General features: G+C 42.1%; 4 protein-coding genes and 2 long non-coding RNA genes across 14 annotated transcripts; 1 reads left to right on the forward strand and 5 right to left on the reverse strand.

The window, feature by feature from the left end:
- Window positions 1-790: 790 nt before the first annotated feature.
- On the reverse strand, window positions 791-3,951 carry LOC115613758. Its single transcript, XR_003993504.1, has 2 exons — window positions 2,629-3,951; window positions 791-1,002 (listed from the first exon to the last, which is right to left on the reverse strand). It is a non-coding gene; the product is annotated as an uncharacterized LOC115613758 (long non-coding RNA).
- Window positions 3,952-18,952: 15,001 nt separating this feature from the next.
- On the reverse strand, window positions 18,953-22,078 carry LOC115613703. Its single transcript, XR_003993473.1, has 3 exons — window positions 21,680-22,078; window positions 20,409-20,532; window positions 18,953-19,142 (listed from the first exon to the last, which is right to left on the reverse strand). It is a non-coding gene; the product is annotated as an uncharacterized LOC115613703 (long non-coding RNA).
- Window positions 22,079-23,031: 953 nt separating this feature from the next.
- LOC115613702 (mitochondrial amidoxime reducing component 2-like) lies at window positions 23,032-33,694 on the reverse strand. Its single transcript, XM_030499556.1, has 7 exons — window positions 33,329-33,694; window positions 32,952-33,125; window positions 29,685-29,847; window positions 27,927-28,067; window positions 26,835-26,896; window positions 26,675-26,746; window positions 23,032-26,158 (listed from the first exon to the last, which is right to left on the reverse strand). The coding sequence occupies exons 1-7, from the start codon at window positions 33,604-33,606 to the stop codon at window positions 26,032-26,034; spliced, it is 1,017 nt and encodes a 338-aa protein (XP_030355416.1). The 5' UTR covers window positions 33,607-33,694; the 3' UTR covers window positions 23,032-26,031.
- A 449-nt stretch (window positions 33,695-34,143) lies between these two features.
- PFN3 (profilin 3) lies at window positions 34,144-34,878 on the forward strand. Its single transcript, XM_030499557.1, has one exon. The coding sequence runs from the start codon at window positions 34,150-34,152 to the stop codon at window positions 34,783-34,785; it is 636 nt and encodes a 211-aa protein (XP_030355417.1). The 5' UTR covers window positions 34,144-34,149; the 3' UTR covers window positions 34,786-34,878.
- Window positions 34,879-43,255: 8,377 nt separating this feature from the next.
- Window positions 43,256-47,264, reverse strand: C10H1orf115 (chromosome 10 C1orf115 homolog). The gene is made up of 2 exons (XM_030500038.1): window positions 46,897-47,264; window positions 43,256-44,722 (listed from the first exon to the last, which is right to left on the reverse strand). The coding sequence occupies exons 1-2, from the start codon at window positions 47,200-47,202 to the stop codon at window positions 44,603-44,605; spliced, it is 426 nt and encodes a 141-aa protein (XP_030355898.1). The 5' UTR covers window positions 47,203-47,264; the 3' UTR covers window positions 43,256-44,602.
- Window positions 47,265-50,262: 2,998 nt separating this feature from the next.
- Window positions 50,263-109,683, reverse strand: MARK1 (microtubule affinity regulating kinase 1). 9 transcript variants are annotated; one of them, XM_030499602.1, is made up of 18 exons: window positions 109,138-109,683; window positions 86,791-86,994; window positions 86,016-86,069; window positions 78,608-78,656; window positions 77,412-77,477; window positions 76,337-76,407; window positions 75,313-75,369; window positions 71,299-71,535; window positions 71,090-71,209; window positions 66,897-66,996; window positions 66,188-66,300; window positions 64,708-64,861; window positions 63,451-63,644; window positions 60,758-60,858; window positions 58,409-58,570; window positions 57,349-57,603; window positions 54,532-54,576; window positions 50,263-52,426 (listed from the first exon to the last, which is right to left on the reverse strand). In XM_030499602.1, exons 1-18 carry the CDS (start codon window positions 109,186-109,188, stop codon window positions 52,072-52,074), a joined length of 2,388 nt encoding a protein of 795 aa, XP_030355462.1. In that variant the 5' UTR covers window positions 109,189-109,683; the 3' UTR covers window positions 50,263-52,071. The 9 variants fall into 9 exon arrangements, with proteins under 9 accessions (XP_030355462.1, XP_030355461.1, XP_030355460.1 ...); XM_030499601.1 differs by having other exon boundaries at window positions 57,349-57,600; window positions 64,687-64,861; XM_030499600.1 differs by having other exon boundaries at window positions 64,687-64,861.
- Between the last annotated feature and the right edge of the window lie 12,213 nt (window positions 109,684-121,896).

Here is a 121,896-nt window from a genome sequence, read left to right on the forward strand (position 1 = left end):
GTGGGAAAAAAAAGACCTTCTGGTCCCAGTGGTATCAGCGAGGGAAACGTCCATTGGATTCTAGTTCTTAAAAAAACCCCTATCTGAGTCATGCAGAAAGTGCTTGGATTATGTGTGGTTACTGGAGCACTCGCTGAGGGGGAAGGGAAACAAGACTCAGCTCAGAGCCTCCTCATGGCCTTACGAAAATCAGCACATCTGTGAAGATGTGTTCTCTAACAAGGAGGGTGCTGCTTGCCCAGGGGGAGAGGGAAGAATTGGGGAGGAGAAGGAGGGATGTTTCGCTTCCATCTCACTCCAAACGTGCTAAATTCAGCCTCTTCTTTGCCAAAGAGAAGACCTAGAAATCACACTCCACCTGGCAAGGTAATTTTCCCCCCTAGTCATCAAAGGCTGGAAAATGGATGCCTGCTCTGCAGGAATTTGTCTGAATAGGTGATGACAGTTACAACTTTATTCCTTTTTCCACTGTTTTATGTGGATTTAAATGATGACTCACTGATTTAAGTGAGTCCTCCAATCTGTATCCACAGGAAAGCCCTCTTTCCAAAGGTGGGATCAGGCAGAGGCCCTCCATACCTGCGGGGAGAGGATGCCAAGTACACGTATGTTCATGTATATGCATGCGTGGGCATAGGGCAGCTGACAAGAGAGAGCCCAGAGCACCACTTGGACACTGCTTGGAGGATGGAGCTGGGGGGATGAAAGGGGAGGAATCAATTCATGTATTTCAGTCTTTTCCAGACAGGGGCTTCTCTGAAGGTAGGGAAAAACAGAGAGAGACACGGCAGTGGAGAAAGGATCTGTCCATGTTATTGGTTTGGCTGTGATACAGTAGATTCCCACTGTGGATTGCATGCTGTTCCCTTGGCATGGCTTTGCAGTGGCATGCTCTGCCTCTTCCACCTCTGGCTGAAGTGTCAGGAGCAGTAGGAGCAATCTTTCCTCTTGGAGATGCTCTGGAGAAGCCAATCACCACCTTGCTCCAGAGACCCAGGAAACCTGAGCAGGAAGAAAAGAAGCTCCCACTGTCCACTCCATGCTCTGAGCCCAGGACAACCCATTGGGCCCTTCCAGCCTTTCCTACCAGCATTTGTTTCTTCCCAGGGCATGCTCCGATGATTTAGGCTCAACCATAATGTTGCTTTTGGTTTGGTGGTTAAATGAAAGTTCGGATTCCCCTGAAGTTGTATGATTTAGGATCTCATTCCTCAGATTCAAGCTTATTGCTGCTGTCTTAATGCACCCCCAACTATAAGTGAGCAGGGATTTCTCTTGCCTTTTTACCAAAAACATCCCAGTTTTTAGGTTTTCAGTGAAACTGGGAAGTGTCCATGTGAAATGCTATTGAAAGAGAAACGTTTTTATCAACAGTTCTCAAGGACATGTATTTTCTCAACAGCTCTATGGACAGGAGATGTGAGTGAATAAGATATGGGGTTTTGATCACTGTCCCTCAGCCAGGCCAGGTGTAAGGAAGATGTTTGGGTTTTTTACGGCTTAAACAAAGGCCTTAATTCCAAAAGAAATTGGTGGCAGCGGCTGCTTAACTAGAGACAACACAATGGGATCCATCATTAAGGGACAGGGTCCTCCAGTTGACACATCAGACCTTTAGGGTGTGACAAAGACGAACAACCCCAAAAGGAACCAGACAGGATTACAGTCCCCTTAAAAACAAACAAAACCAAATAAAAGGGTGAGTTTTTGCTCGTCATCCACAAGCAGGCCTAGGAAAGAGTCCCCCAAGTCCAGATCCAGCTCTACAACCCTCAAAATGAACACGACAAGAATTCCACATTGGAGCTGTCTCTCCAAATACACCGCAAATCCCTTCGCAAAGAGAAACACTTCATAATCCTTCTGTTCATGACTCTCCATCCACATTTAAACAGGCATCTAAAGAAATAAATAGGCCATAGGTGACGTGCAGGAACAGCTTGCTGCTTCTCCCTTTCTTTTAATCAATAAAACAGCCTTAAAGAGGCCCCCTCAAACAAGTTCTATTCATTTATTTTTCTTGGAAACTTCCAGTCTCCTTAACTCCTTTTAGACACATAAGAGGTGGATGATTAAGTTGAAACTATTATCTTTGCAAAGAACATCTCTGCTGGCTGCTGGCCAAGCAGAGAGGAAAAGTGAAATGAAATAAACACACCAGAGCTATTGTGTCCCCACTGGTCCCTGTGGTGAGGTGCTGGGAAGCTTAGCGACGTCGAAAGGAGGTCCCTGGGTGGGAACTGGTAATGAGGCAGGGCACGTTTTAGAACGTTTTTTCTGGCCAGAAATAAGAGCATGTGAATAACTTAGTATGAGATGAAGTCATCCCTCATATATAGGTGTCACTCGGAGCTGCAGTGCTCTGGTGGCCACTCCTGCCAGCATCCTTTCCTCAGCCACCCCTCCACAACACGAAAGCAAAACCTTTGACTGCAAAGGGCATGAAATAAATGAAGGTTCACAGTCTTAATTGTGCCACTGGGAGGGCACAATGTCTGCTACTACTCCTACTGACTGCAGGCAGGGAGAGGGACCCCGGGGTCCTGGGCAATGGCAAGGCAAGCCACAAGCGTGCTCTCTCTGCTCCTGGGATGTGCACTGATGCCAGACCCCATATGAGATGTGTACCTGTTACTCCTGGCCCTGCTGCTGGCTGATGATCCCCCACTCAGTAAGAGCCCATGCATCCATTTTCCATGTGAGCTTTGGGTGGATGTTGCCAGGTGAGTTCATTAGGAATTAAAGTCTGTTGCAGCTGCATCTGATTCAGCAGAAATTACTTGACATCCTGAAAACGAGGTGATTTCAAAGATAAATAGTTTAATCCAGCTTTATTTCAGGACTGTGGAAGTAACTTGTCTTTAAGAGAAACGTGAAAATACTTACTGATTTATTACTCCACAGGAATTACAAGCAACACTTCAATATCTTGCTGAGGACAGACATTAGTAAGCCATTGGATAGAGCAGTGGGATTCATGCAGGATGCATATATTGAAGCTGCTCTGAAAACATGACTTACTTGTTAATTTCATTTCAAAACATGTCTTTTAAGGTATTTCAAATAGTCCCCGGATGTGGCTGAATCAAGGAAAAGCTGGAAATGACCACCATAGGCCCATGTGTCTCACTGCTGCTTTGGAATCACCCTGTTGGATTACTTAAAGGAAAAAAAAGGCCAGAAGTAACATTTACGTCACAAGTCACATCTGCTCCTGTAATTACTTTCCTGTCGGCTGTTTTCGGCGGAGAAGGAAACCCAACAGAACTGGTATCCAACAATGGATGACAATTCACCTCCTTGAAATCTCCCATTATTCTGAAGGGGGGGAAAAACGTGGCACACAGCTGATCCTCAGCGTGTGGCCATGGGGACAACAGAGAAATCAACTGCTTGGCTTTGAGAGCATGTTTACAGGTCATTTGCCAGGAAAGGAGAGCTTAGAACCCTGTGAACTTCCTAAGTGCATACGTAGCCCCACAAGGCACAACGATGCCAAAGTCACCTGCCAGGCAGAGAGATGAGGAAAACTCATGTGAACTTAACAGTGCAGCTCATTGAGGCTTAATCTTCAAGCCACATGGAATCAAAAGACAAACAGTCCGGCAGCAATAGCGGCAATAGCACATGTGTGCAGAACAATAGCATAGCAGCCAGGACAAGCTGTTTAAGTACAGGGCACTTAGAAATGAGCACAAAACCTGGCAGGCTGCAGAGAAAGAGAATCAAGATCGAGCACAGCATGAGTCATTTCCAAAGAACACATGCGACATGCACAAATTATCTGCTAGAGAAGAAAGGATGGGCTTTCTGCAAGAGGAAAAATGGGGGTGATGCAAAGATTCTTTGTACTTTAAGCCTTAGCTTGGATCAGCTAATAGATAACTTCCTTTTGCCTTCTCCAGAGCAGAAGGAAGAGGCAGCTTCTGTTCGCTGCTTCACCAGAGCCAGGATTTTCTTCGTTTGGATTTGAGACTGTGATAGGTGAAGCACATCAGCACTAAGGCACAGAAAATCCTTATTCCATTACTGCTGCTGCATATCCTTGCAGTGAATATCATCTTTCCAGCCTGGATGCCCTCCTGGTGCTGCAGCAGCGCGTTTGGACACCAGATGCTCTGTGGAGACGTCCTGAGCGGGGCTGAGCTCACTCAGCCCCTTGCCTCGCTGCCACCACAGCAGTGATGTACCTCGGCATGCATGAAAACAGTTTCTTCTATTTTTCTGCACTTGTGGGTGTTTTTGGGGGGGTTTGATAGCGTTTGTTTCCATGGTCATGGGCACCCACAGCCCTTGCTGGCTCAGCCTGCCAGAAGGAAGCTTTGGCTGCATCCCCACGTCAGCTGTTGGGAGAATGCGGCGGTGACTTTCCCAAGCAGATGGAAAATGATCTGCCAGGAGCCCTGGATCCAGACATTCAGTGTGACTTTTAGCATCAAGTCTGTGGGGACTGGTTTCTGTGCTATGCCTGTCAAGCCCAGAGCACCAGTCCCATTCCATTCATCTTCATTTTCTCCCTTTTCTCGAAGCAAATCTAAAAATGAGTCCAGAACTATTGTTTTAACAGACATATAATAAATCAGACAATCATAAGGGGAGAATGCTGCTGTTCCCTGATACAAACACATTCCCATATTTCCTGGCCCAGGATAGTGACCATCAGGACAAGCCATTTCAGCTTTGCTTGGGCCTGAAGTGAGCAGCCAGCGAGAGGATCTTCATCATTTCAAAGCACTAGAAAGCATTCTCCTTCAGCAGCAGCCACTGCCTGCTAACATAAAAATACCTGGAAGAAGAAGGTCAGTAGGAGGGAAAAAAAACTATTCAAGACTTCCATTAACTTTTATGAATGTCTCCAAAGAGACTTATTTTTATAGCAACACTGAAGCAGAGGAATAAACTCCAAGTTTCTTGACACGCGATTACGATTTCTCACCAAAGGCAAGCCCTGAGTGTTTGTGGCCAAGCCCTGCTCACCTTGTCCACATGAAGAGCACCTCTGAAAGCCAGAACTTGACTGAGAGAGGGATGGTGGCCTCATGGCTAGCACTCAGGGGACCTGTGCTCATACTTCAGTGCTGCTGCAGGCTCCCTTCTGCATCACTGCTTTGTCTCAGGGATGTTCAGATCTGCTTCTGGAGCCCCAATCAGGTGCTGAGGTAACCTGTCCCACTTCAGATCCTAGCCTGTGATACTCAGAGCTCACCTTTTGCCCAAAAACATAGTATTTCAACCCAATTAACACAATGCACCCTCTCTCAACTTCAATAAGTCTCAGCATTCACTCTGTCCATCTAAACATCAGCCCTTTCCAAAACCCACTGCATTGCTGGCATCATATCTCCTGTGGCAGGGAGCTCGTCAGCCTGGACACACATACATAAACACTTCCTCTGATCTGTTTTAAATTTGCCACCTTCTAATTTCATTGAATGCCCCGTTGTTCTAGTGTTATACAACATGGTCCCACCCATCTATTTTCTCTAGACTATTATTTTCCTTCCCCTCTTAAAACCTAAAGCAAAGTTACAGACGGAGAAAGAGGGGAAAAAAAGGGGAAAAAAAAAAAAGCTTCCCAGGAAATTGTTCTAATAAAAAAATGATTATACTTTGTGGTGTGGCCTTGTGCTCTTCACAGCTGTTGCAAACAAAACCAGCGCAGTGGTGAGCTCTCATGACCCAGGCACCATGCATGAGGAGCACACGCGTGGCCCAGGGCAGGCACCATGGAGCAGAGAGATGGAGGCACCAGCTGAGGCTGTGCCTATGGGCACCAGCAGCATCCCCAGCACTGCTGGCACCAGAGATGGGAATGTCTTTGGTTTTGAGGCTGCAATAGACAAACCCTGAGGCATTTTGGCATTGCAGCTCCTGCCTGGCCACTGCTGCCAGAGAGGGGATGGTCCCTCCGCTGCCCAAGCACATCCAGATGCTCGTGAACCATGCTCTCACCAACCCAATAGGAAACATGACACAAATATCACTCTGATGAGTAAAAGCCTCTCAGCAGGGAGCACTTTCCTAATGAGATTTCCAACTCCAGCTGGGAAACAGCCGGCTGGACAGGGTGTTTTCAAGGCTCTGTGGCAGGCTGCTCCTGCACCGGGCAGCTCTGGGGATGTGCTTTACACTGCAGCCACTGCAAGATGTGAGGCAGAAGAGCCTCCAGATGCAGCTCTGCCCTGCATCGTTTATGTTTTCAGCTGTGTTTTTAAAGCATGGATGCTTTATCTGTTGATATGCTTCCCAGTGAGTGTGCAGCATCTCCTGGGAAGGTCTTGGGAGCCCACAGAAGCTGGGTGAGATAGCCCAGCACGTGCAGAAGCACTGGGACCAGACTGGTGCTGGCGAGGCGATCCCACGGGTCCCCTGCTTGCAGTCCAAGGGGATTAGTGAGCCTTGACAGCAGATGCTTGTTCCTGGTTGCCCAGCCCACCATCCACCTTGTAGCCAACAAACATGGCCATGAAATATACCAAAATGCTTGAAGTAATGGCTACAGCTTTCAGCAGTAAGCCAAGGGACAGCACTGATGTTTTTTAAATATCCCCGAGGTAAACAGGGCATCTCACTTCTTGTTTCAGGCTGTCTGCAGGCTCAGAATTATGACAACACACTGATTTATACTGGGATCACCAGGTTCTTCCCCACCACAAAAACCTGGTTGCTTTTCATCTTCTGCCTTCCTTTAAACAAGTGGAACAATAAAAGCTCAAATTCTGAAACACAGTTTCTACATCCATTTCACAAGTGACCCTTTACAGCAATTCAAGCAGCTACAACCTTTCATCATCCAGAGGCTCTCAAACATCTCAGCAAGGAGAAGACCTTGTACCACAGGGCCTTGGTATTCCCTGAAGAACAGCCCAGGCCTTCATGGTTCTGGCATTGACCTCAGAGCACCAACCACCACCAGCTGATGGCACCAGGTCTAAGGCAGTGGTCTACCAGGGGCAATGATATAATCACAGCCCTTCTGCCTGCTTCACCCATCAAGTCAGCAAGTGGCTGCTGCGGAGAGAGGCTGGGGCACAGGGGGCAGAAGCAGCAGCTCTTCACCCATCCCTGACTGGAGCAGACACTTCAGCTCACCCTTTCCTCCATGGAACAAGAGGGGTCCAGCCTTGGCCCCTTATCCAGGTTGACACCGTTTAGGGTCCTAAGCAGCCTTGAAGTGCTTGAGCACAGCATGCAGTGAGCAAGCATAGTGCAAAACAGCCTGTTTAGGTGCTGTTAAATAAGGAGACAAGAACTCCTCAGGACACCGTTCCCTGAAGCAGGGACAAAGGTCCCTTTGCTGGAGCAGCAGGCACACATCTTTCCTGGGGAAAGAGGATCTGCCTCCTCACTCCGCTTCCAGCAACCGAGGTCCCAGAGGGCAGGATGTGCTGTGTGCATGAGAACAGCACACATTCTGCTCGGCACAGTATGCTGGGACAGTTCCCCACTGCGGTGAGGAAAAAAACTCCAGGCAGCTCCATTTGAAACTCATAATTAAGGTAGGACAACTCTTTCTCATCTGGTTGTTACATGTCTCTGTGGTTCCTGCTCCCAGGGAAAAGGAGAAGCTCCACATACCATCAGCTATTTGTCCAACTTCAGAGGGGCATCAGAGCCTAGGTACAATGAATCAATCTCTGTCTCTCCAATGAAGCGAAAGTTTATTTGGGAATGGGGGAGCCAGGAAGCAGGCAGGAGGCTCAGCCCGGAGCAGAGATCCCAGCACCGTCTGCTGTATCCGACTGCCCTCTACCCGACATCGCAGGGCGTACAGCTCAGCAACCCGGCCCAACGCCACCCCTTACAAAGCAATGCCAATTGTCAATAATAATAAGAAATGCATCCAGCCCTCAGGACATATCCTCGTTAGTTTCTCAAGACTCATGCCACAATGCCCAGAGTAAGGAAAACGTGCCACTGCAAATGTTTATAACATCTGATTTAATGTTATGCAGCTTCTCCCAGCCATAAACCAGAACAAATACTCCCAAGATTTATTACATCCTTCCCTCCAGGGCCTTAAGCAATTGTACTTGATTAATTCAGCAGTTAAACAGCACTGAGCAGAAGCATGATCATTTTGCGTCCAGGATTCCTAAGACACATACTGTTTTCCAGAAGGATTTAGGTCTAAAACCAGAAAGATGAGTGAGTCTCTAAATAGGCTCTTACCCATTTGTATGGGATAACAATGCACTGGATGTTTTCTCCTTGCAGAGAGATGCTGAGCTAAGTTTCTTCTTGCTCCCCAACATTAAGAATCTCTCACATTTTGTAGCAGTAAATACCTGTTCCTCAGCTTACATCCTGGACAGGACAAGTATTCTCAAACTTGCCTTACTGCAGTGTCATTTTAAGTGCTACACACATTTATACTGCATTATTGACAGGAGTGAGACCTTCTGGTGCACTTCTCTGTAACCACCTCTTTGATGAGCTCAACATCTCCCGCAAGCAGAGTGAAGAAACTTCCCTTTGCCCCAACCCCACACACAAGTACCCAGATTTGCCTCAATTCTGCTTCCTTGCAGATCTATGAGAGAGTTCTGAAAGTTCATTATTTCCTTTCTCTGCATAAATGCCTTACAGCAAAGCCTCCACAAAGAGAGACTCAACTGTGTTGGAAGCACGCTGGTGTTAGAGATAAGTACAATGACAGGCAGTTCCCCTCCAAAAAGACATTGGAAAAACAGATACCAAGAGTTCCTTACACATTTCCACAGGACCTCTCAGAGCAGCAATATCCACACAACAAGAGCTCTTCAGATGCTAGCCAGAAAACATGAATGGGAGCTGGGAAAAAGCAGGTAGTCTTTCTGCTCCATAGCTTCTTCCAGGGCCCCATTCTCCCTCCTGAGACACCTCTGTGCCCAAGAAAGGGTGTAAGCTAAGAAGAGAGCAAATGCATATAGTTATGAGAGCCTTTTGCTTATAGTTAATGAATTTATGGAAGCAGAACCAGAAAGGAGCAACTGGGGACAGCCTATCACCTTTGAAGTGCTAGAGCAACTAAAAATAGCCAGCCTACTTTATATCACCATTGCAGTGAGCAGGGGGTACTGAATATGGTACTTCAGTTATCTATAATGCACAGAATTGATTGCAAATTAAACTGTTTACTGTACGAGGCAATTTGCAAGCACTGTCATGATCACAAGGATTTGTACTGTTGATTTTCCAAGTATTAAAACCCCATCAAAACAATATTAATGGAATGCTCCCTATGCCCTTCCATATCCTCAAAGACATTTACACTTCTTCAAATAATCGAGGAAAATGTCCTAGATTGTTTGTACCTGATGGGTCATTACTGTTGTACAACACCCACTGGAAAACGCACATTAACAGCGGTTTGACTATAATCTATTTGAAGCTACACAAAAAAAATCATAGAGTGTACAGACCAGTGCTTCAATTGATTTGAAATATGGTCCAGCATTTGTCTTGGCTGCATTAACAAGGTCTGTTTTACCAATACATTTGTATTTATGATGACTAAGGGCAGATTATAGTTGTTAAAATTTGTCCTCCTGACATGAAAACACTACTTTGTCATTAATACATTTTGTAGCATAAACTATGATGTCAGGTCAATGTAAAGGGTAAAAACTTTCCTAAAGTATGCACACATCATTTTTTTTAAAGCTATTGAGCCTAATGGAATAACAAAGGTCATAATAACAAACCATTACAGCTTTGGTCTTGGCAACTATGTCCACAGAAGAATCCTCCAAGAAACAATCATCATTTCTCCAATGTTATGGCATTAGGATGACAGGAATGGTTCACAAATGAGTCATGTGAGCCCAGAAACGCAGTAGCTATGTGAAAGCTGAGCAATCAATTATTCATTTGTTTACTGAGAGCTTTCTCAGCTGACATTAACCAGAACTTCTTAAAAAGAAGAACTTTACAGCTGTCCTTGGCTGTCCCAGGGGGCTGTGCTCAGAGGCTGGAAAGATTGCTTAATTTCTCTGTAAGTATCTAGTATTTTGATTGAAATTAGCAACAACATATGGACTACTAACTGGGTTCAACCTAAGACCCAGCAGGTGTCAGAATATCAAAGACCTGGGCTGGGGTGGTGATAAAATAGGAGACCAGGGGCAGGGAAATGATGTCCAAGCAACCAAAATCTAACTCTTGCCCAAAATGCAGTACATGAAATCCCAAGTAAGCTTTCCAGTATGTGGCATATTGAACATACATATACACATTTTGGTTGCATTAAGACACATAATTAATCTGCTCTGATTCAATTACATTGTTCTCATTTTGTAGTGATTGTTTATCCTAGACTCTAACAAAGTTGCTACACTGGAATGTTTTTCAACCACAAATGGGTAAGATTTAAAGAGGTTTAAACGCCACACCTTCAACTCTCTTCAATCTAGGTTCTTTTTGCCTTTTTTGGTTTGAAAGACACATCCAAACCAGAGAAAACTGCCATACAAAAGGATCTGAGAAAATCTGGACATAAACACAGTGCAATCAAATGCAAAAGCAAGCACATAAAAAGAGTTGAGCAGAGCTAAAAATTCTTTTCTCTGAAATAGTTTCCTCTACATGCTAAACTGATGAGGAACATTAAAGCTTAGGATAAATGCAGACAGCAGATAAATGTTTATACATGGGACTCCACCGAATTACATCTGAACTCCATTAATATTTCTAGATGAAACAAAACTGAGAAAAACCTGAAATAGTAAAACCTTTCATTCCGACATTCCTGTTGTGTTCAGGCTAGATTCTCTGGATGCCATCTGTAAGACCAAAAAGAAGTGATTATGAAGATTCTGGTCTTTCAAAATTGCTAGTAAATCAAATCCCCTATCTTAACTGTCTGATATTTACCTTGATCAGTCAGCCTCGGTTTAATTTTATTTTCTTTTTTGAGATTGAATGCAAATGTGTGCATGCTTTGGGAAACATTTCACCCTTTCCATTGACCTGCATCTAGTTCTAGAAATAAGGGCAGTAAAAAATATGCCGTTTTAACAGCATATCTTAGGGCTGGACTCAATGATTTTAAAGATCTTTTCCAACCTAAACGATGCTATGACTGTTTAAAAAGCCTCCTTTATTTCTAGGATTTGCAGTAAGAATTCAGATTCTGGCAAGGAGAGAGTCCAGCAGGGTGGGCTGAGAGAGGTGGTGTGGCATTGTGTGAAATGCACTCACTGAAAAACTAAGAATCTTGTTTTTCATGTGCTTTTTTAGCACTTCTAAAGAGACTTTACCTACCCATCCTATGCACGTTTCTGTGGCTGCTCCATCATTTATAAAAACAACTGCATAAACCCAGCAAACCCTAGCACTTACTGGAAGAGCAGCTGGGATTGCTAAAGTGCCTCACTAGCCTGGAGGGGACCCAGGAGTCCTACTTTTACTTCTTCCCCTGATTACACCTAATGATACTGACACTTCAGATAGTTTATTCCTAAGCACAGCTCCATCTTCCTACTTTATGAGTAAAGCAAGTATCAATCCACCCATGCCAGAGATAAAATACAGGAGGCTCAGAAAGGCTGTGCAGGGTCACTTTAGGCAGAGCCAGGAAAAGAATCCCTGTCTAAACAAAAGTCTCACCCATTTCACTCTGCTACTCTCCTCTAAATGATTATGCCAGTCCTGTGAGCTATAGGCTGCCTATAGGTAAAATCCCACCTGTCTACTTTCACTAACAGACAAATGAAGAGATAACCATTAACAAAACAAAAAGCCAATGAGAGTATCAGCTCTTTTGCATTAGCCACTGCAAAGGAGAAAGTCAGGGGAACAGGGAAATCCTGATTCCCAACATGCTACAGCCAGAAAATAGATGCATAAGATGTGCATCACCACCCTTCCAATACATTTATCGCTGTTACCATGGGCTACTTCTCAAGATACTTACCCATCTAATACAGAAGTCTGTGTAGAGGGAATCTAGTCAATGTTGCTTTTGATAGACATACCTCTAAAAGCAATCACCTCTTCTTTCAAGTGTGTGACTGCCTCCTGAGAATTGTGGTTTGTTTCAGGGTTGGGGTTTTTTTGTAGCTGCATACATGAGTTTAGGGATACATACAACATAAAGACCAGGAGCTGATCAAAGTGAAAATGCATAACATGAAGTCATGTATATCTAGACTCCTTTTAAAAAAACCTAAATTGATTTAAACAAGTTTAGTATTTCAGTTGGTTGGAGCTCTTACACATGAAATACACTGTAAATATACACACTTACTGGAAACACTGTTCATTTGCACAAAGTCTGAGCTGCTTATTCAAATCTAAGAATGAAGCACTCATGAGCAAAACATGAGAGCTATTGATCACAAAAGGTTGAACCTTCCCAAGGTCACCTATCTTCAAAAGAGTCTCCACCTTTTGAATATCTGAGTTCCAGTCCTATCGGCAACAGATATTACAGCATTTTATGCAGTTAGTTGAAAAATTGATCCCATATATGAATTGATTTTCAATGGTACCAATGACTGGACAACATTATTTCTATATAATTCTAAGAAGTCAAAGGAAAAAAATAACACTGCACTAGTGTGAAGTTGAAGTTGTTGCCTTCGCTTTCTTTGCCCCAAACTGCTAACTGGGAGTAATGTAAATGAAACTCCCATTGTCTGATTTCTTTCACCTTCTCATGCCCATTTTTGTCACAGATGATTAAACTTTCCCTGGTACTGTGACTGCTCTTTTCCAGCAGCCCAGTTTGAGACAGGATTGACTATCCATGGCACACCAGCAATACAGTGGCAGACAGCTGCTTCCCTAAAAACACTCTCTTCGTTTGGAAACCAGCCCTAATAGCCACTATCATGCTATGTGCTGGTTCCTGACTCTGTTATATGCTAAATCCATGGCCTCAGTGTGAAGCCCAATTTTTAATTCCCTTCTTAAAAGAGTTTCCAGCCCCTTTATTGATAAGGGCTGATCCTATAATCATTCTAGCAGAATCACGATGCTGACACAGCATTGCTTGTTTAAATACCCTGTTGCTAAATCACGCTGCCTCTTCCCTCCTTTCTCCTGCACACAGTCATGCTCACAGACGGAGCCACCTTCATTGCTTTAGGGTTTAAAGCAGGTGGTGTGAGGGTGAATCTCCTTTTGGCATTGGCAAAGAGGAGCAACAAGCTCCAGCTCACAGCTTGCCAGGTCCTGCCTGAGGGGCTGCTCAGCACACCTCAGGGGGCAGCAGAGCCCAGCACCATGGCACTTGCTCTCTGTCACCTTAGCACTTGCCTGAGTATCTGTGCCTCTAGGAAAAGCGGGTGAAAACATGGTCTTGTTGAAGTCAATGGGAGCCTGAGCAGGGATTATCCATCACCAGCTACGTAGCTCATTCTGGGGTAATAGTTGGACTTGATGATCTTAAAAGTCTTTTCCAACCTAGTTGATTCTATGATTCTATTAGGAAAGAGAGCAAGGGCAAGGAATAACTATGTGAGCACCAGTGAGCAAACATGAAGTAAAACCACAAGGACAGATTAGCATAGGAAGAGCAGACAGGTGGTGGGGAAGGCCAATGAATAAAGACTATTGCAATACATATATTTAAGGTCCCTTCCAACCTAAACCACTCTATGATTCTGTGATCGTGACTAAGTGACTTGCCACAGCCCCTTTACAACATTCCTCCTGTGGGTGAATAACTTTTCAGGCCATTCTCTAAGCTATAATAGTACAGAAAAGAAAGTGAAACCATCCCATCCTTCTCATCTAGCCTAACTGTGCTAAGGCTGTGCTTAACTTAACTTTGGTTGCATTGGTCTGCAGGAAAAGTACAGTAAACAGTTGCCTTCCTTGTCATATTCCTTCTGTCTCATCACTCTGCTGACCAGACAAAACATATGGTCTAAAATATAACTAATATTCATTTCAGGACTGTTGTTCTGTAAGAAGGAGTAAACCAATGCTGTAAAAAAACCCCCTGAAGATCAAACATCAATATATCACCTGTTGACATGAGAGGAAACAATAAAGCTTGGCAAACCTATATAGACAATATTTTTCCAGAGGTCTATGCGATATAAAATCCAAATCAGAAAGCAATACAGTAGTTATCTCAGAAATATGGATTCAGAAAGAAAATAGCTGAAAATATATTCCCTCGCTCAGTTTGTAAGTGGGAGCTTGGATTCCCTCCACCCAACTCCATGTATGAGATTGTCTTTGCTTTCTTCATGGTTAGGGGAAAGATAGAGGCATCTCTGGAGGGTGGTTTGGCCCTGCTAACTGCAAACTCCTCTGCTGGAAGGCATCTCTGACCAAAGTGCATCTCCAAGCAGCTGATACTTTAAGATCACTGGAAACGAAACCAGTTTAAGGTGATTCAGAGAAGGATCATTTAAGTTGTGCCTCGAGTACCAGTAAAAGTTAAACTCACCATCAGAAAATCAGAAACACTGTTTCTAAAGCACAGTTTTTAGCTAGCACTTCTCTTCCCTCAGGAACAAAAGAAGGCAAAATATACTGCAGTATAATGTGTTTGCAATGCCTGTTTGTGGATATGCAAAGCTCTGCTTTCTCTCCCAGCTCAGCATTAGAAAGCCCTCACTTGGTACCAAAAGAGCTGGCTGCTTTCCGGATTTGCAAGGAGCAGAGAAGTGTATCTGTGACAATTTATAAGGCTACAGGTTGCCTAGTAAGGGTGGCCTCTTTCACCAATCTTACACATTTTTCCTAGGGTTTGGCAAGTGAACTGAGATGCTCTAAAATAAGGAAGCACATAAAACCTTAAACTGTTAAAGGTCTGATCCTCCTCCTTCTATTGAAAACAACAGTAAAACTTCCGCTGATAGAGGACAGGCAATTCAGCAGTAAAACAACCAGTGGTGTGTTTGTGGACACACTACAGGCAGCACATGGGAGAGGGAGATCTCTCCCAGCCAAAAGAATTGCATTTCCAGAAATACCAAAACACCTAAATAGTAAGGGGATCAAAGCAAGCTCCTTGAAACATTCAGCCAAGGGAGATCCAAGTTCCAATAGTAATAGCAAAAAAGCCCCGACAAGTGAGCAACAGCGACTCTATTCAAATGTGGGTTTAAAGTGTATTTATACTTTATCAGTGATTTAAGATCTTAACTTTTGTATTTATTTAAAAAGCAGCAGCACTGTCAAACAGCTGACAGTAAGAGTAAAATGCAGCTTTCCTTCTTGAACATCTGGAACAGGATAGAGGTAGGATAATAGTTTGATGACAACTGCAGAGCTAGCACAGATTTAGGACCCAGTGTTGCGAAATGCAAAGCTTCTCCAGGCAAGAGTGAAGGATCCACGGTTGGATCTGTCCTCTGGGATGCAGCAAAGGACATCAGTCCCTCAAATGAATGATTCCTTTTCCTGGAAGTTCACACTTTGTTATATTTATGGGAGCTTAAAGTTCACGCATAGCCCTAAGACAGGCTGAATTCTTTTATTTGGGAGAAGTTAATGAGATTTTTAAGATGGTAAAAAATGGGCAGAGTTAACTTATTTGTGCTAAATCCCTTATAGACACAGTTCATGTTTATCCACACTGACATCTTAGGGAGCAGGTAGATGGCAGCACATCACATCAGGGCTTCTTGGATGTGGACTTCAGCTGAAACAAGTCCTGCAGCAAAAATGCTGTTTCCAGTGCTGTATTTTTGTATATAAACAACACAGTAAGAAAAACAGAGATGCTCCTGTGTGGAAAGTTTATCAAGCTAAATATCTCACACAATAAAAACAAACCCAGAGCTCTGAAAAATCAACAGTACGAATCCCTGCAGTGTTGTTCAACACAAACATCTTGAGGAAAGGAGAAAGACAAAGTTCAGCTGTAGCACACTGAGATCTCAAATCAAATCCTACTCACCTTATCAGGCAAAATGGTTCTTCAGTTTCAGGTCTCACTCTTGGAGATGCTGGACGTATGGCTTCTTAGGGCTTATAAACCCTTAACAGTTCAAAGAAGACAGCTGAAAATGCCAGCCATTAAGTTTGTGTATATTCAAATGATGAGCTACTGAAATGTGGAATATGTCAGGAACCACAAAAAGAACACAAATAAGGAATGAGTCACTCTAAAAGCAAGTTCCAGTGGAAACTGAGAGTGAAAATGTACCATATTGTGCTGTGAGTTTTGACAAGCATAAATGAAAACTGAAGGGAAGCCACGCAGGTTTGTTGTGCTCTCTGGATATGCGAAGCTAATTCAGCTTTTCATTGTGCCTACAGGTTACACATGCCCTGGGTTGGTTTGTTTGGTCTGTTTTGTTTTTTCCAGAAGGTGCAAGGAGTGTTCAGTAACAACCTAAATCATTTTTAGTCCCTCTATTCTCTGTACACAGTTTTCTATCCAAAGTTATTTATTCCAGCACAGGCAGAAATTAGTATTTGTTTTTAATGACTTAAAATGCCTGATTGACAATGTAAATGGCTGAACCCATAGGGACAATGATTTAAACACCTTTCCAGGCCATGCCTGCTGTGCTATACCTATGCATGCTTTTTAATTACATCCCCCAAAGACCACTTCTATTTGGGAGAGTGCATCAGCACAACCTAACAGGTTTCCATAAGCAGGGAAGAGGGAGGTCATAACACGTCTATGCTGCCAGCATCATTGGGAGAGAACATAACTACTGTAGGTGCTGCACTTACACATCTTTACAGACTAAAGCAGCAATGCAAAAAAACCCTCCAAAAAACAAAAACAAAGAAAAAGGGGATGGAAAGAACTGTGATAAATCATCAAAATTAATCCCTGCTATAAGGCAGGATCAGCTACGAGGTTATTACTGGGCATGGTTTGTCCAACTTGTCTTTAAAAATCTCTAATATCAAAGCTTCTCCTAATGCCTGCACAATCCAGTCCAGCTTCTTTCCTCTCTTTGCCACTCAGAAAGGTTTTCGCCAATGTCTAACCTGGATGAGATCTGCCACTCAGACAAACACAAAGTGAGGGCTGCTGCACATACAGGTCTCCTTAAATCCCATCTGTTTATGAGGACAGACTGCTTGGGCTGCAGTAAGGTTCGGAAGATGGGATGCCTCACAGAGAAGCCCCCTGGATGCTGCAGGCTCACTGTGTATGCCCTGCACGATGCACACAGGCTCCTGCTGTCCCTAGGGAATGGCTGGCAGCCCTCCCGGAGCCACTGCTTTCTGACTGTCATCATCAGAGCGTTTCACCTCTCCTGTTTCACTCTGCTGCTCCTCTCCGAGGAGGAGAGGACTATTACCTGTTCCCTTTGGGGTTTCTAAGCAGCCTGAAGCCTGCCAGGAGCTGAATTAACAAGCCTGAGGTGCTGCAAGCCTTTCGCGGAGTATTGTACAAGTGACTCCTGGCTCTAATTCAGAAGTGGTTTCCTGCTCCACCGCTTGGCTGCAGAAACAGCGTTCAGTGTTTTCAAGAGCCTGTTACCATCAAAATAAAAACCAAGAGAGATTGGTTGGTGCCACCTCTTTTGCACACAGCTGGCGTGGCAGTGCTGGGTAGCATAGAGAAGTAGGTTGGTTCCTAGGGCTGAGCCACAGCATCCTGGTTCTCAGAGCAGGGATTTCCCTAGTGCTCTTCCAAACTGTAGTGGAAGTGCTCCTGGTTTTCTGCAACACATGAAGAGTGCTTTCTTCCATGTAATACAATCCTTCAAAAGGATGTTAATAGAATGACGTCAAAAGTACTGAACTTCTGACCAAAAGGAAGGCATATGAGAAATAAAACCATTTCCAAGAAGCTCTTGTGTGTTCTGGAAAACAGGAGCTTCATCTCTCCCCCTCGCCAGTACCACACACCCCAGGAACATCATTATTTCAGCACACTCACTCAGGGTGACACCCTCAAAGATGCATATACCTGTGACACAGCCAGGAGCACTCCACCAGGCACTGGGAGTTAGTGTTTTCAGGATGGGGCTGCATTTACGGCCATACACTCATGTCTCTAGGAACCTGCCAGGCGTGCTGGGGTAAAACATGGAAACCCGGGAGCAATGGCAAGGGTCCCATGTTCTCACAGAACTTGCACTTATCCAGCAGAAAATCATTATACCTTGGGCCTTGGCAGACAGAAATCCTAAATTATTTACTATTCCAATGAATTATGATAATTGTTCTTCTCCCTTTCCTTTCCCTGGCCTCACTACACACTAAGGTGAACAAGAGAGTCTCAACACCATCCCCTACCTGTTTCCCGTCCAGGAAAGGCTACGTGAGCAAGTGGACTAAGAACCACTGTAGGTCTAAGAAAGATGTTCAGCCTGCAGAAAAGGTGACCAAGTCCTCAAATACACTAAAGGATACACCATCTGTGTAACAGAGAGAGACTTTAAGTGCAGCTGAGAGCACTGAGGCTGGATGCTTAGAAAAAGCTTCCTGTAAGGTCCCTTATATCAGGTCATTTTCCAGTCATTAAAGATGGAGAAAGAAAGGAGAAAGAAAACTATAGGAAAGAAAACTATAGGAAAGAAGAAAGAAAAAGGAAAAACCCCAACCACCCAACAAAACCCAACTTCTAAAGCTTCAAAAGCTATTTATCACAACTTCGTCTAGGATTGGGACACTACATACCCTCTTGCTTTATTTCACTGATGCCAGGGGACTTTTAGTCCAGAGGATGTACCAAAAGTGATGCCTCCATTTAGTGGAAAGCTGCCAGGAAAGCAAACAAAAAAATCCATGCATGCATCTGTAATAGGTTGTGGTGAACACAAAACAAGAACAGTGAGCCAGGGAACCTTCACATTTTGCAGGAATGGAGCTTCCACCCCCTTACACAAGTTAAACACGTCATTCAAAAGCATTTTCTCATGGGAAAAAGTAAGCAATCAGGAATTGAAACAGAATGGTCAGAGCTGATTATTTTGCCCACTTGAGATGCTTTCAGGTATTTGTTAGGGGCAGAGGAGCCTGACAAAACCACACCATTTTGAAACAGAGGTTGATTTCTTATACATTCAACAATAAATAAGACGCACTTATGTTGTATGATTTTGTGGTATTATCTGAAGTCTATTATAAAAAATCCACAATCAATTTTTTTTTAAAGAATAAACGAGCTTGGTATAAGCGTGGCTGTATTCAGGCTCATTGTGGGCATGTTTCTCCCTCTTTTAAATTTACGTATCTTGATGTCTTCAAATCCAGCTCCAAATCCTCTTTGACAGCTCCATCTAGATGAATAGATAAGATACGCTGACCTCTCCCACTCAAATTAATGGAGGATATATTAAATAGCATGTGTGGGAGGCTCCTTCATAATGGGCATGCCAAAACCACATACTTTATCCAAACCTACTCCATTTAAAAAGGGCAAACAATCCCAGGGGGATCGGGGAGGGCAGGAACTATCTCCGATGCTAACCAATAGCTTTAAATATTGTCTTTAAATGTAGCTGGCATCAAATGTATTTAAAAGTTCAGTGGGGTAGGAACAGCTATATTTGGGTTGCAGAAAGGTCAGAGGAATGCAAGAGAAGCACTGGTGTTCCAAGGATTTTGTAAGGATGCTAAACTTGACAGGGCTTTACAGGAAAGCGTATTTTTTGTAGAGATGGTGGTAGATGGCTCCATCACGATCACACATACTAAGTAAAGGACTCCATTTGTTCATCAGCAACATGGCTTTTCTACTGCTTGGAGCTGTGTTGTTGGGAATCTTTTTCATCACAGAAAAAAACCTCACTTTTTGTTGGTTTTGGGATTTGGTTGGCTTTTTTTGGGGGGTGAGGTCTGGTTTTGTTGGTTTATTTTTTCAGTTAAATGAAATCCTATTTTAGCATACCTGTGCAAATAAAGAAGTGATAATTTTCTGTTGCTATCTTGAAAAGCAAACAGAAGAAAATGCTTTAAGGGCAGTGAAATATGCACTCAAGCTGAGTGCATAATTGAGTGCACTAAAGTGCACTAAAGCTTTGCATGGAAACGAGGGACCATGGGAAGTGGGGTGTACGAGGCTGCCCCTTCTTAGCTCAGAGAATATTTGGAGTTCAGCTTCCTGCCACTCCGGAGGAAACCTGCTGTACCCACAGCATCCAAAGTGGACCTGCCTCACATGCACCCTGCCTGTGGCTCCCATGGCATTTGGGGCTTAGCAGCTCTCAGCCAGGGCCATGGATACCATGGCTCCAGAGTATTTCCAGCAGCACTGCAGTTTCAAGTAGGTTTTGAAAGCACAATGCTTCAGACACACTGGAACCTCTAATCTCTTTGAGTGCAGGAGCTTACTGCTCCCCATGCAGGGGGAATATTTGGCCATGGTGTCCATGTCTGGGGTTTCTCTACAGTTGGTAATTGCAACTGAATTTAAAAGAGGAAAAGAACATTAATCTTATTTACTCTAGCAGCTTTCCCTTGGGTGCAGCTGCATGTTCAAACTAAAGAAAGCAGATGGACTTTGCTCTTGTTGGCAATCTTAAGTAAGTACATACATTGCTTACCCCTTCATGGATGCACAACACCAACTCCAGCACTGCCACCACTGCTTTCAAAGACAGACTCCACAAGGCCATGCTGAGTCCAGAAGATAAACCAAGCCAGGTTCTCAGCAGCACCACAGAAGACCTAGTAAGCCTGAATTTAATGTCTATTGCTTTGTTTTGTGCAGTTAGAGAAGACTACACTCAGTGACCCTGCTGGTTTCTTTCAGTCCTGTACTTTTGTCTATGAAATGAAGAGATTTAGCCATCATCTTTCACTTATACAAAGGTGATACAGGTAGGTCTGTCAAAAATAACTGTCCATAAATCAGTGCATATAATTGTGCCTGCTATGACTGAAGAATCATTCTTCATCATCTCTGGAAGACAAACCTCAATTAACAGCGAATGTTGCTGGGTTTTGGAGTTTAAAGGCAAAGAGGCTGCGAGGGTTAGTGCATCAATGAAGCAACATAATTGTTTTACTGTGCTTATTATCTAGCCCCTAAAGAAAGTGAGGTCAGCCAGTAAACAAGCAGTGATAAACCATCAGAGCAATTTTGTGCACCAGAGGAGACACAATTCTCTACAATACTGATACTGAAGGAAAGTGAAATTTCAGTCAGCTAAGTGCCTAATGGCCCAAGAGCAAAGGGGAGATGCTTTAGCTTTACATAGGATCAGGAAAATGAGAAAGGGTCCCACCCAAACTCTTCACAATGATGTACCACAGCCTTCTCTGGGTGTATGGTCTGCACAGGTAGAGGATAGTTTCCACCCACTGTTTATCTCAGGTTACAATGATTTGTGTTTTGATTTCCTGGTGGCTGTTGGGGACTATGGCATTCCTCAGGCCAGGCTACAAGTGGCTGTGACCAGTATTGGGAGTTGATGCTACCCCACAACTGAGGCTCATTCTCAATCCATCTGCACAGAAGCACCTTGAAAATACATAACTGCCCAGTTCCCTGCCTTAATCCATAGCCCCATCTCTTGCAGCTCCAGCCCTCACACATACCCAAGCCTCATTCACCCCCTTTCCCCTTCCAACCCCTCCAAACTGCCACTTGTCACACTGACACTATTCTTTCCTTCACTGCAGGTGGGCACCTCCTCAGCTCTCTTTGCTTCATGCCAGTCTCAGCTGTGGCAGATGATATCCACCTTCACACATTCAGTCCTAGCTTCATTGCTAAGGCTTGACCGCCTACATCCTGGTTATAACAATCCCAAATAAGCATTTACCAGCTGAGGAGCCCAGAGGTATTACCCCCTACTTCACCAGCACTGACCAGTACTGTGTGTCTCCACACAACACGATGCAGTCACACAGCAGCATTCAGCAATCCCATTTCCTCTGAGGGCATCTTCTCCATGCGCTGCCCAGGAAGCAGCTCTGCTAGCAGACAGGCATGGCACTGCTTCAAAATACTTGAAAAGGAACACCAATAAATAAAAGTGGAGAAAATTAGAAGTCCATCTATAGGCAAAAATCCTCATCCCATACCAGGAAAGTCAATACAAGTGAAGAATCTGGCTCTGGAATCCGAATATTGCCCTGCCGAGTAAGACTTGTCTCAGAAGAGGCCCAGTGCCTGAAACCCTCACTGACTTCACCAATTTCTCCAGGTAAAATGCAAAAATACTTACTCGTAACAGTGATATTCTAAGTAGAGATTGTTAACATTAACATGGCTCTGTAGAACACGTAAAAATAGGAACCTTTGTGAAGTATGAATGCTGCCATTTTCTTCAGTCTTCACGGAAGACCAATACACATGTGGGTTTGACACCTACATTATTTTTTAAGAACCATCTGTTCAAAAGAAACAATAACTTTTCAGGTATAGTCAGCCCTGCAGCTGCCCAGCACAGGGAATTTCTTACAGATCTCAAATGAGAGTAAGGCAATTTAACGTGCTAAAATAGTCTTTCTTTGGCAGCCCTTTTAAGAAACCTTTGCCACTAGTAGTGGCAAGCGCCAGGAATCTCTTTTCTTTTTATGGAGAAGTGGAGCAATGCTCTTGGAAGGCTTTTTTTCCTCCTGAAGATGCAAAAGGATGGATCTTTGCTGGGTTGTTTTTTGGCTTGGTTGGTTTTGGTTGGGTTTTTTTGGGGAGGGAGCAGACTTGGCTGCAGATGTACTCACCTCAAATCATAACCAACCAGGAAATTTGGACGTTTCTGCCTGCAAAGTCTGTTGTTCTCTCACATAGTCTTCTGCAAGGATTATGTTGGTGCAGTTACGGGCTGTAAAAAAAGGCTTTGGCTTTACATTTAAGAAATGTGAAATAGGTCTCTATTGTATTGACCTTGAGTGTACTAAACTTTTCTACTTTCAAATCCATTTTGCCCTATTTTCATAGGTGTGTGGAAAAAAAGATGTCTGTAAACATCTTTGTCATCATCTAAGGATATAAGGGTTGTAAAATTGAGTCTGAAGACCACTTACATCTGATGGTTCTGCTTTCTTATGCATACAGCTTCCTCTGGTTAACTGCACATCTTCCTCAACCTAGAGGTAAGATTAAAAGAACAATCAACACTATTATATAGGATGTCCTGGAAACCACAGCAGAAGTTAAATGCAGAAACAGAAAACAAAGATAAAGAGAAGATTCACGAACATGACACCATACAAGAGTTTAGATTCAATACAAGTTTATATGTTTGCTTCCTCTAGAGTTATAAAAGCAATTAACATTTTTAAGTAAGCAATTTAAAAACCAGTGTTCTACGATTGACATGTTTTCAGTCCATTTCATAAATGGCTTTAGCAAAGTCAAATACAATTCCTACAGTTACAGCAGTTCAACATTTACATGAAGATATGTATATTGTAATGTTTGTAAAGTTACACTCTCCACTTCCTTCCACATATTTAAGTGTCACTCATGAGATGTGTTATACTCACACACATACCTGTTTTAGGGATGCAAGCCATATTCTTCTAAGGGACTTTTACAGGGATAAATCACTATTTTAGATCTATGGCATGTCCTTAACAGGAATGCAGATGCAGGTTCTCATTAGAAAGACAGCCTCATTTCCAAATTAGCCCAATTGACGAGAACCTAACGAGAGGCAACGTGATCTATACCACAGAATTTGTTACATAAAATCTAACGTGGTGCTAAAACAGCAGCGAAAAATTACGCCTGGCTAGAGGCAAAAATTCAGCTCTCTTTCCTTCCACTTCTTTGATTTAATGAAGAGACACACACTTAACTAATCGCTTTGGCAGGCCAGCAGGCTGTCTTTGCTTAATAATACCATTAGGAGTTGCACAAGATTTCAGTTTCTAATATTAAGGATCTTCAACATAAGCCTTTTTAAAGCGAACCTCAAGCTTATTATCCTTTTCAAAAGATGCTTTTTCTCTGCTGTATCAGGCATAACAATACACAAACATGCAACGTGCAGTCCAAACTGGGCACTTGTCTCTCACAGCAAAACTTAGTACTTACAGAGCACTCTGCTAGCAAAATGTTATTCAGAGCAAACCTGAGTTCACAAGCAACAGAAAACTGCCTTCCCCATATGCCTGCTTCAGGCTTGCCACATATATCCATCTGAAATCGTTCAAAAGCACAACAGCTCTTTATCATCTTACAGGTCTGAGTTGTGAATGTGCAGCAAAATTCTAGTTTCATATTCACAACAGGGAACAAAGAATCTAAACGCCACATTGGGTTATTTGTCCTTTTTCACACTTAATTATATTCCTCTCTTTGTCTAGTTCAACACTCTTTCTAGATCTAGTAATCCACAACAAAGAAACATGCAGAGGAGCATTTGAAAGATGGCTGGCTTGTGTCTTGGAGTCCACTTTTTTAACATTTAAAGAAAAGAGACTACTGCCATAATCCAACCATATCTGTTGGTTGAAAACCAAGTTTCCTCCCATATCTGTTTTATGCAGTATAAAGGATAGCACAAAATATAATTATCAGCTTCCTACAAATGGGTGACATTTTGGTTAGGAGCAGGGGTGGGGGGCAACCAGAGACCTAAACGTGTCTTTACTGGATGTTAACACAGTCTAAAACTGCAGCTTCCCACACATCTGTTTAACAGCCTAACTCACCATAGTAACAGATTCACTGAGCCAGAGAGGAGCTACACATGAACACAGAGCCCTAAAATATCAGCCTGGACATCAACTTGAATGGGGCAGGCTCAGAACTGAATCACTCCCAACAGCTTTTCTTCTCCTCCAATGTGCATAAAGTCTCTAATACACCTCATCCTTTTAGTCAGAGTGGAAGTTCTACTGTGTCCTGGGTTCAGCTGTAGCCGTCATTTTTCCTCCTTCTTAGTAGCTGGTGCAGTGCTGTGTTTTCAACTTTAGCCTGAGAACAACACTGATAACACACCAATGTTTTTAGTTGTTGCTAAGTATTTCTTACTCTGATCAAGGACTTTTCAGTCTCATGCTCTGCCAGTGAGAAGGGGCATGGGAAGCCAGAAGGAAGCAGAGACAGGACACCTGACCCAAACTGGCCAAAGGGGTATTCCATACCACAGCACGTCATGTCCAGAAGAAAAACCAGGGGGAGTTACCTGGAAGGCCCAGATCACTGCTCAGGTTGGGCTGGGTATCGGTCAGCGGGTGCTGAGCAATTGCATCCTCTCCCCCTGTTATTTCCCTTATCACTATTATTATTGATGGTAGCAGTAGTAGTTTTGTGTTATATCTTAATTACTGGACTGCTCTTCTCTCAACCCATGGAAGTTATATTCTTTCCATTCTCCTCCCCATCCCTCTGGGAGCAGGGGGGAAAGAAGGGGAGAAGTGAGCGAGTGGCTGCGTGGTTCTGGAGTTACCAGCTGGGCTTAAACCACGACATACTGAAACATTAGCAAATGCATCACTACTCCACAGCTTTGGTGCTACTGTATGCTTCACAAGAGAAAAACCTGATGGTTCAAACTCTATCAAGCAGAGATCATAAACTAAACAAACCCACAGTCTCACACACTGTTAGCAGGTGTTCCCACCTCTAGACTACAGTAGCACTTAGCCAGCTCCCAGTCCTTCTCCTTCTGATCTTGCCTCAATCCCAAAAGACAGTAGCAACCTTCAGGAAATGATTGCAGGATAAGAAACATTGCAAAAGAAGTATTTCCAGACATAGACAGGGTGAGATGATTAGGACCAAAGCAGGGTGGAATCTAAGACAGAGCCTCGCCATCTGCACTCCATGTTCACTTGTAAAGGCAGTTCTGTGACCAACATATTTACTTCACACTTGGCATGACTCTTTTTGTGGTTCTTTGTAGGCACTGAATGTATCTAACACACAATGCAAAGCCCTTGTATTTCGGATTCCAATATTGGGCTTGACATAAAATTGTAGGGGGTGTGACTCACAGTAGTGCTGTGAAATCAGTCTTGGATCACAGCCTTCTATCACAGCCTCCAGGAAAACTAAAGATGTGGTTGCTACAGGCATGCTAGTAGATTACATGATCTGAAATGATTGGCACTTCATAGCCTCTAAGATGCCCTTGCACCTTACAAAGGAACACAGCATGAAAAATACTGCATGAAATAAGAAAAAGTTATGCTGGTGATTGTGTTCATGGAAAACCAATTTGTGTATCAAAGCCAAAAGGTATCTTCTGTTTGAAGTCTCCCTCATTATTGGACCATCTTGTACACAGGGTCTCCAACTTGAATCTTTCCAGTTTTGTCAACGGCAAAGTATCTCCCAAAGAGGGGGCTGGATTTGTAGATGTGTCGCTCAGATGGATCACATAAGCGGTAACTGCAGAGAAAGAGCACTTCTTTAGGATCAGTGGTACCAAAGTCTAAACATCAAAATACCAGTGACAAGACAGGACATATGAACAGTGATGCCCTGTTTTGGTCACCATACTAGACTAAAAACTAAATAAGTATTAGGATTAAGAGAACAAGTAGTTCAAGTGGAGAAAAAAAAGCCTGACTGTATTCACATATCCATGTGTAATACACATACAAAACGCTTTATATAAAAAAATGACAAAGTTGCAAAGTTAGATCTTTAAATAGATACCTGTTACCCCAGGCATTTACCCTAGCACAGATGAAAGAGGTAGGGAATGTAAAGTTTGCAAGAAAGAAGAGAGAATTTCCTGAATTTTCTTACCATAAAGAACTGCAGAAAGCAGAATGGAAGCCAAGACACACAGACCTTTGCACTGCATTATTATGCCCCACACATACTTTTAAAACACCAGTGTAACATCTGTTGGGATCTAGCCTAAATCTACTCCCACAGCCTTAGAAGCACTTTTACAACCTTTTCAATGTTTCCAAGGGCTCCTTCCTGTCCAGCAACCCAGTGTCTGGGTTAACAGTTGTTAAAATACACCTGCAATGACAGACAGCACCAAATCAATAATGGCTTCTTACCATAAATCTCCATGCATTTACATAAGAAAATAGTCTCAAATGTTTACCTGGCACAACACACTGTCCCTTTCATTTCCACATCACCAATAACAACATCCTCCCAGGTGTCCTGAAGGAAGGTAAAGATTACGCACAGATTAGACATATCCACATGCAACCATTTTTCCAGGAATGGCACAATCATTCCTAGAAGAAACAGCACCATTTTGTGCCTTCAAAATAAGCACACTGTACTATGGTACTATTTTAAGGAAAACCCTGTGGTCACTGCATTCACCACCCAGGTTATTATAGTAACCTAGTAATTATATCTGTAATATAGTAATTATATCTGGAAAGAAGGATACACAAGCAATAAATCCTGTTCTGCAGCGTGTACTTGTCTGAACCTAAAGCAAGCTTATTCTTATTCTATGTGTGATAATCTGATCTATGGACCTCTGGTAAGTCACCAATCTTGCAGAAAGCAAATTTTTAGTAAATGAAGTAAGTTTTCACTGCTCAGCTACACAAGCTTCCTATTGCAATCCCTCTTGGAAGACAAAAGTCCATTTCCACTTTAGGAACTTCTTAGATTTGGGAAACAATCAGATCTATCCAGAGCAAATTCTTTGGAAAAACAGTAACATGACATAAAAACACGTAACCACCACCATTCCCTATTCACTTCACCATCAGATACCTTCCTAGATAGTGTTATTTGAACTACCAGAACATTGTCAGAGATGCAGTGATAGATCACAGTATTGCACGGGTCAGTTTCCCTCTTGTGCCAAGGACACATTGTGCTATAAAATATCACACTGTTCTTAGTTTACTGATTGTTCATCTGTATCATTAATTGATCGGTTACAGCATGCACAGCTTTCTCTAATTTACATTTAAAGATGAACGTTCAGTAGCAAGCCTGTCATTTAAATACACTGATTTCATCCTTTGCTAAGCTAAATAAGCACTCACAGACCTGCCTCCCCCCTCAATGTTTCGCAAGCACTGATGTGAGCTGAGCTGCCTCTCTCTGAATCCAGTTGTAAAAATCACAGAATAGCAGCTTTCCTCCTCTTTGTAGACACAAGGAAATGGAGTTACAAAGAAACATAACCAAGCCTTCAAAAAGACATTTAAGACAGTTATTTCACCTCCTCAAAAGCACTGCAATCCGTCACAAAAATATTTGGCCTGAAGTTCTGTATCTTCACTTTCTTCTCCAGCTTGGCATTTAAATCTTCCAGTGAAGCTTCTGAGATGACCAAGACTGGGCTACAGTCAGGATAGGCAACCTACAGAAACAAACACACACAAATCCTAAGGCTCTAAGGCTGCTGTAAGAACATGGAAGGAAAGTTGCTGAATGGCAAAAGGACAGGTATGTTGGAACCAGGGGCCACATACTAGGCTGACTGTTAGGCTGCTGCATTCAGGTTTTTATTTTCCTGGAAACAGGTTAGTAAGTAAAATAACACACCCTTTCCTATTTCAGACACCATGGCAAGTTTCATTTGCTCAAATTGTGGAATTAAACTTCTACTTACAGAATTAAACCAAAATTAGATAAGCTACCACAACTTCTTACAAAACAATACCATATGCATGTCCCGGACATGTATCCTAGGTGTTACAGCCAGAAGTAAGTATAGCAGTAAAACATGTTATGGTAAGTTATGAAAGGTACTTAAGACATTTATGGACCTGCTGAACTTACCTGGTTGACTATAATCAGCTAACTGGATTTTTCTATGTAATGAATCTATCCTCTCACAACACCACAAGGAGCTTTACATACAGAATAGCAATACTATGTCGCAACCATCCATTTGTCAGTCTAAGTTTGCTTGTAAGTAGGAGGTCTGACATTTTAGCAAAGAAGGCAAATGAACAATACTAAAAGAAAACTCCAATATATGCTAGTTCCACAGAAGAAAATAAAAGGAAAATTTAGTAAGAGTTTTAGTGTATAGGCCTCCTCCTATCTTTCTATTATCCATTCCCCACCTTGTATATGCCTTTACAACAACAAGATGAGTGTTGAAATAACTATATAAACAATTCTGTCCTCTTTCCATGCTAGGATTCCTGAATGTCATCCCTCCTAATCTGACATCCCTTCTGCTGAAAGCTAGACTTCTGCATTGGTCTCAGTGCATTTACATAATGTTTATATATATTTATTATTTACATAATAAATGCACATCTATAAAGTCCATAATTGAATATACCTTCTTCTCTTTGTGCAACAACAAGCAAAACAACTGCCCTGTTGATAACAACATCACATCAGTAAGGCAAAGTACTCACAATTTCCTTAAAAAGCTTACATTTATCAGGTACAGTTCAAACCACCTTCATGTGAGAGCCTTGTTTAAACAAAAAGAAGGGCATCAGTGTCTCCAATGATATGAGGATGACTGTGCACAGCATCTCCTTTCCTTACCTGCTTTAACATTCTCCAGTACCACACCTTCAGGCCTCTTCCCACTGAATGAAAACTCTGTAACCTTCTTTGGATTTTAATTCCTAGGCCCACAGTTATAAAGCCCTGGGTTAAGCAATGTTCCTTACAACAAAATATGAGGTAACACAACTCATATTAGTACACTCCAAGACCTAACAAGGGATAGGGAACAGAAGTTTTCTATGCAACACAGACTGCACCACCAAAACATCTTTAAAAACTTACTTTTATTTCTATTAACAGAAGCACAAAAGGAATGCTGTTCTGCAATGAAAGAGTTCCTCTTCAAGTATCAGTATCATCTCACCACAGAAAAGGAGAACATTCATGTGGTTTAAGTACATGACTGCATACCTTGCTAAACTGGGCTCAGTCACCAGTGCTGGAACGGGCAGGACTTGGTTTGTGGGTGGGAAATGATTAAAAGAAAGTACATCTGATTTACCTCATCTGTGGTTCGGAAAAGATTTATTATGTCCTTTGACTTTCTTGGCACCATGGAGGGCTCAAAGTGCACCAGGCGATATGGCTCCGAATTCAGGAAAGTGGTGATCCACTGAGCCACTTCATCTCCACAGTCCCTGCCTTGGATATCCAGTCCAAACACCCTGAAGAAGTCACAAGACACATCAGCAAGGGTCTACTCTTACATTTGCATGCGACTGCAACACCAAAAGATTCCTATCCAGAAATTAGCTGAAACATAATTAATTTCAGAAAATTAATTTGGTAGTTTGAAAGGATGTGGTTAGTTACTGGCATTGACATTTATAAGTGTTCTTAATTATAAATATCCCTGACTATTAAGGAAGCTTTCCTTCAGATTTTAGTGCTGTAAAAATTTAGACAAAGATGTGAAACTCTTAAGCTCAAACTTAGCACATAGAATAGCTCAGTATCTTCAAAGAAAGTCCAAGATTTATAATAGAAGCAAAGTCCACAGGCCATACAAAGCCATTGGCATCAGAATACAAACAAGTTTATGCAAGGAACACTTCCCTGGCAAGAAAAGGTAAACTTCAACCCAATCTTTTAATAAACTTCAACACCAGCCAAGAATAGTTTTAACTACTCCCTTTAAAGGAGTGTTTTTGACCCAAACGCACTGCAGTTCCCTCTACCTCTTGCAATCATGCTCTGGCCAGCTTAAAGCATAGAGATGCCCAGGCAGTCCATCTAGCCTGAGCCCAGCTCCTAGGAGCCCTCCTTTACTCATCTGGGGAAGAGATGAATCCTAAGTGTGCTGGCAGCAATATCCCTGCTCTGTTTACTGGGATCCCTGTATCAACTGTGACATGGGCTGGGATTAAGCACTGCTCCAGAGCATGTTCAGTTGCCTTTCTCTTCCCTCTATTCTCTCAGTCTCTGTGTGCCTTCTGGTTGGCAGGACAATGGAGGTGGGGGTCTAACAGCTTCCAGTTCACTGTTTTCTACCCATGAGGCAGATGTATCCTGAGCACTCAGTGGTATAGGGATCCATGGGACTAGATCATGCAAGGTAAGTATTGCAACACACACTGACAAAGGGCATGAATGAAGAACACAAGGCTTCATAACCAGAAGGCTACAGAAACCCCCTAACATTTGATCAAATAGAGACTTTGCCTACACAATGGCTTCCATCCTACATTTGACTCCCCCAATCACAGCATTTTTCAATACCCATGTAAAATCTGCAACTGGACTTACCACTTTTAAAGATTAGCATCTGCACAGCCTTTTGCAGCCCGATGCACTACTGCACTGCCTTAGCTCCACACCACCAGGCACAAGCCAGCACCACCCTGAAGGCACCGTGCTTGCCCAGTGGCAGAATAAATACAAGCCTGTGCAGAGGGCCTCGCCAGCAGAGCAGACTGTGCTCCCACTCACAAGCTGGAAGGGAAGAATTCAGGAGCAAAAGCCAAATCTTCATTTGCTAGAATACAGTACTATTCCTAAACCTCATTCTTATGAATGGCTGAATGGATCAGAAAAAATCAGCCTTGAGCTGACAAATGGCAAACCTCAGGATTCTTCCTGAGGGTTTCTGTAGCCCTCTGGTTATGAAGAACAAGGCAATGTTTAACTATGGGCATTGCTAATTTCGCAGCCTATGATACCACTCACACCACCGCACAACTTGGTAAATTCTAAAGTCCAATTGCATGCATCTAACTTTTGCTTATTTGCATTCCCAAATTCCAGCAAGTTTAAAGCCAGAGAATGCAACGGTTTATTAAGGAAACAAAAATAAAGAGGAGAACAAATCCCTGAGATCTAGAATTGAAAAATCCAAGATAATTTGTCATCACTGAAATGTATTTAAGTCTATTTAAATATTTTTCTAATGGCATAATAAATTTCAGAAAAATAACACATTGAAACCAGCATGTTTTTGTAGTGTATGTCATTGGTTAATGTATAATTGTTACAGAGAGAGTTTTAAAAGACCATCCTATTTCTCCATGAGAAATGCTATCATTTGTAACTTGCACCTCCCTTGTATAAACAGAGATACTGAGCTATGTTGCTCAAGGGTTTCCACAGCGATAGATTTATGCCAAAAGCTAGCCCTTCTTTCTCTGCTATACAAAGGAAAAACACAAGTATCTTTGTAGGAATCAACACCATTTACAGTTACTAAACAGACATTTTAGCAGACAAAATGTTTTATGCTTCCTCCTGGCCATTTTCCAGCATGGATTTCAATACATGGATAGAATAACCAGGCCTGCATTCGTACAACAAACCTTTAGGCACACAGCTGAATGACTGTGTTTGTAACCTGTTCACCTGAAACCCCTTTGAGGTAGCACCTACAGAGAATGATGTGCTCTCTGGGGATGCCCATCTTTCCCCCATGACCACAGTTAGCCTCCAACAACCAAGTTTACAATTTAGGCACCTTGGTTAAATGCTTACAGATAGGGGTGAGGGAATCTAAACTCTGACATTTCACCAATTCCAAACAGCCAGTGTGTATCCATAAATGATGATGCATATCCTAGTGGTGACCAAGAAATACCAACATGCATGACTGAGGCTCTGAGATGCAACTACCTACCAGAGTAAAAATGAAAACACTAGAAGTAAACACAAATGAGCAAACACAACCTTCTATTTAGACTAAAGACCACAGTTCACTTGGCAGATGCTTATGTACGGTCTCTGCGTATCATGGTAGCTTTTCCTGACATTTGTTTTTACCAATGTTTAGAAGATTAAAACTAGATCTTTTGTTATGGCAAACAATCCTGGCCTCCTGTATAACACACAGCAGAGAATGTCACAGAATGGTCTGGGTTGGAAAGTACCCTTAAAGATCATCTAGTCCAATCCTCCCACTAGAGCAGGTTGCTCCAAGCCCCATCCAACCTGGCCTCGAACACGGCCAGGGATGGCGCAGCCACAGCTTCTCTGGGCACCCTGTGCCAGCGCCTCAGCACCCTCACAGGGAAGAATTTCTCCTTATGTCTAATCTAAACCTACCCTCTTTCAGTTTAAAACCACTGCCCATTGTGTTTTGAGTAAAGACCCTGCTCCAAAGCCTCCTTCTGTTATGCAGATGGTGAAAACAGACCCCATAACCCACAAAAGAAGCACCCAACTTTCACCCTCCACTTTCTGCATAAGAAAACACAAACCATCCCACTGTCCTGCAAAGCAAAGCACCTAAGCGAGAGGCAGCATTTAGACCAAAAGGAGGAAATAAAAACCCCTTCCCGAGTACCTGCAGTTCACCACACGATTTTTCCTGGGCAGCTTTACAGGCACGCACAGCTTCTTCATTTCTGGGGCCTCCAAAGTCAAGTGCCCATCTTCAGAGCTGACAGAAATGAGCACCAGCCGGGGCTCCTGCCGAGCTGTAACCATGTGCCCATCCTCCTTGGTCACAAGCCAAAACCTGCGGCGTGACAGGGGGGGGACAGAAACGCGTCCAACAACGTTAAAGGCCGACGGCAGGCAGAGGTATGGGGCACCGCAAGTCCCTCTTCATAAGCCTTGAAGGAACCATCGCAGAGACGCGGGGCAGAGCCGAGCCCCGCAGCTCCGGCCGGAGCTCCGCGCCTCGCCCCGCGGCCCGGCCCGGCCCGCTCCCCGCCGTACCTGTCCCGCAGCTCCCCGCTCCGCAGCCCCATCGGCGTCACCTGCGCCTCCCGCACCGGTATCCCCCGGCACGACTTCACCGGGTACACGAAAATGCTCAGCACCGTCCCCACCCGCTGCAGCCGGCGCCGGCGCCCCGCCGCTCGCCTCAGCCCGCCGGCCCAGCGCCATGCCCCGAGCAGGGCGCCCAGCCCCAGCAGCGCCGCCGCAGCCCCCCATAACCAGCCCGGCCGCGCCGATCGCAGCGACAGGCCCAGCGCGCCCCGCGTCCCCCTCATGGCGGCCGGACCCCAGCGGCGGCGCAGAGGCTCCAGGGGCCGGGGGCGGGCCGTGGGCCGGGGGCCGCCCACCTCCGGCCCCGCCGCGCCGAGCGCATAACGGACCGCGCTGGGGCCGCGCCCGGAGGACCGCTGGGCCTCGGCGGGGCCGGCGCTTGTGGTGGAATCGGTTCCGGGACTGGTTTGGGTTGGAAGGGAGCTTAAAGCTCACCCAGTTCCAACCGCTGCCACGGGCAGGGACACCTTCCACTAGAGCAGGTTGCTCCAAGCCCCTGTGTCCAACCTGGCCTTGAACACTGCCAGGGATGGGGCAGCCATAGCTTCTCTGGGCACCCTGTGCCAGCGCCTCAGCACCCTCACAGGGAAGAGCTTCTGCCTAATGTCTAATCTAAATCTCCCCTCTTTTGGCTTAAATCCATTCCCCTCTCGCCCTGTTCCTACATGTCCTTGTAAAAAGCCCCTTTCTTTTTTCTAGACCCCTTTTAGACACTGGAAGCTGCACTAAGGTCTCCCCGGAGCCTTCTCTTATCCCTGTTCTATGATATGACATCACAACACAGGCTGGAGTGGCCAGTGCCATCGTTTGCCCTCACAGGCAAAGCAAGAGCATTGGCTCTTGATCTTCCCCAGCTCCCCTCTTCAGGCTTGCAGGGGTCTGAAGGCCAAACTCATAACTTGAAGCTTTTAGGACCAGTGTGTCCAAAGTCCCAGCAAGTGGAAGACAAGGAAGCTCAGCGCCGGGCATTCCTGAGGGGTTCAGAGAGCCCGGCCACAATGGATTACTGGAAGCAATACATCAACAGCATCCTGGTGGACAGGATCGTTGAAGATGTGGCCATCGTGGGTCTCTCTGACAACAAGTGTGTTTGGGCAGCCAAGCCAGGAGGGCTCCTCGCAGCCATCTCACCTCAAGAAGTGGGCTTGATCACAGGCCAGGATCGGAAGATGTTCCTGCTAACGGGAATCACCATAGCTGGCAAAAAGTGCAGTGTGATTCGCGACAACCTGCTGGTGGATGAAGACAACGTGATGGATGTCAGAAGCAAAGGCAATGACAGCAGATCCATCTGTATTGGCAAGACCCCCAGAGCCCTGATCTTCCTCATGGGCAAGAAGGGAGTCCATGGAGGAGCCCTTAACCAAAAGGTCCATGATATGATTGTGGGCATGAAAGTGTGAAGCAAACAGTGCCAAAGAGATGACATCTTCTGCCTGAGCACAGGGGCACAGACATTGCGTATCAGAAGGAAATAAACCTGATTTTATTGCAGATATCTTTGCCTGCTTCTTTCAGCTTTGGGAAAGGGCAATCTTTTTGCTCTCTTGTTCACCACTTTGCTGTTTAAATCATGCCCTAATGCCAGTCATGGTTTCTGAGACCTTTCTCCTGCTACAGGTAGGCCACAGCACTAAGGATAAGCAGGACTTGTGTTTATTTTGTGTTTGCTCCTGGAACAAGGCTGGCTCATTTGGGAGATTAGCTGTTGATCAGCATAGTCTTGTGCTGCTGTTGGACTGTGAGGAAGGAACAAAGATAGTCTGCCACTGCTTCACCTTCCACATCATTCAAAACCCCTTCTTATGCTACTTTACTGTGCAAATTGGGTTGTTTACTAGATAGTTACCTGTGTGGTGTGTATGGCATGGGGGGATCTTCTGAAGGCTGCTTCCTTCTCATCTTTCTCAGTCACACTGCGTGGCCTCAAGATCACAGGTCCCTGTAAGCCCCCCAGGATCCCCAGGAGGATGCAGAGTTGTGCCAAACACTGCAGATTCCCTCCTCCATTCACCAGTACAGCCCTCCCTGTAACCCTAAATGGCCAGTCTGAAATGAGATAGAACTGATGCGCTTGAGATGAGACTGGTGCAGGGAAGACTTGAGGGGTATCTGTTAGTGCCAATATCCCCACGTGTGGGCTCTCCTTGCTCCTGGCAGCAGTGAGCCTGAATCCACCACGTGCCATCTTCTCATTTAACATGGAGTCAGTGTTTTGTAATTGAATTGAGTTCACACAGAGATCTTTCTTTAATGTGCAACTGCACCCACAGGAGCAGGAAAACACTGTAAGGGGAACCAGGCCTCTCGTGTTAGCAAATGTTCAACAAAACTGCAGTGACTGTCTAATTAGTAAGCACTGTCTGATAAGCAGGGCTTGCAAGCGTGAATCAAAGTAAATTAGCGTAAGTACTAAAGGGATAAAAACTAAAGCTAAAGGGATCAAAGCCTGTGATTTCTCAGGCACTGGTAGTATTCTCCATTGTGCAAATCACGAAATGCAGAAAGCTTTTGCCCTCTGAACTTTATAAGGCATCAAAATGACAGGATTTGGAATAACATGAAAATATTTGGAGTGATTTACTGCTTCCTCCCCTCTGGGTGCCAGAGAAAATAGGTCTGGAGTGTATATATATTTTATCAAGCACATGAATCTGAAGAAGTATGGACCTATATAGTGTGATGGTGGTGTGAATAGCTACAGCTCCTCCCTAAATACATAATATATATGTATATATATTATAGGCAGCACAATGCTGTACAAAATCAGATTCTTTCTGTTTGAAGGATTTGTTAACTGAATTCAGAAGTAACTCACCTTTGCTACTGATATTTAATATTATTTTAGTGAAAAAAAAATTCTAAATCCAAGAAGGACCTTGGACTTTCATTCCCTAAATCTACCAACCTGGAGCCTAAGGGGAATTTGTTCAGACCAGCCCCAAAAAGCAGCTCTTACATTCAGTCCTAACTCTTCTTGGAGACTATGGTGGGAAGGAGCTTAAAAAGGAATAACAGAAGGCGACAGCATCTGCATAATCTCTCTTTTCTGCTGTGATACAAGGAATGAAGGGTTAGAAATAGCTGCAGAGAGAATGGTTGATGGGTTAATGTTTCAGGTCTAAGACTGCAGCCTTTGAGAAGAGCTCTCTTCACCCATACACCAGGCACCTCTCAAGAAGCCTCCAGTAAATAGCTTGACCAACAGGTTTGCTTAATCCTCCATCCCAGCCACACCTCTGCTTACCTAGGAGCCACCAACTCCTGCTGTACAGCAACATGAATAGAACCATTCAGACAAGAGGTAGGCACTGCTTTTGTTACCATCCAAACAGCCTCTCGTGTGACAGAACTGTATTTGCTATACACAGCAAACCAGCATTTAAAAGGAAATGACTGTGTGTTCAATCACTTATAACTTCATCACACTAAAATACTGAATACAGCTGAAATTCACACCAAGTTCTAGCCCCAGGCTCCTTAAAACGTGTCTGATCAGATGAAGGATTCACAGTGTCAATCCTACAGCAAGCTGGGGCCGGGCTGTGTCTGTCATAAAAGCAGGCAACGCTGGCATATGTTGGAAAAACATCGTGTCAGCTCAGAAGCATCCACATGGCAAACTTTCAGCTGGAACACATGTTAAAGGAAGAAGGAATGACATATCTGCTTTCAGATGCAGAGGGAGATGGTTCTTTTAAAGGCAGATCTAGACGCCCTTGTAGCAGCGGCTCAATCAGAGGATGAACGTGAATGATGAGGAAAGAAATGAAGAGTTGTACTTGTTTCCACTAAAAAAAAGAGACAAATGACTGGGGAACTTGTAGGTCTTCAGTATGTGCACAGCGCTGTACTTGGGAAAGGCATAAAATACCATACTGAGGGGAAGATCTGGATGGACATTACAAAATCCCAGTGATAAAGGCAGCAAAATGCTGGCCTAGATTAAGTGACAGGGTATACGGATGGAGGTAATGTAGGCTGGGCTTGTCTCAGTGAAGGAATAGGGTTAAATGCCCACACCAGGGATATGCAGTTGTTTTTCCAGTGACTCTGTGATAACTCAGCAAAAGGCAGGGATGATATGGCTGAGTATGCAGTTTCAACATGCTGATTTCAACAAGATATGATAAAACTTACATTTCATCCACTCACACACAAAAATTACACTCTCTTCCAAACTAAGAACTAGCAAATTCAGAAGATTCCTTCGTAGAGAGGAGGGGAGGATAAAAGCTTTGCTGTTTCCTCTTAAAATCTTCAAGGAAATCAGAGTTCAGTGAGTCATGGACTAGAAATGAGCTCGGTGAAATCTCTCAGGCGAATAATTGGTGATGATACAATTAAAAATAGATTAATATCATTAATGATAGATGTCTTTTAATGGAGCCAGAGCAGTGAGATAAAGGGATCCTTTTTTTGTGAGGCTTTTCCCACCCAGAGGATCATAAATATGTAAAAGCCAGGCAGGTTGGTGGGTGTCTTGGGTTCACTGTCCAGCCATATAGGAAGATGAATTGAAAACTGTCTTTTTCCTCCAGTCAAATGCTGAACTTCAGTCTCTCTAAACTCACCAGGACAATACAGAAACAGTTGTTCCAGGCAGGTGTTCAGCCCAGTATTAACTAATGCAAGCTAATGACATTGTAAGTTCTCCCCATGTTCTGTAACTGTGGTTCTCTGGGTGAATATAATCCCCATCAGGCAGCTTCAGCAGTCTGAGTAGCCGGGGTGGAGCTGCATTGACATCTGAGAGAGCAGGTAAGGACCAAAGGAGAGGCTTTACTGGAGAGCAGTGCATTTCATCTGCAGCACAAGGACTAACACACTGTGCAGCTGTGGTTTAGCAGCCATCACAGGGGAGGATGGCATTCACCAAGGACAGGAAAGTCCCCACCCTCATTGAGACACAGCTGAAAAAACAATCTGATGCTAGCTTAGCATCCCGGGAAAGGAAGGAGCAAGGATTCCTTTATGGGAAGCAGAAATAGGGGAACACAGAAGGCACGAGGAGGCAAGTACATAGGGCATGCTGGAGCTGGGGTCCAGAGCAACTCCTGGGGAAGATCATTCCAGTCTGCCCACCTCTGTTCCTCTTCCATTAGGAATTACACATACTATCTTAAGCAGATGTGATCTCTGCAGTGGAGGAGTGGCCATGTTCATCCCCTTCCCTCCTGTGAAGCATCCTTAATGAACGTTTTTAATGCACAGCAAGAATCTCAGGGCAAAGTGTAATGCATTTTTAGGCAGGAAGGCAAAAAATATCCACACCACCACACGAGCAAGGTTCCTATGGCTTTACATTTGAAGCGCTTGTATACGGGAGGCTCAGGATTCAACTGAGTGGAAAACACTGGTATATAGACACACATAACGGGGCTGGAAGCCGACATCCTGAACATGGGTCTGCACAAACCAGGAGGCCAGCCTGCGGGAGGGCAGGAAATCCCTGCAGGAGATGAGGCACAACACCGAGGCTGGGAATCTGATTTTTACCCAGGAGATGGCACTAAAGGACAATTGCCTTTCAGCCCGCATAGTGCAGTGCAGCAGAAACACTGCTGAGGGCCAAACTGTTCCTCAGGCAATTTGTGCGCTCTTTGCAAGTCGGTCCTTGTTATCAGAAGCAAAGCTTTAAAATTCTTAGCGCCTGTGTTTTTAGCAAGGGTGAGGACATCAGTCTTTACATCTCCATACAATGGGTAAATACAAGCCTTATGCTTATAGCAAGAGCAGGATCCCACTCTTAGCCTCAGAAAGCCATCAGGCTGGAAGGACGCTCCAGCCTCCTGCTCACAGAAGGGTCAGCACTGAATGATGTCTGCTTTGTACAGCGATGCCTTGAGAGCCTCCAGGGACAGACACTCTCCAGCCTCCTGCAGTAACCTCTTCTCATGCTTAATTATATTATTAGTGTTTTTTTCCTTTTGTATTTGGCTGGAAACTCCTCAGATTTGATTTATGACCACAGCCTCGTGCTGTCTGGCTGCGGACCATAAAGACCCTGGCTCCATCCTGCTGGCAAGCCCTTCTGAGGTATTGGAAAGCTGCTGTCAGGTCCCTCCTAAGCCTTCCCTCCTCCAGCTGGACAAGCCCAGAGCCCTGAGCCTCTCACAGTAGGTGATGCAGGGTTCAGGAAGGAGCATCACCCTCTCTGAGCTCAGGCTAGACTTCACCCTAAAACAGGCCTGGCAGCCTGGTACTACTTCCTACAAGGGGAATGAAGGAGTGAATTTTATTCCTTTACTTTCTTTTCATTCAATTATCTCCATTAATCTTCTTTAGGCTCTCTGCTGCTCCTTGAAGACAAAGGATTTCCAAAGCACACTGTGCAGGTAACTGCAGTAACTTGGTACATTTAGGATCATTTTTTTCTCAGAAGAAACCCATGCCCACTTAACAAGGGACCCACGATGCAGAAAAGGAGACAATTGGTTTTACAGCACCCCAACACAAAACCTGCCCCCTTGCCAGCCTTACAGACAGGCAGAGAACAGAAAGGTCATCCCGGTCCACGGCAGGTGGTTGGAACTAAATGATCTTAAGGTCTTTTCCAACCCTAACTATTCTATGATTCTATGATTCATGTTTGAAGTGAGCCTTGGCCTGGCACTGGAAGCACCAAAGCTTTCCTCAGTTACGGCACTTCAAAAGGAAGTTGTGCAAGAGAGCTTCCTTGCTGCTAATGTTGCAGGACAAAGGACAATAGCTGTGAGACCTCTGCCACTTCCTCAGAGCCACCAGTAAGCCACAGCTGTAATTAAATGCTCTGGCAAAACCAGCAGAGATAAACTTCATTTGGCTCTTTATTCAGCTCTGCACCCACTGAGCAGGCATAGGAATAACCAAGGATTTAAAAGTGACTGGCAGTGTTCAAGGCCAGGTTGGACAGAGCTTTGGGTGACCTGGTCTAGTGTGAGGTGTCCCTGCCCATGGCAGGAGGTTGGAACTAGATGATCTTAAGGTCCTTTCCAACCCAAACCGTTCTATGATTCTATGATTCTGTGACTTGCTAGGCTGCTGCCAGGCTGTTGGGTTAGTGGAGTGCATTCCTGAGAGCAGCTCGGACGAGTTGACTGCTTCTTGCCATTCTTGCACGTATTCAGCTGCCCAAACGTATTTAACCTGCTGTTTGTTATAAAGCATGGTGAAAGGTGGGTAGAAATCTGAAATAGCACAGTAGCACACCGCTAAAAACAAAATCCTGCAAGGTGAAGTGATGGGTGGTGGTGCCAAGCAAGTGTCTGAAGGGAGGAACGTATTTCGCTCAGCTCAAATGTCAAGTCAAATCTTCCCCATGTACCCTCTGTACTGTAATATCCACCACATCCTACCTTTGTCTGTCGTGGTTTAAGCCCAGCCGGTAACTCAGAACCACGCAGCAGCTCGCTCACTCCTCCCCTTTTTCCTCCCCCCACTCCCGGAGGGATGGGAGGAGAATCGGAAGAATGTAACTCCCACGGGTTGAGATAAGAGCAGTCCCGCAACTAAGGTATAATACAAACCACTACTGCTACCACCAATGATAATAACGATTAGTGAAATAACAAGGGGAGAGGATACAATTGCTCACCACCCGCCGACCGATACCCAGCCCGACCCGAGCAGTGATCTGGGCCTTCTGGGTAACTCCCCGCGGTTTCTATACTGGGCATGACATGCTGTGGTATGGAATACCCCTTTGGCCAGTTTGGGTCAGGTGTCCTGTCTCTGCTTCCTCCCAGCTTCTTGTGCCCCTTCTCAGTGGCAGAGCATGAGACTGAAAAGTCCTTGATCAGCGTTAAGCGCTACTGGGCGGCAACTGAAACATCGGTGTTATCAGCGTTGTTCCCAGGCTAAAGTTGAAAACACAGCACTGCACCAGCTACTGAGAAGGAGAAAAATGACTGCTACTGCTGAACCCAGGACATTGTCTATGAGAGAGATGTTCTGTTCCTCAAAGGAACCAGGAATGAAGCTGTAGACAAGCCACGGTTTGAAAGCTCTCCCTAACTGGGGTCCTCCTCCAAGGCCAGCCTTGCCAAGAGCATGTAAAGCCCATGCAGAAGCCAGGAGTTAATCCCGGTCTGCCCTCCTGGCTTGGCACACTGTCAGGGATACCCTGAGCCCAGGCTCCTCACCACCACCGATGTCTTGCTCTCCTCCAGGTCACTCCCAACTGCTGTGCTTCAGATGGAGGTTGCCGTGTCTCGCTGACTGAGCAGTTTGACCTGCCTCCTGATGCTGAGTTACTCAGGGAATACTTCCTCATCTCTTAAGTCCCTGAGACATCATTGAGCAACAGCACTGCAGGATCTGCCCTGTCCCACGTGTTTGTGTGGTAGCTAAACCAGACCTGGCACAGCAGGGATGCTGCCACGACTGACAGGAACCACAGCCCTTTGCCATCCACCCTGCTGGACCTCACCCCTCAGATTCAGCTCCTCTAGACGCTGCTGTGTGAGCTGGGCTGGTGATGAGTAGCAAACCCCCCCAGCCAAGGCTTGGCCTCACCAGCTGAGAAGTAGATCACTGCCCGGGGAGAGCTGATAAGCAGCACTAATTGGTAACCTCAGAGAGAACCATCAGTTCATTTTGAGGGAGGAAAATAGGCTGCATGAATCACCAGGTGTTTATAGCAACAGCACAGGAGGATACTTGCTTGCTTTTTCTTTCTCTGTCCTCTTTCTTTCTTTGTTTTTGGTCTATTTTAGAAACACCATTCAGCAGAAGCTGCCTCATCCATATGCATGAAGCTTTTCTCAGGCTCCCACAGAAACACCATTTACATACCACTCAGGTTCTGTATGGATGGTGGCCAGGTTGTTCCCTTAACATTGCACCAGGTAAGCAGAGACCATAGGTCAGCAGGCAAAAGTCAGTGGTAACCATCGCAGTGAGCAGTTCACAAGCTAAAGTTCATGTTTACCTTGGTGGAAAGTCCCTGTACTAGAGGATTGGACCCTGGGTGTTGCAATAAGGGAACAGCCTTTCTATTCAGAGGACACACAGATGAACAGATTGACACTCGTTTCACACAGAAAAAATGGAGACACAAACCCTCCCTGCATTACTTTAGGAATTTATAAAAGGAGCTCTAATGATTCAGGCTATAAAAGCACTGTAAAACATAGAGTGGTGTAATGGAATTTGAAGTTAATCCAAATATATGCAGGCTGGTGTGGCACACGGGTGGTAGGACAGCTCTGTTCTTACTGTGAAACACCCAGCACTTATCAATACCCTCTGCCATGCTGGTGGGGCAGACCAGGACAGGTCTGTCCTAGAATCATAGAAGGATTTGGGTTGGAAAGGACCTTAAGATCATCCAGTTCCAACCCCCTGCCATAGGCAGGGACACCTCACACTGGACCATAGTGCCCAAGGCTCTGTCCAGCCTGGCCTTGAACACTGCCAGGGATGGAGCATTCACCACTTCTTTGGGTGACCTGTTCCAGCGCCTCAGCACCCTCACAGTGAAGAGCTTCTGCCTTATATCTAACCTGAACTTCCCCTGTTTCAGTTTAAACCCATCACCCCTTGTCCTATCGCTACAGCCCCTGATGAAGAGTCCCTCTCCAGCATCCCTGTAGGCCCCTTCAGATATTGGAAAGCTGCTCCCTACAAAGAAGCTCAAGTGAAACAGCTAAAGGTATGAAATCAGTGAATGAAATCTCTTTGTGGCTATTCCTACCCCAACTTGTGCAACCTTAGATCCTCATCTCCACACCTTGCCTTTCCTGAGCATTCCCTGTGGCCTGGACTACAGCCGGGACTGCGGGCAGAACAACATGGGGAAGTTTACACTGCAGCTTCCCCTCGCTGCTTGGGCCACTGCTGGGAAACTCCTCCTCTCTGCGCTGACTTACGTGTGAAGGTAAATATACGGCACAGATTACACTGCTTTTATTTACAGTCCACTTAGAGCATTAAAAATATTGACTTAGTTTTCATTTGTGACACTTCAAAGCAATACAGTGTGGTCTGCAGAGACATGCAAACCCCTTTGCTCAAAAAATGCAAAGAAAGCAAACGAACAGCACTTTTTTTTCCATACAAGTCAACTCCATGGTTACAAAACCAGTATCAAAACTATACTTACATTATAGAAAGACCTATAATACACAGAAAGTGCTAGCAGGGAAATCATTGACTGCTACCACAACAAAAAACCCCAAACCCCAAAGAATTCTGACGGCCCACAAAGCACATTATTCCCATGTCATCAATACAATCATATACAGCGTTTATACCCTTGAAGGTGTGACACAGCTGCTCCATCCACCACCAAGCTGATGTTGGCATCCTCTAGTTACAACTTCCACACATGGAAATGAAGATGGAGCTGGCAGGTTTTTTGGCCCCATTCTTACCCCAAATGGTTGTACATTCTTACACCAAAGGCTGAATGAAGTTCTTTTCAGATGCACCTGATAATCTGTTGTTTTTTCATGGTGAACACCACAGAAACTGAGTGTTCTCATGCCCCAGCTTCCAGAATCAGGTATGTCAGACACAAACTCTGTTCTCAGTAAAAAAATACATTCAGATTTCACAGCAGCAGAGGAAAAGCTTAAAACACCAATCACAGCGAACCTCTAATGCCCCTAAATCAGAAAACAAACACGTTTCATTTCCTTTCTGGATTTTTAGATCAGTCTTAACAGTTAACGGCTCACGATGCCCAGTGTTTGAAATGAACAATCATGATGCAGCAAAGCTGTCCGTGTCTCAGACCACAGTCCATTCATATCCAAGTATATTTTTAATATACTCATAATCTTAACCCAACAAAACAACCTCAGAAAACCAAAGACTACCTTTTCCTGATCCTTCATTATCTGCTTCCTCCATCGCTTTGGAGGAATTCCTCTCATCAGCCAGACTCTGATCTCCACCTCCCCATCCTCTATTTTCCTTCATTTCTCTTTCCCTCATCTACTTGCTTTCCCCCCCCATCCTTGGCTCCCTTCCACATACAGCACAAAGCTCTAGAAAACCAACTCTTGTCCGAGAACAAACTTCAGCTCCATTTGTGGAAGATTATTTCCTCATCCTTGTATTTCTTTGACCTGATCTGATTTAGTGCAGCACTGGAAGTATTTGCCGAGAGGAGCGCTCAGTCCTGGGTTCCCCCAGATTGGTGGAGGCGCTGGGGCTGTTTGTCCAAGAGGTTTCTCAGATGCAGGGCTCAGATTTAACCCTAAGTGGCCTCATGTCCTTGCTGATGGGGCTGCACTAGCGGATGAAGGATGCCACTTGAGCTGCCACTCCAAAGGGAGCAGAATAAGCCGATGCCAGTCCTTGCAGGCCGACCACCAAGTAGCGGCATCCCTTCTGCAGAGCTTTGCCGACATTCTGTGAAGAGAAAGGGGATAAACCCCCCAGAAATTAGAGGAAAGACCTTCACATAAAGTCATTCTGACCCAGAAAATCAACTTCTCCCACAGTTAATGAGGGCTTGAGCACAGAACAACATTCACCATCTATTTTTATATAGGAATACACACCCGCAGAGCACAGTGTAACCAAGCGGATGCAGCCTCCACAGGAAGCCAGGCTCCAACGTGGGCTTCTAGTCAAGAATAAAATTAGCTGAAATTCACACCTAGTTTGTAGGGGTACGTGTTTCCCACACACACATGTGCAAAGTATGCGAGCGCAGAGGCTGCTAAAACTGGTGCTGAACGAGAAGGCAGTAAATCACTGGAATACTTCTATGGCAACTTCACAGAAGCACAGACTGGTTTGGGTTGGAAAGGACCTTAGAGCACATTCAGTTCCAACCCCCTGCCATGGGCAAGGACGCCTTCCACTAGACCAAGGTCAGGAGGAGAATTCCTGCTTTGCACTCTCAACTCTCCTTGCTTTTTATCAAAAAGATCTTTTTTTTGGTCAAAATAAGAATGCTTCGACCCACTTTTATATTTGTGCATGTTGAAGAACTCATCTGTGTACTGCATCAGAGAGAACTTGCTACAGATTATTTAAACTAAAAACCTTAATCTGATTTTAATCAGATTTTTTAATTTCACTCTTGGTAGTTTGTGCTCATATGGTTGGTGATGATGGGGAATTAATACAATGTGGTTAGTTTGGGGGGAATATCAGAATAGTAACAATTTATGGTTGAGTGGGACTAGATCAAAATCATCCCCTGTAACACGGAAAACACTGAGACAAGAGGATATTCTTTTAAATTGGTGAAATCCAGTCAGTATCTATTATATTCCTAGGATTCTTCCCTGTGAGGGTGCTGAGGCACTGGCACAGGGTGCCCAGAGAAGCTGGGGCTGCCCCATCCCTGGCAGTGTTCAAGGCCAGGTTGGACACAGGGGCTTGGAGCAACCTGCTCTAGCGGAAGGTGTCCCTGCCCGTGGCAGGGGGTTGGAGCTGGATGAGCTTTAAGGCTCTGCGCTGTGAGCAGCTCACCTCCATGTGTCGGTGTTCACTGCCAAAGCCAAACTGGCCGACCTTTCCCCTGGGGAGTGATACGAAATGGAATACGCAGTGTCCAAAAACTGCCCCGTGTGTGTGACATGAGAATCACCGTGTTGGAAAATCAAAGTATCAAATCCATTGTGAAAGAAGGAAACGTTCCTCTCTTTAGCAAACAGTAGGACTTGTGAGGCAGCTCCTGACTGTGCTGTCAGCTGTAGCAGTACCTTTGCCGAGCTAGCTGGCCTCTTCTGCATGTCAGACATAGCAGGCATATCTTTACCAAAATCATCATTTCCTTAAGGAATGCAGTAGAAAGTCACGTCTCGTACTACCAGCTGTGATCTCTCTGATAGGAAAAGATTCCCAAGACCAGACAGGTTTTTCCTGCTAACACAGAGACTATTTTTTGCTACAAGTACCCAAACCATATTTGAGCTGTATTGAAGAGACACGAACGAGAGAAAAATAACCAAATTCTTCCAAACAGCACTTTTGCAATCAAAGGCACCCGCCCTTCAGGGGCAAAAAAGCCGTAAAGCACCAGGCTGCCAGACTTGTGACTGTCCCACAGGAAAGCAAAAGAACAATTCTGACCCAAAATAGCTGTTACACAATGAAAAACATGTTGCTTTTTTTCTTTTAACCCATACTAGTGATTTTCAGGGGATACTTAGAAGGTAAAACAGCAAATGCCTGTACTGGAGGGGTGGTAGTATCCTGTCTTTCGGTCCCTTAAGCAAGCAGGCCAAATAACTGGAAGTTTTAAGGAATAGTGTCAAAACAATGACGCCGAAGGAAATTAGAGGACAAAGAAAAGCAAAATAGCCGTCACATGGATCGGCTTAGTGCCGTTTTGAGCGCAAAACAGCAGATTTCCTCCTCTTTGAAGCAGGCGGGGGCCGGAGTCCTGCCCTCCCCGCCAAGAGCAAGAACAGGAGCAGGCGCAGGAGCAACCCAGCGGGCTGACTCCCACCTCGGAGCTAAGCACCTAAACCGCCTGAAGGACAAGGGGGGGACTCGGAGAGCCCCCCGGTAAAGCCGGTGCCGCTCCGCGCTGCCCGCCCGGCCCCGGCCCGTCGCTCTGCCCTCACCTTGCCGTACTTCTTGAGCCGCTTCCCGTAGTGCCGCTTGCCGGGGGCCCGCGGCGGCCGCAGCGGCTCGTAGGCGTCGGGCAGGAGGGCGAAGCGCACCTTCCTGCGGCCAGCGCCTTCCTCCTCCTCCTCCTCCTCCTCCTCCAGCGCCACCGGCCGTGGGGCCACCGCGCTGCTCCCCCCCGCCGCCGCCGCCGCCTCCTCCTCCTCCTCCTCGCCGCCGGGCAGGATGTTGACCCGGTCGTCGCCGGTGCCACGGCGGGAGAAGCGGCTCCTCGCCTTGCCCAGCCGCGCTCCCACCGTCATGGTGCTGCCGCCGCCGCCGCCCCGTCTGCGCCCAGCGCTTCCCCCGCCGCAGGTGTGGCCGGAGGCGGCCGCTGCCCCCTCCCCGGGGCGGGACGGCTGCGGGAAGAGGCGAGCGAGCCCCTGCTGCGCCCGTGGATACCGGCACCGCCGCGACCGGCCGCGGGGGAAGCGCGGACCCGGGGCTGCGTTCGGGTGTCCCGGGCTACCGGGAAGGCGCCACAGCCGTCAACTGAAGGGGCAGGCGGACAGCCCCTGCGCATGGACGGGCTGCAGTTTAGCTGCTGAGCTTTCCACACGGTGTCGTGTAGCTGGGAGATATGACGAAAAGCAAAATTGTATAGGGAGGATGTAATTTATTAGACGAGTTGGTGTATTTATCAACACAAATGCTTCAGATGCAATAACGGGACAGACCGATCCTTTACAGTGGGTTTTAGAATCCAAATCAACCAGGTTGGAAAAGACCTTTAAGATCATCGAATCCAACCTTTACCCCAGCACTGCCAAGGCCACCACTAAACTATGTCACAAAGGGGCTCGTCTACATGGTTTGTGAACATTTCCACGGACGGTGACTCCAGCAGTGCTCTGGGCAGCCTGTTCCAATGCCTGAGCACCCTCTGGGGAAGGAATTGTTCCCAATCTCCAGTCTAAACCTCCCTAAATATTTTTCTTATTGAGGAACAAAGCCTTGAATCCATGTCTCCCCAAGATGCGTGTTTAACGTTCAGCAAGTGATTCCTGCACCCAGCAGAGTCATCTGCCCCCAGGATGGGGGGTCACCATCCTCACAGCTCCAGCCAGGAAGCTGTGTGAGGGACAGCCTGGTCCATCCTCTGAAGGTGGGAGATGTGAGCCAAGTCTCAGGTCTGCAAGTATAGGAAAAGTGCTCTATCCCGTCCCGTTTCATGTTAAAAGCATCACCACTCCTGCTACCATGGCCAGGTTTTTGATGTAAATATCCAGAAGATTGAGGTGGAGACCTAAACCCAGGAGGGATAACTGGTCCCAGACACTTACCACAATCCATGCGTGGCCCTCAGAGCTTGTCCTTCCTCCTTCTCCTTCCCCCGGGCTCTGATGCCCGTTTCTGAGCCACCCAGTTCTCTTCCCCACCTCCTGATGCTGAGCTTCCCTTTGTCCTGGAGCCGCAGGGATGTCCTAAACACTGCAGAGACAGTGAAACAGAGAGAACACCAGAGGTCCTGTCCCAAATACCAATTTTAACAGTAATGGCATGGTATAGGAGTTCCATTTTGCCTGCTCTGATATACTGCTGTAGATTTTAATGTGCCACTTTCTAAGTTTGAGGGATAAAGTAATTGCTTGATGCTGATTAAGAAGCAGCATCAAGAAATAAAGTATCAGCTGTTGAATGATGAATTTTGCCAATTACAACCTCAGGCTACCTTGAAAAATGGTGAAGAAAACATACCCTTAAATGTTTTTCTGGGGCTTTGAAAAGTGTCTATGTCGAGGTTTCCTATTCATAGATCCATTACTGAATGTATGTTTGGCCCTGAGCAAGAAGCACAGAGGTAGTGAAAGATAAACTGGCTTCTCAAGAGGAGCAGCCCCTTCCCCACAGGCTGGGTTTGTACTGCTCAAGGTCCAAGTACCTCTCAGATGCATGATGCTGGGTATCGAAAGGCTCACGTCTGGCAGCTCATGGAATTTTATGACCATTGAAACTCTCCAGCATTAATGATGCCCCTTGGTTCACAAGTGCTATTTTCAATCCACAGAAGCAGGAGTGAACGTTTATAGTCCTTTTATTGAGCTATGTATGTTAATGCTTTGGACTCCTTTTCATGCAGTCCAATTTACTTAGTTTGGAACTGTCTGTATACCCTAAATAAAGAAATAAAGCAAAAACCTAACCCAAACCAGCAGAACCATGCACTAGTCTAACTGCTGACCCCCAAACACCCCCTAGGAATGCTTCCAAGGAATTACTATCAACTACATAAGCCCTCTGTAGATCCGAGACACCCCTTCCCCTCCCCGGAGCTGTGGAACAAGACGTGGTGTTTTAACTGTCTTTCAGCTTTGGCAAGTTAAAGCCACACTGGTAAAATGCCACACTGATCCCCTCCCGTGTGACAGCCAAGCTGCATTTTGGATCCAAATGTTCCCATCCCACTCTTACCCAGGAGTAACTTAGACATAGCAGGTACATTAACACGACTGGCATTGAGTCGTGCAATCAGTAATATCCCACTGATTTCTATACCAAGTTCCTCTACTTGCCAATAAACCCAACCAGTTCTGAAAAAGTATGTTTCTTGGATCTTTCCATCTTATTCCTGCCAGGAACAGGGGGTTTGGGAAGCCAAATGGTGCGTTTGGGTGCAGCTACACCTTTCACAACTCATGCTCATGCTGAAGCACTTGGTGTATCTGTTCTGGTGAACATAAGGTGGTTCAGAGCGCATCTTCCAACAACGGAAGGCAGGAGGGCAGCAGGGCTGGGGAACCAGGGAAGTTCACACTGTTGGCCATTACTGGAAATAATGCCATTAAACTGGCGCTTTGGGTACCACATTTCATATGAGCGTTGAACTAAACATAACCTCCATCCTCTGGAAATGCTACCAGGGTTTTAGGGAACATGAACACATCTCTGGTTACACAAAGCATTGAAACCCAGCACCAATCTAGGGCGCAGTCAGGTGGGTAAAACCACAGCGTGCAAAGCAGGAGCCATCCTGAGCACTTAATCTACCTTCTCACAGCATGACCTATATTTTTTCCACTGAACCTTCTGAAAAGGCAAAGGGGTTTGTTTCAGGACTAAGTTCATACATGATCTTGGCTTAACATCCCAGTCTCCTTCCAGCGGTGTATTCTCAAGGGTAATTGAACATTCATGGACACTTCTGGGCAGCCTTTACCCCACCTTCCCCACTGAGAAGTACTAAACCACACTGCAGGACCCCAGACCCGATGCCACACTAACCCTGAATTCACAGAGTGTTGAAGATGAAGCCTGTACCCCTTGAGCCTGTTTTGCTACCTGCGGTAATCACTGCGCTTTTATAAAGGGCAACCAACAAGTAGTTTAGTATGAGAACTGTTCAAGTAAGTTTTAATAGAGTGCACCAGTGAATCAAGATGACTTGCATCAGATTTTGTTTCAATGAACATCAGATTAAAAAAAAAAAAAAGAAAACGAAAAGGGGCTACAGTTCTTTCTTTCCAAACACCACCCTTTTTCTAAGGCAACAATACACGTCCATTTCCGAACATAACCGTTACATAGGAAAGCTACATCACAGTACAGCATGTAAAGTCCATCTCGGTCAAGAAGCCATTAGAGAATGGCACATTTACTACACTTACAGCCTTCTAACTTAGGGTTACAGAGTTTACCACAGCTTTTTTTTTTCTCCATTTTATTATTATTTTTTTTTTAGGTTTTTATTATTTTTAAAGTGACAGTTTCTTAATGAACTTTCTATTCTTCACAAGAGTGTGCAGATGGGGCCCTTATGTTGATATTACAGTAATTACGACATTAAATAACATTGCACAACCAACCTCTATGGTTAATTCAGTACAAAATAACAAGTATTAAAATGTACCAGTACTAGTGGTTTTACATAGTTTATAATCATTAATTATGAAGGAAAAAAATGTGTGGGGTTTCTTTTTTTTGTTTTTTTTTTCTTCTTTTCCATAGGCAAGTGCCTAATTACAAAGCTGCACATTACAGGCATAATGATGTGGAATAAATACAAGAAATCTGGTAAAATATTAAACACAAACAGGTTACATGGGAACAAACTGTACAACCACGAAAGCATAAATCAACAATTTATCATTATAAACAATGTATGTTTCGCTGTAAAATACTCTTGTGGAATTGCATGTACTCTTTGGGGTGGAGGGGGGCACATGTTCCAAAAGCCAAGCTAATTCCTGAGGTGGTATTATTAACTTAAACAATTGGTCAACACTTCAGATTATCTTGTGCTATTAAACAGTCCCAATATCTTTCCATAAAATGGAATTTATAGTATTCTGAAGGCAGCAAAAAACAAGCGATACTTTACACCATGATACTCAAATGAAATCGTTACGGTTCTCCGTTTTGGTGCTACATCGGTTGATGGGACATGGGAGTAAGCACTGTAACTTGCAGACAGAACATCACTTACACTTGGTTTCTGTTCCCCCACAGCTCTGAGGTGGCCCAAGACAGAACAAAGGTTTTAAACTGTAAGTGCCAACACTGTAAACATGTTTGTATTTTTGCTGTGTTTCAACTAAACACCGCCCGGTAACAAGGGTAAGAGCCAAAGATAAGCAGGAACAGTCTCGTGTAGAACAAAAGCCGGTTATTCCTCAGCTTTTGGTTCACATCATGAACAATCTTTAAATAATTAAAAATGGTCATGCTACAGTTGTGAAAACTATTTTTGTGCATCTGACTCAGGACATAAGTTGTTTAAAAAATGCATGACAGAGGTAAGACTTATAAAAACCACCAAAAATGTAAATGATAGGGAAGAACTTTTCCAACTCAAAGCATCAAACATACATTTCTGTGCAGAAATCTAGACAACTATACAAGATCTGAATTTAAGCAGTCATCTTTTTATTATACAACTCTATGAACATAAAATGAACAGAATGCTCTATATACTTACCTGTACATGTGAACATAACTTCTTTAGCTACAGTTATTTAATATAGGTCATACTGGATTTAACTTTACAATTCTGAATAACTATGTATAACCTTATTGCAATAAGGGCAATTTCTACACGGGGAGTTTCACAGGCCAATCACATTAGGCGTAACCAGTACATTCAAAGTGTAGATCATGTATGAATCTTCCCTGATCCCAAAAAATTTAGGTTCTCTTTACAGCTTAAGCTCGTTCGCTATCTTGGATGCAATGTTCTTAAATGCGATAGAAGTCCCGGATATTCTCTTGAAGCGAACTCCATTGAGCGACAACCGCGGCAGTTTGCAGACTTCCATCTCCCACTGAACAAGGCTATCTTGTCGTGCATCGCCGTGAACACAGAAGAGCAAAAACCTCTCTTTTTGTTCGTAATCACAGTTATTAGCATCTAACACTTTCCGAATCTCTCTCATCATATCGTTGGGGTCCATAGAACTAGTGGTCTTCATGCTCCACGTGAACCGCAAGGAGCGTGGCTTGGAATCCTTGCTATCCTCCTTCTCTCTGTCCTTTGGCTCCCCAGAGGCACTCCTGGAAGAAGTGACATACAGAACAGTCAAGAATAAAAGCAGTAGAACCAAGAGATAGAAGAGAAATACAGTTCTTGAACAGGGGTTTCTAAACTGCCACTGCCACACAGTCACACGCAAGCCAATTCAAAGGGTTTGATGGGCAGGACGCTGTTGGAACAGTCGTGCACCACCTCCTGCACACACATGTGCTGTGGCACAGCACTGGGAGCTGCTACCAGCACTGAAGCAGCGCTCAGTGGTGGCACAGAAGCAAGGCAAGTTGGGAAACCCCTGCTCTAAAACGTTCTGATGACATGTGCAATGGTAACTGCAGCGGACACACGTTACTCCATACTGCTCCAAAGAAAGTGGCATCTATGTAAAAGCATGACTGAAGTTCTGCTGATTTCATGATCTGGAGCATGCCATACACCAACAGAACTGAAGTTGAGAGAGACAATCCTGAAGCATAAATCATACTGTAAAAGCAGCAGCAGAAGAAATCCCACCCTGCGATTCACAAGTCTTCAGTTAATTCCCTCCCCTCTTTTCTGCCTTTCCCTCCTTTTTGCATTTATTATGTATTTTTGACCTCTCTCTGTGTAAAAAGACCTCAGAACAATGTGCTTTATTTTAACTGATGAAGCAAAATTTTGTGCTGTAATTTGGTTGTAAACAGCTTGTTTGTCACCAGTTGAGGACACAGCCTGCAGCTTTTTCATGGAAGGAACAGTGACATACAGACACGAAGTAATTTAGTTGACACAATGACATGGACAAAATTTCAAGGGAGGCATTTCCAACCAATGTTCTTGCTCTGATGCTTCTTTTATTTATTCAATTGCAGAAAGCATTTGGAGAAACAGCACTAATTATTTAAAAGTAACAGCCAACTGTTTCTCTTCTTGTTCCAGGTACTTCAGATGCCTGATGCCCCCCATCCATCACTGGGGAAAGGTGCTGTTCTCATTCTGATAATCTACAAACTGTCGCTATTCAGAGAGGAGTCAAAACAAGCATTTTTAATTTGACTTTCAGTGTGATCCCCAGCAAACCGCATCAGTGTTAAGGGATAGAGCATGGCAGGGAGAAGATCTCAAAGACTTTTTAGCCCAAAACAGACACTGTAGGATGACAAAAAGTAGAGGAAGCTAGAGAATGAAAGCAAGAGCTGAAAGCAATTTCACACTTCATTTGAACATTTTGATTAATCTCTTTTTTTCCCTTTCCACATCGAGAATTGGACAGCTAATAAACTTTGAATTGAAAAGGGCTAACGTAGATAAAATGTATTGTGTATTATACAATGAATCCTGTTAAGAATGTGCTGCCTTTTTTTGTCGTTTAAATAAAGGCTTTCTATTTTGACATCTAAGTCGATACTTTCCATAGGTGACCAGTTTAGGATGCAAACTACAATGCCTGTTCATTAGAGAGCATCAAAATAAAAAGTTATGCGTTGTGCTAAGCACACCAAAAATGCAGAACCAAATGCTGAAACATGGCAAAAGAGCAGATATACTGGAAAATGAGCATATGAAGGAATGCTTTAGTACTAAGAAAGCAGCTACAGATTTGTGTGCAGTGGTTGCCACACAAATTCAGTACTTAGTAGTCACCACCCTTTTTGTCTGAATGTCACTTATTCCTCAGAACGAAGTGACATTCATTTCACGGGGACTACAAGGTGTTTACTTCTGGTAAACAGCAGCTTTAGTAATGAATGCAGTATGCAACTATAGTAAAAATTTAATATATATCTATATACACACACAGAGACATGAAGTATACTACATTTTCCACTGAAACCAAAAGTAAACACCATTAAATATTTATAACCCAAAACATGATTTTAATAATTGGTTAACTCCTAAATAATTGGTTAACTCCTACAGGGGGCTTTATTATTCACAGGAATATACTTAAATAGAAGTTTCATATTAAGTACTTCGCAAGGGATAAAGGACCTCACCAAAACCCCCTCCCCCCCAAGTAGAAACCATTTTTGAAATGCAGATTACTTAAGCACTATTCTATTTTACATCCTGATTAAAACTCTTGAAGAAATCACTTAGACCTTGATGCGAAAGACCTAGGAGCGAAGTATTAATAGTGGCTCCTCACCTTGAGGTGTCAGTTCTGCCACTGGCTTCGCCTTCACTTGGATCCCTCAAAACAAAGTTAAGGTTGAGATTCAATGATAAAGGTGAAAAATAAAAGTTAAGAAAACCTACATCTAGAACAATGTTAAATAGCTACTGAACAAAAAAAGGAAAAAAAATCAGTATAATAATGTCAAGCCTAATACTGTTTAATAGTATTTTTCCCACAGCTGTAATTTTAACTTCCCTTTATGACACCTTAACTTCTTGCAGCTCTGGACATGTAATGGTTTATTTAGCTGTTTTTTAAATTGATGGTAAAATCAACACGTTGTTCTCAACCTACTGCAGACAGAGAGCAATGGCCACATGTAATTCCAGCAAGCACACAGGATCAAGGTGGTGGTGGGGGGCTCCGCTCTGCACCCTTCTGGCCAGGCCTTTACACCTCAGTCCTGAGAGCACAGGGACATGCCCTTGCTTAAGCACACTCAAGTAATTAAAGGTAAGACGTGCCTAAGTGTTTGTGAGACCAAATGTTTGGAGCCCAGTTCAGAACATTTACTTCAAACATCTGCTTATCTTTAAGCAAATCAGCTGTTACATTGGCTTTGGTAAGATTACTGGTGAGCTTGAGGTTAAACATATCTTTCTTTTTCCTCATTTTGGTGAATTAGAGCTGTACTTTACCAAGGAACTGTTCTGTATTATGCCTTTTCAGCCTGAATCATCTTGAGTAATATCCATAGAGTGTGTGAGCCACCTAGGTATGTTCCTAGTGCTGCTGTACAAACATTTTAGCACCCAATTTCAGTTAGCTGATTTAATACCTTCAAAACACAAATACTTTAGTAAATAACATCAGAGAAGCATCATTTGACATAAACCATTGATGCAAAATACATCAATACCCTATTCATTAAGCATTCTCATTATGGATTTATTTTATATACTTACCAGAAAAGGCATTTAACCTTTGCCAAAAGATAACAAAAGTCTTTCATGACACCTTCTATTCAAAGTATGCTTTAAACTGTTATTTCCTGAGCAGTACACAAGTTAAAAGGCATGAAGTTACGTGATCCAACTAAAAGAACAGCAACCCCCCCCGAACCTCCACCCAAAGTCTCAAACAACCCCCAGTTTACACAAATAAAACCACAACAAAACACCATCAACACCCCCTACCACCACCAGCAACAAACCAAACAAACCCCTTACAAGGCCTTCACTATAGGAAAATACATTTTTAGCAGCATAAGGCATAATAGGAAATTGTATAAAGTGTTCTATAGCAAAGATAACTTTAAGAAGACATCAATTTACAATACGTTAATTCTAAATACACAGTTTACAGTATTATTTTAACATTGCAGTATAACATAATGAAAACATTAATTCTTTGATCTGACTCGTCAAAAAAATTCAAGGTACCATTCCCTGCAAATAACAATGAGCTGTAATGCAAAAAACCAGCCTGTGCTCTTGGAATTGGTTAGGTAACTAACAGAAAATACCTTTTTTCCCATTTAGCAATGTACCCTGACAACACAGAGACTAACTTTGCTGTAACTTTTGTTTCTTTTTAAAACCAGAGAACAAATTCTCCCCCCCCAACTGTGTAAAGTGCTGGAGATACCAATAATGGAGGATCATAGTCCTGTATCTTCAGGTTTCTGAAAAAAGAAAATAATTCACATGCTTTTTTTTTTCTTTTTAGGTCATCATAAGAGGTACTGCTTAAACACACAGTGAGGCACTAGGAGCTCACCAGGTTAAATCCATTTTATAAGGAAAACACTGAATTTCTAGCTTTCTCTCTTCTTTTCCCTTGTGGCATCACCTTACACAATTCATATTTTACTTACAAATTTGCAACTACTATCTTAACGTAGGTTTGAATTTGTATATATATATGTATACAACCAGAGAAATGACAATTCAGTACATAACAGCATAATTCTGCAAAGAAAAGAGGGGTTTACAAGATATAATTCTGTTGTAAAACTGACAATAATGCATATGGTTACATCCATAAGTAGGCTTAAGAATTATACGTAGATCACTGTTAGAAAGGGGCAAACTGAAAATTAAATCCCATTTTGGGAAAGCTATTGGGACTGCGAAGTCAACAGTCACTTAATGTTAAACTTATGTATTTGAAACTCCTTCCCAGCACTTCTCCTTACAATATTATTACTGTTAGCATCATCACGGGAATGACCGCAGGTCCAGGGTGTGTGGGTTTTCTTCTTTCAGAATCCTGAACTTGCTTCTGAAGAAGCTGGTAACATGACATGAGAGACTGCATGATACTGAAATATTAGTATTTCCAGACATCCAGACTTCTGCCCACTTCTACACTTCTCATTTACTCACAGATTTTAGAAGTCCCTGAAATAATTTGTTAATACCTCTTCCCTCTAAGCATGGCAATAAAATACTTGTAAATACAGGCCTTCCAACAAACTGCATCTGGTTAAAATATTGTTAACATTAAATAATGGCTCATTTTTAAGTCTCCGCTTTCAGTATTTAAGTTAATTTCATTTTAATTGTAGCATCTTTGTATTTTAGCTGTAAAGCATGAGCAAAAAACCTCTTCTGAGGAGCATTCTTTTGCTCCTTTCAGATAAAGCAGCAGAATAGCTGGTCAAACATAATGGTTACAATACACACAGAGAAGTAAAACAAGGCAGGTTCTGGAAGGAACACACAAACCAAGCAGCATTCTAACTAAATTTACATTTATTTCAGACTTAAACTGGAAATTCTCAATGACTTTTACGGCCCTATATAAGCTGGGCTTTTTGTGTCTCTTAAAAATCGAGGTACTAACCTGCGAACAAACTTGGAAGTTATCTTGCTTATAATACCAGTTGATGTCCCTCTTCTAGCATGTGCAAAAGCACCGGTTTCATGTGATGGTGAGGCGGGCGGTCCATTGTAAGTGGCATTACGCCGCTCCCTTAGCTGCTCACCATGGAAAGTGCTTCGACTTGAACTCCCCCGAGGAAAGCGGGTTCGGTCTGGAGTGGTAGTGCTAATACTATGAGCAGACGGGGAAGCAGCAGGCACTCTTTGAGTTGCACTGCTGGGAAAACAGAAGCATAAATAAAGAGAAAGACTATGCTAGAAACCCTCCTACGCGACAACCATGTCTCAAAAGATAGGAAAAAAACCCCTGCTCTTCATTCCTTTTTCTTTAAACCTGATTCTACTACCAATTTGCCTTTATGATTCATACTTAGAAATAATCAAGACATATATTCATTGTAAAATCAAGTTGTCAAGTATTTAGAGCAGTTAAAAAGATACACACAGATAATAGGATAAAGGAAAAAGGTAGAAAAGTCTGTAGTAAGATTTAAACATGTTCCCAGCCCTCTTCCCGAAAACAATGCTCATCAAAACCTTTAACACACAAGCACTCCAAAAGCTTAACAGATACTTCTTAAGAAGTAATCATCTGGCACAAATAAACATATAAAGTTATTTGTGCAATTAATAGTAACTATACTATGATGCTTTTAAGAAAGAAATGAGCCCAGCAATCTACAAAACCAAGAGGTTAACATTTCAGTGTCTCACATGAATTTATGGTGGCCTGTGTTGTAAGGTCCTGTCTAAATTAGTTGAATGTTTAACTACTTAAGTTTTCCAGAAGCTTCCAGAGGGAGGCAGTCAAGGGACTTCTTTAACTATATGCAAATGTGTTATGTACAAAACCAGGCTTAAATTGTCTGTAATGCCCACACTACTTGAGTAACCTACTGTTTTGAGACAGAATGCAAAATGACAGTTTTGAATAGATCGCAATCATATTAAAGTAGATCATGAACTGAACAACAGCATTTTTGAAGTGCACAGCATTAAAGAAATAGTAATCAATTTATTACCTTGGTCTGTAAGCTTCAGTGCCATCTTTGATGGTTGGCAGTGTAACTTTTATAGGATGACCAGAGGCAGACATAGACTTTTGATGTCGAGGCCGTGTTGACACAGCAGAAGCTACTGCAGAGCCTGCGGAAGACGTGCTACTCGCAGACATTTCTGTCAGGCTTTTACCATGGCAGCAAGGTAGGAGGGACAGACAAATGAAAAGGGAAAAGAAAGGTTAGTGTATAACCCCATAGAGAACAGGGGAAAATAACAACCGATTTCTTCTTTTAGTGCTATTTAAATAACCAGAAGACTGAGTATGCCTACTGCCTTAGTCAGCTTAAGAATGCAGAATTATGAGAAAATTATGTTCATCCATAAATCAAATCACCATAAAATTAGGCCTTTTAACTCCTCACAAGATTAAAGCTTACACACATGTTATTCAAAGTAATGAAGAAAGACTACAAAAAGTACAGGGAAATAGTAAAACATACTGGAAAAAGAAATTTGCAAAAGCCTTAAATAGACTGATCAAGTAGAGTCTCCTTTTGTGAAATGAATACCCTTCTTTTCAGTTAAAACTCAAACACCTAGAACTTGAAACATCTGGAACTGCTGTCACATTATCACTTGGAAGTGAGTCTGTTTTTGAAGGACCAACTTGTACTTCTCCTCTGGACCATCCCAGCCACTGCTAGGCTGAGCCAAAATACAGTTCCCTCCAGCCTGCTTTGCCTAAGTGGCAAGGAAGAGATGAAAGTAGCAGTAAAACTATCATCTTATTAATTTTTAATATAAAAGTCAAATAACTTAAGCCGAACTACAGCTTTGTCTCCACAAGCATAAAAAAATTTGCATTAATAATGTATTAGGAGCAACAGTCCCAAAGCTAAATAATATCTGTAGCAAAGAGGTAAAGATTTAGTGTGAATAAGGCAATGACCCAAGATTTTCAGCTATACCAAATATAACCACAACAGAATGTATTTTAGGAAAGGCAAATATACAACCCAAACAAAACCCCTTAATTTTTCAGAATGTGCTCAAAAAGCTGAACATACTCATTGCACCTATGAAAGGAACAGGGATCAAGAGTTGTTTGTCTTTTCTATAGAAAAAAAGTAAACTTTGCTATAGAAAAAAAAATAAACTTTCAAAATGAAAAACTGTTGAAATAAAACCCTCCTCATTATGTTTTTGGTATTAAATCTATTGCAAGAAAACCTGTATCCATCTTTGTGAGACCAGAAAAATTATTTAAGTATAAATTTTAATCCTAAAAAACATGTTCTTATTCCTTTTAAAAAAGGTTGTTACAAACTTTGTTCCAATATTTTTATCTATAGTCAAAAATTTGGAAAGACACTTCTGAGAGCACCTAATAATTTGAAATTAATTAAATACTGAAAATTAGTCTTCTGCTTTTTAATGTACCTCCTTAAAGTACCTTGAATAGCTGTACTTCACTCGTTCCATAGCTCATTTACTATAGTTCAACAGCCCTACACTCTTCTTATTTTCAAAATTAAATGCATCATTAGGAAACATTCAAACATCAAGACAAAAACCAAGACCAAACTAGTTTACTAGATGGTGTTACTTCATGCTAGGGTTTTCCTGGTTCATTTTACCTTAACTGTAAGGTTAAAATAAATAAACAAATAAAATAGCTTAAGATAAATAAATAAAGAAAGAAAATCAGAGTAAGATCTATTGCTTCAAACTCAAATATATCCAATTTGTGTTACTCTCCAGTAAAGCCAATGTTTAGTTTTCAGTCATGTACAGGGTTTAACTAACACCAAGGATGAACATAGGACGTATCTTAAAAACCCCAGTAATTGTGGCAGTGTTAAACACAACAATATTTAACAAAACATACTAAACTGAGTGTAATTATCATCTCACATACAGATACAACTTGGTTACCATCTCTACTAAAATATTATTGTAGGCCGGAAAATTGTACTGAATAGGATTGACAAGTCTCAACCATTTAAACTTTGAGTGATTACTAGAAGAAATGGAAAAGGATCAGGCTCCACTGTTAGGGTGATCCAGCTGAAGTTCTCCACAACACAGTTGTCTATTTGGTTGTGAGCAGTTTCGTTACTCGCTGTTGGAAGACAACCACTGGTAATAAATGTGGTTCCATAAAAAGAGACAAAGGCAAATCTACACATTTAGTTATAAATTTCATTACAAATACAGAAACTGCGATGGAAGACAAGATGAAAGGATACAGCTGGACTTCATGTATTTCACACCATGCAATTAATGAATACCATTATGAAGCATAACCTGCTTCTTTTATACCTCAGTTCTTGTACCTGAATTAGTAAGTAATAGAAGTTGAAGAATACCTGTTGTCCTTCCCATTCTGTATTGCAGAATAGCGATCTGAAGAACGTTCACAAACGTAAGTGTTCCTCCTTGTCATCCCACTACCAGAAAATACATTATTCTAGAAGAAAATTAAGACTAAAATTAAACTAAGTAGATTCTTCTACTGTATCTTATGTTGTACAGAAATGTAAGAATTGAAAGCAAATAAAAATATTTTCATCCATTTATGTATATTCTTAATGTCTTCAAATGTACCAGGCTAATCTGTTGACACAAATCATTTTTATCATCTATCTTTTCCAACAGCTTATTCACCATCTCACTACTGTACCATTGAGAGTACGCTAAAACAAAACATAGAGAAATTTAAATTTGCTGACACTTGCTTTACTATTATTATGCAATTCCCATATACTGTCTTACTGAGTTATTTGTCTCTGGGATCAAAGGAACAAACTGGAATCCTAGAGAACACATCTATCTAGCTGGTTGAAAGGCTGCCCTATGTAGATTAAGTTGCTAACTAGATAGAGCTCCAGCCTTACAGTTAGTTGCCTCCTGTCAAAAGAGGTTTTAAGAGAACAAAAATGAAGTATTACTAATCTGTGTCTGTCAACCCAGAAATTATAATGCAGATAATATGAGAGATGTGTCTTGTAGCAACAATAAAAATAAAACCAAATAAACAGAATAAAAAAATACTGATGGAACTTTTCCTTCTGTTACTGATTTCAGTTTGCACATACTTCATATAATACCTACAAACATTCTCCTCCTCCCCTGCCATGCGCAGATTAGATGCTGAAGACTTATTTTCAGTAAAGGATGCACAATTCTGGTTTTATTACAGTACACATTGAATTTGGGGTGAGAGAGGTTTGCGAAGTACTAACCTAACATACTGATACATGCTGGCAAGAGATTGCAAATACTCTAAATTTGGGAACTGTAGGGCATCATGAACTCTGCAAGATTTACTGTGTGTTTAGGTCTCCCTCATCTACAGGTTTTCAGCATTAATATCACACCCCAGAGACTACTGAATAAACTGTTTCAAGGCCAACGTGTAAGTAAGAGTAAGAGCTGCACTTAACTGGTTTTGAAATTAAACTCTTGCAAGTTAGCCTAGTATGACTGAAGGTGATGAACATGTTCGTAAGAAATCCTGCCTTCCCTAACATCACCCTTAAAGTTACACAGGAGTATTTTAAAATTATCCATATTAAATTCACTTTGTTCACTATAAATATTTGAGTTTTTAAAAGCAAATTTAGATTTTTTTGTAAGCTGGTCAACCTTAACTGCTGTTGCAATATCAGACACCACTATTCCTTAATCTTGCCCATCACGAAGCCTCTTAATAAGTCCCCAAAATATAAATACTGTAGTTGCCATTAGCAAGTAAATCAGTTTCTTATTTTTAATAGCAAAGACATTCAATTTAATTAGTTCTCACAAAGCAGAGAAATGCTTTTGATATATCAGCTTGTACCATACATGACTGTAATCCGCTCTGGGGCAATACAGTTTTAGGAAGGCTCAGATATGAAATCTAATCTTAGAAATCACAAAGTTCCTGCATATAATCCACACAGCCATAATTTTGAGGACTTTTTGTGGGGGGCAAACAATTTATTTAAAATTAGAAAGGAATGTCTAAAAGCACCTGCAGACACAGCCTGCAGAACATCAGAAGTTAAATGAACTTCAGCATTAATTTTGTTTAAAGAGAATTCCCACAGAAATGCATATAATTTGCTCAGAGTATCCAAGATGGGAGCCAGCATGTAGAATCTCAAAGGACAATGAGAATTCTTGCTGCCTGTGCTAGAAGATGGCCAGAATTCTTGTATTTAATACAGTGTGCCTCCTAAATAGCATAAAGTGTACTTGAATCTTAAATTACAATTCCTTCTTTTTTTGTCCACATGATCTCTTGCTCCTAAGTAGCTGATTAAACATTACACAATATTTTTTCACTGTATATCCTAAACACTGATACTACTGCCCATGAACATCCACAAAGTAGATGCTTTTGCATCAGGAGAAACAGATTCTCCTATTTGGAACAAAGATGTCTAAGGCAGTAACACAATACTGGTTTACAAAACCATGAACGATGTTGTAATAGAAGAACTAGAAAATAAATAATTTCTTAATATCAGAAACAGGTTGTTATTCATAACATCAACAAGCACATACACACACCAGGGGAGAAGTGGGTTGTTCTCCACCCTACCCTATTTCTGAAGTCCAAAGTGAGGTGGTTTCAGAAAGCTAAACAAATTCATTTCCTGAGGGATATTAGGCAGGATTATTCAGATGAAATCTCCGATTCAGGAAGTCCCTTGGCTTCCTTGTAGATACACAAGCATTAGAAACCAGCAAAAGAGCACTCCATATTGGCACTGTTCTTATGTTCTTTCCCTAAATATCCACTATTTGTCTTGACAGATCTTCAGTTTGCCCAAGTGCAGACATTCAAGTGCTTAGTGTTACGTTAGCGTTAGAAAAAGTAAAGTTGTGGGGGAAGGGAAAAGTTTATTTTAAAAGACATCCACTGAAGCCTATTTCTGTCTGCCAGCAAAAGTTACCAGAAATAGACTTAGTGGCTTATTCAGTAACCATTATGTCTATAGTAACCTTATGCTGCAGATTTTGTTGAAATAGGGAAAAATAAATATAACAAGCCAAAAGCACAGACACTCACACTGGGAACTGTAGTTGATTTCTTTCTTTCTGGACCCACAAGTGGACTTGCAGCCATTTCGCCTTTGGATCCCACTGTAGTGCTGCTAAGTTTGCGTGAGACATCCTTGTCCCAGTCCTCTTTCTGTTCGCTTTCCACACTATTTGCCTGAGCCCTTTTCGTGTATGACACAGCAGGAGGAATTGAGGGACCAACTGCCAAATAAAAACAGAATTAATAAATACCTCAAAATAATCATTGCATTTTTCCTGGCCAAAATAGTCTAAATATAATTCCCTGAGTCCAAAAAAGCATTTGAACAACTATGACTGCAAACTCAGCACATGTATCAACCTACTAAATTGAGCTTTGACACATTAAGTTCTTTTTACCCACCCTCTCTTCATTACAAATTTGCAGTTCAGAGTTAGTTCCCATTTCATATCAGTATATAAAACCTAGGAGACTATTTTAATTCTAATTTTAAACACCATGGAAGGTCCTTTTCCCCTGAAAACCCTAGAACTACTTTGTTTAAAAGCATGTTTATGCTTGCAAAATTACAATTCTTTTCCCCTCACCATTCTTTAAAATGCTCTGAGGCAAATTCTCCATCTGTAGAATTTTACATTCCCTTGAAATACAATCACATTAGCTGATGATCCTCACAATTTTCTTTTTTTCCCCAAAAAAGTAACCACAACAAGCTAATGCAGAGGGAGAATGGTAAAAATAGAAATAATAATGTAAATTAGGCAGAGAAAAGGGAAATTTTTAACATTTTAGAAATATTTCCTGTAATTTAATAGTTCTCTCAGGGAGAGAGAGAGGGAAAAATCACCTTTTAAGTTAATGTTTTAAATGTGCACTCCTCTTTGATGTAACCACTTTCACCAGAAAATGTTTCTTTAATACTTGGTAAAATTGTTGTCTCTTGTAAACAATTTGAACCCAACCCTAAATGTGCTGATAAACATAATGGTTTACTGCTTTTGACTCTACCCAGACCAATATTTTGCCATTACTTCTTAAACACAAAACATCCTCAAGCTCTTATTTAGGGAATAAACCAAGTAACAAGCCTAAAAACATTAAATCTCTAAGTTACATTGACCCAGAATTACGACAGAAGCATTCGTACAAATAAAAGCATCACAGTGGAGCACAATGAGATACACAACAAATGCACAGAGTGGTGGACCTGCCAGGTTCACAAAACACTGCACATTCAGACTGGAGTTGTGTATGTTACTTTACTTGTTGGAATGTCATCCCCACCATGATCACTGAACCGCCGTTGCTTCTGGTTAGTCGATATACTCCGTTGGACCTTCAGGTGAGCAGGAGACTGCACCGAACTGTTGTTGAGGTCACTGCTAGGACGAGACCTTTGACCCAAGTTGCTGCTTGTCAAGGACTCACCTCCTTCAAACTAGAAGGAAAAGAGTTTTTCAAAGCATAAACAAGATTCAACATTACTGGTACTTTTAGAGCATTTTGAAGCGAAGAGGTAAAATTGTATCCAGAGTTTAATTTTCTTCAAGATGAATTTTATCACTTCATGTGTGTTTAACAGTTGAACCTGCTTTAGCAGGGGGGTTAGACTGCGTGATTTCCAGAGGTCCCTTCTGACCCCAACCATTCTGTGACTCTCTGTAATGTGCTTTAAAAACACATGGCTAAAGCTGAAAAGTTAATGAATGCTGAAAATAAAATTAGAAGACTCGACAGTTACAAAACTGTGCTATTTTAAAACCTAAGCCAAAGAGTGGCTCCCTCAACTCTTTTTTTTTTTTTAAGCTTAAAAAGCATTTATAGCTTCAGAACAACTTCAAAATGCATCAGAGTGAGTCAGAAGGACTAAAAAAGAAAGTACTACTGATTCAAGGATTCCTTAGAGCCCTTCGACACATCTTTATAAGGCATATAATTCAGCCACCGGTTTGTTGATATCTAAGAAGCCTAAGTTGTAAGAGCAAGCACTGGAAAAGACAAATATCGTCTTCCAAACAGTTTGAGTCAAAATCATTTCAGACAGATTCCCTCCACGCTCTGCCATCACAAGGGAATTCTGGTTCAGAGATGTTGTGGGAAAAAGCACTCAGCGATGCACATATCAGATCTACACTATCTTAGAAATGAAGGAAGGCTAATGAAGCAGCAGGAAAAAAATTCCTTCAAAAAGAAAGCCTTGGTCTTGATTTGATTCCTTGAAAATCCCTATGGTCCTACAGGATCCCTCTGGTTCCAAAACAGTCAAAAGATTTCCTATCACAAATCACAAATGTTAATGGTTATGATGCAGGTATTTATTAAACTATAAAATACACTATAAAATAGTACAAGTGAGAAAGGCTGAGCACATTTCTGAGAAATAAAGGATGTTACATCTTAGCAGTTTGAGGAATAATTGCTCTAGTGAAATTAGCTGTTTCAGATTTTAACTGTAAAGGCACATGACAGGAAGAAGACTCGGCACTTAGAAGTCATTTCACTTCAGATTAACAGCTAGCTTTTTAAAAAAGCAATTCAACAGATTTACAAGCAAATGTGAAGATATTCAGTCTATTTCTTCATATGGGAACTACCAATATATCCAAGAAGATATGGAAAGGGAAGGACATTAGTTAGTTATCAATCACAATTTGTTTTACAAGAAGATGTGACAAAATAGTTCAGAAAAACATTAACAACCAGAATATTCAACCCAGCCAGATATAAAGGAGAAGAGAGAAGATGTAAATTAGGTAGCACTTACTTCAGGTGGTTTTCTACCTAAAAGTAGGTAAGTAGCCATGACTTCATCGTACTTTTGGTTTACTAAAGATTCATGGATTTCTTCTCTTGAAAAGCCCATTGTGACCATTATGTCTAAAAGTAAGAAGAGCTAGATGGATTACCAGAATAAGTGCTTGGGTTTACTGACAACTAAAGAACAATGGAAGTAGAAAAAACCCTCATAATTTAACAGGAAACTGGGATTCAACTCAACCAGCATCATCTTTGCTGTGCAAAATCTAAAAGGCTACAACTCCCCTCTTTCATTGTTATGTTCTTCTTGAAAACTCTCAATTATGTTATTCAACATAGTTCAATGTCATTCAACATTAAACGTTATTCAACGACAACACTGGCAAATAGAAACTATGAACAGCTACAAGGACAACACACTATCTTTCTCTGACCATGCCAGATAAAAACTGTTGCTCTCAAAACAAAAACTGTTTCCTTCTGCCTGCTGAATTCTGTAATCTTATTTGTCTCTTACTATGCTTGCAGATTTATGTCAGCTCAATGAAGTCACAACAGTAGTTATAAGGAGGGCATTGTAATGAAATTTCTCATTTAAATAAAAACATTTTACTTGTAAGATGAGATTGCATCTCAAATTTGATAAGAGTTTAGTTGGATTTACAAGATAAAATTGCCTATGTACATCAGATGCAACATCCTTGTAAAAGTCTTACCTATTCTCTTAGTGTCATTAAAATCTGGTTCAGGCTCAGTATATGGCTTTAGTTCTTCTTCTTCATGGCCAACATTCATCCACCGATCCTTCATAATTTGCTAAGGAAAGAAATGAGCTTTAGGTCAATATGCCATTTACCATGCCTAAGGAAATCCGGGCTAGCTGGTCTGGGGAAAAACAACTCTTAAAATTCATAATAAACTGAATGCTGCTCTTTTGCTCACACCTTTCCCCTCCCATCTTACAGTTTCTTCTTTTATCTCTCACATCCTTTTGTCTCCATTTGTTCACCTCCTCTATTATTTACCCTTTACAATACCTGCCCACCCAAAATACCAGAAAAACTGCCAAGAGAAAAGAACTTGCAGTTCAACACGCAAAAATCTTCCATTTGCATCCTTCACTTCCACCACCTCTTAATCTCACCTTGCTGAGTGCCTGACACTCATGCCCTAATCTTGATTAAAATCCCTAGATGTTACTACACTATCAACTGTACCACAGTAAGTAACTCCTTCAAATAATAACAAAGGATGTGTTTAGAAACCAGGGAATATTTCAGGAGCATGCCAATGCTTCCTACAGTCATTTGTTTCAAGCTCATGATGCCAACTGGTCACTTTTTCCTATGGATCTTCTCCCTGCACTTGACCTAAATATGTTCACAGTTTGGCTGAAGGGAGAAATGCTTCTTAACTCTCTCTATGCCGTGCAGATATTTCCTTCTGCATTCTTTGGAAAATTTCCTTCTGCTGTAGCCTGGATCTTTTTATAAGCCTGCCAGACTGATCAGCTGGAATCCAAACCACCACCACAATCTCTCCTTACGGATATATTAATCTTTAAAACAGCTAAAAACGTTTTCCCTCCTACAGCACCAGGCACACACGCCTCTTTAGGGACAGATGCTAATATTGCTCACTAGATTGACAAGAGAGTGAAACAAGTGCCAGCAAGTCAAGTTTCCCACAGGCTCCAAATATGCTTTGCAAACGCCGAATTAAGTTATTTCTCACAAAGAGCAAAAGACTCAAGTTTCCATTGATATAACCAGATTCTTTGTATGTAATGCTGCTGCCAAATTAAAGACCCAAATAGCTGTATCCTTACAAGAACAATACAGAACTCTGTATTTGGGCCAGTTAACGTTTGACTGACAGTAAGACTGCAGATTTGTTCAAAGTTCTGCCACAGAATTGATTTTTTGGCTTTTGAGGGAGGCATAAAGGGGAAGGGATTGTGCACATGTATTTCTATATTGTATCTCTGGCACACAGAGCACAAGCCTCTTTTGCAACAGCCTTTGGTTATGTATTTGTAGCCTTGCAGTAACATGATAAGCTTCCCAAAGAGTACTATGTGCTATCTGCAATTACCATTTTTTAAAGACACTGTAAATCTAAATTTTAAGCATGAAGATGTGTTTGGATGATAAGAATCACACTGCTCAAATCCTATCTCCCTTTCTCAATCCTTCTTGAATTAATAGGCAAACCCAACAATTCCCACTTACAGTTTTTCATGTCTCTTCAGTAGGTGGATCAGTTCAATGTAATCTGCTCTAGGTTTTCCATCTGTTAAATATGTAAACTTCTGCTAGCTTCTGTCTTTTAAATACATGATCTCATAGGCACACTGGGTTACTGTACAACTCTTAAAACAGGCTCTTACACTCAAACATTTTGAAGTGACATAAATGATCCAGTTTCAGGATCAGTATTAAATCTGTGTAAGTTTTGCTGGGCTTTCAGTCGGCTGATTCAAGAGCAGCAGTCTTGGTCAGGGTAAAGATCTGACCCAAACTGTACTTCTTACAGACCAGCCCAAACCGAATTTCAACCAACTAGGTATTAGTGATGAGGTTTCCCTCAATCTTCAGGAAAACAACCTAAACATAATCTGGCCTGGCTCAAGACATGTCTGTCTCAAAATGATTTGCTTTATTACTCTTTGTAAGCATAAATCTGCTCTCTGGGAATTTCACATAGTGTTGCTTTGAACGAATTGAAGACTGGAGGGAGGAGGAATTTGTTGAAATCCTGATACTTAAGAGAGATCCCACATTTTCTGACAATGTGTTTTTCCCCATCTCTTCCTGTGAAGATTTTACAACAACATTCTCTTGCTTCTCAAATGTTTTCTCTTTGCTGCAACCATGAAAAAGTCTAGATGAACCATTTTAATAAACATTTGCCTGGTCCTTTACCAGAGCAAAAGTGCTAAAGCCTAACCCATATGGTGCTGATCCTGTGTCAGCCTCAGCTTTGATGCTCATGTCACTGACAAACATCCTATTGAATGGTGAGGGAAAAACAGGCATGGGAACTGAGCGGGTGGATGGCTGGGGCTGAACAAATAATTAAAAGACAAAGCACAGAACTAAACCCCTCCCCACCTTAGATGAGATTGTCTTTCCACTTTTAGAATCTACTAATAAATATGCACTTTCATTCTAAATATGTATTTTTAGAAGTAGAAGAAATAGTAATTTCTTTCCAAAGTACGAACCACGGCTTTCTAAATCAACATAGATGTGGTTTCAGGAACATTCATATTTTAAGAGCATTTGTGATGTTTCTCTCCCTCAGATTAGCAAACTGATCATCAGTATTTTGGTACTGGCTTGAGACCCCCTGTCACATATAACATTTTCTTACTCTCTTTGGTATAATCAGACAACTACGCTGTTCGAGCAAGGCTGCTATCCAACACATCTCTCTAGGGACGGGAAGGAATTTTAGGAGAACTGGATAACACTACAGTTATCTAGAATGAAAGTGAAATTAGATCTGAAGAGAAACTGCTGAAAATACAGAGGAAAGTTCAATAAAAGGAAAATGTTTTTCCTAAACTTAAAACACGACACAGAAAAGCACAATCCTTTCACCACCTTCGAGTGACTACGCTCTTACCATTATGTCCTCTAGACAGTAGTAAACACAACATAATTAATGAGTATCAGTAAAGTAGAAGCCACCGTTCACTATTCTCTTCAGCACAGGTTTTATTAAAATTAAAACTATAACAAGTCACAAACCAGCATCACCTTGAGACAAGTTGCATGCAGACATAGCTCAGTAAATGCATGCTACCTTACACAGGTAGCATCCGTGCCAGGAAGTGCAAGTCATGCCACTACAAATAAAAAGCTGCTTAAATGGGGTTTGTTCTTTGGAACACCATCCACTGCTGCACAAATAGGCAGAGAAAGATGAAACAAAATCACTGTTGATTAACTCACGTAAATACTACTTTAAACCCATTCTATTTATCTTCTGCTCTACTTTCATCTCTGGTAAGTAGATGGTATTTTCAAGAGTCTCTCTTTGTTAAACAATTCACAAAATAGAACAGAAGAGCATTTAGAGTGAACGCTACACAAAATATTTGCTAAACATCAGCTCCAGAATCATCCAGTAAGTACATGCCAGTACAGCAATCTTGAATGAAATAGCACCTTAAAACCACAACCTTTTAGCCATGTTACAAAGCCTAATTTACCAAAAAGAACAACAAAATCATAACTCGGTAGAAATCCTCATAACAGCTTTTAGCTGCGGGACACAGTATTATTATACGTGTTAATTTTCCAGCTACTCAGAAACAAAAGTACCAGAAGGGGGAAAGGAAGGGCTGCAGAGAAATTACTAGCAATTACTCTCATCATTCATGGCATTCTTAAGTGTTTATCTGTATTATGGTACCAAAACAAACAGAAACACCCATGTAGTTTTCAATCACACTTATTCTTTTATCTATCCTTTTTAAGAAATCATGCTGGATATGGTAAGTTAAGTCAAAATGGCTGATGGTACTGCCTGCTGCTGGTTTTGGTTTTCTGAAACCCCCCCAAGAACAAGATATTTACACTCTTATCCTGCTTGCCCCCCATTTTGAACTACTTCCATTATCTGACCGAAACAAGTGGGAGCGGTTTGCATTTTGAAATACTCTTCAATTACAGTCTATAGTCAGTTGCAATTAAGGTTAGACTTTCATCCATTAACATTTTATATTTTCAAGCTGTTTCTGGGACATTTCCTCTCTCGCTCTTTTTTTTTTTAAACACAACTTTTGGGTCCTTAAAACGCAAAGAAAGTACCTATTGTGAAAAATAGTCTTAAGTAATTAGTGTATTTTATTCTTTCTTAATCTGAGCCCTCCTTTTTTCCCCAAGATGAGATTACTTACTTCCAAGCTGCCTCGTTTTATTGGATTCAGTACTAGTAGCTTCTTAAGTAGATTTTCACAGTCTGTGGACATATAGAATGGAATGCGGTACTTCCCCCTCAGCACTCGCTCCCTCAGTTCCTTTAAAACAGAGTTTGAAAAGGTGAGCCTTCTAATGGCATTGAAGATTTAAGGAGAGGGAAAGCCAAGCTTCCATACTGTAACTGTACCTTTAGATTCTGACCATCGAATGGCAACGATCCGCTTACTAGTGTGTACAAAATCACCCCAAGGCTCCACACATCCACTTCAGGACCATCATATTTCTTTCCTTGGAAAAGTTCAGGAGCAGCGTAAGGCGGGCTTCCACAAAACGTGTCCAGTTTATTACCGACTGTAAATTCATTACTAAAACCAAAGTCTGCAATTTTAATGTTCATGTCTGCATCGAGTAGAAGGTTTTCTGCCTAAGAGAAAAATAAGAGAGAAAAAGGACAATTCGTGTATCAGAATAAGATCAATATATTACAGAGTAGCATTTATCAATAAATGCAAACATTTGTTTTTAAATGGTTCACCATCTTTTTCTTTCTTGCAGAATAAAAGAAAACAAATCTCCCTTGAATACATTACAAAGATTGGAAATCCACTATGTTTACTCAAAGAAATATTACTGTTAAAGCAGCTAAACAGACTGGAAAGTCAGCTAGTGAATCAGCTGTGAAGATTTTCTTCTCTGGAAGAAACAACTCAGTTTGGATGTAGACTGAAGTATTTAGACATCTTGGGACAGCAGTTTCAGCTTTTGACAGGTTCATGCCAACTTCTGACGCTAAGGAGTGTAAATCTAATCCCAGATATCATTTACCATTTCGGTGGGGTAAATGCTAGAAGGGATTTAATGCTTTAAAAGAAGATCTATTCTGTTTACACGATGACATATTTCAAGCTATGTACTGTAACTCAGTATTCTGTACCAAAAAATGCTCTCTCCTTTATTATTGGTGTTTGCTTTAGCAATAACACCATCAAAGGTGTTTAACACTCAGGAATTGCATTGTGTATGAAAAAATGCATGTTTTCTACATCTAAGAATATTCATGCCTGTGCAGCAATCATCATGTAAGTGCAATGCATCACATATATATAGATGCAAGTACTCAGAAACCTGAAGAGTCAATAAACAGTACCTTATACTTAGTATCAAAGTTAGGTAGGAAGATCAAAAGAGCAAGATTAGGTAAATATGAATACATTACTCAAAAAACCCCCATACAGTGCATTCCCACAATGCAAGGATGCTGCGCAGGGAGCGCAGCAGAAGTGGGCAATGTTTGCTCATCTAACTGGGTCCCAGTGCTTGATCTGCATATTAGCAGCACTGAGCAGTGCAGGAATCCTACTTTTTCAACAGGAGGACAGACATTAGCCAGAGCAGAGGATTCACCTCATTGGCAAACATCAGTTTTATAGCAAACACAAATACCTCTCATCAAATGCTCCGCTCAGAATTGAGCCCAGAAAAGTTCAGAATGAAGAGAAGCAGCAATCAATTTGTTCGGGTAAACATGATTTTGTTTGGGTTGGTTTGTTTGTTGGTTTTGTGTTTAATAATTTCACCTGCACTCAGTGAGCAGAACAGGAAACAATTACCAGTATATGAAGTCAAAGCTGCACAACAGAATTTAGCCTTTACCAGGAGTAAAATACAGCCTGTTTTTATAAATTAACTACCCCGGAAAATATTTTATTTTCCCAATTCATGACCTGTAATCTCAGCTGGTTCCAGCTGATGTGCCTGCAGACAGACTCACAGAGATATCTATTTTCCAGATTTGACAGGCTTCTACATTACTGAACAAAGACTTCATTTTCCTTGTGGTGAAAACACTACTGTCAGCGCAGCTGCTCTGCGATTACAATAGTCCTCCTAGTTCAACAGTACTCTGCTACCCAAGTACCCTATGCTTTTAGGTTCCTCACTTCAAACAAAAACATCTAAAACCACCCATTCTTAACATGCCAAATAGAAAGACTATGCTCTTGTTGGTTAGATGTTCAGAGCAAAAAGTATTAACAGTCACTGAAAAGGTAAGATAAGCTTTGTGCACCACAGGATGAGCAAAGCTCGAATTGGTTATAGCCCTTTCTACGCAAGCTGTTTATAAACACAGAAGATTAAAAGGAGGTGGCTTAAGCACCCACAGGCCTTGCACTCCCTTCTTTTCTGCCAGAATAGTCTGGACAAACTTGCACATTTTCTTGTATGTCTTTCTAGTTTAGTAACTTACATTTGATAGAGTTTATCCTTTCTGTTATCAAAGCCAAAAAGGCTTAGCAAAAATCTCTGCCTTGCATTGCTAAGTGTCAATTGGTCAGCATGCTGATACCACGGAGAAAGTCAACAGAAGCAGATGCGAATGCAGACACAACTTTAAAGTTGCTTCTTCCTTCTCTGCAGCTCCACAAGAAGAGTTTTAAGTGAGACAGAGATGACACATAACGTTTGGAAAGAAGAGACAAAGTGAGAACACCTCCTCAAAGCCATGCATTTCTCTCTTTTTTCTTTGGGGAATGTATTTTTCATTGACTGGCTCTCAAATCACACCTAACACTGAACTTTTCAAATGAGTCTAGCATAACTCCATCTAAGGGAAAGTCAGAGAGAGAAAGGCAAAGAAATTATTTTGGAGCCTGCCTGCCTGTTTTGCAAATAGGAAGGAGATCAGCAGCAGAGTACTTGTGACAGATGGTGAAAGGGATCCTGCATAAGCCCCGCAAAGCAGTTTTGGACAGTCCTGTGAGCAATGCAGTGAGCTGTATGCACCCTATGGATCTAAGAAATGAATGTTGGGTAGAGGCTGTGATGGGCTTTGGGAGAAAGAGCAAGGTGCAGAATGCTAACTAACCACAGGGGTTAATGCAGTAGGACTCGATAATGCAGCTGGGCTGAGCAAGCCAGTGCCAGATAAGCACAAGGAGATGGCTGGCTCCCTACTCCCAGCCAAGTATAGAGCCGAGTCAACCACCGAAAGCGGCTTGTCCGGCCAAGCCAATGGGTCCCTGGGTGCAACTTTCTGGAAAGCTCAACAACAGTGACTGCAATAAGCCCCAGGGAGCCTGACAAAACATTCACGGGCTCCAAACCACCATGCAAGAGGGGGAGGCATTTTTTTAAAATCAAGATTTCAATGAGATCCAGCCCTTTCCTTCCTTGCATTCTGATTTCAGAGTGCTGGCCAGGCACCTCCATCATCAGATGACAATGGTCCTGGGGCAGGGAGGACTCAGCAGAAAAGGATGTATTATCCAGCACCATATGCACACACAGGAGCTGGCAGATCGACAGGTATTAGGGAACAGATTTGTGAGAAAGAGGTCAACAGCATGCTGCAGTGTATTATAAGGAAGTTAAGACAAAAGATACTAGTAAAAAAACCCCTTAAGACAAAAGATACCGATAAAACAAACCTTTCAGAGTTATTCAAGTTCAGCTTATTCAACATTTTAGATACACTGGTAAGAAAAGAATCTACATCAGTGTTTTCTTTGTAAGCATACAAAGACATACAAAGAGCACCAGCCAACTTTTAAGCAGGTGAAGGTACTGTGTCCAAGTCCCGTGATATCTAAACTTGGCATGAAGATAGCTTCAGACTGAAGGCTTGTTGTACCTGTAATTGCTGAACTCTTTAACATGGTCTAGGATGTTTATACAGATAGAATACTAGAAAACATAAAAAAAAAAAAAAGGAAGTTCAACTAATTTCTGTTTACCTTTGATTTATTTTTCGTCTGATTAAACACAAGAGTATAAACCAGAAGTTCAAATGGATTAAAAACCTAACATATTTCTTATGAAACACTAAGACAAGATTGTTTTATGTACAAGGTTATATGCTTATGCAATCTATTTTAATTGAAAATGTTTTAGTGCTGACTGGTATCACTGAACTTCTGCAGCTTCACAGTGTAGATATCTGCATGCCAGCAGGTATAATTCTTTGGAGAGTATGTCTTTTCCTTAAAGCCAAAACCAGAATGAAAGTAACACATTCTGTTCTTGTCTCTCCCCTGTTCCAACAGGCAAGCAACATGATTTTTGTGCTTCAGAAAATTGAGAATAAGTGAGTTACCTCATTCACATGTTTGAGGCATTCACAGACAGTGGCAAGGACAAGTATGTAGAATGAAATAAAGTCTATACTGTCAACCAGCAAAATGAAAAAGAAGTAATAGCCTACCTTAAGATCACGATGAACTATGCATTTCTGATGACAGTACTGCACAGCAGATACGATCTGAAACACCAAGATGATCAGTGAAATACTTAATTTCCATCTCAGTATTTGTATATAATCTAGTATATAATTTTGGCTTCTCATATGATTCAGTAGAACATAAGATATTAATACACACAGCTTTAATTTTAGAAAATATTCATGTAAGTTTCATTAAAGCTCCAACACTAAAAAGTCCCTAAAAGCAGCTCATTTTCTTATTTAAGAAAATTTAATACATACTCCTTGAGGCAATAGGAGAAACATCTATTTTAAAAGCAGATCTCCCAATAGCAGTAACTATAAAAGGAAATTATTCCACCCCCCCAACCCAATAGCCGGATGTACCAACTCAGATTTTATCTTCTGAAATATTTGCAGTATAGCTCTGCAATTCATCCCTAACAGAACAGTTCATTCAACATGTTCTTCTGTATCTTTCACATACATATAACAAAACCCAAGCCTGAAACAGCAAACTAAAAGCACTTTCTTTACATGTTAATTATACACCTTAATTCTGAAAAATAGCAAAAGCTTTTCACAATGAAATCACCAAAAACAGGGTAAGAAAAAAAGATGAGAAAGCTTGTAACGAGAGTATAAGAACTTGTTACTTAATACTCTTCATAGCAAACAGTGTGACATGACACAGCGATATGTGTCATCATATCAACATCTCTAGACAGAACATCTGTTAAATTCTAAAATATTCAGAAAAGGATTACAACCCTCAAATGACTCACAACAAAAAATGGGGCTCTTAGGAACTAATCCACTAAAAAAGAATGCAAAACAGTCTTACTATTTTTAGACAGTACGTAGGAAGCAGATACTTTTCTCTTTGGGGATTTTTTTCCACTCCAGCTTTAATAAACATTATCACAACAATGAATATTCTTTTAAAGTACAAGAAGCATGCTCACCCTCATGTCTATCCGAAAACACCATAAATAGAAACAAAAGAAAGTGAATGTTAAGTTCATACCTGCCTGAATTTTGCACGAGCCTCTTTCTCTTTCATTCTTCCATGTGCAACTAGGTAGTCAAACACTTCTCCTGACCACGACAAGGACAAAACATCAGTCCTATTGCACAGGTTTCATTTTTGATTGTCATGCGCAATCAAATCATGCTTGAAAACAACACCCTGCACCCCACATTCTTGAAGGGAAAGGAAATAGTTGCAGCCAGGGAGAATTCCCTTTGACTGTTTGCACTGAATTTCACTTCTTAGACACGTAATAGTTAAGAAATATAAAAATGGAACCCTTCATACTAAGGCTTCTTCAATTTTAAAAATAAATTTACTTAAAGAACCACTGTGAAACAAACAAAAAAAGAGACTTTAATAATAAAAACCATTCATATTGCATATAAGACACACTGGGAAATAGGCAGCTTCCTATGCATCAGATTTGTTTTGCATATCTCTAGTGGCTTCACTTAACACTATCTGTATTACTTCTGGTTTTCCCTTCCTGTTCTCTAACATAGCTGCTCTAATGACTTTCAGATCCTCATCTTTGCACTGTCTGATGAGCAGCCTTTCCTAGCTGGTCACTAGCCCTGTGCTAGATTCCCTTTCCACATTCAAACATCCCCATTCAGCTGCTAAGCAGCTTCTCAAGCAGGCACCCATTATCCCTCTCACTCGTTACAATCCTGCTTCTCTCCTTCCTGTGTTCCTTACTCCTCTTCCCTGGACCTGCCTCTCCAAGTGCTTTGGCACGCATTTCCAAGATCATACAAGGCACCAGTGCTTGCCTAAATATAGCAGAGAAACAGAGTCAAGTTTGCCAGATTCAGCACCAGATTATCTCCTGAAATTCCAGCAGAAGCCTGAGAACGGTAACTACCCTTCAGCACAAACCTAAAGGGTTACTTTACAGAACATGATGCAAGCAAGAAACTCTGCCCTGAGAGGTCTGTTAGGAGTGTTGTGAAGGCCAGATTAGAATAACCCATTAACCATAAAGTTCTTATATCATTCCTAGGCATGCAACTGACATGGCTTTCCGTATTTCAGTTTATTCTTAAAGCAGAATTAAGAATCCACTTACCCCCACTGGCATATTCCATTACCAAATACAAGGTCTTTTCAGTTTCAATAACTTCAAATAATTTTACTGCAAGAAAAATGAATGAGAAAGAGATTGCAGCAGGGAGCGAAAGCACAGCACAAACAAAAAATTATACTCATGAAGCAAGTACAATTTATGGCCAGCGATAACACTAAACCATATGAAAAGTTTATGTCCTTCAGGTTAGCATTCTTTTGAGGGGGGGAAAAAGCAAAATTAATTTCTAAATCACAGTTGGTAACAAAGCATATTAATTCACAATTTTCTGAGAATTTTATGCACGCTGTACAAACGAGTTCATGCTGAAATTAGTGTTTAATTTGACACGGACATCTTCAAGATCATACAAACCTTCCCTGTTTCGCTAGTAAACTGCTCCCAGTTAGAAATCTGAGATTCTGACCAAGTAGGTACCAGAAACATTAAGTCTGAAAGACTTTCCTCAGATTGTAATAGTAACCATCCATTTAAAACAAACACAGCCCCACCACCACCCCCAAGAAAACAAAAACCAGCAGAAGCTAAGAATGCTGGAAAAGCAACAAACAATTCAAGGGATGAGAGGGAGTGCCTAGCATGTAATAACTTGTACACCTCGTCCATACCTTGTATGCAACAAGCCCTCTGGCCGATTCAGGACCATTAACTGTCTCTGGAACAAGACTGTCCAGCCCTCCTCAGCCAGAAGAATTGTCATCACAAAGTAGGGCCCTGAAGCTGTGGGGTAGGTGAAAGAACTAAAGCAGAAAGGGAAAATTACATACTTTGTAATTCTAATTTTCTGGAAATATTAGTCAGCAGGAGTCTCTCCTAGACTGAACTAATGGAGTTTTGCTACTTTCACCTAAAAAAATTCATGCTTTTTGGCCTCAAGAGTAATTTCAATGGAAAACGGGAGTTGGGGCCCTCAACAGACCAGAGTGAGTGCTCAGCATCTCCTACGTTGTGTTAAGGCTTTCATGGACTGAGCAGTTTCTCACCTCAGAGCACCATTCTTGCTTCAAGCAGAGTCAGTAAAGGAGGTGAGACAATGAAGCATTTACTGAATGCTCACTGTCCTATTATCTCAAAAAAAGTTTAACAGCATAGGAGTAAAGTACATTCAAATAAAGCCAAGGAGAGTAAAATGTAAACAGTATAATAGAAAAAAGGTTGCAGAAATGCAGGGCTCCTACCAATATTGGGATGATTCAGTATCTTCATTATTCGTACTTCTCGAAACAACTGTCAAGGAAGCAAGACAATTTTCTTAAGAGCGTGTTTATTAGGCAGAAGTTACACAAGATATGCAACGTTAGCTGCCAAAAAGGAGCAGCACAAACCACAGAAACTAGCATTAGCATAAAATACAGATAAATATAGCACAGTGAACTACAGGAAACATAATCTGCATCTTCTACATTATATGAAAATAACCACTACCAACTACATAGCAAAACCAGACTAAATTTTAAGCTTTATACAAACAGACACAGGTAAGTTTTATAGCCCCTTCTGGAGTTTCAGCATTGACAAAACCAACAGATTATTCACATAAGTTTTTGTTCTCTCTTTGCTCTGATTTCTTTGGTGACTGGCCAGCTCACCTAACTACTCTGAATATATACATAACAGCAGGTGCAAATACAAGGCATAGTACTACAGAAAAGTTGAACCCACAGATGTTGAAATGGAATTAGATATCATGAATCCTGGCTTCCCCCAGACCTGCTGCTCCATAGAGGTGAAGCAGGCGAGTTCACTTTTCTCACAACTACTAGATTTTACACTGGGTCATAAACAGGAATGTCCCCTCTCCCCCTGGCAAGGCCTGAAGGTTTCTGATTGCTGAAAGTCTGCGTTAGAACCTTGAGTCACATAATTAAAAACAACTGGACAAACTTACAGCCCTAAGTGTATACACTTTAGGCGATGGTGGGTTGATGACTTTTTTAACCAGAAACAAGGTCTTAGGTCTTAAATTTCTATGGGTTTATTGATTAAATAAGAGATGAAGCAAAACTAACATAGGGGCTCAAAGGAAAGAAGGCAAACGAAAGGAATCCAAAATGACTACATAGTTCCGTCACTCTGCACTTAAAGCTGTCAATACTGATAAGCTTGCACTGTTTTACTTCAAGTGAACAGCATAACCCCACTGTCAATTCTATTTACTATGCTGCATGCTTAGTCCTGCATTGGGTTGCAGTAGGATGCTGAAATGAAGGAAGAAAAGCTCACTGGCTTCAGCAAAATGCTTAAGACATTTTGGAAATGTCTTAGCCGTACAGTCCTCCTTCCAGAGCAGCTCGGCTCAGTGCAGAAGTGTGGTGTTGCTGTTTTGCTTCTCTGATGTCTCAGAGGACGTCTCTGCCTTCATTTCCAAAATTAGTCCCATTTGTTCAGACACTACCTTTGCAGAAGGGTACAAGGAGGCAAGCCAGACAGCGGACACCTCCTCAAAGAGCAGCGCTTCAGTTTCTATTTTATGATGGCTGAGGCTACAAGTTAAGAGAAATTAAAATTCTTTTGCTTAGACAATGCTGATTCTTTTTTTTGCTTACTCTATTTAGTCATAACATTTCTAAAATTCTCCATTTATTCTACAAGAGCACAGAGCAACATCTTTCTGAAATTCAGCTTTTGATCGATATTATTGCAGTTCTAGCTTGACATTATGTGAGTATTTCAAGCTAGTTACTATCCACTTGCTTTACAGTTGCCATTAAAACAATTTCAGAAGGAAGCAAGGCCTATAAAAACATTTCTATGACAACATGATCAGTATGATGCAGTTTGCTGGTGTTCAAAACATAACACATGGGTATGTAATAGTATGAATTAGAATTAAATTACTAGAATTAAACTTAAGCAAATATTCTTGTTTCCTCATCACGTCAGTTATTCCCATGAAAAAACATCCTACCAGGCTGTTCTTTATGCATTTTTTGGTTTTATAACTGAATTTGCTGCACAAGAACACATAGAGTTTCCCAGCTATTCAGTATCAATTAGTCAGAAGCTAACAAATCTAAACCAAACAAGGGTACAGCTTCAGAAGAGCTTCTAAGCAGGTATATGGAAAGCCACAATTCCTTCCAGAATGCTGGAAAGATATTTCCTAACTTAACAGTATTAATGCTGGTATAAAAGTTACAGCAATGAAAGCATGTCTTCATAAGCAGAATTAAAATATAGACTGCTATATATAAAGTAATTTCAAATCCAGAGAAAAGATCAAAGAAATAATTTTACATGTAATGGGAAGCACACAGTAATTGGAAAAAGAAGAAGAGACATGAATTATTCTATTCAATATTCTCACAGGATTTCAAAGTTTACTAATTGGTTTAAGATGCAAATCTATTTCAGTGACATTAATTTGATTCCACATAGTATGTAATTTTTTTTACATAAAGGAAAAAGCCTACCAGGAAAAGGACAAAAAGCCTGTTTTCCTCAAGACCTTTAGCCTGATGCAGATACTTTCTTATATGAATGAAACATCTGCTTGCCCTGGTTCTGAATAAAAGACATCGCCAAGACACAAAGCGTGAGCTTAGGTTTATCCATATTCACATCAATACATTTTTAACAACATTTTGTATTATATATCCTGTTGAATAAGCATTTTTTATAAAACTGAAACATATGTTCTCATATACAAGCTGTACACAGTCTGAGTAGCCACCCTGAGTATATCACAACGAGTAGTTAAGTCAACCTTTTGAAAGAAAGCAGCTATTCTAAGGCAAATTCCAGATGAACTCAAAGTCACAAGGTGTAATTGGCTATTTTCTTGCTGGTTAGTGGCTCTGTGGTGGGCTTCTTGTTTGGGGATTTTGATTTAAAGGCACTTTTAATCTTGGTTGAAATGCATTTGCATACTTAGGGCAAGAACTGGGCAAAGCTGAAGCAGATTAAGTTATCTTAGGTGATGCTCATCCACACAAATCATGTCAAGCATAAGATGAATGAAAACTGGCTGGTTTATTTTACAGACACGATGGTGACAGCCTCTCTGCAAACACGAGAGCAGGAAACGAGAGAAAGCAGCAGAGTTATAACTGAAAGAATACTTGAAATCTTGAAATCTACTTACAGGTACCTGCTAACTAAATGGCTTGCTCTGAGAAAAGATTAAGAACTTTACGTGGTTGTATTCCCTGCAAAACTCCTCTCCCAACTGCCTGCCCACTACTGAAACTACAGCACACAAGTTGCCTTCTTCATGGGGAGAGCCACGTTGCTCTGAGAGTTTGTGTTTTGCAGTTGTTATCAGCTTCTGACAAGTTTCCAGCAGGTATGCACCTGGAAACCGATGTTTTCACACCTTTTCCTGTAGGTGTAGGTGTAGGCATCTTTGGAATTATGCAGATGTAATACATATTCCAATATACTGTGACATAACTAAGTCAAGCAGCTTTCCTAAAGCTGCTTGACATGACAGATACCTTCCAACTCAGGAAGAAAGAAATTGTTGGAAAGGCTGAAAACTGAAATAATGGAACAGCACTGCATAGAGAGCACAAACAAGCCACATTACACTTTGTGTAGTTGCTGGCCCATGTGGTCCAAAGGGATGTGTAAGGGGCTCTCAAAGAAGAAAGAGCAGGGACCCTTATTTCAACACAGATGTTCAAAACAGCAGAGGGGGAGTGGGATGGAAATGGGGCAAATGAACTGTTCTCTGGAGTCTTGGTGCATATTCAGGATTTTATTTGGTCTGGTGTAAATGCACATTTATACAAATTAAGAAGATGCCAATGTTCCCTCCTCCAATTTTCTCTCATAAGAGAGAAACAATCTAGAAAATCTCTGAACAATGGATAACACTTGAATAAAAGCATTAACAGTATTCCAGTATTTCAGTACGTTGTTTTTACATTCAAACTCTGCATTCTGTGGAGCACTACTCTGGGATAAATCCTCACACCTCCCCTTTCCCTTTGCAGAAGCACGTTGGTCACTAACACTATTTATGTCAATAACTATGTATTTAACAAATACAGATATCTTTAAACAATAGCCACTACACCCCTCAGTAACACCCTGGATACCTCTATATGCAAAAGAATAGATCTATTAAAGCAACAAGACCATAGTTATTTCCTACAAAGCCGAGACTGTTAATTTTATAGAAATCTGGACAGATCAGAGAGCTTAGCTCTGCTTTCATGATGAGGCAAGCTGCAGGATTATACAAGGATACAATTCAGATTTCAGGCACACCTCTACTTTCTTGAGCAGCAGTGTACTGCTCTCCCAGAAGGTGTAAGTGCTCCCTGACTTCTTGCCCCCCAACCCACCCCACATTTATAGGACCACTCTTTATTCTTAACAAAGTGCTACCATTCAAAAAACCTCTTGGACAAGCACCTCCTTGTTGTGAAAGGCTTGTAGCCTCAATAAGCTTCACCCATAGCAGAGGACAGCCAGCACCATACTCATTTCATAGAACTTGTACCTATGGAAAAGGCAGAATGCTTGAAAACTTGAATCCTGCTTTTCTAGTTTCATTTTTCAGGGCACAGACTGCAGAAAGTACAAAGATCTTCCATTGCTAACACTTCCACTTGCTGTCAGGCTGACATCTACATTTAAGATGTACTATTTTAAGTCACTACAATCGAACTAAAAAAAAAAATCTTCAGTTAACCAAGGCTTTTTCTTGCTTTGAAAGATGTGTTTGAATGCTTCTCTAGTTTCTAAATCATTACTGAGAATGGATGTTGCAAAAAAGCATAGCTTTCAGTAGGCAATGTATTGCAGTTGTTCCAAATCTTCTGTTGTTAAGAAAAGAAAGAACCAAAGTTTGAGGCTTTAGATCTGTTCAAATAATAAAAAGAAGCACACTGACCCCTAAAAAGGGAAAATCTGAACTGCCATTTGCTAATCAAGCCTATTAAGAGAAAAAAAAAGCCCCTTCTGCTCCATTAGCAGTTTGCAGAAGAGCAACAGAAGGCTATTTCAGAAACCTCCCTAGTTAAGCCAGTCCGAGAAGATGTAGCAGACATACAGAAAATAGAACAGCTATTTTGATACAAACTCTAGTTAGGATGAAACCCAAATACTTATATTTGGGAACAAATTATAATCATGGCAGTGGAAAAAGCTAAGTCAGTACAATATGTTACTATCAAGACAGCAAGTTCATTAAAAAGCCAGCTCTGTCTTCCAAACAGGTGCTAACCCAGTAAGATGGAAACCACATACTGAACAAATTGAAAACAAAAGGCAGTGCCCTTAATTCAACACTGTTTATCTATTTAAGGACATAGAGGTCCTAAAGCAAGGAGTAACTTCAGACTAACACACTGCACACACCAGGATGCAGAATTAAAACTTCACAAGATCAGCTTACTTGTGTAATCATCTCCTAATTTTTAAGTTTAAGTTAAAATAACTATGTCTGCAAAGTACCCTGTCCATATGTGCTGGTTTTGGCTGGGACAGAGTTAGTTTCTTCACAGTAGCTGGCATGGTGCTATGTTTTGGATTTGTGCTGAAAACACAGGGATGTTTTAGTTGCTGCTGAGCAGTGCTTACACAGAGTCAAGGCCGATTCTGCCTCTCACACCACCCCACCAGTGAGCAGGCTGGAGGTGAACAAGGAGTTGGAAGGGACACAGCCAGTACAGCTGACCCTAACTGACCCAAGGGATATCCCAGACCAGATGGCATCATCCTCAGCATATAAAGCTGGGGGAAGAAAAAGGAAGGGAGGACATTTAGAGTGATGGCGTTTGTCTTCCCAAGTAACCATTACGTGTGATGGAGCCCTGCTTTCCTGGAGATGGCCCAACACTTGCCTGTCGATGGGAAATGGTGAATGAATTCCTTGTTTTGCTTTGTTTTACCTATTAAACTGTCTTTATCTCAACCCATGAGTTCTCACTTTTACTCTTCCGATTCTCCCCCTCATCCTGCTGGAGGGAGCGAGCGAGCGAGCGGCTGCGTGGTGCTTAGTTGTCATCTGGGGCTGAACCATGACACCATCCTTTATGCCCTAAAGAACACTGGAGAATGGCTAAGAACAAACTAAAGATTTTCTTTGCTGTCATACTCGTGACTAACTACAGACCCAGCTTGTATAATACTTTCAGCAACTGAAGTATGTGCTCAAATATTTCTGTTTATAAAACAAAATGGTGCATGAGAAGCTATGATGCCTCACCTCATTTCACTTAATGAGGTCAGTAGCAATTACTGTAGCAAAACCTACTTGCTTTTGCTATCCTTTATATTATAGCGAATGGAAAGGGGATGGCTTTGTGAATGACCCTGTGCCTAAGATAATATCATATTTGTCTTGTTTGATTTATAATAATCAATAGTGATTGAAGGCCTGAAACAGGAGTAAATGTGCTGATGAACCACCCTCCTGCCCTTATTTGCTTTAAAAAACAACAGTTGTTTGAGTGACTGTGCAAAAACTGTGCTTAAGCTTACTTAAAAGCTTTCAGGGAATCAATATTCACTCAAAATTCTCCGAAAATTGTGGGAAGCTGAAGACATTTAGAGCTTCAAAATAAAATCTTTTTTTCCTAAAACCAACTACAATCAAGATGCTCAAAGGAAAACTTTACACTTTCCAGTGTAAACAGAAGATGAGATAAACATTTCTAGAAGTTACTGAGGAATGGAATTGTGGTTAAATCACTAAATTTAACTTGGTTCTGCTATAAGCTGCTTCTAACTGTACCTAAAAATGTTCCTCTTGCCACCAGCTTCCCACTCAAAAACCAAGTAACAGCAGCAGTATCCTATCACACAAGTATTTTTGTGTAGTGTGACAGCATCTTTTACAGGCTATGAAACTTTCATTTACACCTGGAATGATTTATTTTTGAATATTATTGTGTGAAATACAACTTACTTGTCATTACGGCAATTATCCCAGAAGTTAAGCTTTTCATGCTTAGTTTTCCAGAACATTTTAACATTTTTACCCTCTCACTGCTCAACAAAGAGACAAACTCACATAGCTCTCCTAGTGTAAATACCAAGCTAGGTAGAAAGCTATGAGAGCAGCCCAGGATTTCCCCAATATGCTCTGTCATGTACTGCTTCTGTGGGTCCCTCTTCACTAGCCCAAATATTAGCAATCCAAAGCACACAGAAAACCCCAGGGTTTTGTTAAAACACTTATCAGAATGGTTATGAAGGACTTCTGAATTTCTATCTACAGGCACAAACAAGCAAGAATGTTCTGATTATGTTCAGTCATTCTGGCAATTCTATACACAATTACTATATTAAAGAAACTCAAAGAAAAACACTATCATCTACAGCATTACATCTTGATTTAGTAAGTAGACAAACTACTTGTGTACCTAATTAGATACAAATTTTACGGTCAGCAAAGAGTAAAGCTGAAGAAGGAAGGAAGAACAATGAAGCAACGCTTAGATAGGAAACACACAGAGTAACTGCCCTCAGACAAACTGCACATGCACCTTATAGTAAAGACTGTCTCCCAAGGTCATATGTACACAAAGATGTTTGTTTAGCAAGATAAATGGACCAAGTCTTTTTGTCAAATACATAAAAGATCACAGTTCAGCTGTTCATAGACTTTCAGATCTTACAGTATATTCTTACCTTTTGCAGACTAGTAGGATTTAGCTGGGTTTTATCTATTATTTTCACAGCAACCTTGGGGGGGGGAAAAAAACAACAAACCAAACCAAAATGGATTATTAAACTCAGAAAAACGTTTGCACAAAAATATATTGCACCTTTGTGAGCAAAAGCACAGATATACCTTTAAGACATGCATATATGACTGCTTTTAAGCATTACGTCAAGCAAAATTGCCTCACCTATGAGGATTTATCAGCAGGAGCTCAGAACTTTGCCACCAGATGGTACCACCAAGGAATCAGTGTTACACTTCTGTCAGTGTTTGGACAGAACAATGTTATCTTGTCCACTGCAAAACCAGGTCCTCCAAACACAAGATCTGTCTATCAATATCTTTCAATATCAAGGACCTATCTATCAATAGATTTATCAATATGAATGAAATGTATCTATCAATAGATTTCTCTTGGGGTTTAGAAATCCTTGGGGTTGAACAGACCCTCTCCCAGCCCCAAAATACCCCTTTTGATGCACAACAAACTCTTTGATCTCTTCACCAAGAAGTTACATTTTTAAAAGAGAGGTGAGAGGTTAGAGGGAGAAAACTTGGGCACCTCGGGTAACTTTTTCTATATCCTGAAACAGCCTCTCTGCATCTTCCTTTATGGTGACAAAAAAATGTGCTTTTTCTATTTGGAAGAGAAAGGTAAAAGAATAGCAGAAATACTTACTATAAAGACAGCCAAAGAGAATATAAACCACACTTTTAGCCTTTTTTTCTTGAAAGGCTTACCTCTCTTCCAGTAAGCACATGCCTGGCCAGTTTCACTTTGGCAAAATTTCCTTTTCCTATTGTTTTCAGTAAGCGATAATTCCCAATGTGAGGATGCTCTTCATTGGTAGATGTAATGGAGTTTCTACACCTGGGGATGTTTTGTCTGCTACTTGACTTGATAGGCTGGACGTGTGGTTCAGTGTATCCATCCACAGAGGTATGCTGGAAGGCAGATAAAATAGGTTGGAATTTAGCTACTTGGCTTTTAGACAGTTGCAGCAAAATAGACTAAAAGCATAAAAAGGTGTAGAGGGGAGTAATTTATTTACTTTTACAATATATATAACTTTGGATGTAGCCTAAGCAAGAACATGATGTCTTTAGGCAGACTTTGATGCATGTCTCGGGAAAAGTCTGCGGAAAGATTTTACCAGCCCCCAAAGTAAAACTAGAGACACCCAGGTAGTAATCAACAAACCATTACAGGCTTTCATATGAAACTGTGCCAACCTACACACTACACCACTATATTACAAACTTGTCTAATCCTCACCAAATTTAGTCTTTTCAAAACAAACTATAAATATTTGTACTTTGGCATATTTGGAAACTAGGTTTCACCCAATTATTTTATTCTTAACTTTCTTCAAATAACATTATGAGAAAAGTATTTATTCAAGTAACTTTGCTCCCCAAACCTGTCTGCATCTTTCTGTAAGGCACAGAAGTTCTCATTCAAATAACAAACACTCTACACCTTTAGTTAAAAATAATAATCCATTCTTAAAAAACTCCATAATCTCATAAATATATTTCATAAATATAGTTTAAAATCTTAAAAAGTCTGAAGAACTAAAAGGATGTTATTTTTAATGCATACCAACACATCATCCCACATCAAGTGTTAGTCACCGAAATCTGCAGCGCTTCTGTCCTCTTTAACTTCCAAGTATATAAGGGGCAACATACAGATGGGGCTTGGAAGTGTTCCAAGGAGAAACCAAAGTAACAGAAGATGTCAAAGGGGTGTTAAGTGTTTCAGTATTTCAAATTGCTTTCTAATGTTACTGGCAGATGGGTACAAATGTAACAGGTAAAATTTAGCCTCTACTCTTTTCAGGTACAGATTTTAAGGCAGGAGAATACTGCGGGTAGAAACAGTGTCTTTGCAGACCAGTTTTTAGATTTCACACCAGAAAAGCATGCTTGCTCTCCACTCACTGAGCTCCTGCTAAGCATAAAGCACCAACAAAACTCAAAAGACACCTTGATATTTTCCCATTATTCCCTGCTTCAGTCAAAAAGTGGCTATCTATCTTTGTAGAGACCACCGAGGCTATTTCTTTACAGACCAAAGGTTTCCAGATCTTTGACATTAAGCTAAAGCAGCCACAAGGCAGTGGGAGGCTTCACTTGGTTTCTCCCAATACCAGTACCCATTGGTCTATGCTGGTAACATGGTATGCTATGCTGATACCCATCGTTCCTTATGCGAGTAATCATTTTCTTCTACAAGCAAAATGTAAAGAGTGCTTCCAGCTCCAGTGTGTTTTTATTATACACTCCAGTCAATCCCCTCCTGTAAACACCAAGGCTCACAGATAGCCCCACTGAGCCAAGTGGAATTATTTCAGGACATAAGCACTAGCAGAATTGGGAAAACTAGCAAACAGCTGCCACAGAACTGGAAAAAACAAGGAGTATACCACAACCAGAATGTTCTTCCCAAATGTAGCACAGCTCTGCTTACATCACCTCCAGTATTATTAATTATTCACTATGGCCAGGAGAATGCTCCTAAAGATAATTTTCTGTTTGTCTTTTTATTACCAGAGTCTCTCTGCTAAATACTACTTTACCTCCACTGCTGAACTGTTTTCCAAACTACTGCAGAACCAAGCAAGTCAGGCATGTTTAGATTCTGTGTATCAGACAAATTTATTCAACCATGAAATAACACACTAGCAGTAACATTTATCCTTTAGAAGCACGTAATTAAAATACTTTTTCTGGTCTTGGAAAGAGAGGATTAGAAGGACAGAGCCAGGCAAAGAGGCTTCGAAATATTACTTCAACATTAGCCCTACATGTGATAAACCATAGCCCAAATAAAAATCTTGCCTAAGAAATCTATGTGAGATTCAGATCAGACATTAGGAAGTTGTTCCCTGTGAGGGTGCTGAGGCGCTGGCACAGGGTGCCCAGAGAAGCTGTGGCTGCCCCATCCCTGGCAGTGTTCAAGGCCAGGTTGGACACAGGGGCTTGGAGCAACCTGCTCTAGTGGAAGGTGTCCCTGCCCGTGGCAGGGGGTTGGAGCTGGATGAGCTTTAAGGTCCCTCCCAATCCAAACTGGTCTGTGATCCTACAACACCCACAAGATCAGTATTTCTGTGGTGCCAATAGTGAATATTACAGCTGTACCTAGAACCCTGTCCAGAGCCACACTACTGTGCTACACAAGCAAGTTTTCAAGTCTTCGAGCCTGTTTATGCACACAATTAGGTTTTCACTATTTGAATTACAATGCCTACCAGAAGCATTAGCAACCCTAATATCAATTGCCAATTTCATACGCTTCACAGGATTAGCCTATTTCCAACTTGAAGGGATCTTTTAGATAAACAGTTGGATAGCCAAGCAAAACCAATGCCACAGGCAAAGCATATGGTGGCTTCACAGGAGAGATAATTTTAATGCAGATTTAACAAGGAAAGCAGCTATAGCTATTGCAAGTGAAAGCATCAATGACAATATAATGTAGAAACAAATCTGAAGGCAGGGGGAAGTAACAAAGTTCATGGTCATGATGATTTTGGATTTTGTCACTTTCTGTGACAGTAAAACTAAGCTCTTCTGGACAGGTTCTTAATTATTCCCTCTTAGGTTATCTTCAGAGTCAACCATTCTCCTCAGCTATGCCCAAGGATGACAGAAAACATGCATTAAAAAGGTCAAGTTTCTTAGTTTATATACATATATATGTGTATGGCTCACAAACTTCTGAATTTGAACAGCACTGCATGAAATTCAAATTATTCTTCTTCAGTCTTGCAATCGGCCTTTTTTTGCACATCAACAGCTTGCTATTGCTGGAAAGCACAGAGGAATTTGAACTAGAAACTCATCGGCTTCTAGAAAACGGCATTCAACGACATCGAAACATATCAAGGTTAAGATGTTGGAAAACAACAACAAAGGTCAGTCAAATACCAGTATCTCAGAGATGATTTCCAAACAATGCTAAAGCTGAATTCCACAGAAGCACGTAATATCCACATTGTCTAGAAAGACAGGCTACGTAGTTTCAAGATCTTTCTGGTCCATTACAATAGGTTCATTCATTATGCATCAGCTACTATGTGGCTATTTGATTACGCCATTGCAGAAGAACAATCTCTAAATTCTGAGAAGTTTTACAGGGTGCTGGAAACAAGCAGGCTGTAAAAACCACTGCTCTCCCTGGAGCTCACTGCCATCTCAAACAATTCCAGCTGACCACATGGGATTTTAGTTAAGGATTCTGGTATTTCTTTATCTTTTTTTTAAGGGAAAACACTACCTTACTAGTATATCATAAACGTGGTCGCTGTATCTTCAGTTTACGTCAGTGTTAAATAAAATGTCTAGAAATCAGCACAAAAAAAATAGATGTTTCTTAATATAAAATGCAGTTTTAAACAATAAAGGTGCAGCAGTAACAAAAGTTTAGAGCTGAAAGGGTGTATCAGAACAGCCATTTAGTATTCTGCATATTAGTACTAAAAAAATAAAAAACAATACAAGAAAAATCCACATAAAACAGAATCCACCACCTTTTCTGACACCTCAGAGAAGTAACTTTAGCATTCAACTTTAGCTTGCTACTGGAAAGAGCTCAATTAACACTTATTACGCCTAACTAGGTTTGTTTCTGACACATTCCATTAGAGTTATAGCAAAGCCAAGGGCACTAAAATTGCAAGGGAGTTGACCTGACCCACTGCTTCCCCAAGGCTCGAAGCTATCGTTTTCCTTGTTTACCCAAGGCAGCTTTGCAAAAGCAAGATGACCCGATGCCCAGACACATTACCTCTGAGGAAGCACCGAAGAACTAACCCCACCAAGTAGATACAAAGTGCGTGCTCTGTTACTCTGCTTATTCAGCATCCTTTAGCCACTTAGCTGGCCACCGGAGTAGTATTCTCACAGACTATATACTGTAATTAAACTTATATCATCACATATATAAACTGCTCTTACAGCTTATTCTCAAAATGCCCCCAGAACTATTCTGGCCACCAAACCACAGTCTTTCTGAATCAAGTAAAACTGAAGGCCTCTATAGTCTGAGTAATGGGTAACTTCCACACATCGATCTGCCTACAAACACACCACACTTGATTAAACAAACATCTTAGTCCTGAATTTTCCCCTTCTTGAATTACTGCAACGCAAATTCCTTGGTACAGTCAGTCCATGGAAGCAAAGTATGCACAAACAGTGCTAGAAAAGGCACATCATCACACTTCCTCTCTCTCTATTATCTCCTGTTCTGAACTTAAATTTCTTCCAGCCGATTTTTATATTCATAACTCCCAACATTTTCAAGCATGTGCCATACACATGAGCATTTATAACAGCTGTCATATTCTGCAAGGTAATCAAAATAGCTATGCCAGACAGAGAGAGTCTGATGGGTTTAGAAGGCTGTTTCTTTCTAAACAGCTCGCATCTGCAATGGCTTTGATTCAGAATACAGGGGAAGGAAAGGGGAGAAAGAGGAGAAGTAATGTCCCGGATGTTTTCATGTTTTAACTGCTTGCTCTCTGCAACTATTCCTTTAGGACCTAGGAGCTTCTAGCAAGCCACCACAAGCAAGTCTTTCTTTTGCTAATGTAATAATCGAACTAAAACTAAACTAGAAGAGCCCAATTTTTTTGGAAGATCTTGGTAAACCTCAATGTAGAAACGAACAGAAATGATCAGATCAGCTTGTTCTGCATCATGTATCAAGAGCACTCAGAGGTCCAGGTTTACAGCCATGAAGTGTGGTGCAACTCTGAACTGCACAAGATGATAGTACCTGATCCATCAGCCTGTGCCAGAAGGGGAGTCACCCCTCTTCCAGGTAAACCTCCCATCTGCGCAAAACCACAGCTCATTCTGGCCACATGTACCTGTCTCATCATACTACAATTACTAAAGCACCTCTGATCTCAATCAGAACATGAATAGAGCATTATCTACTCTGATTTTTTGTATCTCAGACACATCAAAAAGTGTGTGTGTGAGGAGCCAATTAAAAAGACTGAATGTATGCACACCTGATTCTTTTAATTGCTGATAAGAAGTCATGAAATGTATGCTAGATTGGGAATGCATGATAGAAACTTTGTTATTCAAAAAAAACAAATCCAAAACCCAAAGCAATCAACCTCCTCCACGGAAATAGGATTATACACAGGACTCTGCTCAGAAAAACCCAAAAAACACACACAGTGAGGGGAAAAAAAAGTATATTATAGATTTTAAATCAGATACCAAAGTCAATAGATGGCAGAGACAGAAGAGAATCAGACAAAATTGGGACATTTGTCCTGAACTTGCAGCCACATCCTGAGCCTGCTCACAGAGGCTTTCCTGAAGTGCACAAAGAAAAGAATCAAACACATACATGTGCATCGTTCAGTTTATATCAGATTTACGTAATATATAGGAATTCCAGCCATGAACTTTTAGAAGAGCTTGAAGCTATCAGCAGTAAGAAACAATGACTTTGAACACAGCTGGCCTCAGTCAAGCATATGGGAACATTTCATTAACTGATGCTATAACTCTGAAAAGCATTATATAAAACTTAAAAAATCCAAACTGTAAGCGTGGAGTTCAATAGATATTATCAAGTGAGATACTAAACACAATAACATCCCCTTGCTCTTTTTTTCTCTCTCTTTCTCTTCTTCCCAACTGTAAGATTCTGTATTTCAAAAAACCAACTTCAAAGCTAATAGTAAGCCATTTCTATTGCAAGGTGAAATACAATCCCTTAATGCCCATACACCAGAAAGATGCCTTTTAAAAGCATACATATGTTGGTGACAGTTAAAGTTATGCTGAGCATTGAATTAATCTTATTCTGTGCTTGTTACTATGGTTCCTAAGCCCCTTACAAGTTTTGGTGGCCTTTTTTGTTTTGTTTGGGGTTTTTTGTTTGTTGGCTTTTAAGTTCTCGACAGAGCTTTGTGAGACATAGCAGAAAGAAGTTCGCCAACTTCGAGACAGAATTGTTTTTCTAATCACAAACTACACAGGATGCAATGTTTACAGCTCCATACTTGCAGCAAACTAGGATAGAAAACAGAGCCCATGACCAGTGCGGTGCCACACACAGCTGAGTTTCAAAAGTTCATATACAAGGTTCTTCAGAATACTTGTAATCTTCTTATGGTGACACCAACTTGTCATAAATCCTGTCCATGTTATAGTAAGCTTGCTCCCAGTTTCTTTTCTAACACAGCAGTAACGTCATAGGGAAGGGTGGAGGTCATTGCTACATGGAGTCACAGACTCTTTTTATTTAAAGGATTAAAACATAATAATTGCACTGGTCCTCCCCTGAGAAGTCGGCCAAAACACTTCAGGAAAAACAAATACCTTCACAGCATTAAATCAGGTCTCGTAACCTGCACTCAGCCAACACGCTTCCTCCTCTCCCTGGGCCCAAAGCCCTGGGCCCGGCCAGGCGTGCAGGTGCAGCAGAACAGGACCTTCCTGCCTTTGTTCCGCTTCGCTCAGAACTGGCACAGTTATTCCAACCTGGCACTTTCCTTCCTGACTCATCCCAAACACACAAACAACATTTTCTAGGGCTAATTCAGGACAGTCGGCCCGTATCATCTCCATTAATTGCTACGACAAAACTGAACCCTCCCCTGTCGCCCCAGTGAAGAATTAAGAGAAGCCAGCTAAAAGCTGCTGCAGTAAACCACAGGTAGAACCCAGGAAAGTGGGGGAAAGAGAGTTTTTTCCTGAAATCCTCTTACGTTTACTCATTTTTAATTGTAATTTGGTGTAGTACTAGAAGGTACAGTCAGCCCCACCAAGGAAAAGAGTAAACATTTCCCATCTCGTCAAAGTAAAATAGTTAATGTCCCTCTCCCATGAAATCTAACACAACCCATGTTTTTGAAGAAAAGCATTTATGGGAAGGGGAAGGAAGGAGAAAGGCTATTCCTGCTGCAGCCTCCTGGACACACGTAAACGCTGCCCTTCATGCAGAGAGAGTTCTTTCTACGTTCCTTGCTCCTTCCTCAGGACGTGATCAGTTTAACCCTGCACCCAGAGATGCAGGCAGTTATGGGGCACTGCTGCTGAATGCTACAGCACTCACAGTTTGCTCAAAACCCCTCAGTAAAACAAAAAGAAAATGAAATGCTGATGTTGATTGTTAATTGAACGAACCAAACAAGAACAGGAACACACCCAGAAAGCGAAACTTCTGGCAAAGGAAACTGGCAGGAGTTTTTATTGCACTTATAACTGATGCAGCCAGGTCATTTTTCAACCGGCCTGATGAAAGGCAGGAGAAGAGAGACACGAAACAACTTATGGGTCAGGATCACATCAAGCACATGGAGCTTCTCAAACATTTGCAGGAGTACAAGAAGTGGAAACCGGTTCAATATCAAACTTCAAAACTGACGGAAAGGGCTGTTTATGCAGACTGAAGACTACAGTTTGGAAACCTGAGGCTTGCCTCCAGATGAGAACAGCAGCAAGAGCTGCTGTTTATTCCAAAAGAGTGACCGGATTAGAGAGCTAATTGTCTCTGACACTCACGATCAAACAACCCATCTTCTGGACCAGCTGAGGGTTTTTTTCCACAGAAGGAAAGCATACAGCAGCTAATTGGGACCAGGCTCTGAACCCCAACTCATTCTTTCTCTCAAAGTTTATGAAAACAGGAATTTCCTCCTTGCCCACAGCATACCTAAGACAACTCTGGAAGTCTCGACATATGGCATGACGGCTGCTGAAGCTGACCCAATGCTGTACAAGGCCAGGTTGGACAGAGCCTTGGGCAACATGGTCTAGTGTGAGGTGTCCCTGCGCGTGGCAGGGGGTTGGAACTGGATCATCTTAAGGTCCTTTCCAACCCAAATCATTCTACGAATCCATGATTCTATGTCCACACGCCTGCACCCCCTCACAACCACACTACCACTGGGGCAGCAGGATGGAAAGCCAACACAGGAAGCCGTGCCAAGTAACTCTCCTGCCAGGATAATCTCCAGCTCCCCGAGTACGTGTACCCCCAGCATCCCAAGAACCAGTGCAGGCACAAGGAAGGGGAACATCCATCATTGGGAAGAGGGAACCACATCAACTCCATGTTAACACCAGTGGTGAAACTGCAGCTGGGAGATACCCATTCCCATTCCAAAACAAGGTAAAAAAAAAAAACAGGACTGAGGAAAAAAAAGCAAACGAAACCTCCAAAACAAACAAAAAAAGAAATCCCACAAACAAATAAGCAGATTTGCTTATTTGTGTTGTTTCCCTGCACTGGGTGTGTGAGACAGAAGAGCATGCAATGTGAGCTTAAAGAAGTGACATGCATAGGCAAAGCACCCTTAACATTCATGCTACATAGAAGAGAAAATTAAGTTACTCTTTCAGTAGCATTTCTAAAGCCTTAGCATCCCCATTACTGGATTCATCCAATAGATCCAGTGATGAATCAAGACAGATCACCATCTTACTTGAACACTATTTTACCTCAAGGTCTTATTAACTTTCTGAAGTAAAGCCCGCTTCTAAAAAGTGATGAGATGGCCAATTAAAATATCCAACCTGATAGCAATACATACTAATTGATGCACACATGTCCTAGAAAAGAAACTGTAGGGCAGCACAGGACTCTGCGATGTTCGAGGATCATGTCAAGTTGCACTTCAAATGAAGTTACCCAATATCCAGCAGGATTTTCCAATATTCTTTTGACATGTACCTTTTAGGGATCTTGGAAGTCTAATCTAAAGGGTATGGAGATTCATTTAATATTTCCCTTCATACAATACAGTACATACAACAAAAAAATGTATTTAGAAGTAGTTGGGCAACCAGTTAATTTTGAGAATTAGAAGTAGGGAAAAAGTGCACGGACCTACAGCAGATTCACAGGGCTTATCTCCTGCCCTTCCACAGGAACTGCAGCGCTTTCATGCCTCTTGTACTAGAGCATACTAGCTTAGTTTCTCCAATTTTAAGGCTTGATAACACTTTCTGATACACTTATCTGCAGCAAGGCCGCCTGATTTCATTAACAAGTCTTGCCTCAGAAGTGCAGAGTGTTCACCAGAGCCCATGTGCCAAGGAGATGCAGTTTTAATATTTAAGCCAGGATATCATCGGCCTCAGCACTCTGCAGATGTAATTTTTCACAAACATTGATACAAAGGTTGACTTTGAGTAGTAACACGTATTTTGGCCACTTTCCTAAGAGGAGGAAGCACCTTTGACAGTGTAGGACACTTGTAGCAATGAGCCTGCATTCAAGCAGCAGTCAGTTACAATGGTTTTGTCTATCAAGAACAGTCTGGCAGGGTTTGATCTCATGGTAGGAGATGCAGGTAAGGTTATAAAGGACACAACTAAACTTAGCTGGTCTTCTGACAGTGTAAACCATGTTTTACACACAGAGCAAGATTATGACAATGTATCCAAGCCAGCTGGTGTAGTGGGACACTGTGAACTCAAATAAAAATCCCAAAGCAAAATGAAGAGAGTCTTCTGCTGAGTGCTCTCTGCCCTGTTTTTCATGTAAGTGTTAATTAACAGATCAAATAAAACGTCCTCAGTTGGGCTGTAGCAACTATTTACCTTTATGTGGATAATGCTACACCACATTTCAACTTAGCAAATATATTCCCCAGCCTTGCACAGATTTATGCTTAACTTTAAGCTGTGCAAACACTGGATGTCCCTTGGACCAGCTCATATCTTATGATCAAAGAGTATGCTCTATACAGAGCTCAATCTCCTCGAGGCCCCTTGTTTCTAAATTCATGCAACCACCTATTTTAACCTTTGGGTTTCAATTATTTATGATCACAAACTGCCATAATCTAGCACTTTAGAAATATATGCAACTAGGAAGCTAAATTGAAGAAGAAGAAAAAGAAAAAGCAAACAGCAGCAGTATTCCTCAAAGATTTTTCATTAATACAGCTAATAAAAAAGAACATATTTCTTTATATGCTTTAAAGTGCCAGACACAGTAAAATGGTAGATAATGAATACCGACAATCAGACATACACCAGAGATATCTGTCAATGTACTGAATTCAAACCATAAACAGAACTCAGGTGTGATTATAGCTGAGATGTAAAAGCCAAGCACAAGAAAGAGAATGAACATAAATTAAGAAGCCCATGTTACATAAGTCAGCAATGGAAGGGAAAGAAGAAACATCACAGGATGCAAAGAAAACATTAAAAACAGTAGATGCTGGATTTATCCAGCCCATTAAAGTAAAAAGGAAAGAAAATGTGGAAAAAGTAATATATATATAGGTAAAACTTAAGGATCTTTCTCTCTTGAGCCCTTGACAATCAGTGGGTGAGGAATCCCAGATCCCCAGCTATGGCCTTTAGACAGTACTGCAAGCTGTCAAAGTCAGGCACTCCCAGACTCCTTTATCTAGATGGTGATCTACAGCAAACAACCAGTAGCAGCAACGGTGCCCACCCTTAGCAGTGACAACTCTTGGTTCTGTCGTGAGCTAGACATCAATATAGCCACGAACCTTACAGTCTGGAAATCCCCAACTGAGGTGGTTTACCTAATCAGGCACTGTCTCATATTAAAACAGGAATTAATTTGATTTTGCCTAAAGGAAGTGAGAGTCAGGAAATTACAGAAGTCATGGGACACTGTCAGCAGGTGACAGGGACTATCAATCTCCCTACCAGCAACTGGGAATCCATCCAGAAAACCTTAAAGAAAAGTCGTCCTTATACAGATTTCAAATGGATATCATTGAATTATTCCAAGTCTTAGGATGGATCAGACAGCAATGTTATGTTCTCTCCTCCACCATCAGCCCATCCCTCTCCCATCCGCAGCCCTAAGACGCTCCTTGCCTCTTAAGAGCTGAGGAAAGCCACAGCACTGTACGGGAGATGATCGCACATCCCCTTCTGCAATGTTGTGATCCCTGAATTATCCCTGTCTCACTGGGAAATCCAGCTGTAATTTTTTTCCTTAATTTACCAACTTACTAGAACCCTTCCAATCCCAAGGTATGAGAGCTCTTGCATTAAACATCTTTCTTGTTTCACCAACCAGCTAACAAAGAACCTAGTCATTTTCTACCACTTTCACGTCCATGCTAGTCCAAGAAGGCTTGACACCACTCACTTTGAAAGGAATTCTATTTAAACGAAGTATTACACACCACTAGGAAATGGATTTAATGTGTAATCGTGAAAGAGCTTGTGCACAATACCAAACTATAAAGTTTTACAAAAGGTCACACAAAAACCCCCACCCAACAATGGCAGAAATTATAATAATAATAATCAATATTTTATCTTGCAGCATTTAGAAAACATCAAATTTGATTTTGATATGAGCTCTAGCCTTCTGCAATCACTGGATAAGCAAGAAGAGCTTTCCTAAAATAAAGAAGGACCTTTAAATGCAGTTTATCAGTCTGCTTTGCTTTGCAGAGGTTGAGGATTAGATTTCCCTTCGCCTGTTTATGAACACTGCTGCAGGCATACATCCTCTAATAATAATTATGTCTTCCATTGACTAATTCCAGCATCTATATTACATTGACCCTTATTGCTCATACCAACTTTCTGTAGATAAGATTTCTCTGGACTATGCAGTAGATGGAGCAAGAGTTTCATTGTGAAGTGCTTTCATAAATATTCTTTGTTCATGTGCATCTTACACCCATCACTGGAAGAGAGAACTTTAAAAAGCAGCCAGCCTTGTTAAAATAATATCAAATTAAGAAAAGCCAATCTGAAAAGCTATTATACACAGGTATGCCTGGTAAAGACTACTCAGGCAGTAGTATTAATATTCTCTGCATACATCTTATTGTATCGAATGATTATAATTGTTATTCTTTCTAGAGTCTAATCTTCAGGAGAAAATACTATTTTAGTCCTTCACCAAGTAATGACATTTTCTGCTACACAGTCGTTGCTATAATAATTGCAGGAGGGGGAAGAAATCTGATTACTCTTGGAAAAATTACTAAATAAAAACCCAAAATGCTTTAAACAATTCTATTACCTTCAATCGATAATATTATCTGGAATAGAGACGTGAGTAAATACATTACACATGTAATCCATTTGTGGAAAACAACCATATCCTCTGTAAGAGCTCAACATAGCATTTAACAGGCTAAGGTAAAAAGGCAGAAATCAGACTCTTCTTAATGCATGAGATTCTCTGAATTTTTGAGCTATGCCTCTGCTTATTTTAAGTAATGACAGAAACATCTAAGAATCAGAAAGGTACTTATATACAACTGAAGCCAAGCATGCACTCTGAAAAGGAATTCCAGATATTTACTCTTTAAGCACAAGTAATTTACACTGCTGCTCCACGAACTGCAGCATGCCCTACACTTTGCTTCCCTAACTCAGCAATTCTCACGCATTATATTTCTCATGTATCTACTGGGTTTATGAAGAAAATCTCTCTCTACAAAGAACATTATGAAACTGCATGTCCTTTCTAAGTAATCATTATAAAGCTTTGCTTACTCTCTGTTGTTATCTGAGAGAAGAAAGCACAGTAACTTTACTAGGGGGAAGGGAAGGCAATGCAGAGTGAGGAAAATGTAATCTGACTGATGGGTATTTAAAGTTGTAGTAATCCTTTTTGCCAATAATTTCAAGAGCCCCCAAAACAGAAACAACTCCCACCAACCCACCCACAGCAAAGCATTTCTTCAGTCCCAATTCACATTATTCCCATACTAAAATGCTCCTTGGGATTCATACAGAAGAATATTACTCGAAGGATAAACAGGAGCAACAGCTATGTAGTTTTAGTAAAGCTTTGCATTGGTTTTGTGTACGTCATTAAATGAGCAAAACTGGAAAAGGTCCCAGAAAGAGTGAGAAGTGTAAGTAAGTTGGCAACAAGTTCCCCAGCTCAAGCACAAAAGCACATTAGTAAGCAAAATGTGAGAGAAAACAAGGTGGAAGGGGGGCGGGACGACGAGGGTGTAGTAAGATAGGAAATTAGGCATGTTAAATGGCCAGCAACATAATGAACATGGGTAAACGGATCTCGGAAAGATGGATATTGGGAAGTATCTAAGGAACAAGCTGCTGTGATGGCAGGTTACAGACTATCACTAGGTTTAAAATGAAATTGGTCAAATACTCGAGGGACTAAATAAGAAAAAATGGTCTACGACAACCTTTAAGATCACAAATAAATGGCCATTTCCCCTCTGAAAAAGGGGAGTGGCTTGGAGACAAATAGAAGATATTTTACTGTATTTTTCTTCTACTTTTTTCCTGAGTATTGAGTTGAGATGGAAAAGATAAGACCCCACAGTGGGGACAGGAGGAAGCCAGAAGAAAAGCTTCCAAGAGAGCTGAAAATAGCACTCTATCACAGTGACTAAGGCTGTGTCTCCACTTACAAGAAGGTGCGTGTTTTACTGCATCATGAGTAAGGCGTGGGTCCTCCTCCAGAAGCACAGCAGAGCAGAGGCACTACAGGTTTTACCACAAGGTTAGCCTTGGGCAGAAGCCTTTACAGCAAGCCCTGCTAGAGCCTAATCTATCCAAATCTAATCTATTTTCTCCAACCACATCTGGCTAATGAAAGATATCACTTCTCTCTAACAACCTTGCCTAATTTTGTCTCTGCTTGAGATTTTAAAAGTTATCATGCACTACTATTACTTTATAATACAAAACCAATTACACTTTGTCACCAGTAATATTATCATTATCTGCTCTTGCAAAAGACTGCCATGGGCTACCCAGTAACTCTGTATGTTCAGCTATGTGAACATCAATGTACTTACTACACAAGTGCTTTCATCAGAGGTGAAATAAAGTTGGGTCTTATTATTCAAGCTATCCATATTGCAGATACGTATGTTTAAAATACAGTTGTGCAACACAATGGGACAAAGTTCATTACGTTGAACCAATTCAAATATATAAGAAGTTTGGATGTCATTCTCTGCTCTGATTAACATTTTCCTACTTCTGTGAGTTCTACAGCCCATATGTTTAAACATAAAACAAGGTTATTACTCTACTAGGGTCATGGCGAACAAGACAGACACTGATCTGAAGTCATGAATCTGTTTTATTCTCTCCTCAGTATATGTTAACTATGTTTATCAATCCTTACCTGAGAAATCATTAGGACTGTGAACACCTATCAGGGTATTACACTTAACCAGGCATTCAAAATGACTGAACAATTTAAAGAATGTTTTACTGCTCTTCTAGGGTTGGGGTTTTTTCCTGCAAGTGCTTCTTTAGATTTGGTATGCAGCTTGGAAATGACAAGAATGAAACTGGCTAAAGCTTACTGTAACCGAGAGTCCTCTTTCTCATATTGCCAGTCTTTTGAAGAATGCAAGTGTGAAGAACGATAACCCTTTTTTTTTCCAAAAAACCATATTATATTACCGTATTATGAATGTAGATTTCAATAACATGTCTTACATTTTTATTAAAGGTTGCAAACTTGAAATAGTTTGCAGACAAACGGCCATGAGTCCTTGGTACTGAGCACTTACTTACACAGCAGGAGACTTTACAAAAGCCATCTTGATCTTAAGCCACGTTAATGCTAACTAAACAAGTGGAGTGCAGACCACTTCTTACTGTGACACTCACAGCCTACACCTAAGGTGTCCCACAAACATAGGAATAGCAAGATAAAAGAAGGAAAATTACTTTTTCCTGCATCCATACACACCAAACAACAGAATATGAGAACTTAGAAACACGCAGACAATGCATTCATTCCAGCAGAAGCGAGTCTACTTTCCACGATGATTTAAGCGATGTAAAGTGACTATCAGATGTCTTGATAAGATGGAGAATTTTCGAATAACATAATGATCTTCCATTCTATACAGACACACAGAGAACCTGCACTTTTGGGTTTTATATAAATACACTCTGCTCATCAATCACTGCAGCCTAAGCCATGGCACTGCCCCCTGAGCACATCCGGTTGGCTGCTTTAAAGGTTAGTTGTAGCCCAGCTGAATTTAACTGTGCAGATGCCCTACTATGACTGTGGACATACGTCTTTCTGCGTAAGTTGGTGTTTTCCTTAAAAGCATACAGAAATCACCGACAGCTGAAAAAAATCCCAAACAAACCCAAACAACCAAACAACTGAACATTTTTACAACTGCCATCTCAGTCCCAAAAGATGCAAGATTATGATAAACTCAGAGAGTACTTTCCAATGCTTCTATCTTCAACTATTTACTATGATAGCTATAGCGTGCCTCGTCACTACTCAATTAAAAAATACCAAGATGAAACAAGCACATGGAAAATTGCCTTAAGAACAAGGACCACCTTACCCTCTTGGAATTTTTAACGTTAGATTCAATAGGATGCTCAGCAAAACTGTCTAAGCTGCATCATCACATACAGCTATGAAGTCTTAAACCATCCTTCAGATCTCCGCAACCCTTTGATTTTACTCTTTCACTAAGTTATTCACAGAAAAACAAAAACAAAAAAGGAGAAACTGTCTCGCAGTTGAAATTCAACTGGCCCAATTTAAAGCTCAGTTTAGCACTGAGCAGAAAGAACACACATACACGAATTAATTCTGAATGTGAGAAAGGGAGAAAAATGTTAACAGACAGGCTTGGTAGTCGATGTGGAGAAAGAGCTAATTATTAAAACTCAGATTCAGTTGCATTATAATTCATTACACTGAATGATGTGCATGTTTCAATGGAATTTTTCTGTTTTCATAGTTGTTTTCAGAAACATTTGACTGCAGAGAACATTTCTTCTTAATTTACCACTACCTAGAGGGGAGTAAACATTCGAGAATGAGGACCTAGAAAAAATGGTGAAGCCATAAAAAAAATGTTGTTTGGGATTCTGAAATTCCAGAAAGACTAAAAAACCAACCAAACAAACAAACAAAAAAAGCACCCACACAAAAAGCAAGCATTGTGTTTCCAACAACAAAAAAACCCTAATAGATCATGTCACGACCAGAACACAAACAACTGAAGTTCAAAACATCTCATGCAAGTAACTTACTACTTGTAAGTTGCTTAACTTAAGTAGTATGTTTATCCTGGAGGGCAGCACAGAGCATAAAGGTATATTTAAAAAGAAAGGTTGAAACTACTAAAAGATAGGATCTAAACTGAAATGCTAAAATGCTTTCTTTCCAATAGCACAACACTTTGAAAGCTCAAGCTCACAAGTTGTTAGTAGGCCAATCAGCAAGAAATCTGTCTTTGGGCTTTAGCTGCACCAGTGTTTTCTAGCTCCACATTAATTGTAAAATCATCTCTCCTTCTTATAGGATAGTTCTCAATGAATCTGCTCTACTGGAAAACAGTGTTTAAAGCTCTCTCTCAAACATCATTAAGATATTAAGGTTAGGTCTATACTACATTCTGAGAACAAGCAAAAAACCTCTGCAAGTGCAAATACAAATCACTGATCGAGATTGTAATTTTATAGAAATTACTGTACTTGCACTTAAAAGAAAAATGAAATCACTACTTTTCCTGTGTTAAAACTACTGGTATCAATTAGAAGTTAGCAGGAGGTCTCTCTGCTAAACAACAGCAATTGTGATGATAAAAACTTACCACATTTATAGTAGAAACATTGATTTCCAAATATAATCGGGTGCCATGGGGGAAAAATCCTGCCTTTAGCGAGGATTAGAACATTTTACGTGCAGAGTTTGAAAATGAAGCTATACTATCATAAACAGTAAGTCCTCGTGACCCTATAACAGTAGAGAGCCCACTGAAAACAAGGCTTCATGGAACATAATCTCTTTGTTCTAGTTGAGCGTTTAACTCCACTGACCATGTAAGTGCAGTTTTCAGAACGCCAACCACAAACAATCCAACTTGATGTTTACCTGTGAACCTGAAAAACCCCGTGAAGTATGAAACAAGCAGTACAATGAAACTGCATTGACTCGTCCTGAACTTTAACACTATATCCTCTTTTACGATGTGTAGAAAGAACATTGAAGCGTGAAGCTACATTTTGCCCTCATTCGTTCCAAAATACTTCTCTTTATGGAAGGAAAATGAAACTAAACGTCTAGATCACCTGTCCCACAACCCTCAGATTCACACAAAGGCTTCAAAATGGATAATATAGTTCATAACAAAAGGAACCTTTCTCTCTCCGTGCATAATGCTCTAGTTAAACATGTGTTTTTCCCCACGACATAGGAGCCTGCTCAAGACTTGAACGGAAACGAACCAAACAAGAAAAAAAAGTCTGCATAAAGAAAACACAAGCCTTCAAAATAAGATTAGGAGAACATACCCTGTTCTTACCATTCCAAAAACCTCTATGACCTCATGGTGTATTTATGATCAAGGAAAATAATCTTACAAGGAAAAAAAACACAGGCATTCTCCACTTTGCTAAAGCCCATCTCCTGTGGATAAGAAAGATACAGCTGTACTCTTGAACCCATAAGGCTTGGAAACTAGGCCATTCTTCTGCTTAAGGCACTGAATGAAAGAATTCTTGTCAGATACTTTCTCCCACGCCCCCTCTGTCCAAATCAAAACCATGTGTTCTTAATGTGCAAAAGCAAATCCAGAAGGGGAAAAAAGAAAAACAACCAAAAAAAAAAAACCCAAACCAGATAGAAATGGGTATAATTATTATTACCCCAACTTGACCATTCTCTCATCTCCTGCCCTCTTTGGTTTTTTGCCTCTTTAAAATGCAGTTGTCTAGTAGCCTCCCCTGTCAGAAAGCCATCCTTTGGATGGCATCAGGCATCAGCCTTCCCTCACTAGCCTGAAAATGGGTGTACAGATGTCAAATTATTATTACTTGTATGATAATGAAGCAAATCACATGAGCATAGGTCTCTGCATTATTCTTCCTTAAAACTTCCTCTGCCATGACATCTCTTTATCATTCTCATATGGCCCTGGTTAAGTTAAGGCAAACCACAATTCCCACATTCCTCCTTGACTCTGGCCAGTGTCACCATCCGGCACTCCTGCCTTGTTTGTTCCTTCTTCCACTGGAGACATGCGAGATCTCTGCAGCAGAATTAGTCAAATTCTATGGGTCTGAAAAGTACAAAGTAAAATAATACCTTAAAGTTTAACTACATGGGTGACACTGCAACACAAATAATCAATAATACCTTCACAAATAATAGTAATACCTTTCAAAAGATTAAGCTACACTTACTATAGAAGTATTCTGATGCTAGACTCAGAGGGCCTCATGTCAGAAAAAGCAGAACTACAGCATTCTCATTAATTTTAGTAAAGCAAGTAGTATACAGCTGAGTGTTGAATCTCTCCAAATCTTTTCTTACACAATATAAAAGGGGAAAAACACAAAAGCCCATCTTTCCTCAATGAATACCAACTTAGTGAAAATGAATCAGCTACTTAGCTCAAAACTTTTGATTCCTGTCTCTCTCCTCCTCCAGCTTAGGCAGAGATGGAAAGCTCAGTTCACCCAAACTAAACCAAACCACTAACTAGCAAGTGTTTGAATGCAACGAAACATTACCTACCACAGCCTACGTAAAATGTATCACGAGGAAGCTGTTAATAGTTACTTGTACGAAATCAAAACACAGGAAAATTAGTATTTTGAATACTGCTCTTACCCCTCTCTTGAAAAAACTAAATCTGGGAATAGGCATGAAAATAATCCTTGTCATACTGCTTCCACCCATTAATTTCTCCAAGTTTCCCAACCATTCAACAGGAGTGTTTGACACTCATACTCTATTTTGTTTCTTTAAGCGTTGCTTTCATGAAAGAGAAATAACACTCCCGAATGAAAATATTGATAGACATCTGCTAGAGAAGTTAAACATAGCACCGGGAGATGTAAATAATAGCAAAAAGGAAAAGACACAAAGAAGGTGTGAATTGCTGTAACCAGACCTGTCCGTTCCACGCACACAGGCTGTTTCACCGCTTCCCTCCACCTGTTGTTTGTCCCTTGCTGGTCGTCCCTGTGCCTTTCCCACCAGCTTTCTGATAAGACCTTATCAAGTAATCTGCTCCATGATCTTATCCCTTTCTAGACCTTTTTCAAAGGGTGCTGTGGGATAAAAGGCACAAAGAATTATGGAAATAGGCATGTTTTTCACCCATCCCTCTAGGAACTCCCATAATTTCTCAAGGATGTATATTCTTATGATAGGGGCTATATCCAGTTGTTATATTATCTTGTTTTTTTCCCCTAAATGAAAGAACACATGAGAAAAGCGTACATTGACATTTTATTTCTTTTCTATTTTAAAGAGCACTGAAAGCAGCTGCCAAGAGACGGGGGGGGGTGGTGGTAGGGTAGTTCCCCGTGATTTCATGCCTCATGCCACGTGCAAACCACAGCTGGACGTATATGTAGGTTTGTACTCAGAACCATCAATCAGCTCTCTCGGGGACACAGAGGTACAGTCTGTCCCTTGAGAGACACACAATGGAGCTACATTGCTGAGATGGCCACGTGTATGCGATGGAGATCTCCTGAAGATCACCATTAGCTGCAGAACTTGTGAGAGCTTCGCTAATATACGTGCTCAGGAACTGGAAATATGCACTACAAAGATGGAGATATTTACCAGGTCAAAACCACTCATACTTATGCTGCTCTTTAACTCCTCACTCTTTCCAGTAACTTCTCCCTTTAGCTGCAACTTCTTACCACCTCAGTCACTGACACTGGCTAAACTTTGTGCATCAGGACCCACTGGCATAAACACTTCCCTAGTCCATTAGTGCTTATTAGCAGGAGGAAGCACATGCAAAGTAAATTAAGAGTCTCACCTCAGCCTGGCAGAATCCATTTTAAATCACAGAACGCTGCTGTTTGGGAAGTCAGCACCAGACCTCCTCCTCCTCCATCCCACAAGTGCCACTTCAGCAAAAGGTCTTACGTAAGGGAGACCACGGGTAGCAAAGAGGAATTCCTGAGGCTCCCCAACAGGCAGAAGCAACAACCTCCCTGAGATCACTGCTCCAAACCCCAGCAGATGCTGTACTAACAACAGCACTAGAATCACTTTGCGCAGATTTGGGAACTTACTACTGCACAGCTCTTGACTGTTTATCCCACTGGAGGATTATATTCCTTAGTATTAGGTTACAGACTCATACCAAGATTTTCAGGAGCAAATGTGCAATTTTGAGTATGTTGGTATGTTGATATGCTGTACAAACCTGGTTTGTTGGGTTGGGGGGGAGAGGGTGGGGGTGTTGATAATGCACTCTCTGAAATAACAACAATAAAAAAACACTCCTTACTCATCTCTAGGTGTAAAAATACAACATTCAAATGTAGCATATTATTTTCTAAATTAACTACTCACTTTAATTGGAGTTTTCATTCTACAGAAGTTGATGGCATTTGAGAACGATTTCCATTTGCCTTGTGTAAATGTACCTTGCAAGTCTTATGTACTATATTACTGCATAGATGCATAAATACCTCTTCCTGTCATCTCTCTCTCATCTACATTCCTATATACATTTGAAATGGAGATTCATGAGTCTCAAACCTAGACTTTGTCTTTTAATTAAATCTAAACTTTCATTTTAATCTCAAGGACTTGCTTTCATTCTGACAGTAATACAGGACTCATCGGCCCATGAAGCTTAAGGACAGACCAAACGCATTTACTTGCTTTAACTAGTAACCAGGCTGATATTGCGATGTCAATTCAGCTTCCACTGAGCAACTGATACTAAAAAGCTCATTATAACAAGATAGGAAGCTAGGGTTTCACTTCTTTAACTGTATTCTCTCATTTCTGTTACCTCTGTCTTTCAAACCCTCTTCTCATATTCACTTTTCACTTCATATAATTCAATAACCTATTCAGCAGACACTGCTGCTTTGGCTTGTACAGTAACAAACATTATTAGTGCCTACTGTGGGCCAGAGCCTCTACAGATTGATGCAATATAAACAAGCATCTTCTTCAACCAATTTCAACCCACCAGGCTACCTTCCTTCGTTTCTTACTGATCACTTTCCACGCAAGTCAAAGTTGGGCGTGATTGCATGCATTAAATTTTGTATGACTCCTGCATCTTCTGCCACCTTCCCAAATGCAACTAACGATATCTAGCCCACATTCCAAACATACCTCTTTAATATCAGCCCCCTCTGCTAAGACGGAAGTTTCACACCTCCCATACTACCGCCTATTTAAATAATCACCACCAATGGACAGGACCAGACATGGTCCAGGATTTTAAGATCTCCCAGGTACATTGCCAATCATAACCAAGGCTGGTTTTATTTTCTGCTGGAAGACCACCGCGACAGTGAACGACACTATGCTTCTGCTCCACCAAGTCCGGGCGGAGCAGAGGAAGAGCGCAAATATGTTTAAACAGAGCACAAAGGAAGATAAAAACAATCAACTCGGGAGGCACCGAGGACACGACAACAGCCTCTCTTAGATGCAACACAAAGCAGAACAGAGGAAGGAATACAGCAACAGCTACGCTGGGGACCATCTTCGAGGTGCAAATCAAACAAAGAACAAGTACGGTTGAATCCCAGAAGGCGACACAGGACCGAGCACCAGGCAGTTAGGCAGCGCACCAGTGGGCGCCCCGGCCCCGGTGCAGGGGTACCCGGTGTGGGGGACGCGTGAAGGCAGCGCAGCCCGGCATGCAGCCCGCGGGGCCACAGGCCTCTCCCCAGCGAGGCACCGAAGCAAACCGCCTGTGCGCGCTTACAGCCGCCAAGTACATATAAGGGCAGCCCGGCCCAGCCCAATAACGCCTGGAAGGGGTTGCCCGGCCTCGGTGCGGAGCGGCGGCCGCCCGCCGACCCTGCAGGAGGCTCGGGGCCGCGGTCGGGCTGGGGCGACGTGGATCCCAGAGCGCCGGACCCGCCCCGGCAGCGCCGCATGGAGGAGCCTAAGGCGCGGGCAGGCGGCGGAGCCGGCCCGGCGCTGGGGAGCGCCCGGCCCGCCGGGCGGGTGGCCGGCTGCGGCCCGCCCATCCCCCGGGCACCCGGCCTGGGCGGCGGGACAGGACAGGACAGGCCGGGCCAGGTGCCGGGGACAGGCGGCCGCGGAGGGGGCGTCGGTCGGGGGAAGGGGCGCGGCGGGGTAAGGCCCGGCCCGGCACTCACGTTCTCCGTGTCCCGCTCGTTGACGGTGGGCAGCGGCGTCCGAGTGGACATCTTGTGGGCCGCGGCGCCGCGCCCGGCGCGCTGAGAGGAAGGCCGCCCGTTCTCCTTAGGCCGCGGCGGAGGCCGCCGGCTGCTCCCGCCGGCAGCCGGGCGCACACGGCGGGACGCGGGCCTCCTGCCGCGCTGCCGGCCCCCGCTAAGCGCCCGGCGCCATGGCCTCGCCCGCCCGGCCGACCCTCCGCGCTCCCGCCCGCCTCGCCGCCGCCGGGCTTCGCGCAGCTCGGCCGCCGACTCCTCCTCCTCCTCCTGCCCGCTCAGGTGAGCGGCCGGCAGCGCAGGGGAGCCGCGGCGCCTCCTCGCAGCATCCGGCGGCAGCACCGACTCCTCCTCCTGCCGCCGCTGCTCCGCGCTCCCTGCCCCGTCTCTCCCCTCCCCTCCGCCTCCCTGCCCCCGCCCCGCCGCGCTGGGCCCGGCCCCACCGGCCAGGCTCCGCCGCCCCGCGCCGCAGGAAGCGCCGGGCCGTGCGGGCGGGCGCGGCAACCGCGGGCGGGTGGGTGGCCTCCGCAGGCGCCACAGTCCCTCCCGCCGCGGCAGCCGTGACGGGTGGCGCCGAGCCGGGCCCAGCCGGGGTCGGGGCTGGCCGGGAGGGCGCGCAGGGCTCGGGCCCGAGAGGGAGCGGGCTGGGGCAGGTGTGCTGCTTCGTGAGGGAGAACGAGGGGACGGGGCGTCCCGGGGCTCGTTGCGATGCGGTGCCCCGGGGGGAGACCGGCGGGGCTCGGGGCTCAGGCGCCTGCGGAGCCCCCAGCTCCCTGTGTGAGGGGTGCGGGATTGTGCCCACGGGGGTGCTGGGGCTCGGTGCGGCTTGGCGAGGGGCTCGCTACAGGGACTCGCCCATTAAGAAGGGCGGTGGATCGGCTTTACCCGCCTCCCGCACGGCTCCGAGTCCATAAGTCACAGACTTTCCGGAGGCTCCTAAAACCCTGTGTCAGCGTCTGTGTAAATCATTGGTGTGCCTGAGCTAGCCTGCTTTTACCCGCTTGGAAGCTGAAACGGGATCAGCAAAACTGTGCGATGCATCTACCCGCTTATGTCCGACGCGCACACAGTCCTCAAACGCTTAACCAATGACCTCATGGACTTAAAATTAGAACCATACAGGCATTTTTTTGTCTTCGAGATGTCACTGGTGTTTACACGACAGTAAATTCCACCAAATTCTAAAAATAATTAAAAAAACCCAACCTCCCCTGCATCAAACCACAACAAAAACAATGTGCCTGAATTTCCATTGCAATATTTTGATGGGTTTTTGTAGCTGAGCCTATAAACACCTTCATAAATGCCAGGAACACAGTCATTGTTCTGAAAGACCTTCCTCATGAAAAATACTGTGGAAGGTGCTTGATGGATTGTTTGTGCTTGTGAAAGGGTACGGACTGTTATTCATTACCTATATTTATAGGTAATATGTAAGCACGCACCTATATTTATAGGTAAACGCACTAGGGTATATTTCGTTCTGGCTGAGTTAGCTCTGCGTTAGTGCCCTGGACAGTGGAGTTTTCCAGATGTTTGGAAAAACAGCTCTTCCTCTGTAGCTGGTGCAGGCGCAGGCAGAGAACATCCCCATGTTGTACAAGCAGTGTGACTGGACTCACTCTTTGCACATTCAGCATCGTGCTGCTCTGAGCGTGGATGATTTGTCTGTCTGGAATGATAGAGGTTCCCAGCTTCCCAAGTCCTTGCAAGGGCCCAGCTCTCTCCTCACAGAGCTGGTGCTGCTGACTGCAAGGGAAACTTCAGGAGCCTTCATTTTTCTGGGAATAAAATAATCCAAGATTGGGTTTACTTGGGATAAACAGCTATGGTGTAGCCAGCATGCCGGGACACGATTGTTGACCACCATGAAGGGAGATCATGAGGAGAGAAGAGGGATGTCCATGGGCAGTGAGGGGCTATCGTGAGGGGTGATCGTGAAGGGAGAGGAAGGGCAGCCATGAGGGAAGATGGGGGAAAAGAGGGATGGCCGTGAGGGGAGATCATGAGGGGAGAGGAAGGGCAGCCATGAAGGGTGAAGAGCAGTTGTGAGAGGAGATCATGAGGGGAGAGGAAGAGCAGCTGTGAGGGGTGATCAGGAGGGAAGATGAGGAACAGTCATGAGGAGAGATTGTGAGGTGAAAGAAGGGGCAGCCATGAGTGAAGATCATGAGGGGAGAGGAGGGGCAGACATGAGGGAAGATCATGAGGGGAGAGGAGAGGTGGCCACAAGGAAATATTATGAGAGTAAAGGAGGGATGGCCATGAGCGTTGAGGGGCCATTGTGAGGGGTGATCATGAGGGGAGAGGAAGGGTGGCCATGACAGATCATGAGGGGAAAGGAGGGGCAGCCATGAGGGAAGATCATGAGGGGAAAGGAGAGGTGGCCATGAGGGGAGAGATCCTGAGGGGAAGGGAGGGGCAGCCATGAGGGAAGATCATGAGGGGAGAGGAGAGGTGGCCATGAGGGGAGAGATCATGAGGGTAGACGAGGGGTGTCCATGAGGGGTGAAGGGCGGTCGTGAGGGGTGGCAATGAGGAGAGAGGAAGGGCAGCCATGAGGGGAGATCATGAGGGTAAAGGAGGGTTGACCATGAGGGGAGAACATGAGGGGAGATCATGAGGGGAGACAAGGGGTGGCAATAAGGGGAGGCCATGAGGGGAGACAAGAGGTGGCCATGAGGGGAGACCATGATGGGAGACGAGGGGTGGCCATGAGGGGTGAAGGGCGGCCATGAAGGAAGATCATGAGGGGAAAGGAGGGGCAGCCATGACAGGAGATTGTGAGCAGAGAGGAGGGACAGCCACGAGGAAAGATTGTGAGGTGAAAGGAAAGGTGGCCATGAGGGGAGAGACCATGATGGGAAATGAGAGATGTCCATGGGGGTTGAAGGGTGTGATCATGAGGGGAGAGGAAGGGCGGCCATGGGATGTGAGGGGTGGCCGCGAGGGCTGAGGGGCAGTCCTGAGGGGAGATCATGCGGGAAGATCATGAGGGGAGAGTGGGGCCAGCCATGGGGTGTGAGGGGCAGCCATGGGGGGTAGGGGCGGCAGCTATACAGGGTGGGCCACTACGGGGGGCAGATGAGGGGTGGCTGTGAGTGGAGATCATGAGGAGCAGCCCTAAGGGGAGACCTTGAGGGGAGACCAGTTTGCCCTTAGTGCCATGGTTTAGGCGGGCTTGGCAGTCCTGGGGTAACGGTTGGGCTTGGTGATCTTCAAGGTCCTTTTCAACCTAGTTGATTCTAGGATTCTACACTGGATATTCACCCAGTTTGGTTGCTTAGCTCGCCAAAGTGCATTCACTTCTATCCCAAGTAAGACCAAGGCTGTGCCTAGGGCTCTGCAACCCTTACTTGGAGAAAACTCCTGCTGATGCAAGCCCATTGTGGTATGGATTTATGTACCTGCGTGTGTTTGGGTAAGGAGACTCAAATGTCTTCTAAATGTGTTTAATGGCACCACTGACTAAGGGAAAGCCTAGAAAGACTTCCTGCCTTAGGTATGGATATGTTTTGGTCTGTAATTCATAGGAAAATGTTGGTTCATCATGAAATTTAAAGTGGAGTAATAATTCTTGTTATCTGAAGATCTGGTTTGCAGTTGTTTTGGCTATGGTTGTTACTCTTCTCATCTTCTTTCACATTGATAAGGTCACTCATTCATTTAATAGCTTGGTTTAATTGTGTTTGGTTATTACCACTGGCCTCTCATCTCCCCTGAGTGAGAAAATGCAGGGACAGTGACTGATGAGCCACGTGGATGAGAAGGTGACCGCAGAGATGGTCCCATTGTCCCCCAGCTGCTCTCCAAAGAGACAAAACAGAAACAAGCGTTTTGCTTGGGATCCATGTTTTAAGGGACTAGAGAAAGCCTTGGCTCCCACATCAGAAGTGAAGAGGACAGACTCATGTCAACAGTCAGCTCTGGGTGGTAGTTGTGATCTTTTACCCTGAACTCTGAGAAACCTGCACAGGCCCCTTCTGTAGCCTGGGCGAGTGCCTGGTTGTTTTGTTCCTGGCTGGGTGTTGAGGCAAGAAAGAGAGAATGCAAAGCACAAGACTTGAGCTCATACAGCATTATTATTCTGAAATGCACTCATTCTCTGCATTTTTGCCAGAAATGACATGTTTATTTATGACTAGACAACTTTGTTTAGTGAGGAAACTAAGGTGTCAGTCAGCTTTGTAGGCACTTGTCCCTCCCAAGGGAAGCTCCAGCAGTGAGTCAGCTGCAGCTTCCCGCAACGCAGGCAGAACATACTTGTTGCTTTGTGCCTTGTAGAAGCCAAGCCCATGTGCCTCCTCCACGAAGCCAGCTGGCTGGTGCTTAGGCCTGCTTTGCTTTTTGTTTGCAGGGATGTGCTGGATGGGAGCAGCGCAGCCAGGCGAGCACAGGCACAGAAGCCCCAGTCTCTCCAGCCCGGCACAAGGCTGGCTTCCCAGCTCCAGTGCTCCTTCTGGACCCACCTCAGATGGTGTGTGGTTAACTTAATGACTGGCTTGAACTTCAGCTCTGGAAGAGTGGATGTTCCATCGCCTTAACAGTAAGTGAATCCCATCCACAACTGTACTAGTGATTTCAGATGCTAACTTGAATGAAACCTTTTCCCATAATTTTCAAATCTAATTCTCAACAGCAAAAGGGTGAGAGGTTCAGAAATAATGCAGGAACAGATGAACACTGAAATGTGGATAAAATAGAGCAAAACCTTGGTCTTTATTGCTTTTCATTACACAAGGGCATCTACTATATTGTGGAAAATGAAACAAAAGACCTGACAAATATATAAAAGTAATACACCTCCAGCTGCATGTAGTAAGACTGCAGTAGCATTAAGGACTCCTGAAGTGATTACAAACTACAGGTACAGGGCTCCATGGATTATTTACTTTCATGAGGGACACAGGACAAAATTAAATGTACTCTGAATACTTGGACTACGTAGGCTTCATAAATACATTATTAGTTACAGTCAAGATTCTGATTTTGCCCTAAGAATCATTAGGAAGTACAGTCTTGGTGAAAAGATCAATAATGTATAATTTGCCTCAAATACATTAAACCTCAATGAAATGAGCATTTTTTTTCCTTTTTGTTTTCATTTTAATAGGAACACATACCTCTTGTGACTAGTGTTATCATATATATATATAAAAGTTATCATATATATATATATAAAAGGTTTAAATACATTTAACAGGCCACAGTTTGTCTCAAGATGAGTTGTACTGAAATCTGTCCCTAAATGTAGTTACGTTTGTGTCTTCACATTTGCTGGGTGACTGAAGGTTTTTATAACTTCGATGCCACTATGAAGACCTGCTGTAAGAATGTCCATGTAACTTCGTATGAAAAAGTCAATAAAAGCAGCATTTGTCACTGATCAGCCTGGATTTCTGGGAAGGGATAGTAAAATCATAGTACAACTCCGCAGTTATGGAGCTTTCTCACACATCCCCAAGGCCTCTAAAATGGTATCAGCGAATCTGTTTGACAGAAGGAAGACACCTCTAAAACATGTGGGTTGCCAGTGGCCTGAAGAAGCTAGTAAGGACATTAGCTCTATCCCTGGGCATGCCTCTGATGGCCTGAAAAAACCAGAAGGGGGTTATAAATTGGTCTTACATTGCCAAAGATCTCTGTACTGGCTCTTAATAATCATGGCTAAAAATCACTAGTTTTGATTGTTTCCTTCAGCTTTGCTATCTCATCTTTTTTTTGACGCCCCCAGTCTCTACAGCCACAGCCAACTTCTTCCCACATCTGAAGAGTCTCAAAAAGGAAACTAGCAAGCCACTGTAGCACTGAGGTAGAACCACAACGAAACCTGGGACAATGGCAATTGCATCAATTTCAGCCCTAGTTTTCATTTGCTGCAGTCTTCTTTTTTTTGAATGTTGTGGCTTTCGATAGTGGTTTCAAACTTGCTTTTAAAAATTCTCATTTTCTTTCTTTCCTTTTTGTAGCTTGAGTTTAGATTAAGTACATTGGCAGAGGAGGTAAGGCTTGAATCATTGTCATGCATCAGCACTGACAATATCCTTTTGGATACTCATTTTTTTTGAAATATTAACATTCTTAGAATGAGACTATGTGTCAGAGTAATAACAATGAAAACAGAGCGTAGCATGTTGGAAATATCCGTAACATAATGCAATACCTTGGTATCCCTTTTATCTGAATACATTTATTCATTATGAAAGCATGTTAAAGAGTAAAATAGCTATCTAAAGCAGGTACTTACATGATTCCTATCACAGCTGTATCTGAGCTATCACAAAAAACATAATGCATTGCTGCGTTAGCATTGTGAAGTTGGGAAGCTTCCCTAGCTGTTGCTCAGCTGTAGATCTGAGGAGCGGAGGGACTAAATGGTCTGTCCAGGAGCAGAGAGGAAGCCAGGGACAAAGGAGACAGCAGACTCTTCGTAAGTAGTCCTTTGGGACTCTCTGGGTACAGATTTAAAACCAGCTTTAGATAACCCCAGGAGATGGGGCAGGATGGCAGAAAGCCTGCAACAAGATGCCTGGTGATCTGCCATTGATCTTCAGAGGGCCATCAGAGCCCAGAAGTGGGGGAAGAGTTGGGAAAGGCAATTAACCTAAGTGGTCACAGATGTTCTCACTCTACATCTGCCCTCTGCAGACTTCAGTGGTGCGGTTTCTGTGGAAACAGAAACTCTGTGCTAAATGGAGCTGCTATCCCTAGCAGGATCTAATTTTTCCCAAGATGTATATTCTCCAGTAGCTCAACAAGAGCTTGTTGATGCAGAAAGGTGCAAAGCTATCCTGCAGCAGCATTGCATATTCCTATTCAAACTAGAACAGCTTTTGATCCAGGAATAATTGCAGGGTTTGATATGCATTAATCCAATAGGTGATTCTGTTTTAGGGAACTGTCACGGAGACCCTGTGTAATCCTCCGGGGTCAGTTCTAGTAGTCTTTCCCCCGTTTTAAGGTGGCCAAGGAAAGAAAGATTTGAGCTAAATTCCCAACTGCAACATTTAAGCATGTGTGTGTGTCTGTGAGTATTTTTTTTACTTGTTTAGGACAACTTTTATTTCATAAATTTATAATATCTTATTTGGTTAACGTACCTTGTTGAGTGCGCTGGGTTTCATTTTTTACTGAGTCATTTACCACTTTAGAGGCTTAAAATGGCTTGGGATGTTGGGTACTTTCCCCTCACCTCGCCACCCCCCAAAAAAAAGCAGTCTCTCTGTTTTGTTTTCTGCTGACTGCACTGAACTGGCAGAATAACCTTAAAGATAATTGACAAAATGACAGGATAGAATAAAATGTTGGAACGGAAGAACTGACATAGGCATTCCTGGACTTCTTAACAGTTAAACCACAATGGCCTGTTCAAATGAACTCATTACTCCCTCAAGAGAAAGTAAATTTTATCGCTGCCAGAAATTTTGTGCAGAGCAAAATAGCAAAGAACCACTTGCTGCTGTGAGTTGAACTGACCACGTCTTGCTGCAGACTGAAGACTAAGCTGAAATCCCTCCCACCTTCTCCGAGGTTATCAGGAGCAAAGAAGGGCCATCTGGACCTCCTGTAACAGCCGCTGAGCTGGCAATAACCTTGGCTGCAATAGCTTCAGCAGCGGATTTAAAAGAGGATGGATTCTAGAGGTCTCCTTTAAAAGAGTCCTAAGCGGGTATAAAACGACCAGATGAGAATGATAGCAGCAGGGCTCACTTTGCATTGACTAAATGACTGCACAAAACCAACTCCCCAGAGTCAGGCAGAGGGAGAGGAAAGAGTTACTTACTCCGAGTTACCTGGTCGCCCCTAAGATGTGATAACTGACCGTATAGGGCTGTAGTCTGCCACCAGTACCATCATCTTGCAAAACCACATCGGTGTGCTCTGCAAGCCTGTGAAGGGAGGGTGCCTGGAAACAGGTAGAACACGGCAAACAAGAAAAGAAGCATGTTGTCGGATTTTCTTTTGAAGTTAGCCAGAGAAGTAAGAAACAATGTCAACCCAATTTCCAGAATGAGCTAAAAATAAACCAAAGTGTTTATTTTTAGATGTAGCAAGCTATTCAGTAACAGCTCAGCTTTACGGCATGTAGGAATAGGATCCACATTCTGATTTTGGTTATACTGCTGGAAGTTTTCCATTGGCTTCAAAGATAATTAATAGTTTCACCAAAGTAATTTGATCAGAATTTGGCCATAGATCTATTGTTCCTTGATGTGATGCACGCACATAAGTTTTAGCAGAAAAAGAATTATTAAAAAATTAAAAATAAAATAAAATAAAATAAAAATAGAAGCAACATGCTTATCTGCCTCACAGCTTTTTTGAGGTTTAAATGCTTTGAAGTGTTTTGAGACTGAACAGTGCTATATGTATGCTAAGTGTTATTATGCATTATATAAATGCATAATATCAGGCATGCTATTTTCGTCTTTGCCCACAGCATGTTAATGACGTACCTGCAGTGGGATGAAATGCAACACTATTGAATAAAGGTTATGGATTACGTTTGTATTTCACAGTGTTAGGTGATGTGCTGCTTCTGATCTCTATGCCACTGTTCAAATCTGTCAGGGGTTAACCATGGCCGGTTGTTCCTATCTGACGCCTGGTATGCTGCTGCTGCTAGAAGAAAAGTTGTTCCCCTCTGTAACTCATCGACTTAGTTTAGAGCCAGTGAAAATGCTCTCTGAGGATGCCAGTGCTTACAGGGGTAGAAGAAAATGCCAGTCTTTGTTCTGGGGTAACCTATTCAAAACTCAGCTAAGCAGTGCTGGTGATAGTGATGTAAAATGAATTAAGGACATATAGCTAAAATACTGTAAAGTCCAGCACCTTTTAGAAGCCCTAAAAAGCTATCTGAGAATAAGTGTTGTAAGCTAATGATTTACTTCAGATAATAGTTCCATTTTTTACAGAGATCTGATATAGTTGCAATGAAATATGGGACAGAAGATCTCACTGGAGTACCAAAACATTTTCTAGTATGGTTTTCAAGTCTATCTTTGAGAACGCTGAAGTTTATTTCAGTTGCAAGACTGAAATATATATACAACTTTCTGAGGTTAGATTTGTATCTTGAGCCTAAGTTTCGGCACTGCTCCTCTGTTGCCAATATTTGCCCTGCAGAAGTACATTGAAAATCTACTGGATCAAATCTGAAGGCCTTCTGGTCAGTTTTTATTGAGATCTTACTAGAAACAGAACTCTCAGTAGTTCAAATCCTGATGGATAAAAAGCAGCTGAGCATGCACCCTTCCCTCTGATTTCCATAGCAGTTGTTGCTGAGTAAGGACTGGATGCGTCTCTTGCTCCTGCGTCAGGGCTGCTGACATGAGCAAGTGGGAGGAAGATCAAGCTCTGGTGAGGACGGACTTCAGGAGCTGGTCCATTCTTCTTTCACACGGATGGGAGTGTCACAGCATGCTTTCCTGCCTAATCAGGCTCAACACAGCCTTTCACAACTCAGCCTGCTTTAAGCTTTTAACCAGGGTGTAGGAGTTCAGAAAAAAAAAAAACCACCTCCCTTCCCCCAAGAAAAAAGTAATTGCAAAGATTTGTTTTGATGTAGCACAAACAGTAAACTTGGATCACTGAAAGTGAGCCACACATTTGTGCAAGTATTCTTTCTTTCCCTAATTTTCATTCCTAGTTAGCTATTCATTTTATTTACCTCCTGGAGAAAACACACTAGGGACTGGATCTGACTCCCAGTGAAGCTCATGGTGGAGCTGCCAAGGCCATAATCCTTGGGGCTCCTCTTTGTTGACCCCGCTGGGGCTATCTCAGTATATACCAGCAGACAACCTGGTCCCTGTCATCGTTAATGCAGACAGTCCTCTGTGTGACTCATCTTATGGGCCAAAGCAAATGTTAATGCATAGTAATAATATCAAAATAGTGCATGGTGATAGGTTCCACTCCTTGAAATTGTTACTAATTACAAGTGCAAGTTACATAACTACAAGTACTTCTTTATAAGACTATTTTGTTTTAATAGTCTGAGAGAGATCAGGAGCCTAGTTTGTTTAAGGCTTCATACAAACAAAAGCCTTGATGTTACAACATGATCTGTGCTAAAAGCCACGCGTATATGCAACCTCAGTGTCAAGATCACGGGCCTTGCAAGCTCTCTACACCTCTGGTGAAGCCAACACAGAAGCTTCAGATTTATTCTTCTGTTAACAAGCTTAGAATATGGCTCTTGGTTATTATTATTACCAGTACATAGCATGCCAAGATGTGGAGGAGAAATGGAAGAGCAGTCTAAAATTCAAATTATGCACTAAATGAGCACAGCAAATAGCAGAGCAAGAATGGAATACCAAGGGACACAGGCAAGAAAATACTTGTTCAATTTAGGGAAGATGGTCTGACAAAATTGACTAATATTTTACAACCACAATTTATTGTGAACAGCAGTAAGAAAAACACTAATGGATGACTAGAGGAATGTACTGATTGGAGCCCTTAATATAGATTCAAAACAATGCCATCAATGAATATGGGAATTCCTTGGCAACATGAAAAGGACTATGATCATATCTCTGGTACTTATATAGCCTCTTTTACCATGGCACCTGGGCACCTTTCTCATAACAGTTGTCATATCCCATGCAATGGGGAAGCTTTAGGACAGGCCCACAGCAACAGGCATCCCTGGGAGCAGGGCAGGCTGACAGGGAGGGCATGGGCAGGATGGATTTTCAAAGCCTGAGTGGCTGATCCCTACCTCCTACTAGCACAGCTACTGGTACCATCACGTAGCAGTAGCTCTCCGAGACTTCCCCATCCCATCCCATCCCATCCCATCCCATCCCATCCCATCCCATCCTTCTCTTCATCATCTGACAAATCAGGCCAAACTAGAGGCAACTGGTATTCTAAGCAATCATCCTAATGCATACTTCATGAGCAAGCCATTGGCTGCAATGTGTTTGTGTCAGTCATTTATCAAATAATAACCAGCACCAAAGGCTAGATCCTGCAAATGGAAGAATGGGGCTGATTCCTGCACCTTGGTATGAGGAATGTGTCTTGAGGCCCATGTTTATGGAGCTGCAAATTTGTTCTTTGATCTCTTACCAATAAGAAGACTAAAGGAATGCAATTTTTGTTGTTAATATTTTGCTTAATGTTAGTCTAGGGAAAGGTCGTTAGTAATCTATAGCTATCCTGTCAGTCTCGAGGGACACATCACATACATTAAAGGACACAAATCAATAATTAACATAAAATCCTTCTAATCCTGAAGTCAAATATTAACATCCTCCCTTACTTTTATCTTTTCTTCTTCTTTTTTTTCTTTTTTTTCTTTTTGGCTTCTGGCAAATTCCTAAAGAATCCAAGGCTGAGAGTGGTAGAATTTTGCCCTGAGATGACAAAAATAATGAGACAGCCATGTGCCTTCCTGTCTGTGCCAGATTTCAGGCATGTAAGTCCACAGTAAGCTCAAAATTTAAGTATGCAGGGAAGCGCATCATGATGTGCCATAATCCTGCAGTTTGCTCTAATCAAGAGAAGGTTCAATACCTAGTACCTATAAACCAAGAAATTTGGGACACAAAAGATATTCTTCTCTGGATTTAAGCTGCATCTTTCTTAAAGTGTGAAAAAAACCCTCCACTTAAATGCCATTTATAGAACCAATTCAGTTGACATAATCCCTTAAAATATGCCTATTTGATTATTTTCAAAATGAAATATGGTCATGCTTCTGAAACTGAGTTATGAATCTGTACATAAATCCTTGTAGTAAAAGCTCTATTTTCCTCTTGCAGCATTAACATTTAGAGCGTTGAAAAAGGTGCAATAATGCCACATGTTCAAAGCAATTCCAAATTCTAATTAAAGGGTAACTCATGTTAAACAGTTATAAAGTTAAATATATGGGCATAATTTATTAGGTATGGGCATAACCTTTTTTTTTCAAGTGTCTGTGCACATCTGGAAATGGTGCCTATCGCTGTGTATTTATACCTGTATGCATTATAAACTGCACGCCATAGATACACTAGGTGCAGGCATGTAGTTAGTTCCGATATATTCCCAAGGCATTTTCAACTACTAACATTTTTGTCAGTGGGAAGGAATGTGATCTTTCATAACAGTGAAGTTATTGTTTATTTCCTCCTTGCTTTTTTGTTGTAGGAATTAGACATTTTGGGTTACTTATTACTATGAGATAATCCCCGCCAGTCTGCTGAAGGCATAAGCAAGGCAAAGTGTTTCCTGATCCCTAGAAGGCATGTGTTATCTCATGGTAACACACACACATTGCAGTGTGACATTTCTTCTTGATCCAGGTAAATGGTCCAGGATATAGCTTTGTCCTTCCATTAAAACCTCACTTGTGTTTCCCTGTCTGCAAAATCCTCTATCAAGCTGTATAGTACAGAATAAATATTTAGCAGAGCACTTGTACCACGATGATTTTAATGAAATCCAGAGAAAGACTAAACAGAAACATACAACTGCTAAAAAGCTGAAGGGCTGACATTAGGTGAAAGTTACTGTCTTTACTCTTGTGCATGTGGGAAAGGATATTGATAATCTCATGCTGCTGATGGGCAACAGTGTGTGGATAGCTGTCTTAAAACATGTTGTGAATTTAATGGAAACATATTATTCCTAAGTGTTTTCAGGATGTTGCTGTCGGGCCCTGACTATAACAAGGTTTCCTAACTGTGATCGGCAAATCAGGTGAAGAGCCTTCTGCAAGTCTTC

This window comes from Strigops habroptila, chromosome 10, assembly GCF_004027225.2.
Source record: "Strigops habroptila isolate Jane chromosome 10, bStrHab1.2.pri, whole genome shotgun sequence".
NCBI lineage: Eukaryota > Metazoa > Chordata > Aves > Psittaciformes > Psittacidae > Strigops > Strigops habroptila.

Coding starts and splice junctions, on each gene's coding strand:
- LOC115613702 (XM_030499556.1), bottom strand. CDS start 33,606: ATGAGGGGGACGCGGGGCGCGCTGGGCCTGTCGCTGCGATCGGCGCGG. Junction 26,897..27,926: donor ATTGCAGTGCTTTTGAGGAG/GTGAAATAACTG, acceptor ACCTTCCTTCAG/GACACCTGGGAGGATGTTGT. Junction 26,747..26,834: donor GGGACAGTGTGTTGTGCCAG/GTAAACATTTGA, acceptor CTGTCATTGCAG/GTGTATTTTAACAACTGTTA.
- C10H1orf115 (XM_030500038.1), bottom strand. CDS start 47,202: ATGACGGTGGGAGCGCGGCTGGGCAAGGCGAGGAGCCGCTTCTCCCGC. Junction 44,723..46,896: donor GGCTCAAGAAGTACGGCAAG/GTGAGGGCAGAG, acceptor TTCTCTTCACAG/AATGTCGGCAAAGCTCTGCA.
- PFN3 (XM_030499557.1), top strand. CDS start 34,150: ATGACATCACAACACAGGCTGGAGTGGCCAGTGCCATCGTTTGCCCTC.
- MARK1 (XM_030499600.1), bottom strand. CDS start 109,188: ATGTCCACTCGGACGCCGCTGCCCACCGTCAACGAGCGGGACACGGAG. Junction 86,070..86,790: donor ATGTGCTTACTGGAAGAGAG/GTAAGCCTTTCA, acceptor CCCCCCCCCAAG/GTTGCTGTGAAAATAATAGA. Junction 76,408..77,411: donor AATGGAATATGCCAGTGGGG/GTAAGTGGATTC, acceptor TGTCGTGGTCAG/GAGAAGTGTTTGACTACCTA.